This window comes from Lepidochelys kempii, chromosome 19 (assembly GCF_965140265.1).
Source record: "Lepidochelys kempii isolate rLepKem1 chromosome 19, rLepKem1.hap2, whole genome shotgun sequence".
NCBI classification, from domain to species: domain Eukaryota; kingdom Metazoa; phylum Chordata; order Testudines; family Cheloniidae; genus Lepidochelys; species Lepidochelys kempii.
In genome coordinates this window covers 5,826,111-5,964,705 of record NC_133274.1, presented here as the reverse complement: position 1 = coordinate 5,964,705, position 138,595 = coordinate 5,826,111, and the positions used below count along the sequence as shown (strand labels likewise).

At 57.7% G+C, this 138,595-nt stretch overlaps 1 protein-coding gene and 1 long non-coding RNA gene across 2 annotated transcripts; one reads left to right on the top strand and one right to left on the bottom strand.

The window, feature by feature from the left end:
• The first annotated feature begins 46,941 nt into the window (after positions 1–46,941).
• On the top strand, positions 46,942–137,769 carry COL16A1 (collagen type XVI alpha 1 chain). Its single transcript, XM_073317249.1, has 72 exons — positions 46,942–47,318; positions 50,003–50,125; positions 60,567–60,641; positions 60,793–60,910; positions 69,154–69,277; positions 70,016–70,291; positions 71,129–71,209; positions 71,921–72,046; positions 79,000–79,050; positions 80,167–80,211; positions 82,194–82,229; positions 85,437–85,463; positions 85,710–85,772; positions 86,401–86,442; positions 86,598–86,642; positions 87,543–87,578; positions 87,985–88,047; positions 88,963–89,007; positions 89,106–89,201; positions 89,522–89,560; positions 91,374–91,418; positions 92,342–92,377; positions 92,993–93,109; positions 94,022–94,057; positions 95,197–95,232; positions 95,432–95,551; positions 96,590–96,634; positions 97,114–97,149; positions 97,709–97,762; positions 98,769–98,900; positions 99,382–99,417; positions 99,823–99,930; positions 100,625–100,747; positions 100,858–100,911; positions 100,999–101,040; positions 101,902–101,937; positions 104,423–104,476; positions 105,848–105,916; positions 106,730–106,783; positions 109,015–109,041; positions 109,621–109,686; positions 109,896–109,949; positions 110,066–110,119; positions 111,590–111,643; positions 111,898–111,942; positions 112,408–112,524; positions 113,307–113,342; positions 113,764–113,850; positions 114,448–114,492; positions 115,149–115,193; positions 117,590–117,643; positions 118,116–118,169; positions 119,967–120,020; positions 120,701–120,745; positions 121,002–121,055; positions 121,734–121,769; positions 122,633–122,695; positions 124,199–124,270; positions 125,653–125,706; positions 126,031–126,075; positions 126,707–126,751; positions 127,872–127,925; positions 128,476–128,529; positions 130,559–130,609; positions 131,205–131,294; positions 131,827–131,862; positions 133,984–134,028; positions 134,312–134,500; positions 134,730–134,796; positions 135,249–135,425; positions 135,772–135,849; positions 136,535–137,769. The coding sequence occupies exons 2-72, from the start codon at positions 50,041–50,043 to the stop codon at positions 136,735–136,737; spliced, it is 4,956 nt and encodes a 1,651-aa protein (XP_073173350.1). The 5' UTR covers positions 46,942–47,318; positions 50,003–50,040; the 3' UTR covers positions 136,738–137,769.
• Positions 107,849–118,230, bottom strand: LOC140900275 (uncharacterized). The gene is made up of 3 exons (XR_012155603.1): positions 117,875–118,230; positions 113,514–113,830; positions 107,849–109,008 (listed from the first exon to the last, which is right to left on the bottom strand). It is a non-coding gene; the product is annotated as an uncharacterized lncRNA (long non-coding RNA).
• Positions 137,770–138,595: the final 826 nt, after the last annotated feature.

Genomic DNA, 138,595 nt, shown 5'->3' with positions numbered 1-138,595 from the left:
GCAGCATAGAGATGTATCTGTACCCATCTGGCCATGTGGCCTGCACAGAATTTGACTTCCCTATAATTAACATCAAGAGCAACAACAACAGAGTGGCAGATTTAATTTACTCCTGGCAACTCTAAACCAGCAGAACACTAAAAAAAAAAAAAAAAATCGCAGTCATGATTCATTGGCCCGGCAAGTTGGCTCAATGGCAGCTCTTCGGATCCCTCCGGTAAAGTAACCTTCATCTCCCTTCCCCTCCCGTGTGTCTGTGCATCTCTGCTGTTCGGTAGGGCACATGCGGTACTGGTTCCAGCTCGAGGCAGTTCAGATCTAGCCAAGCTGTGCCTGTGTGAACAGACACCCCCCTTCCCTCCCACCCTTTTTCCTCTGAAAGCAGCATTCTTCTGATGCTGCAGGGCTAGTATCTGCTGAAGACTTGGAAATAAAACTAGCTGTCTGGAAGTGCCTGGTGGGAATAATTATTCAGCTGGGAAGTGTGTAAGTATGTTGTAAACGAAAGTCCAGCCCCAGTGATGTTAGCGGCATTCAGGATTTCAATTTTCTGCAAGTGCATGAGTGTCTCTTGTACAAATATTGACCAGGGTCTAGGATAATAGCACTGAGATCCTCCTGTCAGTCAAACAGCTCCTTCGATTGTTTCATTGACTCCTGGCAATGGTGCACAGCAGCAAACGGTTTTAACTTTCAGGCAATATTTTACTGGTGCTGCTCTCTGACTGTCTGAGCAAATTTTGGATTGAGGATTGTTTGGGTTTTCATGGCAGCTGGCTGAGCGCTTGAGGGAGGCTGGGGCAGCTGTGGTGAAAGCCGGAGGCCTGGGCACGGTACGTGCATTCTTTTAATATTAATAGCAGTGAGAACAGCTTTTCAAGATGGGGCCCTGAGTTAGGCCAGATCTAACAGTGGAACTTAGCCTCATACCAACAGCAGAAAAACCATAAACGATTGTCCTTAACATTCAAACAAGTAAAACTAACCAATGGGGCAACAGCTCTCACCACCTCCACTCCCTCGCCCTCCCCCCAACAGCTGGATATTATGTCACTAAACAGTAAATAGAACTGGGATATTACTGTGCTCCTGATTCACCATCTGTAAAATGGGGATAATTCTACTGACCCGCCATGGTAAAGTGGTTTGTGAGCTATGAATGAAAAGCTCTGTGTGTGAGAGAGGTATTATGAGATCCTCAATAAGAGGCTTACTAGAAGTGCAAAGCATTATTAAAAGCAACATTTAAAATCCACCCTTCTCAAAGCAGTCAAGGCCAGACTTTTAATATCTTTGATTAAAGTCTAGTGTTGTTCCCTGCACCCCACCCCCTCTTTATGTCAGTATAAATATTTATACTGTGTCTCTGTAGAGGAAGAGATCTCCTGATTTCCTGTCTCTGATCACTTTATGTGCAGGAGTCAAAAGTGATAACGTGCAAAAAACCCAGTTCTTAGACAGCTATCCTGTGTCTCCTAGCAGCTGAAGCTAAAGGTCACATTTCGCCTGGCCAATCAGGTGTTAGGGTCAAGCTCCTTGGCTGTGCTTTTTCTTGCACAATTTCCTTTTGTGACTTTTTAAAAATTCACTTAATAGGAAATTAATTTTTGTTTCTCCTTTATTCTGTGTTACCCTCTGGCTGCTGCTTCAGGTCCTGATCCCAAGTGCCCTGAAGCCAATAGACAGAATCCTGCTTCCTCAGTTCCCAGGTGGTGCTCGACACCCCGCTCCACCCCAGAACCTGCCCTCACTCCACCCCTTCCCCCAAGCCTCCCCCCCTGCCTCTTCCTGCCCCCGCTCCTCCCCGTCCCCCCAGCACCTCCTGCAGGTCGCTGAACAGCTGATCGTGGTGGGTGGGAAGCACTGGGAGGGGGAGCAGCTGATTGTCAAGGCTTCTTTTTGGTCCCGATGCCTGCTGATGTCAATAGGCAATGGGATTGTCAGAAGCACCTAACTCCCATAGGTTTCTAGGTGCTTTCAGCATCCCATGAGGTGCCTATCGGCCTCTTGAGACCCCCAAATGTCTTTGAAACCCTGGCCCTTGGTTCTGCCTGTGAAATTGACGAGTCTGATGTGCTTCTGCAGTGGGAGGAGTTGTTTCAGTGACCGTTTGATTTGATTGGTGGATTTCAGAAGAGGGTGTGGCTTGCATCAATTGCCGGGAGGAGGGGGTGCACTGTGCAGGGATCAGATAAACACCCCTCCCCACACAAAACGAGGGGAGAACCAGGTAGGTGGAAGCTCCCTGTGAATGCGGGAGTGGAGGGGTAGGAGGGGAGCTATTGAGATTTGTGGGGGAAGCAGCCGGCTCCAGGCTAGGAAGGAGGGTCCCAGGTATTCCAGCCTTTTCCCCGGCCCGGGGCCACCACAGCCGCTCCAGCCTTTCTGGCTCCCAACCTTGCCTCGGTTCCACTCCTCCATAAGCAGTGATGGTGTAGGACACGTACACACAATTTTGCCTTTTCATCTCCAAGCTCCACTCCAGTCTACCCAGGTCCTGCGTTGACCTCTGATGTGCAGCCACCTCTGTTCAATGGTGCTGAGCAACTCCGCCAAACCCTTTGGGTCAGGGAGTGAGGAACCACGGCCTCCGTTGAGAGGAGAGTAATTTGTATAGCTGTGGCACCGAGGAGCCCCAGTCATGGGCCAGGCCTCCATTGCGTTAGGTGCTGTACAAACACAGAACAAACGAGACTTTCCCAGCTGGCCTGATGCGCAGGGCAAAGAGGGGACAAATGGGATGAGAACCCAGAGAGCTCCTCTTCCTTGATACCTTCAGTACCGACCCAGAAGGAGCATCCCAGCCAGGGGCCGTTTCTGAAAGCAAATGCTCGGTGCGCAGCAGCCGAAAGACACTCAGTGAGAGAAGAAAGGGGTGTGTGTGTGTGATCAAACCCACCGAAGGCGATGCTAATCTTTGCCGTTTGCTCCAGTGGACCCTGGATGTCTGCGGCTTGTTTGCGCGAGCTTGTGATGTTCAGACCCTTTCCCAACAAGGCTGAAATTCACAGCTTGAGGCCGGAAGGGAACATGACCCTGACCTCCTGTGTAACACAGACCAGAGAACTTCCCCCAGTGCTCCCAGCTTCACGCCCATAACCTTGGCTGAGCTAGGCTCAGAAGAGACACCCAGATTTGATTTAAAGGTTCCAGGTAAGGGAGATGCCACCACATCCCTCGGCGAGTTTTTCCGGTGGTTAACACCCCTCCCTGTTAAAAATGTGAGCCTTCTTTCCTGTTGGAGTGGGCCTAGCTTCGCTTCCAGCCAGCAGCTCTCATTCTATTTGCTCTCCAAAATCTCCCCATGGAGGGAATTCAGTCGGAAATGGTGATTGTCACCTCTTAACCTTCTCTTTGTTAAACCAAATAGATTGAGCTGCTTTAGTCTCTTGCTGAAATATGGTGGTGAAACGACTCGAAATCCAAGCTCCTTCCCCATCCATTGGGATCGCAAACCAGCCCTTTATTGCCCCCAGATCGTCTCAGCATCTCTCAGTCCCTGTTCCTTCCCCAGACAGTGGTCTCCTCTCGCCACTGAAAAAGAACCAGTTTCCCAGTTAAAACGGGCCCTTTTCTCAGCATTCCCAGCCCAGCGCTTGGCTCCGGGTCGTGTTCTCCTTTGGAAAAACAGCCATTGGCAAGTTTCCCTTTGGGAGTGGAGGGGAGGGGAAGGGGAACCAACCTGTCCCAAAGGAAATGGAGGGGGGGATTTTTGTGTATAAAATGTCACGGGAAGTTTGGCTCAGCTTTTCCCTGCCTCGTAAATACAGGAGGAGTGTGTGTGTGGTGGTCTTGGGGGGGACAAGGGGAAGTCTTCCCTTCCCTACACTGACCAGCCCCACTCCAGGTAGCACAGAGGTCAGCCTTGTAAACAGTGAGTGCTGAATTCTTGGGCTGTCATCCACACCAATCCTCCATTGGTCATAGATCGCTCGTCGGACTGGTGTTAGGGCCTCTGGGCTCTAGTCTTGACTCTGGGAAGGAATGTGGTCTAGGGGTTAGAGCAAGGTGCTGGGAGTCCGGATTCCTGGGATCTGTTTCATGGTCTGCTCAACCACATTTGAGTTATTTACCCTCAGTGAAACCAGCTCAAAGTCTGACAGAAAAGGGGCACCTATGGGCCTCACTATCTAAACCCCATAGGTGTCCCCTTTCTTTCTGACTCTGAGTTTGCATTCACTGGGGGACAGAGAGGGTAGATAACTCATTTTAGTTGAACAGATCCTCCAGGAGAACCCAGGAGTTCGGACTCCCAGCCCCCTGCTCAAACCAGTGGGCTCCTGGAGTCGAGAATAGAACCCAGGTGTCCTTACACCCTATCTCCCTGCTCCAATAACTGGACAAAACTCCCCTTCCAGAGCTGGGAACAGAACCCAGGGGACCAGATTTGTTCCCTGCCTCTTCCGTTTGACCCCTCTGATCCTAGCAGTTATCTCAGAGCCTGTCCTCACTCCACCTCCTTCCTGCAAAGGGAGGCTTTTTCATGCCGGAGGTATAATTCCCCCTCGCCCGCCTCGCTGCTCTGCGCGGGTGGGTTTTAAGAATGGTGGAGTCTCTGTGCATTTGCTTGCCTCTCTAATGAGCATGCCAGCAGCCCGGTGACCCAGCCAGCTGCTGTACCTCCTGCCTTGGTGTTAATTAGTCCTACTCAGTGGGGAGCTGGCCCTGGGCCTGGGGACACGTACAAGGATTACAAGAATAGGCACGAAACAAGAGACTATAACGGATCATTATTAACTTCAAACTTCCCTGAGAGTGAGGGAAAGGCAGCCACTAACAAGGCTGGCGAGAAAAGCTCTGTCGGGCGGGGCCGGGGATGTGCCTGGGGCCATAGAGACAATGGAGCCGCCGGGAGGAATGGGGTCGTTGCTTGGTTCCCGGGGCATGCTCTCTCGATGGGCTGGGGGGTCTCAGACTTGCGGGTGCCTGGGGTGAGGTGGGTCGCAGCGGTGCCAGGCGCCCTGCAGGGCTCTGTGCGGGCAGGGTGATTGTAATGCAGAGGGGACACCCATGGAAGAGCCTCTGCAGGGGCTGGCGGTGGGCTTTGAGCGCAGGCCCCCACAGAGCTACAAGCTGGAGCTATGTGGCGAAGTCCATTAGCTGGCAGCAGTAGTAGACTGTGAATCCGCTCCTAGGAGCGGGGCAAAATCCCCACCCTGCAATACAGAGGGACAGCAGGCTGCCTCTCGGGGGCCCTGGGCCGGGCAGAGCCCTCTGAGGGCCCCTCACAGCCAATGCAGCAGCATCTCGGCCTGGCCGGGAAGCCCCCTTGCCCAGCCCTCTGGGGAAAGCTCTGAATGCCGCCTGGTGGCAGGGCAGGGCCAAGGCGCCCACCAGCACCGCCTCCCTCGGGGCATTGCACCGTTTACTGCCGTGCACGTTACAAGTCATCAGACGTGCCCTCTGCATTGCCATCTCCCTCCGCTGCCAGGGCCAGCGGCTGACGGCAGGGGGGAGCCACCCAGCCTGGGCCATTTCTGCACTGCAGGAGCAGAGATGCCAGGCGCTCTGTGATGGCTGCAGGCAGGGGGTGGGAGTGGAAGGAAGAGGCTGGGGGGAGATTAGGAGTGAAGAGGAGGAGGATCGTTTGCGAGAGGCCAAGGCACGGCCTCAGGTGGAGAAGGCGGCTTTCTCCCGCTGCTGAGGAAGGCAGCCCGAGTTGCTGTCAGTTTGCTGTAGCCCTGTGTGGGTCAGTTTCCTTTAGCCCTGGGCAGCTGCCCCTAGGCAGAGCTATGGCGGGCTTCATTCCACACCTGCCCCATGGCAGACCTCTGCCGCATGTCTCTACCGGTGCCTGTAGCCTCCTGCCTGGCCTGGTGATCGTTTGTATCGTGTCATGCCCAAAGCCCCAGTCAGCAGCCACGCGCAAGGGGAGATGTGGTCCCGCCCCGGAGACACTTGGTGACTTGGCCCAGCTCCCGCAAGGAGGCAGGTCTGAGTATTGACCTCTGATCTCCTGAATGCCCAGCCCCAGGGCCTGAGCCCAGAGCAGCAGCAGCTGGCTCCAGCAGCGAGGGCCCCCGTCTTTCTCCGCTGCCCGCGGGTAGGGATGGGGGAGGCTGGGGCGCAGGCCCAGTTCACGTGCGGCTTTGCTCGCCAGGCTCTCTCGGGCGCTGAGCTTCCTTCAGGGGTGCACACCCCAACCTCTGCCTCTCCCAGACTCTGCAGGCCTGAGCAGTAGCTATGGGGATTGATCTGCAAACTGTGGAACCCTTCCCCAAACATGAACATCCCCTGGTAATTAGGGCGAGACTCGGCGCCCCCTAATTGCACGTTTCCTGCCAGCATTTTTGGAATGGGAACAAGAAATCCCAGTGGGCCACTTGTGCACCACCCAAGTAGGCTCCGAAGAAGGCAGATTATGCGCTGGGCCGAGGGGTGTGATGTTCTCTCCAGGGGTTGTGGGAGAGCCCTGCTCTCTGTCCCGACGAGGTGGAGGAGCTAATCGCACAGGCGAGTGTTTCACAGGAGATCACAGAGCCGAGCCGCGGCATCGCACGCAGACCGCGTGGGGCTGTGATCAAGGGGTGACTCAGGCAGGAGGAGGCAGTGTCGGCCTGGTGTCTGTTTGCACCCAGATAGAGCAGAGCATGGGGCCTTTGAAGACGAGACGTGCCCCCTGGCGCTCGTGTGTTTTTGCAGGGAGAAGCCAGCGGGTGCAGTGACTAACGCCAGCCTGTGCTGGGAGGCCGATCCTGCCCCGTAACCCCCACCGGGCCTCATTCTGCCAGCGCCATGCCGCTAACACCCTCTCCCTCCCTCCGCCCCCTGGCAGCCCCCCGGCCCTTGTGGAGCTCGCTCTGGCTGAGAGGGGGGGTGGGACGTTCTCCCAGGCCGGCAGGAATCGCGGCTGGCTTGGTCTCATGAGCCGGGCCATGAGAGTTATACAGAAAGGCAGGAAAAATTCGGGTGGGCAGGGCGAAGTTGTGCCAGCATATGGAACAGTAAATGTGATTCGATTACACTGTGCAAAGGCAGGGGTGGAGGAAGTGGAGCCTACAGACCTATGAAAAGTCTGCGGGGAGGGGAAGGCAACTGCCTCCGGTACCCCATTGCCAATTCCCCCCTGCAGAAAGGGGGTAGAATGCAGCACTGGGTTCCCAGCCATTGGGGTTATAGAGAAGGCCACCCCATCCCCATCCACCCCAGTGGTGGCTTTCCATGTTGAATCCGCTGGCCGGTGTGTAATGGACTCATCAGCCGTGCACCGGCGCAGGCCAGGGGGTGGCAGGCCAGGCCCTTAACACTTGTCCTTTCCAACTGGTAACAGCTGCCTTTTAGCAGCCCTGCCACTTCCAATCACGTCAGCGCGCAGCAACTCCAGCTGCCTGGGTCGGGAGGCAAGGCGGGGCGCCTCGCCCGAGCGCTGCTGAGGTTTCCTGCTGACTTGGGTTTGTGGAGACAGCAAACGGCTCTGCCCCGAGTCCCGCCGGCTCGGTGTTTGCTCCGCCGACGTCAGCGCCGAGAGCCGGTCCCGCCTCTCTTTGCTCTGTGATCGCGCTTTCTCCTCCCACCTGCCTCCACTCTTGCGATATTTGGCAGTTAGTGTAAGTCCCAGCTCCTGGAGTCATGGGGTTATGGGGGACTCTCAGTTTTCTATTTGGTTTTCTTTAGGTAAATTTCTTGAGTTCACGGGTGCTGAGACAAGCTGGAAAATGTGACCTGAGATTCCCCAGCCCCGCAGGGTCAAAACCCAGCTGGAAAGAAAAAGCTCCCAAATCTCACCATTTTTTTTTTTTGAGTGACTCTCCTGATTGTGCGGGCCTGACTCACCCTTTGAAATGCCTGGGTGTGGCAACCCTGGAGCAGTGATGCGCCCAGCCCAGGGAACCGGGATGCAGAGGTCAAACGCCCCATAGCCCAGCTCCTCGGCGGTCTGGGTTAATCCTCTGCAATGGGGTCTGAGCGCAAGGAGGGTGTTTGCCCTGCTGACTCGTTGTCAGCTCTTCCAAGCTAAGCAGGCTGAGACCTGTCTGGTACTTGCCTGGGAGACCACCACGGCGCCTACCTGCTGGAGGAAGTGGTGCTGTGATACAGTGGTGGCGTAGCTGGTGCCCAAAGTCTGGGGCCCCGCTGGCTGTTCTACATCCTGGGCTCTTCTTGTAAAGGCAATTGCCCCTTTATTCTGTCCAAATCCCCTTTCCGCTCCTGTCTTGTTTGCGGCTGGGGATGGCCGAGGGGCTTGGTAAAGGGGCTGCGGGTCCTCTCAACGCTAGTTAAAATCCGACTCAAGTTAACTGCAGCCGGAACAAATGGCTGATGGCCGGTCACTGTCCTACGTGAAATGAGCCTGCTACGGCCACTGCCCAGAAGCCGCTCTCCCAACCGGCACCATGCAGCCCTTGCTGGCGGCCCCAGCGTGCCCGTCGGGTCGCTCTGTGCCACCAGACTCGCCGTCGGTCGAACCAGATGGAATTGCAGTTGCTGAGCAACCCACGGCGCTGTCTGCGAGTCAGGGGTTTGGGAGAAGTGACAACACACCCTGACCCACCTCCGTCAGCGGGGTTACGTTCAACCTTCCCAAAGTCCACCGCTTCCACTGCAGGCCCTGGTCCTCTGCGGCCGCTGTGTGGCTGCAAGCTGCTAAACGGCTGCCGGGCTCCTCCCCAGAGCCACCTGGGTGAAGAGATCCCCCTAGAAACCCAGTAGTTTATGAACGGAGCGGGGAGGTGGGGGGGGTGTTTGTTTTCTCAGGTGCAGGGTGGGATTTCTGGTCAAAACCAGACAGACACTCCCCCAAAATAACCAACAGCCCCCTGGCGAGGGACTCACCTGGCTGAACAGGTAGAGCGGGGCCTTGCACCTGCATCTCCCACGTCCCAGGTGCGTGCCCTGACCCCACCAGGCTGTTCCTGGGGTGCTCCCCCCTTTTCTAGCTTTCATGAAAAATTCGGACCGGTCTCAGTTTTGTCCCCATGTGGAAGAAACCCTGAGAAATGTTTGCGGGGTGGAAAAACCATCTCCCACCTCCAACTCTTGTGCAGAGTCCGGGTGTCGGATGCCAGGTGCAACACACTGGTTCATGGTCACTCGTTATCCTGAGTGCGGGCACTTCTCAGGGGAATAGTCACTGCCCTTCCTGTGTGCTCGGCACAGTGGGGCTGAGCCGGGAAGGTGGATCCTGGGGGCAAGGGGTACCTAGCGAGAGGCACATGGTGTATTGAGACCATGGTGCAGGCAGGCAGGTCTGATCGGGGGGATGCAGTCTGAAGAGTGCGGGTGCACAATGCAAATGACCTGAGAGACCTAGGATTGGAGAGGAGGCATGGGCAGGATGGACCAAGGGCACATGGGCAGGGGAGTAAGGATGGGGCAGGGCCTGTCTGTGTTCATAGAATCATAGAATATCAGGGTTGGAAGGGACCTCAGGAGGTCATCTAGTCCAATCCCCTGCTCAAAAGTGTTTTCCTTTCCTAGGGGAGGACTGGGCGGTGCAGCATGTCTTCCCCTCCCCAGCCCGCTGACTTAGCGTGGGGCTCCTCCGTGGGCAGCCAGCGAGGGAAGCAGAGCTCCAGGGCAGATCAAGGCAAATTTCAGCCCCAGCCCAACACAAAGCAAGTCAATATTTAATTTCTGCCAGCTTATTAAATAGCATCGATCTCTTGCTGGCCTGTGATCTGACAGCAGGTGGGGGGAAACGTGGCATTTGCTGGTGGAAGGATGGAGGGCTGGCTGGGGGGTGAGCAGAGGACACAGAGGTGGAGTTATGTGCCCAGTGCAGGGTGGAAGTGTGGGGGGGTCATCTTTGGGGGACACTAGGCTGTGCTTTCTAGTTCTCAGCTTGACCTGCTCCCCTCCTGCTGAGGAAAACTCGAGGCGTGAAAGGGTTAACCCGTCCGCGCAGCGGGCTGCTAAAAGAAGAGGGGGGTCATGCAGCTAATGAGCTGGAGAGATGTCGCCAGGTCAGTGTGATCCGCAAGCAGCCGCTGTCAGGCATGCCATTGATCTCTCTGGAGTGCTTCTGTGTGCTAATGATGGAGACGTCCTTGTTAAGGCAAGTTGGATTTACAGGCCGTTGCTGTTGGGCACAACCAGCCAGGCTGGGGCCTGTCTAAAGAGGCGAGTTTCTACCCGTCCCAGTGCCAGGGGGGTTACCCAACCTGCCCCCGACAGTGGGAATGGGGAGATTGGCACTGAAATCTCCCAGCTGTACCAGACACTGGAGGGTATTCCCAGGTCCTGAGAGAGGGGGAATTAGCCAGACTGGATTGCTCTGCTCAAACCCTGATGGAAAACCCTGCACTGGGCTTGTGATCAGTGTTAAACTATAGCATATTTTATCCATGCATCTCAAAACGCTTGAAAGGGCAGAACAGGTTCCCCATCGCTTTGTTACAGATGGGGAAACTGAGGCACAGAGCAGGAAAGGTGCCTTGTCCAAGGTCACAAAGCAATTTAGTGACAGAGCCAAGGCTAGAACTCAGGTGTCCTGGCTCCCTGTCAGGTGCTCTCTCCATTAGACAACACTGCGAAGTCGATGAAAGCTGCTGAAGACCCTGGCTTAGGTTTTGCCCTCTGTGGAATGTGTTTGGTCACACAGGGTAGGTCTACACTGCAATAAAACACCCGCGGCTGCCGAAGTAGGCTCGCAGGGCTCGGGCTATGGGGCTATAACATTGCAGTGTAGACATTCAGGCTTGGGCTGGAGCCTTTCCCCCTTGCAGAGTCTCAGAGCCCGGGCTCCAGTCTGAGCCACGACACTGCAATGGTATAGCCCCGCAGCTCTAGCCCCATGAGCCTGAGTCAGCTGACCCGAGCCAGCCACGGGTGTCTTACTGCAGTGTTAGACGTCCCCAGAGCGTGCCAGACTCTGTCTGTGCTTAACAAGCCTCTACTCCTGAGAGGGACCCCCGTGCAAAACCGCAGCCATCACCATGGGCAACAGCTCCCCTTTTCTGTTCGCAAGCAGCAGTTTGTAGGCACACCAATGGCATACTACCCGGGAACACGCCGGCAAAACATCCTGCCTTCCCCACACCTGCTGAGTGATATTTCCACACCGTTTTCATCACCTCGGGCTGGGTTTTCTTTCTTTTTCCATCTGCGGGGGGAAAAATCCCCTTTTGTGGAGGGAGCCAAAACACAAGGGGAAACTCTGGGACATGTTTCATTTTTCTTGAAATTGTCAAAGTGTGATTTCTTCCTCCCCCAGCTGGCTTTGCTGGGGGTACCAATATTTTATACAGCTCCCTGGAGGTGGGAGAGGAAAGCAGCTCGGATGCCTCTGCCATTCTGGAGTGGGTTTTCTCCAGCCAGTCTGGAGGGTGTTATACAAATACAAACGAATGAAGATTTATTTGGGAGCAAATGAGAATGGACTGCTAAAATTCCCCAGTGCTAGCAGTAGCCACTTCTCCTCCTAGCAGCCACCCAGGTCGTGCCTCATGCTAATCGTGCGCACGCTAGAGACATCAAGGCATGCTTAGCTGCAAGTCAGGGCTTTCTCGGACTGGCTGGCTGCCCTTAGGAACCTTCCATCTGCAGCAGCTGGGGGGAAGGTTCCAACCCAGAGACGGGTCCCAGCCCCCTTATGGTTCTGACCTTGACCCAGACACTGAATGGGCGGAAGAATGGCACAAATATCTCAGTGACTACACTGTGGCTCGGGCCCACCTCCAGACGCTCCAGATCTCCAGATGCTCATGGTCTGATCCCCAATCCACTCCTGTCACTAATACTCTGAGATTAGACAAGTCCTTTCGCCTCTCTGGGCCTCGTTTCACAGCTGCCGATGGTTTTATTATTGCCCCATTTTATGCTTAAAGCTTCCTGGCTTAAAGCTTCCTTGCCTCCTGGAACCCCTGCCTCCCCAGAATCCTGCCTCACCCGCCAAATAAGTGAGTGCTCTGTGGCCACGAGAACCTGCCTCTCCCTCTGTTGTGCTGATTGGTGCTGGACAAACAGAACCCAACTGGGGTTGTTTCCATCCGAGCTTTCTCAGCTGTCAGCTGTTCCCCATATTAATTAGCCTCTGGTCAGCGTTAGTGAAAGGCTGTTGCGTTCTCCCGTCCTCGTTTGATGTGCTTAAGAAAGGTGAAGTGTCAAATCTGATAAATCCTCCTTTGGCTGCTGACAGCTCTTCCCTGGCGTGGTTGTCGGAGTGGAAAGGACGATTCCATCACGACGACACCATGTTGGCGCCCCAGGGCTCTGGAGGTGCCTGTTTTACCAGCAGCATCCTGTGGAGACCATAGACTCTGGCCTCCAACCCCCTATTGGGGCTGGTAGTTTGCAAACACCCGGAGCTCAGGGGGTCTGGCTGATGAAGTTCTGGAAGATGCTGCACGTTGGGACATTGACACAAGAAGTGACTCCACTCTGACCCTTCAAGTTGGGTGTCAGTAGGATCTTCCATGCGGCCTAGATCATTGCGCTGGTGGCAATTCAAGCAGCGTTTGGGCAGGTCAGACCAAGATATGTGGTTTGGTGCACCAGGCAGATTGAAAACTTGGTACCTCGATTTCCCCTTCCCCCCCGCCCCGCTCCTGTTTGAATGAATCCCTTTGGATTCTCCCTTCTTCTGGGCAGTTTCCCACCCTCTTGAGGAGGGTAAGGAGCTTGTCTTCTGGCTAGTCAGATTCCTACTAGGGGATGTAGACCTCCAGCTGGATACGTTCTTCCCTGCAGCCTCTGATCTGGGGATACGCTCACACATTGCAAGCCGCTTTTGATCAGAGGGTAGGTTCCTGCCGTGTAACTTCTCCCAAAGTCATGGCCCTGTTAGCAGCAGCATGGTCATTAACGCCAACCCATGACTGGGGAAAGACCATAGTACTAGGCTCCGATGCCCCACAATGTGCCACGTTTCGTAAGTCTCTCCCAACAAAAGCAGCTTGCCAGAGAGCTGCGAAATGCCTGCTGGATTGTGACACCATGGCTCCAGGCATGGGCGGCGGGTGAACCCCCCATTCAGGGAGGCTAGCCCCGCCCCTTCTGCCTGAAGCCACACCCCTTGTTCCCCTCCCCTGGCGAAGCCCTGAGTCCTGACTGGCCCAGGCTGGCTCGCCCCCAGCCTGAAGCACTGGCCCCAGCCGCCTCAAGTCCTGGCCCATCCTCATCTCAGCTCCCGCCTGCTTCGGGTGAGAGGCAGAGCAAGGGTGGGAAGAGGAGCAGCCTGGGCTGGGGGAAAAGCGGGAGGCAGGAGGGCGGGGCCACACCTGGCTTAACCTCCCCTTGCCTTCGCTACCTGCCGCCCATGGCTCCAGGTCGAGGTGCGAGGGATGGCAGGTTGTCCTGAGGGCTTGAGATCCTGGCCTGTTAACATTCCAGCTGGGTGAAGTTCACTGAATAGTATCGAGAATTTAATGGGCCAGCGTGACTTTCCCCTGTGGCTCAGAATTTAAAAAACAATCCCCTTCAGAATGACCGGGGAGCCGGAGGGAGGGTTGTGCCGTTCTCGCCTTTGCCAAGGGCTTGACAAATGACGGAAGTGAATTAAAGCTACTAATGCATGGGGACGTGTCCCCCTTCAGGGGACATGTTCACTGGCTCTTTGCTCGTTAGCTGCGCAGGCTCTGGTGCAAACATCCCCATCGTCTCATCTCTTCCGCTCACAGACGAGTGCGGGGGAATCTTTAATGCCAACAAGTGGCATTTGCACTTGCCGCTCTCCGACCCCTCCTTTTGCATTTGGCTCCAATTAACGCAGCGTTCTCGGGCACGCTGCCTTTCGCGTGACAGCTGGACCTTTCCCTTGGTTTCTTTTTAATTACTCCTTGCCCCTTGGTGGGTGGCAGCCACGTCTTGAGCAAGCTTAGTCACACACTGAACAGCAAACCCCTGCAGACCGGCTCCGAGCCGGGCGTGTGTCTGGTTAATGGTGGAAGCTCCCCGTTCAGGAGATGAAGGAAGTTTTGCTGATGGATGCTGCTTTGGCCCATTTCTCTCCAGCCCTGCTGCCGTGGCTGCTTCCTGCAGCAGGTGTATGGGGGTGAATTTGGAGGCTTGTGTTTCCCAGCAGAGAGAGCTGCCCATGGCGTGGGCAAGTCCTTGGGAGATTTTTGTGTGTGCCCAGCTCTTGCTGATGCACCTCAGTTCCAACCTGCAGCCCCCTGGCTATGCCTGTCCTAGGCTGACGCGCACACAGCTCTGATGAGACCACTCAGTCCTCCCCCACGACCCGTCTGCTGTTCCAGTCCTGGGCTCTCTCCTCTGTATGCCTCTGGCCTCATCCACAGCACCCTCTGCCACTCCAGTGCACCACATCCAAACCAGCAGCTCTCCCGCAGCCCCGGCTATACCAGCCCTGCCTTCCCCACCGCTCAGCTCGTCCTGCTCCAGTTCTGAATCCCGTCTGACTCCTTCCCTTTGGGATCTCAGCCAGCACTGGAGCCCAGCGAGAAAGGCCTGCGCCCTTGGCCTTAAACCTCTCCTGAGCGCCGCGGATCCATCAGCTTTAGCGCTCAGGCCTCTCCTGCGGGGCCAGGGGGCACGTGTGCGGGTGTGATGAGGAGTCAACGGGCCGTCTTTCATCCCCACCAGCTCCTTGTGTCTCATCCCCTGTTCTCCTCATGCACGAGCTGCAGATTGTAGGTGGCCGGTCTGAGGCTCTCACAGCTCTGCACAGCCAGGAAGACACTGTGCTGCCCTCCTCAGCCTCCCGAGCCCTGTGCTTCCAGCAGGGGAATTACTCCCCGGAGGCAGGACTCCTTCCCGCTAGAGAGCAACAGACTGGCCCAGAGCAGCGAGGGGAGGGAGCGGTGGCTTCTTCGATCCAGCTGGGAGACCTGGAGGCCCTTCACAGTTTGGCCCAGCCCAGGGTAACCTGGCGTCCGATGTGTCTGGGGCCCAGCCCCTCACAGGATCAGGCCCTTGCAGTGAAAACATGCCGCCTCCTCCATCCCTGTTTTCATGAGAGAGTCACGTTGGGGTCAAGGGGCAAGATCCCCAGCGGCTCTACACGGGGGTGCTTCTGTTAGCATCACTGGACCAGCGCGGGTTTATGCCAGCTGGGATCTGGCCCACTGACTCCAAGGCACTACCCCAGTTTACAGCTGCTGCGGCTCTGTCCCCAGGGCTCCAGCTGAGCGATGCTGCGGGATACCAGTTGGGGATCTGTCCAGTGGTCTTGGGCTGCTGCAGGGCTCCTGGTGGCCAGCCTGGCTCTTTGTGAGGATCCCAAGCTCCCAACTGTGGGACTACATTGGGGGGGATTTGCCTTTTCGCACAACTCCTGTCCTGGAGAGAGAAATTGAGCATTGCCAGCCTGGTAGACGTGGGACTCCCAAAAGAGCATGGCCTGGAGCACCGGGGGTGGGGGCAGCTAGGAGCAAGGGGCATTGGAAGGGATGCGAGTGAGGCCAGGACCTGGAATATGTTTGGGGGTGTAGGGGGGGCAGCAGGTCAGGAGTAAGGGGCATCAGCAGAGCTGTGTGTTGAGAGTCTAGGGCTGGGACCGGAGGGGGGCTGTGGGGCAGGAGCGCGGTGAGCTGGCAGAGCTCTGTGCAGGGAAAGACGCCCAGCACTTGCTTGTGTTGCTCTTGGCTCTGGCTCAGTGTAATTTGTCCATGACTTCCATGAACACTCAGTCCAGGAACAAACTGCATTAATAAACCATGAATGAAATCAAAAGCCAGGATCCGGGTAGGGGACGTAAAGGGCAACCTAACAGCAACCAGACAAAGGCAAGACATCGCCCGGGGGGCACCTGGCTCACGGATCACCTGAATGCCCTGTCTGAGTTGCAGTCCAGGGGGTTCTAAGTAGAAATCTCCAGTCACGCCAACCCTTCTCTTTTATATGGGGGTGTGGCCAGTGCAGACTACCCGCCTCCTCCCAGCATGCATTGTGGCAGTACCTCCAGCATGCATTCTGGGAAACCACTGGCCGTGCTCTCGAGTTCAAGACGAGCGGAGCCAAAACTAGTTGGCTGCGATTAGGACAAAGGCCGGACACTGCTTCTGAGGTCTGATATTTAAGGACCTGCCCCTATGGCCTGGCCTGGGCCCTTTTGAGTGCAGTCCTGGTGGGGCAGAGGAGAGAGAGAGGGCACGGATTCGGTGGCAACGCTAGAGATGGCAGCTCTGCTGACGAATGCTTTATTAATATTTAAGGAGTGATTATGAAATGCAGCCACTTTCTCTAATAACTTATTATAGTGCATCTTATGAAATGCATTGGCTGTAAATTATTCACTGATGAGGCCTTGGCAGGCTGCTACAAAGCATATAATCAGATATTGACACTGTTTTAACAATTTATGGGGCGCGTGTGCTTAATAAGGGACTGCAAGTTCTTAAGAGCAATGGCAGCCGACCTTCCCCCTAAACAGCACAGGGAGATGGAGAACACAGTGGCTGGGTCAGCTAGGCTATTGCCTCTGGGGACCTGGTTATTAAAAATCCCTCTCAGGTCAGAAGAGCAATACAGACTTTGAACCCTTCATTTGTGCCCAGTTTGGATCTACGGCACATGGCTGATGGTGGCTGCTACTGCTTGAGAGAGGATCAGGCTGGAAATGACAAATGGGTGTTGGAGGAGGGGTGGGTGGAGGTGCATCGGGAGAGTTGAAGGGGGAGCCCCGGGCTGGAGTAACGGAGGGCTGGGGCTCCGGCCTGAGCCGTGCCGTGGGCCCAGGGCTGCAGGGGCAGGACTGGGCGGTGCTGTTGGCCGAGCGGAGGTTGGCTGGGAAGTGAGCTGCCTCCCCATGCTGCAGCTCTCCCCAGCGCCAGTCACGGCCTGAGCATGACATTCGCTCACCCGTGGAATGAGATGAGAACGAAGCGTCGCACTTGCCATGTGCAAAGCCCTGCACGGACACTGACGAGAGCTCAAGGAGGCTAATCCCAGCTTCCGGGGGAACGGGGAGTCCCGTGGTTGGGGACGGCCCTGGCTGGAGCCACACACGCATCCAGAGCTCTGGGGCAAACCCATGCAGCACCTGCTTGATGCTGTTTAAAGGCTGGAGGCCCAGGGTCCCTCCGAGCCAGCCATCTCCTCTGCCAGGCAGAAGCTAGGGTATCGCAGGCCATGCTAATTTCTATTAATATTTTGCACCTGTAGCCCTTTCCATCGGAGGTTCTCAAGGGACTTTACAAAACCAAGGGTAAGGCTTGTTCTCCCCGTTTTATGGGTGAAACTGGGGCACAGCGTGGGGCAGTGACTTGCGCAGCGTCACACAGCTGCTCCGCGGCAGAGCCGGGGGTCGACTTCACAAGGGCCAAGCCCCACATGCCGGGCCTAAACCACAACCCCACACTCTCCCTGCTTCCATCGGGAAAGAGAAACCTTGGGAGATGCGATCAGCCTTCAGGATGCTGGCAAGAAGTCAGTCCCGGGCTGCAGAGCGGGCTGGACACAGAGGAATGAGCTGTAGCAAAGGGGAGGTCTGTGTAGACTAGACTGCGGGACCTGGGCAGCGGTTGTTCTGGGGCCGGGGGGAGGTCGGGCCATGGTCTGCCTCTCCCTTCCTTTGCTGGCAGCTCACCAGAGAAAGTGACTGGGGGGGCGGGGGGTCCTGCGTAGTCTCTCCCTTCCCTGCTCCCCCCAGAGTGTAACGCTGGCCTCGTCCCGATGCCTTCACACCAGCGCGCTGCCTCGCCACAACGGTTTGGGGCAACCCTACATGGCTGCCCAGCTCCATTAAAACCTCCTCTGAAGGCCTCTTCTCTCGCTTGGCTCCACCGCCTTGTCCCTCTCCCCCTCGGCTCTTAGCCACTCGCCCGCTCACTGGGTTTGCCCCCCCGGGGCCTTTGGCTGGCCAGTCTGGGAGAGACACGGGGGGCCTGATGTGCAGACTTGCTCAGCCTCCCATTCGGGCACCAACAGACGTGGCCCCAGTTTCCAAAGAGGCTCAGGACCAGGTCTGCGAAGGAATGTAGGTGTCTCAACCCCTGAGTTCGGTGCCTCGGTCCCTGATTGAGGCACGAGCGTGACCCACAAAACGCTCAGCTGGCGCCGAACTCAGCACGTTGGGTTCCCAGCCCTTGGTTCCCCTGCCCCAAGACCTACTAAAAATCTGGCCCCAGCCCGACCACTTGCATTACTGTGTGTGCACACGCCTCTCTCTCTCGCACGCACGCCGTCAAACTGGTTCCCTTTGTCAAACGTTTTTGCTTCGAGCTCTGAAAATACTTTTTGGAGTGACAATTTCTGCAGCTCCTGGCGCCGGAGAGGTGGGGACCCTCACAGAGCATTATCCACACGCCCCACAGGGCCTGTTTTAGCTCATGAGCTTGACGTCACCCCTGCAGTGGCGAAGCATGCAACCCCGTGCCCGGGGCTCGCTCTGCAGCGTGTCCACAGCACAGCCTGCTCCTGCCCAGACAAAAGCCTGACACTGAACAAGTGCTTCCTGATCTTTCAAATTTCCCTCCCTGCTTTGCTGTGCTCCCTGGCTGCGCAGTGCTGATGGGGTTTGGAGCGAATTTGCAGTTCGGTCTCTCTGGGTCACACCCAGCAGCCCAGAAACAGCATCTTCGGGATTCGAGGTGGTGGGTGGACCGGGGCCTCTCCAGGATGCGGAAAGCCTAGGTGACTGCAGCTTGGAATGAGGAGGACGCCTTAGTGTAACCCACGGCTCTGCGCTCCGCAGGGGGCGGGAGTCCGTGAGAGCCCCCGCTGCAGCGTCTCCCGCTCGACCTGCCGCCCCAGTTCAGTCCCGGGGGCTGGGGAAGAGGCAGGATGAGGTACAGTCGGGGAGATCTGGTGATGCGTCCTTCATGTGAGTTTTGCTCCTTGCTCAGGTAAGAACCTTCTCATGAGGGGTCCCAGGGCGGCCCCCACCATCTAAATCTAGCTAGCTGGCTTGCCCTACCCGCCCTGTTCGCTCAGCGGGCATTGCTCAGAGCTCGCCTTTAAAGCCTGCCCATCCAGTCTGGTGGGGTTAGTAGCACCCCACTGTGCCGGGTGCTGTGAGACGGGCCCTGCGCCGAGGGGCTTACACTGGAAACGGGTGGGGCAGACGCAGGAAGTGGGGTCACTACGCTCCCCATTGCGCATTTGGGAACTGAGGCACAAAGTGACGTGACCAGGGCCGCACAGAGCGTCTGTGGCAGAACTGGGACACGAGTCTGCCGAGGCCCGGCCCAGCCCTGTAATTGCTGGGCCACCCTTCCTCTCTGGCCAGAGGGGGCGGGGGCAGGGTCTCGGGTGCCTCCTCCCTATAACGAGAGCAGCCTTGCTGTCTCCATCCCTCAGCCCGGCGTGCTGCTCCTGCGAAGGGGTGGGGGGAGCTTGCTGGTGCCCTGAGGCCAGTTCTCTCCCCCACCCCTGCATGTGCCATCCTGCCGCTCCTCCTCAAAGCTGGTGCTCCTGGGAACGGGTCACCGGGGGGGGGGGGGGTGTTTGGGCACATCTCTTACGCAACTCCCCTGCCGGCTTCCTCTTGGCCTCTCTCCCCCACAGCCGCTCTCCAGCAGTGGGTCCTGGCTTGTCAGTGTCGTCCCCCCCCCCCCATCCCATCTCTTCTCCCCTCCCCAGGAGAGCAACAGCAAGCAGCTAGAGCCCCCTAGTGGCACTGCGTGGGACGAGTCAGAACCGCACACTTCCCCCCCCGCCCCCACAACCATGTTTCCAAGGGCGGGTGATTTGTTTTCTTTCACGGGCGCGGGCGGCTGCCCAGTGGGGTTCACGCGAACGGGGGCAAGGAGCGACGGGCAGGCTCGGAGCTGGCATCAGGGTGTTCGCTGCGTGGCCAGATGAGGCAGAGGCCCATCGTCAAGGCCATCGGTCATCCAAGCAGGGATGACGCAGCCCCAGGAGATGTGGCCTGGCTGTGATGAACGTACAGTGGGTTCTCTGGGGAGGCTGCTGGACCTCCCCCCACCCCGTAGTTCTCCTTGGGTTCTAGGCCCCAGACTGGCTCAGTCTGGGCTGCCTTGTGCATCCTCTTGGATTACATCCTGATGGGTGGGCTTGGTGACTGCACTGCCCTCGCTCAGCCGCCCTGGCGCCAACTCAGGGATACTCGTGCAATGGCTCAGTGCAGATCCTCGCTCAGATTTGGGGTGAACGTGCAGTGATGGGCGTGTGTCCAGCTCACGGCAGGGGGCACGGGCTCCATCCAACCCCGCCTGACAGCAGATGCAGCCTGCAGAGCGACAGTCTCCACATGGGGCATCCCTGCATCCTGGACCAGGCCTGTGTTAGACGTGAGATCAGACAGGATCCCCGGGAACGGCAAGGAGGAGCGGGAGGCTGACTGGCCGGAGCAGTGGGGGCAGGTATGGGTGCATCGGTCTCTGTCCCACTGGCTGGCAGGGGCTGTAGGGGTCCCAGCCTGGTCCTGCCTTTACCCTTCAGCGCTTCCCCTTCTGGTGCAGCGACCGTCAATCCGAAGGCGAGAGCCGAGGCTGGGGTTCCGAGTGGTGTAAACGAGCATCGCTCCATTGAGCTGACACTGCAGCAAATGGAGCTGCCCCCATGTGCACCCGGAGGGGAGCTGCTCCTTTGGGCCATGGTGCCCCCGGCCCTGGAAGATGAGAAGGGACAGCTGGGCCTTTCCTCTGATCCCCAGGTCACTGCTCTGTCGGCTCCGAGGAGGCAGGGTCTCCGCAGCCTGTGCCCACGTGGCTTGGGGAGATGCACACCCCCCCCCTTTGCATCTGATTAGTGGCTTGGAAGCAGGTTTGCACAGCCTGGCTTTGCTTTGTCCTTCTGCGTGTGGGATTTTCCTGCAGCTTCCCCACCCTGCAAGCAAAGAGGGGAGCGAAAGGGGCTGGATTTTGGGGGCAGCTCCCAGGATGTTCCCCATCGTCCAGGCCCCAGCTTCGATGGGGTGCGTGCAGCTTATGCAATGGAGGATTGGGGGGGAACAGAAACCCGCACATTCCCCCTGGAACCCAGGCAGCTACGTGGTCCCTTCTTGATGCACAGCAGACCCCTGCAGTTGCCCTCTGACCTGGGGCCAGCTGGCAGTGCAGACTCTGCTGAGCCACTCGCTGTGCTGTAAGCCAGGCGGGCACAGCCTGTCCTCTGGCTAAACCCTCTGGGGTTACTGTGTAGGGAGGCACAGGCCAAACTCAGCCCTGGGGCAAGCAGCTGTCACCCCCCTGACATCAATGGAGCGGCACCCGCACCCGCTGGCAGCCAAGGCTGGGCTTGGACCCCGCGCTGTCCTGCCTTCCTGCAATGTCGGTTACAGATCTCCACTAGATGGTGCCACAAGAACTGGCTGTATCGCTGGCAGGTCTGTCTCGTGCCTTCTGGATGGCAGGGCAGGCGGCTCAGGCTAAGGGCCCAGGCAGGCTGATGCGAGGACTGGAGGAGGACGTCTTAGTGTATCCCACTGCTCTGCGCTCCGCTGGGGGTCAGCCCCCTCGGGGAGGTTGAATTTACTCGCCCTTTGCCGGGGGTTGCAGCTTCCTGTCTTTGTTAGCATCCCCGTAACGTGTAACAGGGCACGCACGCGGGTGCAAACACGCCGGCCAGCCTCTGGCTTGTGCGCTGTCTTGCTGGGGAAGGGACCTGGCTTCCTGGCTGCCTCCTGTTCTCACTTCCGCCATGAGGTTTGCAAGATGTATCCTCCGAATGGCTGTTTCGTGAGACCTTCCTCGCTCTGGGACACACACTGTCCTGGACCAGCAGCGGAGTCACCCTTGCTGGAGCTCTGCTTGCATCCGCCCTCCATGGGAGAGAACAGGGAGCAAAGGATCTCAGGAGTTCAGACCCTAATGAATTAAGTGCCCTCCTGCCTGTGGGCAGCAAGGATTTACCGTCTCTGCCATACAGCTGGGGAAACCGAGGCACATGGCAGTTGCCCAGTGAGCCAGTGGCAGAGCCAGGAATGGAACCCAGGAGTCCTGTCTTTGTTTTTTCCAGCTACTCTTCCGGCAGGCAGATCTTGTGTGCGGAAGGCAGGCTATTTTGGTTGATATGGGAGGACGCACTCATGGTGTGACGGGCCTTGGATCGGGGTGGGCCTGGGCTGCCTCCGGGTCTTCATGTTCTATGTTGTCACTCGCTTCACTTGTCTGCAGCTCATTACATGGGGCTGTCGCCTTGTTCTCTCCTCTTGGAAGGCCCCGCTGTTGTCCCCCGTGCGGGGTTTCCCTCGGCAATCCTGGGGCTGGCAGGAGATTGCTGCATGCTGGAGTCTGCCTGCAGGGGGAGCTCTGGGGCGGGGGCAGCCCCACCCACCAGCCAGGTGCGAATCGTTGGTTTCGTGGATGAGATTTTTGTCTCCCTCTACTGGCCAGTCCTGGTGACGATAACAACCTGCTACTTCGTCAAAGGGAATCGCTCCCCCAGCTAGAGACCGTGATGTCTGTGAGTGTATGAGCTGCTGTGGTGTCCCTGGGTGTACGGGACGCCGCGGTCTGCTATGTGGGCAGGACACAGTGCGCGACAGTTACCAGAGCGACTGGAAACTGCTCTCTTCCCGCCTCCCAGCCCCCGGGGCGCTCGGTTGAGAACATGCCTCCGTCACAACAGACAATCCCAGCCGGTGTCCCAGAGCCCGGCGGTGACGAGCAGAGAATCCAGTTTTGCTGCTGTAGCACCCAAGGCCCGTCACGCTGAAGAGGAGGTGGGGCGCTACCCCTAGGTGCCGGGTGGCTCGGTGAAGCCAGGATGTCCGGCTAGCGAGTCCCCCTCCTTCCTGCCCCATGGCAGCTATCTTCCCCTCCTCCACCACCATAGGGCTAGCAGCAATGGGCAGTCTCCATTTCCTTTCTCCTGGGCAGGGTCCCCCATTGTACCCAGTAGCTGCGAACGGAGACTGCTGGGGTCAGCAGGTCTGTAAATAAGTTCTTGGGCGTGCTGCTTTTCTGGCCCCATTTGGTGGGAGACTCGGCCCTGCCAGTAAAGCTCTGGGGAAGGAAAGGGGGTGTCCCCTCCGGGGACGAGCTGGGGCAGCGCTGCCGACTGGGGCATCAGAAAGCGGGAGAAGGGGAGTTTGCTTTAGCAGCCCGTGATTCGCCTTCTGGTCCAGGCATGGGGCTAGGATGCAGGAGGCCAGGGTTCAAACCCCTGCTCTGCCTAACCCTAACCCTGGGCGAATCACATGCTCTGTCTGAGCCTCCATTCTCCGTTGGCTAAATGGCCATTGAAAGCCCTTGTTCTCGCCCCCTCAACCCCCCCCCCCACCCCTTGAACAGGGAGCAGCATTAATGTGATGAGCTGCCCAGGGGCTGATAAGCTGGGTGCTAATTTCTCCGGTGGGTCCTTGTTATTTTCTGCCCCTCTTGGGCTAGGCTGGTTTTGGTCCCAGAAAGACGCTGCCATGGGGAGTGGAACGGGGTGTTTTGTGCATGAGAAGGAAGGAGCCGCGCGGTGTGGAGGCACTGGGGGGGCTCAGCACTCAGCTAGGGCCGAGTTCCAGCCTTGGAGGGCCGGGGGGATCTCAGCAGGGTGACAGGGAGCCGGGAACAAGGTGAGCTGCACCTGGTGCTGATGTGAGCCGTCTTGTTGGGAGACTGGCTGGGTTTGGCTTTGTTTCTAGAAGTTCCCCCCATCCTCCTTGCCCGGTTGGGTTCATGGCTGGCTGGCCCCCTCCTGAAGCCCCCAAGGGCTGGAGCGTGGCATGGCTGAGGCTGGCCGGGAGGGTGCTGCAGCTCCCAGGGAAGGACTAGTTCTGCTTCAGCCCCAGCCCCTGCAGCTCGCCGGGAGGTTTGAGGTGCTCCTCAGGTGGGGAGATGAAATGGGTCTCTGGTTCAGTCCGTCCTCTCCCTAGATCACTGGGGAGACGGGATGCAGCCAGAGGCCTGGATGTCCCATCTCCCTCTGATGTGCATCTCTCTCGTGCGCCCCTAGCTGACATTGCCTCCTCTGTGACACCCCCCCCCCCCAGCAACTGGGGTTTGAGCACCCACCCTCGGCTCAGCCCCCGGCCCTTCTTGCTGCTTGGCGGCGGGGTGAATTCAATTGTGCTGTCCAGAGCCATTCCCAGAGCCAGGGCTTCGGGTGCCTTGCACCCCTTCCTCGGCGTCGAGTTCCCTGGCTCCCCAGATCTGCTGCTGGTGGCTGAGTCCCTGCACCTGCGTTGCATCGTGGCATAGCCGTGGGGAGAGCCGGAGAGGGGGCTGATGCTGGGGATTCTCCCCTCTGCTCCCACAGGCTCAAGCCTGTCCAGGCAAAGTGAGCAGAGTGGTTTTCTCCTATTCCTTCCTGCTCATTTGTCTCTAGCCCCAAACCACACGGCCGCCGCTGGCACCGACCGAAGAGCTGAATGATTCCTGGATGATTCAGCTCCCCCATCTCCTGATGGGAAGGAGGCCAGGCTGAGTGACTAGCTTGACCTGTCTATGCAGCACCGGTCTCGTGGGACTGAGCATATCTGAGCCGGGGGGCTGGCAGGATCAGCAGATGTGCTCGCCATGCAGTGAGGACAGGGCCAGGATTAAAGGGGCCCGACCTTGCAGTCCAGCTGATCATCACCCATGGAGGTGGGCAGAGTCAGCACAGAGGAGGATGGGGCCTCGCGGCTGGCAATGCATCCAGGCTGACGTCCTCCTGCGTTGTCTCTTGCCCCTCTACGCCGCCCCTTTAAAACCCAAGTGCTAATTACACAACCCAGCCATTCCCAGCATCATCTGGTTTGGGTTTAGAGTGACTCATGCAGCCATTTGGCAAAGATAAATAGCTGGAACGGAGGTTTCAGTCCTTGTAATGGGACCATCCCATGAGGAGGGTGACCGCGTTGGACAAGGCCCTACAGAGCTGGTGATGGGGAGGGACATTTACTCCTCTTCCCTGGCCAAAAGGAGGTTGGCATTAGGTCCCTCCACACTCGACCCCAGCTCCAAGTGAAACCCGTTCGCCCGCGTGGGCTCCCCTGGACAAGGAGGGGAAAGGGGGAAGCCCCTGCCAGGAGGAGAACCCCCGCTGCATCCATCCACGGAGGGGCATAACGGCTCCTCAGAAAGCGCGGCTCTGGGGCCTTCCAGGCTGGGCCAGGCCGTGTCTCCAGCCCGGCCACCATGCAGGCAGCTGGACTCGATTGCTGGCCTCTTCGTCCCAGTCCCTGCCCCGGGATGGACCAGCATCTCACTGCCCCTTTTCCTGCGCTCCCCTGAATGGCCTCAAGGGCATGTCACCTGCACCCATCCCCGGTGCCCGTGCTCTGCCTGGCGCAGTCCCGTCCTCTGCTACTGGCCTGGGGCCAGTACCCCTCCAGCGCCGGCTCGGTTTGCGTGACGAGGAATCCCGCCAGCCCAGCAGGAAAGGAAAAGACATGGGGAGAGAGGAAGAAAGGAACCAGGGGGTGTGTGGGGGTCCTGGGAGCAGCCATGCGCCAGTTCTCCTCTCCGCTGCTCGGTGGGGCTGGATGGGTTTTGCCGACCGGCCCCGGGAGCATGTGTCACGTCCGCCCCCGTCCCTGCCCCATGCGGAGGCTTTGGGGCGCTGGGAGCAGGGAGGGGATTTCATCTGTCGCTTTTCTGACAAACCCCCCCCCCCCCCCCCCCGAACGGCTCCTGAGCGAAGATTCCTAACCCTATAACTTCACACGGGGAGAGCGCCCCCTGCTGGTGTGTGCCGCTTGCTGCGCTTGCACTGTTAACAGGGATGCAGGGAGCGGGGTGGTGAGAGAAGACCTTGCAGAGGGTCCTGCGTCTCTTCCACATTCTCCCCTCCTTCCCCCTGGCTTGGGGCTGTGGCTGCCCCATTGACCTGCTTGCTGGGCAGGACAGAAGTGTCAGGGCCCCAGGGCAGCGAGGGGGGCGACAATAGCTGGAAGGGGCAGGGGCACGGACTGCAGGACACGGGCAGAGACACCGCAGGGGGGAAAGGATGGCTCTCACAGTTGCGGGAGAGCTGCTCGACAGCCGTGGGGACCAGCTGGGTGCCAGCGGCTGAGTTAGGGCCCGCCACAAATCAAGGCGAGTGTAAATAACCGGCTTGTTAAACGTCAAGCCTCAGAGTGGAGAGAGAATCGACTCATTCCTGACGCAAGGTTCCGGGGGCCTGCGGGGAGCCAAGACCCCCTCTGGGTTGGGATCGCAGCGATGCTGGGGGCTGTAGCCAGAGCCACTGGAGCAGAGCTGGTTTGGACCAGTGGAGAGTCCGGTGCTGGCTCAGCTGTGGATAACTGCCAGCACGGGGCCCTGGGTCTTGCTCACATGCTTAGGGTCAAAGTGATGGCCAGATTTGGGGCTGGGAAGGACTGGCCCCCAGCAGGGATTGGCAGGGACTCCCTTCCTCTGCAGCATGGGGCAGGGATTGCCGGCTGGGACCCCCTGGGCGTGTTGCCCCCCAAAAAGTTCCCTGCCATTGCAGGGAGCTCGGGCACTGGGGGCACCTCGGTCAGCCCTGGGGCCCACAACGGGTTAGGCTCCTGAGGGCTGAAACGTGCTGGTCTAACCCCACTCTTTGGGCTCAGTAGAGGGGTAACTGGGTGACCCTGTGACATGAACTCTGTGGGGAGCAGCACGCTGGGGATGCAAACGCTGGGGCCCGAGCTCCATCCCTAAGGCACCGAATCCGCTGGCATACGTGGCACGGGCAGGGGAAAAACCAGGCAGTAGCCATTAAAAGAATCTCTCCCCTCCTTCCCCCCCCCAAAGGGACATCAAAGGGGGGGGCACTAAGCAGCGTTCCCCTTGAGTGCCGCCTTCTGGGGCTGGGCTGGGGGTGTGGAGAGCCCCGCTGGGGATCCCACATTCTGACAGAAGTAGGCACAGAGGGGACTTTGGGGGATGGGGGAAGGTGTCTGAGATGGGGGAGGGAGGCGGCTGAGAGGGGTCAGTGCAGGCGGGTGGGTGGCAGGGATGATGGTATATATTCAGGGGGGTCTGGCAGGAGGCTCAGCGGGGACTGTGAGCATGGGGGTCCAGAGGGAGGCAGTGTGCTGGGGGTGAGGAAGCACTGTGGGGGCCAGAGGGAGGTGTGGGGCTCGCCGGGGGTGTGGGTGGCAGTGTGGTGCATGCTGGTTTGTGTATGTAACGAGGCTGGTTTTGGCGGGACCCAACGGAGAGTGCCAAGTCAGGACAAATTGCTTCAAGCAGGGCAGTCACAGCGCAAGGCTGGGGTTTTTCCACCTCCAAGGCAAACCAAACCAGCCAGACAGAGAGGACTTTGGTTTTACCCCACTGGCTAACTACAAGTCACACAAGCAATTCCCTTAGGCACTCCAGTTTCCCAGTATCACCGCCAGTGCCATTCGTTATGGGGACAGATGATTATGAAAACCAACACCCCAGTAAAAGAAAAAGGGTTCTCTCGATCCCAAAGAACCAAGCCCCAGACCCAGGTCAATATACAAATCAGATCTTACCCACAAATCACGCTGTTGCCAATCCTTTAGAATCTAAAATCTAAAGGTTCATTCATAAAAGGGAAAAGATACAGATGAGAGCTAGAATTGGTTAAGTGGAATCAATGACATACAGTCATGGCAAAGTTCTTGGTTCAGGCTTGTAGCAGTGATGGAATAAACGGCAGGTTCAAATCCAGTCTCTGGAGAACACCCACAGCTGGGATTGGTAATCAGTCCTTTGTTCAGAGCTTCCGTTTGTAGCAAAGTCCCTCCAGAGGTAGGAAGCAGGCCAGAAGACCAGATGGAGATGAGGCATCAGCCTTTTATCATCTTTTCCAGGTGCAAGAACCCCTCTTTGTTCTTACTGTGGAAAATTACAGCAAAACGGAGTTTGGAGTCACATGGGCAAGTCCCGGCATACTTTGCTGAGTCACAAGGCCTATCTGTCTTCTCTCAATGGGTCAATTGTATCGCTGATGGTCCTTAATGGGCCATCAAGCAGGATGGGCAGAGCTGACACCAACTTGTCTGGGGTGTCACCCAGAAGCACAGCACAAGTTTGAAATAGACAGTATAGAGCCGATATTCATAACTTCAACTACAAAAATGATACACACATATAGACAGTATAATCATAACCAGCAAACCATAACCTCTCCGTAGACCCCTTACACAACAGCCTTTATACAATATTTGCTGCAAATATATAACAGTGGTTGCAACAATGATCTATACAGTTACAGATTATGTCAATAACGTCACAGTGTATTGCAAAGTGGGGTGTGTGCAATGCTTAATTTGAGCCCCAGCGTCTCTGGACCTGGCAGTTCAGGGCCCCGGCACACCTGGGCCTGCCATGTCAGTTATGAAAGTAAAAAACATGCTTGAGCCCAGCATCTCTTTCATTAAAGCTTAAACCCTGGGTGCGTGGGGCTGTCGCAGCAGCTCCTCATCCCGGTGCCACGGCAAGCGGAGGCCGCCCGTGTCCGTGGCCACGTGCTGCCCATCTCGGGGAATCCGGCTGCCGATGAGAGCAGTGCTTGTCTGACAGGTCAGGCCCCGGCCCAGGGTGCAGCCGGTCTCTCTCCAGCCCAGAAAGAAGCAGCCTTGGGCTCTTCTGGGCCTGTTGCTGATTTTTCGAAGAACAATCCCTGCGCTGTCTCGCTCCAGTTCGCGTCTCCTCTCTTTGATGCGCTGCGCGGGGGGCCGTGGCTTTGCCTGTCTGCCTGGCCTCTATCCCCCCAGCCCCCCCGCCAGTCCTGCCGCCCCATGAGGGCGGCCAAGTTTGGTTGGACACATTCCTGGAGGTTTCACTGCATGACGTCATCTGTAACTGAAGGTGAATATTTAATTCCTGGAGACTCCAGGACGATGCTGGGGAGCTGGCCACCCTCGCCCAGTACTGCCGGTAGCACAGGGTGCTGGGTGGGGGGTGTTCCCCGTCGTCTGCCCAATGCCCCTCCCCGGCTCTCACAGGCAGGTGGATTCCGCCGAGGTTAGCAGGGAGCAATGGGGTCGCTAGCCACTTACACCTCCTGAGACCTGCATTTGGGGCCGGGGGCTCCCAGCTGTAGCTGAGAACAGGGAAGCCCCCCTTGCCGCCCTTCCGTGCCAGGTGCTCCTGGGCCATCGCTTCCCCCACCTAGTCCCCATCCCCACGGCAGTGCCCCTAAACCCCTGAACCTCCCCCTGCTTCCGGCCATTGAGCGCTGGGGGTCGCCTGGGACTCTGCGCCCTGGGATGGCCATCGTCGGGCCGGGGTTCGCTGTCCCTGGGCCTCCACGCACACCCGGTCCCCTCGCTGCAGGCTCAGTGGAAAAGGAATCCGTGGCTCGGAGAATTCCCAGGGCATCTGTTGGTAATTAACAGCCTTTATTCCCTCCCAGAGACTGCATATGCGGCGAGGCGATGGCGCCCGTGGGGAGGAGGGATCCGGGGATTTATAGCGATTTCCCCAGTGCCGGGGAGGGGATGGAAACGAGGCGGGCGGTTCGGTGAGCCGCAGTGGGCAGGCGCCTGGCTGGGGGCAGCCAAGGAGGGCTTGGGCTCAGCGGCTCCAAGCCTGGTTAGGGAAGAAAGATTGAGGCTGTTCTTGGACAGGGTGATAGGAGTGTGTGTGTGTGTGTGTGTGGACAATAACAGTGCCCCCGGGGGGTGAGTGGGAGAGCTTTGTTCATCTACACAGGTTCTTCGACAAGCTCCTCCAGGCCCCAGCTACGCTGTGTTGCTCGGGACCCCTTGGCCCATACAGCGCCCCGTGTCCGTACCCCGCAGTCAGGCCAGGCGTCTGACCAGCCCTGGGTCTGGTGCTTGGTTGCGAAGCCTAGGACAGGGCCTTTAGATCAGGCCCAGCTGAAATGGGGTAACCCAGGAGAGTTCTCCCCAGCAGGGGTGTGAAGCAACCAGCTCCGCTGAGCTCTTCCAGTGGGGCAAGTATCCCAAATCCCTCACTGCTGCCAGGAGGGCCCGGCGTCCCAGCTGCACCGGTGCTGGGGAGGTGCGAGCCGTGTGCCCGGCACTTGCGGGCCCAGGGGGTTCTCCAGGACAGGCAGGCACCTGCCCATGTCCTGCTGCTCCAGAGTCCTGTAGTGCTCCTCCCCAGCGCTGTAGCAATGGTTGACCCAACCCGCCCGTCGGATGGGACCCTGGCGGCTGGCCAGTCAGCGCAAGTTGCCCCTGCTCTGACAGAAAGAAAAGCGGCTTTGCCAGGAACTCCACAGGCAGCTGGCAGAGCGAGCCTGGGCATGAGCGGGTCTCTGGCACTGTAGTGGCACCTAGTCCTGGAGGATACCGAAGAGCTTCGCGTGGGAGGGCGAATTCGTGTGCATGGGACGGGCTGGGACTTCCTACACGGAGAGTATCAGTGAGCTGCGTTTGGCTGGGGCTGTTTGCTGATAAGAAAGGGAATTGTGATGTGTTAGCACACGTGTGTGTCGGCGTTTCTGTGTGAGGGGCATGGGGGTGTGCGGGATCGTGGAGCGTGTGTGCAGGGTGGCTGCTGACTGAGCGCCCCGTGATGGCCAGAGGTCACTCTGGTGCCCCGCTACCAAGTTCTCACTTCCTCAGGGCCCTTTGTATCTCACACTCACAGGTCATTAAAACATTCCCCTGCTGGGGTCCCACTTATTGAGGCCTCCCCTGCTGGCCCTCCACGCCCCAAACCCGTTCACTCGCTGTCTTTAGGGAGGGAGCCCACAGCTAGGTCCCCATTCAAAGTCTCTGAGGGCTTGTCTGCACTTAAAACGACAGCTCGTGTGGGTCAGTGTGGACACTACGTACGCCAGCAGGGGGGATTCGCCCCCGCGGCGTAGGTAAGCTAGCTCCCGGAGAGGGGGTAGCTAGGTCGATGGAAGAATTCTGCCGCTGACCTCACGCTGTCTACACGGAAATTTAGGTTGGCTTCACTGTGCCACTCGGGAGTGGATGTTCCCCCCTGTGAGTGATGCTTCAGCCTGGACCTGGCTGGAGCTCAGCCCTCTGGCTTCCAGGCCCTTCTCCCAGTCAGGGTCTCTAGCAAGAGACTCCTGCTCACTGCAGCTCCTCTCTGTCACGCCTCCCTTGGGCTCGGGGCGGGGTGGTCCCTGCAGCTTGTCACACTCTCTGCAGTCTCTCCACCCTTCCCTGAGTGTCCCCCCTTCATTGCAGCCTCCTGCTACTCTTTCTGGGGCAGTCACCCTGATCTCGGCCAGGTGTGGCTCGTCCTGTCACCCCAGCCCTCCGGCCCCTAAGGGACAAGCAGCCGCTGGGTTAGAGTGTGTCAGGAAAACTCTGATGGGCCTGTTTTCCATGGGAAAATGCAAGTCTGTCAAAGCCTAAATGCTTCAGGAAACCACATCGATTTTGCTGAAATTTGGTTTTGGAGAAGAAACGGGAAGGGGGGGGGGGCGGGGGAGGATGGGTTCCGGCAATGTTGAACGGTAAACGTTTCGGTTTTGAAACCACTTTTCATTTTGAAATTTGCGAGTGTGTCGTATCCTCCTAGATTTCTGAAAGGTGAAACGGACAGTTCAGTTTTGTCAAAAACCACACATTGTGTTGGGCCCGAAACGAATGTCTTTTTCTGGAATTGTCTTATGCAGAGAACTTTGAAAAGCTCCGGTCTTGTTCCAGATTGGAGCGAAGACCAACATAAAAATCTCAAACTCCTTCAGGAGATGGACTTTCTGTCCTCTCCGCAGCTACAGTGTGAGAGCCTCAATTCATCTGAGGTTGTGTGTCAGTGGGGAGGGGGGGGTGTGTGTAGGTGTGTGGACAGTGATCATAGCATGTGTGTGTATGCATGCGTGTTTGTGTGCCTGTGTATGTGAGGGATCCAAGACTGTGTGTGTGTGTGTGTGTAGGCAAGGGACTGTGTGTGGGGGGAGGGTAAGGGTGTGCGTGTGTGTAGGCAAGTGTGTGGAGGAAGGGTGTGTGTGTGGGTAAGGATGTGTGTGTGTCTAGACAAGGGGCTCTGTGTGGTGGGATAAGGGTGTGGGGGGGTACAGTGTGTGTGTGTGTAGGCAAGGGGCTGTGTGTGTGGGTAAGGGGGGTCTGTATATGAGTGTTGGGGGTAAGGGTGTGGGGGAGGCAAGGGTCTGTGTGTGTATAGACAAGGGGCTGTGTGGGGGTGGGGTAAGGGTGTGTGTGGGGTAAGAGTGGGTGTGTGTGGGCAAGGTGCTGTGTATGTGTGGGGGGGTGTAAGGGGGCGGTGTGTGTGGGGTAAGGGTTCTGTGTGTGAGTGCGTTTGTGTGTGTGTGTGTAGGCAAGGGGTTGTGTGTGTGGGGGGGGTGTAAAAGCAGCTGGACAGCAGCACCAGGGCGCGCTCAGCCTCTACCCTGGATTGTGCCCGTCTTTCTGTGCCTTGCTTTCGCTGCTCTCCAAGACACCCGAGTTCTGTAGCTCTCCTTGTGTCTTCTCTCCATCAGCATCTAATTATGTGTAAGCAAACGCAGTCTATTGGGAGCCCTTCCAGCAGGCACCAGATGGAACATTAACCCCCAAACCAGGCCTCTGCCTTGTTCCAGTGAAATGAATCCAATTCTCTGCACAGAGCTTTTTGCGGGGGAAGCAGGGAGATAAATATCCCACCGCAAACTGCCTTTCAACGACATTTTGTCTCAGAACCTGAATGTCACAAGCCCAGCAAGTGAAAGGCTCGGCTTTGATTTGTGTTTCTTGGCTGCTGGAGCTTCGGTTTCTTGGAAGAGGAGCTTGCCTCTTAAATGCCATGTTAAATTGTTAGGTGCAGGGCAGGAGGGGTAATTTTCTTGTCCTTTTTATGTTCTGTTCTTTATTATTTGTATCACAGCAGTGCCTAGGCTTTTGTGAGGCGCTGTACAGCACAAAGTTGAAAACAGTTCCTCCCCCAGAGAGCTTACACTCTCAGTAAGACAGGCAATGAGTGGGAGAAATCACCTAGAATTCCCATTTTACAGCTGCGGGGACTGAGGCCCAAAGAGATGAAGTAATTTGCCCAAGGTCACACATGAAATCTGTGCCAGAGCTGGGAATACAACTCAAGTCACATGGGTCCCAATCCAGCTCCCCAGTGGGATTAGGGGCTATCTCTGGCTCTCTGAGCCCAAGGGTTCCTGCTTCACAGTGTGTTTTGAGGGACCTGCGCCTCTTACCCCCCCCCCCCGCTCCCATCCCCACTCCACTCCCTCTCTTGCCAATGTTCATTCACACCCACTAATCCTGTGCATTTGAGTAGCACCTTCCACTGAGCATCTCCCAGAGACTCCCCGCCCCTCACTTGCCAGGTAATCTGCTGCTGTTGTGGTCAGGCACAGAGGGAGGATGTGACTGCCCCGAGGGGGTCCAAGCCACCCAGGTCTCCTGGCTGCTCGTATTGTGCTTTAACCACAAGGCTGGTCTTGCCCATAGAACCCAACGGCCCCAAAGTTGGGGGGCTCCTCAGTGGTGTGGACGTGGGCTACCTTGTTTGGGTCGCAACCTCCACGTTTCCATGAGTCTGGGAAAGCCCCAAAGGTCAGCAGAAGTGCCTTATAAAATCTTAGCTTCACACGGCTTGATGTCAGGGAAAACCAGCCACCATCACAACCAGCCCAAACATACCCATGAGGAGCCGTCACTTTTGTGTGGGTCAGGGACGGTCTCTTTGTTCTGGACAGCACCTGGCACAATGGGGCCTGGTCCATGACTGGGGGGCTCCTAGGTACTAGCACAGTACAAACGATAGTAAATAAGACCCCATGTTCACCTGAAACGAACCAGGCCCAAACCAGAACAGCCCAGCTCCCCGCTGATGTTCGGACAACATGAATCCTGCATCTAACCGATCCCTGGTCTGGGGTTTGCACAACCAGTAGCTTTGCAATGGTCCAAGCCACTTCCGTTTGAATCTGTCTTTACCCCCAATGGGGTCCTCCCCGAAGTCCCCAAGCCCCTTAAGGAATCTGCTTCATTCGGAGTTTGTGGTGGTCCCCCATTGTGTTAATGGGAGAAACTTCATGCTACTCTGCCTGCGTGCCACTTCCCTGGCACCGAGAGAGGAGCACGCTGGAGCTGTCTGAACGCTTACCAATAACAATCCGCCCTCTCCCCAGCTTCGCTGCTCTAGCCCTGTGTTCAGTGGGTCCTGCCGTAATTAGCGTGTGTAGGACACCGCGGGTGAGATCCTGGCCCCACTGGAAGAGTAAAATTTCCGCAGGGCCAGGATTTTTACCCCTGTGAGATGACAAGTTCTGTAAGTAGCAGGCACCATTCAAATCTCGACATTAACCATCTCCTGCTATTGAAGCGACTCCGATCTGGCCTTTGCGCTCTAGATGTCGATGCAGCCCCCAGGATAAAAGGAAATACCACAGGACAGCGAGAGTTTTACTGGCACCCATTGTCCTTGCACATTATTAGCGTGTATCACGTGTATATGCTTTGCTTCTGCGTCTGGTGGTATTTGCCCACTAGGATGTTGCCGTTCACCAGGCAGCTGGAGACCCTCCAAAGCCACTGCACTGGAGCGTGTCACATCCGCAGTGAGATGTGTGTCGTCTGTCCCAGATGGATCCCCCCGGGGGTGCTTTCTTCCCCTTCTGTGGGCTTTGAACTAACCCGGCTCCAACGCTGGGTTCGAAACTTGTCTCTTACTGTGCGTGGAGCAGAACCAGTGCTGCTGGCTCCGAGATTTGGCTGGGCTTCGTCACTCCTCTCAAAGGAATAAAGACTCTGGGGTTGTTGGAGTGAGGACTCGCTCGCCAGACTGTGGTTTGTTTCGTTCAGAGCCTTTTGGGGAGGGTTACAGAGGTACCCAAGGAGCAACTTGGTCCAGCGAAGGGCTGTGACCAACCTGCCTCCATGTTCAGGAAAGCCAGAGGGTTTTTCTGTCTGTGATAATATAGGATTCTTTCCAGGGCTGCCAGCTGGGCTGTACTGCGTTTCCCCCTGAGAAATGTGAAGCTGATTATGGACCTGCCACAAAGGGAGATTTATAATGGAAACGATTGCCAGCCCGGACCCAGCGTGCTCTGAAGGTGCCCCTGGCAGGGAAGATAGAAGGGTTCTGTGCCCAGAGCTGACAGTGCCTAAATGTGTATGTGAGAGAGCGCAGGGGGGCTCTGGGGGTGTTTTTGCGCAGGGCTCTATAGTGAGCAGTGTGGCCTAGCGGAGAGAGCACTAGACTGGGACTCTGGAGGCCTGGGTTCTGTTTCTGCTACTGGGTTACCCTGGGCAAGTTACTGGCTCTCTGTGCCTCAGTTTCCCCATCTGTGAAAGGGGGAGAATGCTGTTGACCCTCCTTTGTAAAGCGCTTGGAGCTCTATGGATGAAAAGCGCTCGATACGAGCGAGGTAGTATGGTATAGTGAGTTTGTGCTGCAGTGGTGTGCAGATTCTTCCGGCTGGGGGTCATGAGCCCTGGCTTCTAATCCTAGCTCTGCCTCTGCCCCGCTGTGTGCCCTTGGTCATGTCCCTGCCCCGCTCTGGGCCTGATTCCCCGACCAACATTGGTCTATATAGATTGCAAGCCGGGGGGGGGGGTGGGCGGGGCCGGGCGGACTGTCTCTCACTCTCTGAGCCCAGTGCAATGGAGCGCCAATCTCAGCTGGGCACCACTGTAGGACAGATAACAGTGCACTTGCGTGCGGCTGTCTGTGCCTGCTGGTGGCTGAGCGTGTTGGTACACGTGACAGTGAGCCAGCGTGGGGGTGTGAGTGTGTAAAAATTAGAAAGGGTGCGAAGCATCTCCCGCCCTGTCTCCTGGTGTTCGGTGAAGATCACCCTCTACTAGCCTTGCACGAGGAAAAGCTCCAGGACTCTTCACTAGCAGCCCCGTGCACTGCGCTGCCCGTGCTGTAGAATCCTGCCCTTCTATTTGCATTTTAACCAAGTCTCATTAACTCCTCCCCCTGCTGTGCCACTCTACGTAACCACATCCTGCTTTGCCCAGCCGAGCGCAAGCGATGGGTGTCTGGGGCCTGATCACCCTGCACTTAGGCACTCGTGGGCAGTGGGTGTTGAACCAGGATTCTCCATTGCCCTGGCAATAGCATTTTCGCCCACTTTGTGCAAGACCTTTGCACTGGTGCATGTGACAGCCCAAGGAGCGAGGCAGGAGCGAATCAATGTCTCCGAGTGACGGGTTTCCAGGGACCGGTTTTATCTGCACTGGGGATTTGTGCTGATTTCATCCATTGGTGGCCAGGCCCTTAGGTAACTGCATGTGCGTAAAGGTCCTAGGAAAGGTGCCCTAGTGGGTAAGGCGCTAGCCTGGCCCTGGGCTTGCTCTGCCACAGACTTCCTCTGTGACCTTGAGGAAGGTACTCTCTCTGCCTCAGTTCCCCACCTGCAAAATGAGGCTAACGCCTCACAGGGATGTGTCAAGGTTCGTTCCGCACGCTGAACTCTCGGGTACAGATGTGGGGACCTGCATGAAAGACCCCCTAAACTTATTCTTACCAGCCTTTTAACTTCTCCAAGGTACAAACTTTGCCTTAACCTTGAACTGTATGCTGCCACCACCAAGCGTGTTAAACAAAGAACAGGGAAAGAGCCCACTTGGAGACGTCTTCCCCCAAAATATCCTCCCAAGCCCTACACCCCCTTTCCTGGGGAGGGCTTGATAAGAATCCTCACCAAATTGTACAGGTGAACACAGACCCAAACCCTGGGATCTTAAGAACAATGAAAAATCAATCAGGTTCTTAAAAGAAGAATTTTAATTGAAGTAAAGGTAAAAGAATCACCTCTGTAAAATCAGGATGGTAAATACCTTACAGGATAATCCTATTCAAAACATAGAGAATCCCTCTAGGCAAAGCCTTAAGTTACAAAAAGACACAAAAACAGGAATATACATTCCATCCAGCACAGTTTATTTTACCAGCCATTAAACAAAAGGAAATCTAACGCATTTCTAGCTAGATTACTTACTAACTTAACAGGAGTTGTGAGGCTGCATTCCTGATCTGTTCCTGGCAAAAGCATCATACAGACAGACAAACCCTTTGTCCCCCCGCCCTCCAGATTTGAAAGAATCTTGTCCCCTCACTGGCCATTTTGGGTCGGGTGCTAGCGGGGTTACCTTAGCTTCTTAACCCTTTACAGGTGAAAGGATTTTGCCTCTGGCCAGGAGGGATTTTATAGCACTGTATACAGAAAGGTGGTCACCCTTCCCTTTATATTTATGACAGGGTGTTACGAGGCTGAATTTACAGATGGGGAGTGCTCAGATTGATACAGAACGTGCCTCAGTCTAGAGGATCGACAGGCAGAGCTGCGATAGGTCACAGTTTGTACTGGGGATATCCACCCTGTTTCAGGGAGGAGGGGAAGCTCTCTCAGGGCCCATCCACAGCAGGGGTGACATCGGTGCAGCCCTGCTGATGGCCGAGCCGGGGGCAAGTCCTCAGCACCGACAAGGCCTGAATTTCCAAGTGTAGAAGCTGATCTTGCGGTTCTCTTAAATGCCAAGAGCTGCACCTGGACAGACCATGTATTATTAGGTGCCCTCGGAGAAATGGCGCGTTACTGCCTTGTCCATTTGCTTTTCCCGAGGACAATCCTTGAGCGAGCTCTCCCGGAAGTCATGTTAAATGGCTGATCAGTCATCTTTCAGGCCTGGAGCGGCGATTGACGATGCTGCTCACGTGTGCCGGGGCCTTGTAACGTGTGCCGGGGGCTTTCTGTTTAATAATCTTGTGCAGGCGCAGACCAGCGGCCTTCTGGGAACTGCAAAGAGCTCCACGGACTCTGAGGTTTTATATATCTAGTATTTGTGTGTGGGCAAGACAAGCAAGAGTTCAGATGGCAAACACAAACTCAGCTAAACGGGCCTGAGCCAGCCAATGGCCTTGGAGCCAGCAGGATTCAGATCTCTGGGGAACCCAATACTTCAGCAGCAGCCATCCAGCATGTGTGCAGCTGTGTTGTGGGCAGTCCTGGATACCCCAGGCCTGGTGGAGCAGGGGGCAGCAAACCACACCACACCTGACCCAGTCCAGTTGGTGCCAGAGGCGGCGTGTGAGCCCACAGCCCGGCAGGCACGCATCAGGGAGCGTGATGGGAGGGGAGTTCCTGGTTGTGGCATAATCTCTCTCCCATTCCGGCTGCCCCAGAGGGTGATCTTATCAGCCAGATGGAGAGCGTGCGGCGCTGTCCAGACAGGATTTCTGCTGTGCAGTCAGTGGCAGGGTGTATCCCCAAATCCAGGGGCACGTGTGGCATTTGCTGTGCCTTGTTGATCCGTTTGTTGGCTGCTTGCTGACTCCGGCTGCTAGGTGAAGGAGTATCGGCTAAAACTAGTAACCATACACGTTTTGCTGGCTTTAATGTGCCTATGATAATTCCCCTGGTAGGATTAAGCTATGTGGTTACTAGTCTAGTGTGGACAGAGTTTAACCAAACTGGGGCACCGTATTCGCAAAGTGAGTAGCAGCGAGAGAGCCCTGAACAACGCAGTATTTGTACATTGGCTCTCCACGTGGATCCTACCCAGTTTGTTCACGAGACAGTTTCTGCTCTTGATTTTTTGAGCTGCTTTATTGAGGTGGTATTTCTGCCTGACTGTGACCGTAGATACACTGGCTTTGGGTCACATGCCAGCTGCTGACCATTCAAAGCATTGTGACGCTCAGGTTGGGGAGCAGAGAGTGGTGTAAGAGGAAGCACGTTGGCTCGGTTTCTGACGCACTCGGTTTCAGGCTCCATTTCTTGCAGTAGTCACTTGTGGTAGCTGTATGTGCAGGTTCTTTTCTGTCTTTCGGAAGTCCCAGTCCCTTTAGGCCAAGCAGACCGTCGATGGTGTACGTGAGCCGCCTGGCGATGGTGTTTGGCAGGTCATTGGTGAATACATTAAATAAAGTGGGTGCCAGGCTAATTAATTAGGTTTGGCAAACCCAGTGATGGAAATACGTGGTGTTCCTGTTCTCTTGGTGGGGAAGCCAAGGCAGCCAGAGGCACAAGTGATCTGCCTCCTCCCGCACAACAAGTAGTGCCAGAACTGGGTGATAAAAATGTTGAATTAATTTAGATGCAATATATGGACCCAAAGAGTTAAAGATGTTTACATCACTCCATCGCCGTCCAACATTAAACAGCATTAAACCAGGCTCGGGGGTTGGTATACAGACCTCTGCCTGCTTAGTGCCATGGGAAACACACCGTACAGTTCATGCCAAAGGTTAGAAACTTACTGAGTGAAACACACAAAAGGAGAAGAATCCAAACGATAGCAGCAGCACGGAAATGGAAATTGACGGGTTGTGCAAAACCAACTTAATCAAAATCTATCAAAGTCCCTTTTTTGGAGACAGTGAATATTGTTAGAAGTCTCTTATTCAGTCAAACAGTCCTCCTGGTCGGGGCCCGGGGGGCAGGGTAGGGACTAGTTCTGTTCAATTCTGAGTTGGGAATGACTGTCACGTCCCTGCTTTAGACCGACAGTCAGACGCAGGAGGGAGAGAAGAGATGTGATCGTGAAGAAGGAGAAAATACGGCTCTTGTTGGTGTTCTCAAGATACAGGGTGGCTGGTCAGTCATGGACAGGTTCTATGGGTTGACAGATCATCCTCAACAGCTGCTGTTCTAGCCCTGGCTCACCTCCTCGGCCAGGGATATCACCTGGTTGGGGTCAGGTCCCTCCCTTCACTGGCCCTTCTCAAGCCGGGCGGAGCTGGATAGGCCACCTCATCTCACTGTGCTTGTGCCGTGCAGTGGATTTCCGGATCGGGTGACAAGCCAAGAGAGAGGGGACAGGAGGAAGATGGGTGGGGGGAGGGCAGAATGGAGCACATGTGGGTGGGGGGAAGATAGAGCAGGATCTCACATGTATCCGGTTGGGATCCTTGCCGGTGCAGCCGGGATCGTCAGGTGTCCCCCCGGAGCATCCAGGTCTGCTGTCCCAGCAACCAATCCTTTCGCTGCAGATGTTTTCCTTTTTTCTCTCTCTCCTAAAGTCTTTTTTAAGAGCCCCAGAACGGAGCATCCGTCCGCATAGTTCTGTTCACCAATTAGGCCTAATTTCTGACACACCAATTTTCGTTCATTGATTTCCAATCCTCTGCTCCTCTTGTTCACCAGTCAGAATCTTAACTCAGCCTTTGAGTGGTCCCAGTGGGCCCTGTCTGTCTAAATTACTTCAGCCTTTGTCTCCTTCTCTCATCTGTCCTTAAACAGTTTTATATAACAGATCACTGTAACAATTCATGAACTTTACCTGCTCTTCACCAGTGAGGCTAACCAAGCTTGCCAGGACTCAGTTGTCACCACAGAACCCAGGAGTCCTGGCTCCCAGTTCCCACCTATGTCCTGTGTTAACCATCAGATCCTAGTACAAGACAGCAAAATATACCTAAGTGGTTGGTGCAATGGTGTTCTGGTTCCCTGGGTGTTTGTTACCTCTGTAACCAAACAGCCCAGCTGAGGTCAGAACACTAGCTGGGACCATCTTCCTCCTGTGCCTTTTTTACGTGGTAGACGTTTGTTACATAAGTCCTAGGCCAGAACAGGTCAGCTGGGTGCGGAGGCTGCATCCTGCCAGTTCAGCCCATCTCCACTGGGACGTGGACAGGGATACTGCACGTCTCCCCTGTGAGAAGGATGTTTGTATGGTTCACACCATACAAAAAGAAGCTTACAAGAAGTGGAAGGTTGGACATATGACCAGGGAAGAGTATAAAAATATTGCTCGGGCAGGTAGGAATCATATCAGGAGGGCCAAATCGCACCTGGAGCTGCAGCTAGCAAGAGATGTCAAGAGTAACAAGAAGGGTTTCTTCAGGTATGTTGGCAACAAGAAGAAAGCCAAGGAAAGTGTGGGCCCCTTACTGAATGAGGGAGGCAACCGAGTGACAGAGGATGTGGAAAAAGCTAATGTACTCAATGCTTTTTTTGCCTCTGTTTTCACTAACAAGGTCAGCTCCCAGACTGCTGCGCTGGGCATCACAAAATGGGGAAGAGATGGCCAGCCCTCTGTGGAGATAGAGGTGGTTAGGGACTATTTAGAAAAGCTGGACGTGCACAAGTCCATGGGGCCGGACGAGTTGCATCCGAGAGTGCTGAAGGAATTGGCGGCTGTGATTGCAGAGCCATTGGCCATTATCTTTGAAAACTCGTGGCGAACCGGGGAAGTCCCGGATGACTGGAAAAAGGCTAATGTAGTGCCAATCTTTAAAAAAGGGAAGAAGGAGGATCCTGGGAACTACAGGCCAGTCAGCCTCACCTCAGTCCCTGGAAAAATCATGGAGCAGGTCCTCAAAGAATCAATCCTGAAGCACTTACATGAGAGGAAAGTGATCAGGAACAGCCAGCATGGATTCACCAAGGGAAGGTCATGCCTGACTAATCTAATCGCCTTTTATGATGAGATTACTGGTTCTGTGGATGAAGGGAAAGCAGTGGATGTATTGTTTCTTGACTTTAGCAAAGCTTTTGACACGGTCTCCCACAGTATTCTTGTCAGCAAGTTAAGGAAGTATGGGCTGGATGAATGCACTATAAGGTGGGTAGAAAGCTGGCTAGATTGTCGGGCTCAACGGGTAGTGATCAATGGCTCCATGTCTAGTTGGCAGCCGGTATCAAGTGGAGTGCCCCAGGGGTCGGTCCTGGGGCCGGTTTTGTTCAATATCTTCATAAATGATCTGGAGGATGGTGTGGATTGCACTCTCAGCAAATTTGCGGATGATACTAAACTGGGAGGAGTGGTAGATACGCTGGAGGGGAGGGATAGGATACAGAAGGACCTAGACAAATTGGAGGATTGGGCCAAAAGAAATCTGATGAGGTTCAATAAGGATAAGTGCGGGGTCCTGCACTTAGGATGGAAGAACCCAATGCACAGCTACAGACTAGGGACCGAATGGCTAGGCAGCAGTTCTGCGGAAAAGGACCTAGGGGTGACAGTGGACGAGAAGCTGGATATGAGTCAGCAGTGTGCCCTTGTTGCCAAGAAGGCCAATGGCATTTTGGGATGTATAAGTAGGGGCATAGCGAGCAGATCGAGGGATGTGATCGTTCCCCTCTATTCGACATTGGTGAGGCCTCATCTGGAGTACTGTGTCCAGTTTTGGGCCCCACACTACAAGAAGGATGTGGATAAATTGGAGAGAGTCCAGCGAAGGGCAACAAAAATGATTAGGGGTCTAGAACACATGACTTACGAGGAGAGGCTGAGGGAGCTGGGATTGTTTAGCCTGCAGAAGAGAAGAATGAGGGGGGATTTGATAGCTGCTTTCAACTACCTGAAAGGGGGTTCCAAAGAGGATGGCTCTAGACTGTTCTCAATGGTAGCAGATGACAGAACGAGGAGTAGTGGTCTCAAGTTGCAGTGGGAGAGGTTTAGATTGGATATTAGGAAAAACTTTTTCACTAAGAGGGTGGTGAAACACTGGAATGCGTTACCTAGGGAGGTGGTAGAATCTCCTTCCTTAGAGGTTTTTAAGGTCAGGCTTGACAAAGCCCTGGCTGGGATGATTTAACTGGGAATTGGTCCTGCTTCGAGCAGGGGGTTGGACTAGATGACCTTCTGGGGTCCCTTCCAACCCTGATATTCTATGATTCTATGATCCTATGATTCTTTGCTGATGGTTGTTAGAGCAGGGAACTGGGAATCAGGACTCCTGGGTTTTGTTCCTGATGGTAACACAGCCTTCCTCTGGGACCATGAGCAAGTGACTTGACCTGTCTGTGCTTCGGTTCCCGCATCTGTCAAATGGATATAACAGCCTCACCCCTTGGGCGCATGGTGGCAGGTGTCTGGGCCTTGCAGCTCTGCTTGGAGGGGAAATCAGTGAGATCTGGGTACTTTCTCAGCGTAGCTTGTTTATTTGTCCCTCAGTGTGCCAGCCCAGGGACAGAGGTGGTCACAAACAGCACACAAGCAAACTCCTCTTTCAGGAATCTCAGCCCAACGCCGAGCCCTAGTTTTCAAGGAGCAACTCTGCTCCGCCCCAAGAATTGACCCCACTTAGCCAGATGGGCGCAGAGTCTAGGGTGACCAGATGTCCCGATTTTATAGCGATAGTCCCGATATTTGGGGCTTTTTCTTATATAGGCACCGATTACCCCGCATCCCCTGTCCCGATTTTTCACATTTGCCATCTGGTCACGCTAGCAGTCTTGCTGTTTGCAACAGCTCCCCAAGCAAGACACGGACGTGTCGAATGGACAACAATATGGCAAGGCTTCAAAGACCAGACTGCGCTCGCCCGCTCAGAAAAAGAACTTGTAAAATGAAGTGTAACAGCGCCACCTGTCTGCACCTGCCATAACTGTACCTCCCACTGCATACAGGTGCCGTGGGGCTCAATTAATGAAAGTCAGAGTGAGGAATGGGGCGAGCTAATAAGCACAGTTTATTATATAATCTGTTCGTGCCTTAGCTCTCACCTTGGCACGATACCAGATCAGTCTCTGTTGCTGTTATTTCCCCACTGCTGCGATAGAAGCCATTTTGCTAGCTGCACAAATCACCGTCATTTTTACACGTTTATTCCTAAACTCAGTTATTTAATAGCCTTTGGTTGGTTTAAACAAAGAGCAGCTTTGGGAAAATAATTGTCCAATAAAAAAGAATGATAGAAGTTTGGTTATGTTTCATACCCAGTTGCTTTAATTACCCCTTAATTATCACTGTGTGTAACTAGCTAAGGAATAAATACCCTGTCTTGGGGACTGTCACCAGAATAAATGAGGAGGATTTGAACTGAGCGCTGGTTGCACCATTTGGCTCACTCAGGACGGCTTATTTACTGTGGGCTGAATAAATACCAGTTGTTAACGAGGAGCATGTTTATTGAGATTCATGCATCTCTGATGCTCATTTGTAAAGCCTTGGTGTAAATAGATTTGTCATCATTAGGGAGGAAACCAGTTGAATGTAGTCAGTCCTCACCATGTTCTCCTAGGGGAGGGGAGAGCCAGAGGGGGGAAAGGATGGAAAAGCGAGGGATGGGCTCATTTAGGAGCTGAATTTCTCAGCCCCCAAAGTTTGTGGGCATCAGAGTCCGGCAGATCTGTACTTATTGGGTAGAACAAATACAAGGAAATTATTATTTGTATTTTGGTCATGCTTGGAGACTCCAACTGAGAGCTGGGCCCCACTGTGCCAAGTGCTGTGCGGACACAATGAGAGAAAACCCCCGCCCCAAAAGCCTGTGATCTAATAGATGAGAGGTGGGAGAAAAGGAAGAATTATTACCCCCATTTTACTGATTGGGAAACCGAGGCACTCATTTTTTTTTTATTGTAATAAACCAAAGGTTACACAGGGAATCGAATACAGATCTCCAGAATCCCACATCAGTTCCCTGGTCGCAAGACTATCCTTCCTTGTAGACCCAGCTTTTCCTGGTGGAACTCCTTGCCACAGGAGATCAAAGAGTTAAGTACCATAGTGGGATATTAAGAGGTTTGAACAAGTGTAGGACTGCTTATCGTTGCAGAGGTCGTGAAATGTCATGCTTCAGGGCTGATCACTGCAGGGGTCAGGCAGGGTTATTCCCACCTCCCAACGCCCATGCAGCACTGCACAGTTGGCAATGATAGGGTTTTCTGTCACCTTCTGAAGGTTCAGCTGTAGCTGGAGGCAGGATGCAGGACTGGCTCGTCAATGGTCTGATCTGATATGGCACCTGTGGGCTGGATTCCCAGTGGCGCGAAGCCAGTTGACACTGGCTGAGCATCGGGAGGTTGAAAAGTGCTGCAGGTGAACAGACGCAGGTGATGCAAGCCGCTTAGTGGATTCCCCAGCCCCGCGTTTCAAAGGAGCAGCCTGATGTATCCGTCGGGTCAGTGTCCCATCTCCCAGCCTTGGGAAATTCCCTTTGAAGTTTTAATCCCCAATCCGGTATTTCTTTCAACCGTTTTCTGCTGCCCAGGTGCGACGGCTCGGTACCCGCCTGCGGACGCCGCACGCGGCACCCCTCTGCGGAGCAGCTGCGAGCACCAGCGGGGCGGCCTGGGAGCGGAATCCTGCCGTCGCTGGTTCGGCGCGTGGAAGCGGTATTGTGTGTGAACACACTCCTGTGCGACGGCGGCGTCAGTGACAGGGCCGCTGACACAGCTTCTTCTATCACGCTGACGGCTCCCTTCCCTGTCTTGGCTAAGAGATTTCCCACTCAGCCCCGCCAGGGATAAAAGCTGCTGCTGGTGGTGGAAAATCAATTCCTGCAAGGTCTAAGTGGCAGCCTTGGTTTCAACTGGGAATCCTTGTGATTGGAACGAGGCTGCGATTTTTGCCTGACTCAGCGGGCCTTGCAGAACGTGGCGGGGGCTCGCTACGCGCTTGCTGTCTGTGGTTTTGTCATTAATGTGGGGCTGGAGGCCTCTCGCTGCACCTCGCACTTCTTTTCCATCCTCGACGGGAAGCCGGGGAGGGGGCGCGTGGCGGAGAGAGCTGGCTCCGTCAGCGATGGGTGCTCAGCAGGGGAGGCGGCCCTTGGCAATGGGCAGCGAGAGGCGATCCAGAGGAGGATCTGGTGCCCGGGTCAGTGGTTGGGGAAGGACAGATGGAGGCTGAGCTCTGCTGACCTTGGTGCCAGCTCCCTGCAGCTGTTTGCATTTCGCCATATTTACCCCCATACCCCCCACAACCGCTTTCTGCTTGTTGGCAGCTTCTTGTGTCCTTCCAGGGCCCGACGCTGCCCCGGATCCTGCAGGGGAAAGGCTGGCTCGTTCCGTGTGTGTATTGTAGAGCTTTGCAGGGGCCTGCTTGGAACCTGGTGTCAGGTAGAGCAACCACGAGGCTGTTCTAACTCACACGCTAACCTCCATGGACCCGTCTGGGTCATGGGGGGCAGAGAATAGCTGTCATCCAGGGTGCTCCAGCCAAGCCCCGAATCTGCCCCCTGCACCAGGGACTGGGTGCAGGGCAGGTGTAGATCCTGCACCAGCATCTACCTGAGCTGGGGTGATGCTCAAGGGTCTGTTTCCTACAGGGGACTTAGTGTAACTGAGAATCAGGCCCCGTGGATGCAGCTGTCCTGATTATAACTGCATTGCCAAGCGTTGTTTTACTCTGGCAATTGGAGTGTGAGGTTCTGTGTTTGTTCCCTTCCCAGTGCAGATGTCGGAGCTGCGAGATCCTGTTGGTGCCGGCACTGCAAACCCCACCTAGGCACTGGGAACCGAGCCCCGATCTTCCTGGCTCATGTCTCCCGCCCCCTAGGAGTGGAGGCTGCATCTGGAAGCCATGCTGCTGATGTGTGAGCCAGAATCAAACCAAGCTCCCACTCCGGAGCCCTGTTGGCTTGGCGGGGCTGGCCGCACCAAGGAGTTTTAGAAAAGCTATTTTAGTCCGGAAAGCCGGCAGCTCAGCCTCGCGGCACATGGAGAAACGAACGCCAGGTTTGGACACGATTGCTCTCCAGCCCCATCAGTGAGGCTGAGCCCCATACAGAGGGGAGGAAATGCAGCATTATGGTGCTGAAAGGAAGGCAGCCATGTTCTAAATGTCAGACCCCGCACTGCAGCCGTTCTGGCAGGGTGGTCTTGGGGCCGGGGGGAAAAGCCCAAGGAAACGGCCCCTCTGGTGTTGTAGAAGAGACAGCGTGCTTCTGTGGCTAAGGTCTAGGTGGCTAGTACTTATCTGCCCCCCTATTAGTGTAATATCTGAGAGGACCTCCCAGTTTGTAATGTATCTGTCCTCACCACACCCCTGGGAGGCAGGGCAGAGCCCTTATCACCATTGTACAGATGGGAAAGTGAGGCACAGGGGGTAAGTGACTTGCCCAAGTCACAGCGAGTTTGCGGCAGAGCAGGGACTTCACTAGCCTTGGATTCAGACTTGAATTCCCTGCCCATTGGGCCATCCTTCCTCTGAGCTGTGGCCCTCACTCTGCCTCAGTTTCCCTCTCTGTAAAATGGGGATTCACATGTGCAAAGCACTGTGAGATGTGCCAGGTATTATTACAGTGCCCAGCATTTCAGATGCCCTGGGCTGACTCCTGTGTCCAAGGGGGGGGGGGGGAACAGGGTGGAGCAAGGGGGCTAGGTGAGGAGAAGGCTAGAGCATAACTGTCCCACCCAAGATTCTTAAAAGGGCCAGCAAGGAGCCTCCAGGTGTCCCATTAAACACCCCAAGGCAGGGTTGTTCTTATCCTCAGTGGCCGGGAGGTGTGGGGGGGGGGCGGGGGGGAATAGCTGTTCTAGGGGATAATGGACCCAAGTAGTGTGTTTGAATTCCGCCAGCCGCGAGATGGGCCCAGCGAGCCTCGGGGCCATGTGTCAAACGGTGCGTCCGCGGAGCTGGAAGAGGCTTTCCCTGCCTCGCGGCGCTGTGCTTGTCCCAGCTGGGCTTGATTAAGCTGCTCTGGCATTCCAACACGTTGAAGGGCTTGTCGTTTCCAGCTCGGGGGCCTGGCGAAGCAGCAAGTTCTCTGCTCACAGTCAGTGCTCGCTCTCGGGAGGGAAAGGCAGAGCAGGAGAGAGGGCTGAGAGGAGGCCAGGGCGCAGCCAGCAGGGCCAGAAGATGTCAGTGGCGCTCTGAGGAGATCTGCTTCGCTCCCTCCGCCGCAAGGATTCGAAATCCTCCCCCTGCTCCGGAATAAATCTTCCCCGACGATCGAGAAGTTGGAGCGAACGCCAGCCAGGAACAGCTCCGTGGGACTGCTGGCGTGTCCTGCTGACGCGTGCGTCCTCTCGCGGCATCCCCCACCCGGGGCCTCCCGCTCCCCAACTTGCAGACATGGTCCCGAAGCCGGTGCCCCGTCTGAACTGCAACTAACCCCACGAGCACCTCAGTTCTTTGGCAGGTAAGCTGGCAACTAGCCCCTCGCTCGGGCCGGGGCCTGACTTAGCTGCTTGGAACCCCCAGGACTTTTCGTCCCGCGTGAGTCCTCCTCCGGCAGGGAGGTTTGCTTGCGGGGGGGCAGGTACGGGAACGTATCTCCGTTCCTGACAGGCAGGGGCAGCAAGCCACCACGGCCAGAGGGCAGTGTGTAGCTGGGGTACACTCTAAAGCTCCGGACGGGTTGTGTTTCCCCTTTGTGGAGGCTTCTGTTTTCTTGATTACCTACTCCAGCATCCAGCAATGCCTGTGATTTCCAGCCTGCACAAGGGGGCCTGGAAGCTGATCAGTCCAAGCCCTTGGACTGCATCGACCCAGCGTGCCACAGTGGAAACTATCCGGAGATGGGAAACATTCAAGGGAACAAAGATCTCACTGTGCAGCAAGCCGCGCTGTGTGCGTGTCTGGCCTTGTGTGCCTCTTTACTCTCAATTCCCAACCTGCACCTACATGTTTTATAGACAGTGAAACCTGGCTGAGGGGCTACCGAAGGGACCATGGAGAATCAGCTGCTTAGTAGATGTTAGTTTTTAACCTAAGGGTCAAACAAAATTGCTTGGGAAACAGGGAGATCTCTCAAAGTTCGTTGCGGGTGCTGGGTGGGGGTTGGTGGCTGTGTTACACAGGAGTTCAGTTTGGTGATCTGGTGCTTCCCCCACCCCACCCCTGCCTGGAGTGAATAAAGGATGTTATGACATGTGGTTTATGGGGCAAGCTCTGATTTATTCTGGGTTCGCAGGCTGGAGAAGACTTCTTTACCTGCCCCTTTACCTTCCGCGTCAACCACGGTTTAATGCCACGATGTTAACACATCACCCGGCTTAGGGTTAATGGCTGGTTTTCTTTTTATCTGTGCTCTGCCCCCTGGTGGAACCCTCTCGAAGTGCGTGGGGTTCAAAGCCGGCCTTGTGGCGATAAGACAGGCGGTTTTCACACCACGAAGGTCAAGGTGGGGGGGGTGGGATGAAGTTTAAAGCGTGGGCTGCCAGATTTTCATCTTTGAAGTGCGGCAGCAACAGGGGCTCTTGCCTGACTTCAGAGGCAAGAATCAGGCATGAGGTGCCGGGGAGAAAGCTAGGAGGTTAACCCCAAACTTGGCAGTAACGTTTCTCTCCCCTCCTTTTTTTATTTTGCAAATTGTTGGTAAGTTTCCACCGCGCTCTTTTACAGCATTCGCTGCAGGAAAATTGTCATCAAAATAGCATTTCCCTTTCTTCTTGGAGAGGTTGAGCAACAAAAAAATCCTTTCCCACACATCGGTTTCTTATTAGGGGCAAGATTTTCGCCTTGCTAGGGCCTTGTGGCCAAAGCAAGCAATAGAATAAGTTCAGTGCAACTGTCTGAGGAGTTAAAAACAGCCCCAGAAAACCCCAGCAAAAAGCCACCCAGATGGTCGGTCTTTTCAGAGGGCAGTTTTAGTGCCATTGTTGCTCGGTTTCACTGGGGGAATGTAAAGAATCTAGATGGGGGGTTATTTAGTGCATGTTAAAAAAATTAACCTAAACCATGTCTTGCTGGGATCAGCTGGTCAAATCCTGGTGGATTTAGCGAAGTCTGAGGAGGCTTCCGGATAAAGGGGCTCCGATGAACGTCTCCTCTCTGAAGGTTTCTCCAAGCTCGGGACCTTTGAGTTTTCTTCATCCCGTATCTTGTTCCTGGAGTGGTTTCGTGGGTGTGGGGGCAGCGGCGGTGTTTGTGAAGGGATTTGCTTTAACCCCCTGTGTTCAGAGCACACGTGGACTAGTCTGGTCAGGCTGCGTCAGGGTTGCTTTGGGGCAGTAGCTGCAGCAGAAGGGGACTGAATTCTCCTTTCCTGTGCACTGGCTTTGCTCGCGGTACGGCCACAAGACAGAGTCATCCGTGCCACCCTCATCGTCCCTTTTCACCTTCCCTTCTCCCCGCCCTGTCCCTGTCAGCCCTGCTGCCCTTTCCAGTTAGCTGATCTTCCCCCCACCCCAACTAAATTAACCCCCTCAAAATTGTGGAATCAATGTGATATTTGCTGCCTTCACACTGATCGCTCTGCTGATGTGTTCTACCCTTTGCCCCACCTGGTGTCTGTCTTGTCTCGGTGTTTCCTCGAAGCCCCTGCTGACTCCCCCGTCTCTCTCTAGCCAGCGCTTGTCTCTTGGGCTGCTCTTTGGGGCAGCCATTCGTAGACCCATGTGCAAACGGCGACAGGCACGCTTGATACCCTGGATATGATACACACCCAGGTGTTTACAGCTAGGGTGGGTGAAAGAGCAGGTTCTGATGCTGAGCTTGGGCACAGACATCTCTGCCATTCCCCCCTTCACTACGGGGCTGGCTGGGTCAGAGCAGCAAATCCTGGATCTGGATATCCCAGAGAGCTGGGGTTTTGGTTTGGGCCCATCCCTACTGAGCCGGGGTCTTCATGAATAGCCCTGTTAGCAAGGGATCATTCCCGTGCGTTATGCCTTGGGCCTGAACGTACCCATAGCACCCGCTCTGCAAACCATGCTTGGGCCGCCTACTGTGCCCGTTAAGTCCCCTGACACCCCTGCCCACTGCTCTGGACCTGAATGGATCCTTGCTGGGACAGTAAGGCCAGGCTCACGGGTGCTAAGGAGAGGATTGTGCCCATCTTCATTGAGCATATTACTTATGACTGGTTTCTTCCACTTCCAGAGGCAGCAGCGTTGGTCCCTGACCCCCCTGGGGGCACCATGTTGGGAGCCTGGGTCTCTGCTCTCTGCCTAGCTGGCCTCCTTGGCACCTGCACAGGAGGGAAGCTCCTTGCATCCAAAGCAGGTAAGAGAGTGGCACTCAGAACGGACTGGCTGGGGGCTGGGTCTGCAGGGCACTGGCTGAGCTGTGTCTGGGGGACTCACCCCTGGGATGGGGAGGGGAGATTGGCAGGGAGTCCAGGGCAGGACTAGCAATGGGGGCTAGGATTGAGGGGCGCTGGCAGAGCTGTGTTTGGGGAGCCCAGGGCTGGGATAACAGGGGGGGCTGCAGGGCAGGAATGAGATGCACAGGCAGAGCCATGTGTAGGAAGGGAGGGGTCAGGTCTCTCTGTGCCTGTGCCAGGGGGTGATGGGTTCAAATCCCAGTGCCAGCGTGTTGCAGTAGGGCAGCACTGCGTGCGGGTGTGGGGAGGGGGCTGCTTTTCCCAGGCAGCTGCTCAGGTGGCTGTCAGAGACTTGGGGTGTTTCGTACTCGGAGCTGGCACCCCACCCTGCAGAGCGCGGGAGCCGAGCACAGCCCGACAGCTCCTTCCTGCAGGGGGTGCTGTCCTTGGCACATCAGCGCTGTCCTGGGTATCACACAGCATCTCTCAGATGGGGCCACGTGCAGCCACCGGTGGATTTTTTTTGTGGCCACGACAGCCTCCGAAGCATGGGCGAGGACTGGGACGGGGCAAAGCAGCGGCCCCTCCCTGCAGTGCCCAGCTGTTGTTCCTGACTACCTGTTACCAAGGGCAGTGAGATGCGCCGCTTTGGGGTTTGCGCTGGGAGGGCTAGCAGGGATCGGGGCCCTGAACCGCGCAGCCTCCTCGGGGGCTCCGGGCAGCGCCTCTGGACGCACGGGGGCTGGTGTGCATGGCGCTGGTCAGTGGAGGTGGCTGCCGTGTTTGGTCAGCAGGGCATTCCCCTGGGCAGCTCCTGCCCGGCTGGGGTACGGGCAGGCTGGTGAGCTCCCGCCCCACCTTCCCCGGGGCAGGCTCTCGCTGGAGGGCCACGGGAAGCAGGGACGGATACGGCTGTGTCAGAGTGGCCATTTGTTGCGAGAACCCCTGGAAGGCACATGCGCTGCATCTCCCAGCTCTCCCGCCAGCAGAGTATCCGAGCTCCTCCCAGTCCTGCCCACGTTTACCCTCGCAGTGCCCCGAGAGCCAGGGCAGGGCTATATCCCCATGGCACAGATGGGGAACTGGGGCCCAGAGAGACTCAAACTGATCTCAGTGGGCGCTCGGTGCCCAAATAGCCCCGAGGATCTGGGCCTAAGTGAGATAGCAAGACCATCGCTCTAACCCCTGGGCCACCCTGCCCCCTGGGGGGAATTCCCTGAGACGTGTAGGGCTCCAGTGATGGGGACAGTCTGTATGTACACCTAGGGAGAGTGCTCCCGGGGGCTGCTGGTTAAGGTAGGACAGCGCTTTCCGCATTGGCTCGGGAATAAAGCCGGGTCTGGCCGGCTCAGCCTGGTGCAACATGCCGAGTAAAGCGCAAAGCTGTTCATCGATTGTTTCTGCCTCTGACCCAAGTCTGTCTAACCCGCCGGAGAGCAGAAGGCTCCTTCCGAGCCCCACATGGCCTGTGAAGCAGTAACAAAATGCCACTCACCCGTGAAACCCGTCTGTGCTGGTGTCACAGAGTCCCCGGGCGATGCTCTGGAACTGCTCCCTACGAAGCCAGGCAGGACCCTGGTGAGGTCTCCTCTCTGGGAGCAGCCTGTCTGCAGAGCACACAGCTCACACGGCTTCCACCTTCCTGGGTCTGACCTGGCAGCATTCAGCATCCTCTGCCCCTCTGTGCGCTTCCCCCAGCGAGTCCACCCAGGCGGGGTCCTGGGGAAGCCAGAGGGTCCTGCCCCCCAACTCCGCAGTCAGACGTGACTCTCAGCCAGCCAGTAAAACACAGGTTTATTAGACGACAGGAACATGGTCTAAAACAGCTTGTAGGTGCAGAGAACAGGACCCCTCAGCCGGGTCCATTTTGGGGGGGCAGTGAGCCAGACAACCACATCTGCCCTTCACTCCATGTCCCCAGCCAGCCCCAAACTGAAACTCTCTCCAGCCCCTCCTCCTCTGGGCTTTGTCCCTTTCCCGGGCCAGGAGGTCACCAGATTCCTTTGTTCTCCAACCCTTTAGCTCTCAACTTGCAGGGAGAAAGGCCCAGGCCATCAGTTGCCAGGAGACAGAGTGTTGGCCACTTATGTACACTGGCCCTTTGCTCTGCAACAATTACACCCCCTTATCCCACCACCTAGAGACTTAAGAAATGCCTAGGGGAAACTGAGGTGCCCCCACACTATTCAGAGGAAACATTAAGAACAATCCCACTTCGTCACAGGTGGGATTTGCCATTGGTGCTTCACTGCCCACGCCGGCCACCCCTTCTCCTTCCCCGCACACAGGCAATCTCTGTGCAGAGCTGGGATGCTTTCCTGCTCCGGGAGCGGGCCAGCACTGAGGGCTGGCTGGGCCATCCCATGGGGCTTAAGCCTGTGTGCCAGGCCCTGGCAAGTTCACAAAGGGTCGGTGGGTCCCCGTGTCTCGCAAGTGCTCCTGAGGGGGGATGGAGGCAGGCTGTCGCAGGATACCGAGGAAGGGTTGCTGGGGGTCACGCGTGCTGCTATTCAGTGGTGGAGCCTTTAAGGTCTGGCTCCCGGGCTGGCTGTCCAGCCCACGCCTTGGCCATATGATCCCGGTGGGCCTGGTTTCCTCCTCCGTAGATGGTCAAAGGCTCATCGGGGCCTAGGCAGTTGGAAAATTCTTCTCCCTGCCTGGAGCCATCGCTGAGTGCCAGTCTGGCACTTCCCTTTCCTGCCTCTCCGTCCACGAGGAGAGGGGGCTGGGGCTGATGGATAATACAACCCATGAGCAATACTGTGCACACTTTGGCATCAACACAGTTTGACCCTCCATGGGCTCTAATGCACTTTGCCAGTGTTAATTAATATAGCCTCCCGGCTGAGCGGCATCACCCCTGAGTTGTGGACGGGGAAACTGAGGCACAGAGGAGGGGAAGCAGTTTGATCAGGTTCACACTGACAGCCAGCGTCTGAACTGCAAATGGCATCCAGGAGTCCTGGCTCCGAGTTTCCTCGCTTCCCCACAACCTTCATGCCCTTCCGAGGCCTGACTCTCCATGGCCTGCCCCAGCGCCGCTGCTCGCCCACGTGCAGAGTGAGTGCGGAGCACTGCCCGTCAGAAGGGTGGCGGAGAGAGGCCGGGCGATGAAGATTCAGGCCCTTGGTCTCCACAGGGCAGATGCCAGGCAGGAGTAGTGGCAAGGTTCCTGCCTGCGAATCAGCAGAGCCAGGAGATTCGCATTCAGGATACAGGGGAGGGTGGGGAGGGGGCCAAGCCAGGCTATGTGGGAACCTTGGAATCAGCCATTTGGAGAGAGACTTGGGGGTTCTGGAGACTGGGATCAGCCGTGGAGGTGGGTTGCTAGCCAAGGAGGCCTGCAGGTTAAAGTGCTGTAGCCCCTCTGCGTGGATTCCCTTCTCCTCCGGCCCTTGGGGGTCGGGGCAGCTCAGTCGAGCATCCCATAAACTGCTGACCTGGCCCCAAGTCCTTGCTAGTATGGACAGGCCGAGGATGCAGCCCCCCACCCCAGTAGGGCTCCCACCACTGTCCTCCCTGCTCCTTCTCCTTTCCCAGCCCGGACCCCGGCTTGCTTCGGAGCTGGCTCTGCTGACGGATGCCAGGAGAAGTCGGAGCCCAGCAGGCCTGCCGAGCCGAGTGAGGCTCAGGAGCCTGGCTCTGCAGCCGGGGCCCTGCTTTCCCAAAGCCCCCTTGGGGTGGGGAGACTCCTTGAATCGTCACAGGCAGCGAGGGCCGGGGAGTTTGCTGCCCTGCTGGGCGGGGCCGCAGCCTGCACTGAGGTCACTAATGGGGCCTCCTGCTTGGCACAGATCCCTCTTGCTATTAGCGGGGCTCTTGCTGCCAGCTGGACACCAGCAGCCTCCTTTGCCCATGAGCACGTGCCAGAGCTCGGATCTTAGGCTCATTAGATCATCGCGCGCCTGCCCCTGGCCAAGTCAGGCTGCTCCCCATGGGTGTGTGTGAGGACTTGGCACCAGCTGCTTTCAGTTGTGTTCTCTGTTACTACAGGTCTCGGGCCTGGGATCAAAGGGAGACACGGGGAAATACAGTGGGGAGACCCCAGGGAATAGCCCAGCATTTATCACCTATTAAGCACTCGGCAGATATCAACTGATTTAGCCTTGCATGCACCTGAGGCCGGAGGAATCGATGCCTTCACCTTGCAGATGGGGAGGCTAATGTGGAGAGGTGACTCGGCCCAGGCCACAGAGAGAGCTGCTGTCCCAGTGGGGATCTGACCCCTGGACTTGCTGGGCTCCTTCGGCCGGGTCACACCTCTCCGTCAGCCCCCGGCTTGCAGCATGCATGTGCCAAGCTCGGCACATGGACAAGCACGCAACCCCATGCACGCAAAAGCAATTGAAACGCTTGCAGCAGTGGTGGGCTCTGCGCCTGGCCAGCCGAACAGGGCTTGCAGGAGTAAACTCGGTAGCTAGCTGGGAAGGCCAAGTGGCGTCACTTGGTCGGCCAGCTGGGATCTGGGAGCTGCTCAGGGAGCTGGGATCTGAATACAGGAGCCCTGGTGCTCTGACCAGGCAGGCTCACATGCTATTAAACTGGCCGCTTTGTAGACGAGCTGGCTCAGCCAGAGGCAGCCAGCTGGGAGGAGGCGCGTACAGTGGCAAGTCACTTCGAATAAAGCCACCCAGGAATAATAATACACCTGCAACCCCAGAGCAAACAGCTCTCGCTCTGAAATAGAAGGAACTGGGAAAGCATTCCCCATGGGGCCCGCTGCTCACTGTCACACACAATGATCACGAGACTCCTTTCCGTTTACAGCCCGTCTTGCATGCCCCTTTTCCCGCCCCGGGTTCTCCCCTTTTCTCCTCCCGTCGGTACCAGCACCCCAGGGGAATGTGGAAACACGAGAAGCTGTTTCAGGTCGTCCCATTCAAAGCTTTTGTTCTCTCCGTTGTTAGTCAGCAATCTGCACCGTACCTGGGAGGGGAACGGCATTTAGCAGATCAAAGGGTTTTGCCCATGAACTTTCCCTTCCTCTCTTTGCCAACTGCCTGGGAGCCGGTGTGATCGTTGCCAGTTCGTTTGTAGAACAGCTTTTCTCCTGCTGGTGAGAATTCATTCCCTGAAATCTGAGCTGCGTTGATTGGACCCATGCAGCCAGGTTTGCAGAACCACTCAGAGGCATCGAAGGGGCCCAGATTGGTACGGAGGCGCTTCTTAAAATCCAGCCCAAGGGCCATGTGCTACTGTTTGTTTCCTGGTTGGATAATTATTTGACCTATGGTAGCACCTTGAGGTCCCCCGCCAACAAGCCCACATCACACCACATGGTGAGAGACAGGCCCTGCCTCAAAGAGCTCACACTCTTAACAGGGCGGGTGAGGAAACAGAGGCATGGAGAAAGGCCACCCAGCTGCTTACCATCTGAGCTGGAATAGAACCCAGGTGTCCTGGCACAAGGTAAGTGGCCTAGGCCCTGGGCCATCCTGCCTCAAGTGCGCCTGTGGCTACTAATTCCCAATCAGCCTCTGGGGGACAGTCTCACTTAACACTCCCTGTTACCACAAACAATCCTGCCAAGTCAACTTGCTGGAGCTCCGAAGAGAGACAGACGTGGACAAAGCGGACTGAACTTTGCCAGACTGCTTTCCATGGCTCTGCCTGTTCGTATAAAGGAGGATTCTTCTTTGGACAGACTCTCCATTCTGGACTAAGACAGGCCTGGCATATCCTCTCCCCCCACGCATGCTTTCTCCTGGCTTCGGCTGGAAGGATATTTTGAGAGTCAACTCTGCTCTTGCGTCTGAAAGCAGGCGGAGGAAAGCGGCCAGGAAGATGGCACCATTGCAGAAACTTCTCCCTCAACTCACACAAGCAATTTCTCTGCAGCCTTCGCTCATGTGCAGCTACCCCTGGAAATCCCGGAAACAGACCCTGACCATGCCTGCCTCAGTGCCCTGCCCAAATCTGTTTTTTGTGATACCATCCCCCACACAGCAGATTCAGCTGGATGCGGTATTCTCCTCTTCCTCTCCTCAGCGGATGGGTGGTATTGCTGTGAGCTGTTAAACAGCTGCCACCCCAGAAGAAGCTGCATATCTAATGATCCCCTGTTTGCATGGCTGGTAAAGGGTCAGAGCAGTGTTCACGCTGGCCCAGTGCAGCTTTGCCTCCCTCTGTAGCTGCCTGCTACTGATCCTAGCTGAGGAGCTTAGTCCTTTAGCTCAAGGGGGAGAGGGCTGTGCTTTGCAGCAGGAGGCAAAGGGCCTGGTTTTTAGAGATGCCGGGCGCTCCCTGCGTCCAGGGACTTTGGCTGGAATTGTGAGCGCTCCACACTTCTGAAACGCGGGCCCTGGAGTCCTGACCCAAAGGCCGCTGAAGTCAGTCAGACTCTTTCCTTTGGCCTCAATGGACTCTGGATCAGAACGGCCACGTCTGACTCTTCTTCACACTGTGGCCGCTCCGCCCCACTCTGGCACGGGGCCTTACAGGGACTGCAAACGGCCCATGTGCCCGGAGCAGCCTGAGATGAGAATCAGGCTCCCAGCACACCTTGCCCAAGGCTGCCCGGGAGTCAGTGGCAGAACCCAGGAGCCCTGTGCTGTCACGTGCCCCTCACGGGGGAGTCTGGAGCTACCCATTACCCCTCTGTCCTGGCCGGGGGGCACCGTGCTAACCCAGCCTTGCGGACAGATCCGTTTGCTCCCAGCCAGCGCTCCTGTTACTTCTGCTTTTTGCCCTGGGGTTTGTGTGAATTTCTTCCCGCAGCGCTGGGGGATCTGCAGGAGGCAGCGGAGAAGCCGATGTTCTAGGTTGTGGCTTCGGGCAAAGTGCCGTTTGGCTCCAGCTAGCGCAGAGTCTTTCCTCCCGGCCAGCAGGTTCCCCCTTTTCTTCTTCTGCTCAGCTCCCCGGCTGCCTTCTCCGCGCAGCCCTTCCCCGGGGGCCCCGGCAGCAAGCTCTGTGCAGGGACGTTCAGATGCGGGCTGCGGCCTGGTATCCCTGGGGCTGGTCAGCTCAACGCACCGGGGTGCCGCCGGAGCTTCAGGAAATGCTTCCAGCAGAACCGGGCATTGGAAAGCAACGAGCCTCACAGTGTCTGGGCTGGCTAGGGAGGGGAGCGGAGATGCTTGTCCCATCCCTCTTCGGGGACCTGGAGCTCTGGGTCCTCCCAGGCCTGTCTGAGGACTCCCTGCTGCAGGTGTCTCTTCCCCTCAGTCTCCTCTTCCACAGAATCATAGAACCGTAGGGTTAGAAGGGACAATAAGGGTCGGGTCATCTAGCCTAACCCCTGCCAAGATGCAGGATGTGTTGTGTCTAAACTCGCCAAGACAGATGGCTCCAGCCTCCTTTTGAAAATCTCCAGCGAAGGAGTTTCCACCACCTCCCCAGGTGTCTGTTCCACTGTCCTACTGTTCTTACCATGAGGAAGTTTTCCTGAGATTTAATCTAAATCTGCTCTGCTGTAGTTTGAACCCACTGCCTCTTGTTCTGCCCTCTGTGGCAAGAGAGGACAACTTTCCTCCATCTTTCTTACAGCAGCCTTTCAAGTATTTGAAGCCCGCTATCAAGTCCCCCTTAATCTCCTCTTTTCCCAACTAAACATACCCAGTTCCTTCCACCTTTGCTCTTACGGCTTGTATTCCGTCCCTCTGATCATCTTTGTTACTCACCTCTGGATCCTTTCCAGTTTCTCTGCATCCTTACTATACATCGGTGACCAAAACTGGACACGGTCCTCCAGCTGAGGCTGAACCAGCACCGAGCAGAGCCTGTGACTTGCATGCCATGGCTTTGTTAATGCAACCTAAAATTGCATCTGCCTTTTTTGCAACAGCAGACTCATGTCGAGGTTGTGATCCACCACAATGCCCAGCTCCTTCTTAGCAGTGCTGCTGCCAAGCCACTTCCCCCCCCGCCCCACCCTGTATTTGTGCATTTGGTTTTTCTTCCCTAAGTGAATCACCTCACATTTGTTGTCGTTGAATTTCATTTAGTCCCATCCTCTCCAATTCCCTTTCTCTGTCTCTCTCTGGCCCCGTTTGGCAGTTACTCTGTCCCTGCACTCGACTCTGGAACGGAGCAGGGCAGAAAGGTGCCTCTGAGCTTCCTGGTACTCCCTGGGTCTGCCTGGCCCCAGTGAGCATTAGAGCAGCCCCTGAGTGGCTCTGATGTACACACTGCTTCCCCCAGGTCCCCTGTGGGCCCTGAGAAGCCAAGAATCCTGATGCACGGCTGGTACCACATGCATCCAACTGCTAAGACTGACTGCAGGGGTAGATCCCCGATGCCAGCTCTGCCCGTCCAAGGAGGCCCCTTGCCCAGTGGGTTTCCAGGGGGCTGTTCCCCCACATTAAGGTCAGAGCAGCACCAAGGGGCTAGTTTGTAGCACCGTGGCTCTGCCCACCTCTCATGGTCCCTGCAATGCTCCCCACTTTGTGCCCTGGGCAGTAGGCTGGTACCTCCCCCTTTTGCTGGGAGAGTTCCTGGGACGCCCGCCCCGCCTCGGTTGGTCGGTCACCGCGAGACACCCCCCCTGCCCTGCTCTGCCCCAGCAACTCTCTCTTTGGTTATGGTGCCGGTGCAGCCACTGGGATGGGAGCAGTTCCGAATCCACGAAGGAAGACGGTCAACTCCCCACCAGAGCGGATCCCCCAGAGCCTCAGGCACCGGCTCAGGGGCTGAGGGACCGGAGCACCTCAACAACCCCTGGGGAACAGCAGAAAGACACCCCCCCCCCGCCATGCAGCGTGTGCTGCCCTGTCTCTGGCTATCTGCGATCCTGCCTGCCACCAAGCAGGGATCATATTCCAGCGCCTTGACTTGGAGATGGTTTGTTTTTCCCAGGAGTTGGCCCAGGATGCCGTAAACAGCAGGCGACTCGCATTTCCCAGCTGACTTAATCCCCATCCTCCCACTTGTCTCTCAGCTTCCTGGCAGCAGCCATGGCCAGGTCGCAGAAAGGGGGGCGTTTGGGGGTAGACACATGCTAGGAAGTGACATCAGGCAACAGGGGAAGGTGGGTTGGGGGTAAGGAATGTAATTAACCCATGAGCCCTAAAGGAATCTGACTTTTTGGGGGTGTTCGAAATTCAGAATCGCAGCTCAGATCCATCTCTGGGTTCCTGACATCAAGAAGCTTAAAGGGGCAGAAAGGGGGTGGTGTGGGAGAGAGTTAGCCCCCAGGAGCAGGGAAAACCTCTTTGCAAAGGCTTGCGACTTCGGCTGCCCTTAGCCAGCAGCTCTCCAGGCTGGGGACACCACAAACCCTGCTGGTTAGCAGAGGTCCCCACATGAGTGACCAGTGGCATCAGAAGTGTGCGTTCTGCCCCTTGCAGCCCCACAGCTCTTGGCTTTCTTCAGCCACTCGAGTACGCACGGTGCATGCGCGGTGGGGCGAGATAGAACATCGACTCCGAGAGCAGGAACAGGGCCTGGGGGACCCTGGGACAAAGGGATTTCTAGGGGAGCTGGGATCTGCCCTTTGCTGGATGGGGTTTTTTTTTTTTTTGGCGTTAAATCCGCTCTGGCCTGGCAGACTGAACAAGACCCTTTGGCGTGGGTTCATTCCAATAGTTTGAGGGGGGAAATGATCTCAGACCTGCCAGCCACCAGCGTGATTGATGAGGGGGAATATGATCAGTCCCCAGACCCCAGTGGCCCTGCTGGATCCGAAGCGGAGAGGCTGAGGGAAGATGCGATGGGGGCCTGCAATGCTGTTGCATAATTCGGTGGAGGGGGGAGAATCTCCCCCTACTCTGCTGAGGCTGGAGCAAATTAATCACCTTCCCAGCATGGCAGAGCAGGGGGAAAATATGAGTCAATAAACTGGTGCAAAGAGCCTGTTCAAAACACGCCAGCAAAAAGTGCCAGTGGAAGAACCCTGGAGATTTGAGGTTCCTGGTTATCACCAGAACAGAGACAGCACAGACAGTTGGGGCGCAGTGTCCCCCCCACTGCCCTGCCAATGCACCTCCACCCTAAGCAGAAGGGGCCCCGCTAGGACAGGGGCTGCATTAGTGGCCCGTGGGTTGCTCGATCCTTAATGTCTGTGCTGCAGGACCCTCTCCGCTCTGAGCTGCCTGTGGACCCTCCAGACTGGTTTTACTGCTGCCAGGTGGGGACAATATCGGGCCCCTTGGTACAAATCTGATCGAACAACCTAGCAGCGGATAGGGCTTCATAACCTGTCACCCCGACGCCCAGACCAAGCCACCTTCACGCGGCTCAGTGAGAAGCTGGGGGCTTGTTTTTATTAGTCAGTCCTGGCAGCCACACCTTGGGGACACTCGCATTCAGGGGCCTGCTGACTGGGGTCCGCGTGCGAGCATGGCGCCAGTGTGGGGGAAGCCCTGTGGCCACGCCCGACCCCTGGGTTCCCATTCCGCCTCTTACGGCTCGCTGGCAATCTGAGCGCTGCGGGCCTGTTGTCGCTGACAGCGGTCTCTCTTCCAGGCGAGCGATGTCCACGTCTGCAGCAGGAGGGGCTGAAGCTAGACCAGGCCAGTGACAAGCATGTCAATATAACCGGTGAGTGTGCGGGCCAAAAGGCCTGGCCGGGCTGGCCACTCTCCTGGCTCGGCAGGACCATCCATCCTGCAGCAGGCCGGGAGCTTTGCCACCTGAGTCTCACCTGTGTTCCGCTCCCCCCCCCCCCTCCGCCCCCGCCCCTCTCCTGCAGGTTTTAATCTTATTAAGCGGTTTGCTCTTCTGAAGACCTCATCTGTAAAGAAAATCCGCAATCCCAAAGGGCCCCTGATCCTCCGGCTGGGCAGCACACCCCTGGTCCAACCCACGCAGTAAGTACCCAGCTGGTCCGCCTGTTACCGTTGGGTGGTGAAGGGTTAACTGAGAAAGGCACAGGGGGGAGTTCCTTTCCAACAGGGGGCTGCCAGACCCCCAGACTTGAAGCCACTGATTGCAGGAAGTGGCTGGACGTCCCAATTGAGAATGTGGCCTTTAAGTGCTAGGGGCTGTACAGACACACAGTGCAAAACAGCCCTGCCCTGAAGAGAACAGGCAGAAGCTCCCACCCTGTGCGTCTGAGCCTGCTCCCGGGCTGCGCAGTGCAGACTAAAGGAGGGCTCCTGTGGGCCGGGGATGCTTCTGTGGGCCATGTGCTGTCACCGGGGCCCAGGTGAGCCAGGGCTGCACTGCGGATTCCACTTGTTTGGTTAGCAGAACGCTCCGGCCCGGTGCCCTGCTCTTCCTGCTGCATGCTGATGTGTTGTGACTTGCCTCCTCTCACAACCAAGCTCTTGGCTGGCAGGCAGCCAGGCCTGGAAATCCCAGGGCGGCAGCTGCTGACTGTCCCTCTCAGGAGCTGAAAGGCACTCTGCGCCTCTCCGGGATAGCCGGGCCACTACCTCGTGTGCAGGGAGAGAAGCAGTGATTCAGTGGGGCGTGATGCTGCGGGATGGATTGGGGGTAGGGGCAGAGCCTGGGGAAGTCACCTGACTTCACTCCTCTCTCCCCAGTTGCTGAGGTGGGTGGCTTTCCCTGGAGGTGGATTTGGCTTGCCTCTGCCATCCGCCTGTGTTTCTGGTCTCCTTTGTCCCAGCCCTGCTGGGAAAACAGCTCTGGCAGGCCAACACCCTAGCCCCTGCTACAGCCCTCTCCTGCAGTCGTGGTCCAAACCACGGCAGTCACCCGGCTGCTGCCGTGGTATTTTAGTGAATGACTATACAGTGCTGTGTATTCGTAAGAGATGTCTTCCTCTGCTGTCTTGAACCCTTACTCTGGAATGCTGCTGTGTGTGTTTTGGGGTTACCAGGTGTCACTCCAGTGTATCTGAACCATTAATGCAGAGCACCGCAGTCTTATTACGGGCGCAGAGTGTTGTCCAGTGGGAGGGCTCCATTCCCGGAGAATACTGTACCATTCGTGAGAACTCTGCACCAGCCTTAGCTATGGCCTGACGACCCACTCCACTGTCATTGATCCTTGGGCAGGGTGTTGCTCCGATGTGTCTGAGGGTGTGTGGCTCTGGAATACGGCGGTAGTATTTTAGCCCGGGTTTCCCAGCTCACTGCCCCCCTTGCTCTAAGCCCCAAGCGTTAGGGAGGAGAAAGCAATGTCTGGGTCTCCGAGGCTGGCAAGACACAGCAGTCGGAATTTCTTCCCCACTCGCTTTGTTTAAAGGGGCAAGGTCAGACTCATTAGACCCCACAAATCACTTCTCTCAGCAGCAGCTCCTCCGTACGGGTACGAAGGGTCAGGCTCTTCGCTGCGCTCTGCTTCAGCAACTGCTTGGCAAATGATGCTGAGCTGGGAGCTTTGCTGCCCCCTTCCCCCCCGCCCCCCCACCGGTGTTGAGCAGTGAGCTGCTTATTCAGGAATAATAACACCACCCATGTCTGGAGCATGCATCTTCTGCCCAGAGCATTGCCTGGCACCTTGCAGATTACAGCTGTCACAGCTGCCTCTGGGGTGGAGGGTAGCAGCTGGCGGGTTCATAGCGCAGGTGGCAAGGGGACATTCTCACCAACAGCACCCGGGCAAACCCCTGCTCTTATGAAAAGCGTCCTGGGGTCTTTTAGGTCACACAAGGCAGGGAAGGGACCCTGCCCGGCATTGAGCCTTTGCGTCTATGGTGATTTCAGACCTGAATTATGTGGCTGCTGCAGAGCCTGGGGGAGCCTGGAAGGGCCTGTTTGTGAGGGGAGGGGAAATCTCGTCCTTGGGGCCTCCAGCTGCTGCATGGGGAGCCCTGTGCAGCCAGTGAGGAGAAGACTCTGGGAGGACCCCTCGGACCTCAGCACCTCGGGAGGCTGCTGCTCAGTCTGGAACCCAAATCGACTCCCCTCTTTCCTTCCCGACTAATGGGCTTGTCACCATCTCCGGCTGCCCTGCCCAATGGTCAGACATGGAGCCCACCCTGCACCATGGCTCCCATAGCTCCTTCTCCTGCCTGCCGCCCGGCGCAGGAGCCCTGATCCGAATCCAGAGAGGCTGGCTCTGTGCTATGGAAAGCAGAGTTGGCAGAGAGCCGGGGCAAGGTTATGGTCACAGGGCCAAGCCCAGCACCCTCCTGGGGCTGGGTGGGATGTTGAGGATCGCGCTGTGGAGGGCCCCCTCCCCAGTGTGGGAGCTGGCAGCTGGGTCAGTTGTGCGCACCGTGCTGGGGTGGCAGAGCAGGTCTGGGTTGGAGGCTCCCAGGGCAGGGGGTGCGCGGGTGTCCCAGCTGCAGGCTGTGTGCAGCGAGGACCATCTTAATCCTCGAAAGTAAATCATGTAGTGAAGCAATTCAGCCGGGACGCTGGCCAGGGCCTTATGCAATAGCCACTCTGTGCGTGTGTTTTCTATCCCCGTCTTGGCAAGCAGCGGGATGGGTCTAGACTGGCGGGTTGAAATGCTTAGCAGTGACTAGCCAGGCTGTTCCTTTCAGCAGGGGCTGGCCGCTTGGAGACTGCCCCGCTGGGCCCTCTCCCGTCATCCTGTGCAACCCGGGCTTCTTTCCCACGCACGCTCCTTTGCGCAGTGGCTCCCCCACGGCCCGTGTAAACGTGCATGGTGCCGGGGAAGGACTGAGTGTGAGCGTGAGCGTGAGGATCAGGGCTGCAGCATCAGTTGCCCAGTGGGTAGCTGTGGATGGGACGGGCATAGCTCTTTTCTCAGTGACTGGAAGCTCCCACCGGCTTGGCTAGTCCAGGTGCAGGTGTGAGTGGGGGGAGCCAGGAGCGAGTCCATCTCCTTCCAGCTACCTGTCGCCTTGGGAAGCCGGTTGCTAGGCCCCGCGCCCCAAAGGGCATGTGGTATAAACAGCTCCCACATCCAGCTGGCTCACCCTGTCCCTGACCCAGCTCTAGCAAGCTCCAGCTCACAATGCAGGTTAGAGGGTACCCGGCCCTGAGGAAAGATGGCCTGGTCGTTAGGACCCCTGCTGGGAACTCAGGAGACCTGGGCTGAATTCCTGGCTTTGCCACTGACTCCCTGTGTGACCTTGGATTAGTTACTTAATCACTTCAAGCCTTTCCTGCTGATTTCTCTCGCACCCCTCTATAAAGAACCCCACATGAAAAAACAGTGGGGAATAGAGGAGGGTCCTGGACAGCCACCAGTAATCACCTGCTCCTGCCCGGGGGAGAGCTTTGGGGTCCTGTCCGCACTCAGCAGGGCTTCCTCACAGCCTCAGCCCTGGCAGAGCCTCTGCCCGTCCAAACCGTTAATCCCACTCTCAAGCAGAAGCTGGGTAAAGAGTTGGCACAGCGGAGAGGAAGCCAAGAGCTGCCTAGATCCTGTTGGCAAGGTCGGCATCCAAAACAGATATTTCAGACTGTTTAATGAAGCCCTGCTCGCTCGCTCGCTTGCTCTCAAGTGCACTGGAGCTCAGCATTCAGGAGGGGACTTTCTGCTGGGGATGAGCAAACTGGGTCAGGTGAAATAGGAGTTTCCTGCCCTTGAATTTTCCACCCTCCGCCCCATTCAGCTGCTGGAACATCAGGACTGTGGTGTTGTCCATGGCTTGTGTTTGCCTGGTTTTCAGCTAGAAGTGGAGGTGCTGGAATGAGAGACAGAGAGAGAGGCTAGCTTGTGGAAATGTCTCAGAGTGGAAACCTCTGCTCCCAGGCGATCCCAGCCTGGACCCAGGGGGTTCAGAGAGCAGCAGGAGACTTGTGGCTGCTTCTCCAAGCTGAGCCTGGAGCAGCTTGGCTTGTCCCTCATCGCCTTGCTTGGTTAAGGCACTGGACTGGGGCTCAGGAGACCAGGATTCAGTTCCCAGCTGTGCCACAGCCTGCCTGTGTGACCGTGGGCCAGTCAGTTAACCTCTCTGTGCCTCCATTCTGTAAAGTGAGGTCACACTTCGGCCTTGTCTGTCTTGTGAGCTCTTCAGAGCTGGGGCCGTCTCTTACCATGTGTATGAGCAGCGCCTAGCACTGCTACTGTCATACAAACAATACGGATCCCTGTCCCCCTCAATCCCAAATGGTCACAAGACACGGAATGGCTCCCACGAAATCCTGGGCTCCCCAGGCCACAGCCAAGCGGAGAGGCAATGCTCTGTCATGCAAGGAGGAATTGGATTCTGCCAGGCTGTGGTGGGTCAGTCGAGTTGTAATTGCTTTTAACTGGCCCTCGCTCAGGTCTCCTGCTGCAGCTGAGTTCCCTCATGCCTTTGAAAAAGTGCCTTCCCCAGGGCTGTGGAATGGGCCCCAGCAAGGGCCAGCAGCTGCGTACAATGGTGATGAGCAAAACCTGCCTTCTAGGGATAGACTCAGGGAGCTCTCAGTTTATTTAGCTTCACAAACGGGAGGTTCAGGGGTGACCCGGTTACAGACTGTAAGTACTGACATGGGGCACAAATATTTGATGATACGCTCTAGCTAATAATCTAACATGATCTAGTGGCCGGAAGCTGAAGCTGGACAAATTCAGAGTGGCAATAAGGTGTACATGTTAACAGCGAGAGTACCGAACAATTGGAGCAGCTGACAAGGGTCACGGTGGATTCTCTGTCACTGGCGATGTTTGTCTCAGGATTGGGTGTTCTGAAAGGTCTGCTCTAGGGATTCTGGGGGGGATGTTCTCTGACCTGGGCTGTACAGGAGGTTTGACTGGAGGATCACAATGGTCCCTTGGAATTGTTCTGAAATTGTCAAAACATCCTAGCTGCCTGGTCTCTCTCCAGAGCCATTTGGGGCTGGATGGGACCTTGACTAAGCCACTCATTAGGCTGGTGGGGTTTGCCTGGAACTCCCCAGCCTGTTAATAGGTGTCAGTCCTGCTGCAAAAGGGTTAAGTAGGTTGTTACTTTGCTTGGATGTAATGGACGTGGGAGAGGTGTTCTGGAGAGAAAGGACCTAGGGGGTGGGCTGAGCTGTTCCAAGGGAGGAGCTGTAGGGGCAGCCCAGCCTGGGGAGAAGGGTAGAGTGGATGTTTCTCTCTGTTAATGAAGCTGAGCCCTGGGAAGGGGGGTAGGTGACGTTCCTGGTTTGGCTGTGGGTTTCGTATCAGTGGTGCTACACACGAGCAGCCATGGCCTGGCGGTCGGTGCTGTGTGGAAGGCAGAGGTGTTGAGCCCACGGCCTCTGGCTGAGCTGCTGGAGGGTGATTGGCTCACAAAGCACTCCTGCCATCTCCTCTTTGAGTCTCTGCTTTCAGTCCCCTTGGTTTCCCCTCCTCTCTCTTTTTCCAGTTACGCCTTGAGCTGGCTGCTAAAGTGATCGCAGCTGGGGGGGTGGGTCCGGGCCTGCAGTGGCTGTTTGGGGTGGGGAGCGTTGAGTTCATCTGTATCTCAGGGTGCACCGTTGCCAGCCCCTCCTCTTGGTGCTCGCTTGCTGGGCTGGGTCATGCACCAGACATGCAGTGGGAAAGCAAATGAGGAGCCAGGATAGGCAGGCAACCTGGAGCTTGTCTCTGTGGCGAGGACAGGAGCAGGCCAAATAGTTGATGCCTAAGAAGCGATTGCACCATGCCGGAAATGTTCGCGTCTCTCACTCCTTGGGCGGGAAGTATCTCCCTTCGCCTCCGGCTTTTGTACCCAGCTGCACAGGGATTGGCAAGGGAACCATCTGAACAGGGTTAGCACCTGCCCGGGCTCCTCCTCACAACCCCTTGCGTATCCGCTGCACCCTCTGTCGTGTTCAGATAGGAATCATGTCACCCACTGTCAAAAGGCAGCCCCCTCTAGGGTGGAACGTGGCAGCAGCTAAAGACAGCCAGTGAAGAATTCTGTGACCTAATGTGAAACTGCAGGGGAACTTCAGAAGGCAGAAGGCCATCCCTCCCCATGCCAGCCCCCCAATGCTGGGATGGCTTGGAGGTGTCCTGATGGCTATAAATGAACACTAGAGTCTGCCAGGACATGTACGCTGAAGGTCATCTCTCTGCCTCCCGTGACTGGGTTCAGTCCATGCCGCCGTGCCAGGGCTGTAAGTGGTGACATGCCCTCTGTTCTCAGCAGGCTGGTTTCACTCCCCGGCCCCATTAACAGCAGCCAGCGCCCGCTGCTCTCACCCCTCCCATGGGGGCGGGGCAGGGATCGGTGGCTCGTCCTGCTGCCCTTCACCCAGCTTCTGCAGCGCACTGGATGGTGGAAGGGGGGGTTATTCTCACCAGGCAGCATTTGAGGCAGGCAGCTCAGCCTTGTACCTTTCAATAACGTGTCCCCCTAAGTGAGCTGAATGGGGCTGGCTCCTCCCCAGCATGAGCCGACTTTGGTCTTTCCAGTGCCCACTCCAAACTGGCACCCCTGGGGAGTGCTTTCTGGGCTCTGGGGGGCTTGCTCTGCTCTGGATGTTGTTCTCCTGATTGAAGTGACACAAAGAGAGACCAGAGGCAATGGTGATGGGCGCTTTTATAAACGTGGGTGACGACCATCTGCCTTTCCCAGCTGCCCAGCAGAGGTGGCTGCGTCTTTGTGGTTGGTAACGGGGAGGGGAAAATGTTGGGCTGAGGTCAGACACCAGTTGCCAAAAAGAGGGGTCGTAGGGAGAACTGAGAGAGGACACTGTGGTGAAGGTGCTGGACTGGGATTCTGGAGATCTGGTGCCGAGCCTCAGCACGGCCACTGACTCCCTCTGTGACCCTGGGCAAGTCCACCTTTCTGTGGCCCAGCTCCCGATCTGTCAAGTGGAGTTGAGAATCCTTCCTTTGTCAGCCTTGCCTGTTTAGGCAGGGACGGTATGTGCGGCGCCCAGCGCGATGGGACCTTATCCCCAGGCCTTCCCCCGTGGATAGATAACAGGGACCGTCCCATCCACACCTCTGAGAGAGCTACTGGCAGGCTCCGGACAGCATGGAAACCAAGAATAACCTGGGCGATATCCTTTGTAAAGACATGACTCACTGCTGGGCAATGTTCTTGCGACAGTGGGAACAATTCGGCAGCTGGAAATGACCAGCGCTCGAGTTAGTCCGTCCGGTGGAACCTCCACACAGACGTGCACTGTCTGCTCTGACTCTGACAGATGTTGGCAGCTGCTGCAGTGAATGAGGAAGAGGTTTCGGATTTGGGGCCTCTGCACTCTTCGCTTTCATTTTTCTTTGCTTAGGAAAAAGAGGAAACTTCTGGGCCATTTTTCTGTTGTTTTGGTTGGAGCTGGGTCAAGGGGAGCAGAAAATGGCAAGGCCCTGGCCTTTTGGGCAGGGAAGGAATCCATGGGAAGGAGTGGAAATTCATTTATCATCCACCCTGGGTCAGGGCTGGCCTGGGTACAAAGAGCTTCCTCAGCTTTGGGCATTGCTTTAGAATTTGGCTTGAGGCCCGTGGGGGGGGGGGGGTTGTGCTACTGGGTTGGGGGGTTCATGGTGGTGTGGGTGTTTCGGTGTCTAGGAGTGTGTGTGTTGGGAGATGTTTGGGGGGGTTGGATGCATCTGTTTGGGAGTGTGTGTGTGTGTGAGGGGGGTGTTGGGGTGTCTAGGGGGTGTCAGGGTATTTGGCTGCCTGTCTGGGAGGAGTGTATGTGTGTTGGGGGATGTTTGGGGGTGAGTGTGGGATACACGTGCTGGGGGCGTTTGTGCATCTGTTTGGTGGGGTCTGGGGGGGGGGTCGGGATGTCTGGGGGGCGCGTGTTGGGTGTCTGTTCTCCTGTGTGTTTTGGCGCACTGGGAATCGTTGTGTGGTTTTGGCATGCATTAGCCAACGCTGGCCCCGGCTTTGAGAACAGACAGACCCTCCGCGCTCCGTGAGCCTGGCTGCCCCTCACTGAGCTCCTGTTTCATAAGTGCTGGCACCTCCAGAGCAGCCCAGAGCCCTGACGCTTCCCTGCTGGAGACACAAACAGCTCCCGCTCCCCCAGCACGCGGGCACTTCCTGTTTTGCTCTGAACTCTTCTGTTTGCGCTTCGTCCGGCTCTGCGGCCCCCGACGCCCCGGACTGAAGAAGGCGTCTGCACAGATGTAAACAGCAGCCGCCAGGCTGCCTTCTCGGGGACAGCTGAGCTTCCCCCTCGTCTTCACCCTCTCGTAAGGGTCCGGGCTGGGCTGCAGTGACCCTTTCAATGCTAAAGGAGCAGCCAGCTCCCCGGCCATTCCCTGGGGCCCCCAGCGCTGCCTCTCTACCTCCTCTTAGGTCTCTTTCCCTCCTCTCCACCCCCCCCAGACAGGTGTTCCCCCACGGCTTGCCTGATGAGTTCACCCTGGTGATCACTTTGCTCCTGAAGAAACAGAGCAGCAAGGAGAACTGGTACCTTTTCCAGGTCACCGACCGGCAGGGCTACCCCCAGGTACCTCTGCTTCCCTTCTCTCCTTCTTTCTTTCTCTCTCCTGCTGCCGTGTTTTCCCCAGCACGGTTGCTACGCCCCAGGAACTAGAGCTCCCTGGAGCAGCCGGACACACAGGGAAGTAAAGCGCCATGTGGTACAGGAGATACCCCGGCCAGGGTGTCCCCTAGGCGGTGTTAACGCATGTGGCTGCAAGTCTTTGCACTGCTGGCTCATAGAGGCGCCGGGGTCCCACCAGGCCACTTCAGTCCTGGAGGCTACAGATCAAAGAGGCTCGGGTCGCCCCGTCCACCCTGCTGCCTCTGGTGCTTCGCCGCTGGCGGATGAAGCCAATTGCACCCATGCTCTGGCATTGCCGGGGGTGGGACGCACGCCCCCTCTGCCACCCGCATCGGCCTCCAGTGCATCCTGGGAGGCTTCCGACACCCTGCTGGTGCCAGAAGACGTGGGCGGGCCTGGGCCCCCAAGGAGGAGGGATGGCTCTACCCGCATTGCCCCAGGCAGGGGTGGGGTTAGCCGAGTTGATAGCAGTGGGTGTGAGGGCAGCCCTGTACCCTTATTGCCAGGATGGGTCTCTCCAAACCCAACGGGCAAGGAGCCCCTGGGATCCAGCTCTGCTTGGAGGCCACAGCGGCTGGCATTAGCTCGGCCCAGTCCCTGCGCCCGCCTGTACGTCTGTCTGTCTCCTCCCTCGCTCTCCGCTGAAAGCGTCCTAAGCCAGAGCATCTCCTTTGTGCCTAGCTCTCCCTGGGGATCAACGGCCAAGAGAGGAGCCTGGAGTTCCAGGCCCGGGCCCAGGAGAAGGAGTTTGTGAGCAACGTCTTCACCGGGAAGGGGGTTTCCTCCCTCTTTGACCAGAAGTGGCACAAGATGGCCCTGAGCGTGCAGAGCCAGCTGGTCTCCGTCCACGTGGACTGCAGCTACATCTCCTCCAAGCCCCTGGAGCCCCGGCGGGGCGTGGCGAGCGAGGGCAATACCTTCATCGGTCTGGACGCCGTGCGTGGCACGCCTGTCCCGGTGAGCCGCCCCGGGTCTCTCCGCGCACGCACCGGCAATGTGGAGCGCGCGGGCCCGGGCCCGTTTGCAGCGGGGGGGAGGCGCGCAGCTTGCTTCCTTCAGCATGGGGAGGGAGGTGCTGAGAGCTGAGCCCGCAGCTGAAGGGCCCTGCCCTGCCTGGCCCGGGGAGGAATTCTGGGTCCCGGGCGCCAGGCAGGTGGGTGCAGCTGCCACCTGGCATTGCTGAGCAGCGACCTCTCCTGGTCAGTTGAGTAGCATCGAGCACTGAATGGGACAGGAGGCCCAGGTGTGGAGTGTCATAAATGCTCCCGCCTTGAGGAGCCGGTGGGAGAAGTGAGGCTCTAGGAGGGGCTGGATGAGGAGAGGGCCGGTGGATCTCTGAGAACTGGCTTGGGGAGGACAGTATTAAGGGTGGGTCAGCATGGCAAGGGAAGGGTGGAGTGGCAGAGGGAGAGGGATCGCCTGGGTGCGCGGGTGTGGGTGTGGGTGTAGGCGGGCGAGGCCACCCCTGCCCCTTCCTTGCTCCTTCCTGAGCCAGCACTCAGGGAAAACTCAGACTCCTCCCTCGCTGGTGACAGGAGCCCCTGCCTGGGCTGGGGGCTGTGCTGTCCTGGCCTAGAAAAGGGACTCCAGAGCCTGTCCTACCCCCACTGCCCCTCTGATTTCTGTACAGGCCCGGGGGCTAGGTTCACTGCACCTGCAAGGTGATTCTTTCCCAAGCCCCCTGGGGGTCCTGGTGCCGTGCTAACTGGCTGCCCCCCTGACCCCAGGAGGCCCAGGGTGACCCTTTGTGATCTGATTGTGTCTGCCTGTCTGCCTCCCCCCCACCCCCTGCAGTTTGACATCCAGCAGGCCCACATCTACTGCGACCCGGAGATGGTGATGCAGGAAGGCTGCTGTGAGATCTCGGCTGGCGGGGTGAGTTAGGCATGTGCTCTCCATAGTGCGGCGGGGAGCACCTGCCCCAGGAGGCATACACAGGATCTTGGGGATTTGCTCTGCTCCTCTGCAGCCTGACCCTGTCCACACACAGCGGGGCAGGCCCCTGGCTAATATCCCTCTTGCCCCAGCAACCAGGCCGTGTTCTCCAGAGCTGCCTTCCTGGGGCTGTGCAGGGTGGGGAAAGCAGATTGAGGAGCTCTGCTGGCCACAGTGCCAGTGACATTCACAAACGCAGCAAACAGCCTTCTTAATGTCGGGATCAGACGTCGCCTCCTCAGTGACCCAGGAAGGGTGAAACCCAGCAGGGCTGCAAACCGCTCTGTGGTGGGGAAAGGGCCACAGCTGGCTGGGTCAGGGAAACCCCGCAGTGCCTAGGGGGCAAATTGCCACAAAAGCTGCAGCAGAGGAGGGGGGTTACTCTCTCCTTTGAAGCATCCATTGGCCGGACATCGGCTGTCACACTAGGTGGCCCATGGGTTTGATCGGCCGCTGGCACCAAGATCTGGAGGGGGGCAGAGCCGGCAGGTGCCCTGAATCGGCCGCGCTGCCGGAAATGCCCTGAGCACTTTGTCTGGCGCTAGCCGGGAGCTGGGGCTGTGCCTGTGACTGTCTTCAGCTCCCTGCCTCGGAGGGATGGTGTCTGCCCAGGCCCCGGGGTGAAACCAGCCCCCGCTTTCCTTTGAGCAGTGCCTTTCCGAAGCCTCCAAAACCCGGCGGCAGGCAGAGGGCATGCAGAGCAATAACCTGATTGAGATCAACCCGCGGACGGAGGGCAAGGTCTACACCCGTTGCTTCTGCCTGGAGGAGACTCAGGTGAGACCGGGGCATCGCCCAGGGGGGCACATCCTGGACAGGGCTGCTCAGTGCCCCAGAATGCCTGATCCTCTCTGCAGAGGGGGAGCTAGGAATCAGAGGCGCTGACAGCCAGCTAGACAAGAGTGTGCTGTGCCCCATGGCAGCAGGGAAAGCCAGTGCCGCTTGGGGCAGCCGGCGCAGAGCAGGAAGGTAGCTGGGAGGTGATGGTCCTTCTCTCTGGGGTGCTTCTACCTGGAATATTGCATTAATTTCTGGGCACCATAGGGTGACCATATTTCCCAAAGGGAAAATGGGACACCACGTGGGGCTAGCCTGAGCCCCCCTCCCTGCATGTGGCTGGCCCAAGCTGCTCGCCTGAGCCCTACCCCCCCCCCGCCCCGCATAGGGCTGGTGTTGCACTTGCTGCTTGCTCAAGACCTGCCTGCCCCACACCTGAGCCCTGCCTTCCCCTCTGCAGGAGGCTGGTATCGCCGCTCCCCCCGCCCCGCACATTCCTCCGCACTGCACTTTCTTTTGACACAAATGGGCATTTGTTCCGTTTGCTTTTGCCAACTCAAGTTGCAAGAACAAACAGGACAAACGCCCACTTTTGCCAAAAAAAAGTCGGGACGGCCGGGACAGGGCTTAAAAAGGGGACTGCCCCTGCCAAAACAGGATGTATGGTCACCGGCTCCAGGCCAACTGGACGGAGTCTGGAGAAGAGCCGGGAAAAGGATCAGGGTGCAGGAGGGGATGATGGGGGTGGGTTGAAATAGCTGTAAGAAGAGTGTGAAGCCAGGCTAAGCAGTGACAACAGATGGTGTGTGTGTAGATGAGATTAGGGAACCGGAACGGGTGTCTTTGGACGTGAGCTGAGCATCCCAAGTAGGGATGTGCTGGGGTGGGGGGGGGCAGATACAGATGTTTTAGGGGAGCAAGCAGGGTTGGCTGATTGGGGGTGCACTGGGTACGGAGGGGCATGGTCAGTTACCCCCTGCAATGGAGCCTAGATGTCTTTCTTTCTTTCTGTGAATCTCTTTGATTTTCTCTCCTTCCTTTCTTCACCCCCCTCCCTCCGCCAAGTGCAATAATGCTCTTACCAGCTTGATTCTGGCACATAACGCTGTCTGATCCATTATCCCACCATTTTCCATTCCCCCTCTAATCCCGCGGAGCGGAGCAGAGCAGCCAGCACACTCTCTGATGGCTAACACAGTAGGTGCAGCCGGAGAGACCCAGCAGGGTGTGAGTTAAAAGGCTCAGTGAAACAATGCAGCTCTGCTGGTTGCTTTCACTAATGTTGCCCTGATAGACAGTGCGGTGTGCGGGGGCACATGCTCACCGGCCCTGCTTCATCCCCGGCAGAGCGCGAGGGCTGCGCTCCAAACATCTCAATGGCAACTGGACAGGATCCAAGAAAGGGCCAGTTTCCTTTTACCTTTGTCACTTTTTGCCCCATCTCTTTCCTGGTCTCCCTTCTGTCTCACCCTCTCGCCTCTTCGACCCTGAAAACCACCGCCCCCTACGCCCGGCTGTGTGTATCTCTCCACTCTGCTGCTGGAAAGCTCTGCACTCTGGATCCTCAGAGGTTGTGGCCAACCATTTATTTTTCATCTTCCCTAGGCCAGCTGAGGCCTGTGTGGGGCTGTGAGACCAGGGAGCCTGTGCCTCCCACCCTCCTTTGTGGGGCTCTGTGCCTTTAACCATGACCAGCTGGGAACGGGCGTGTGGCAAAGCAGCTCTGCCTCCCCACGCCAGAGGGGCCTCCCCTGACGTGCAGGGTGGACGCCGTCCCTCCTGCCCTGCAGCGTTCACTGTGTCATTAGGTGACATGAGTCTGCCCAGCCCCAGCTGGCCCCGAGTCTCTCTGCACTTGTAGAGGTGGAGACGGAAGTGGTATTAAGAAGTGGGCCCATTTGGGGGCCAGTGCAGCCCCCTCAGTGTCAATTAGAGCCACCCCAGGGCTGCTGTGACTTGTTCTCTGGGCCTGGGAAGTGGAAACTAGCTGTAGAGCAGTCTGCTGCAGATGCTGGCACTCCCTAGCCCCACCCCACCTGCTCCTTCCATCCACACCCCCCAGCACACTCCCTCTGCCAGCCAGCTCTAGACAGGCTCGAGGGACCCTCCCGTGCTGCAGGGAGTGTTTTCATAGATTCATAGACTCATAGAAGGTTAGGGTTGGAAGGGACCTCAGGAGGTCATCTAGTCCAACCCCCTGCTTGAAGCAGGACCAATCCCCAGTTTTTGCCCCAGATCCCTAAATGGCCCCCTCAAGGATTGAACTCACAACCCTGGGTTTAGCAGGCCAATGCTCAAACCACTGAGGGTCTCGCTCAGGGCTACATCCCAGAGCAGCACAAAACTGAAGAATCAGGTCCAGGATTTTGGGTTGCCAAGAGCTCCCAAGCTCCTGCTGCTCCGAGCCTTGCCAGCAGCGTGGCAGACAGAAACGAGGGACGGTTTTGGTGTTGAAATCAAGGGGCGCGTCACCAGATTGGGGCTGACATAAACCACATTACGGGATAATGTTTCTCCTATCCCAGCAGTGGAAGGGGGGAGATGGGACAGGCCCAGCAGCGCGTGCAGGATGGGCTCCTCCAGTGTTCTCGCGTTTACAAAAGGGGTCTGGCTCGGATGAGGGGCCTTGTGGTGTACGTCCTGTCTCAGGAAGAGCTGTTGGTGGAAACAATCCCTAAATTGGTAGTAAATGTGTTGGGAACATTGGCAGGCGGGGGAAATGCCCTTGGCACTCACCGTGCTGGCCTCCTGACCCACTTACGGAGCTGCAGCCCCGACGCCAATAGAAAACCTGACCTTGTCAGTGCAGCTGTAATCATCTCAGCCTCTCCCAGCAGGGGGCGCTGTAGGGAGCAGGGCAGGAGTCCTGGCTGTGGGGTAGCTCACACCTATTCCAGTGAGGGGGTGCTGCAGGGAGCGGGGCAGGAGCGCTGGCTGTGTGAGGAGCTCAGAGCTACTCCATTCCCAGTGCCTCCCAGCGGGGGTCAGTGGAGGAAACAGGGTAAGAGTACTGGGGTGGGGAGGGGGGCATCCTTAGCTTGCTCCAGTCACTTCTTATTTCTTTGTATTGCCGTAGCACTAGGAGCCCTCCCCACGGCCCAGGCCCCCACGGCGCCAGGAGCTGTGCAAAGAAAACAAAGAGACAGTTCCTGCCCCAAACAGCTGCCAAGGGCAATAGGAAACTGCACTGCAGCCACCATGTAAGATGGGCGCGGAGCCCAGCTCACGCAGCCGGGAGCATGAGCTGCGGGGTTCGTATCCTTCCCTGGCTCCAGCGCTGTATGGCATGGGCTGCGGGAGCAGGTGCTTGCAGAAACCCCGCAGGAGCCTTTTGTGTAGGTCACCGTGTAACGCCGACAGATCCCCCCCAGTCGTCGGCGACTGGGATCGAACCAGGGACTTCAGGAGCTTAGTGCATGAGCTTCTACCGCATGAGCTAAAAGCCGATTGGCTGATTGCTAAGGCTGTAGAGCAGACTCACTGAACTCTCTTGAAGTGGTGGGACAGAACACAACACCCAGAAGGTGTGTGGGTTACAACCGCTCGCTGGGTGGGCAGCTGTGCTGGAGTGGGTGGGACGGCTGGAGTTCGCTCTGGTCGCCTGGTCTCTAACGAGGTGCATTTTTCCAGCTTTTGGCTTTTCCGGTCAAGTCTTGCCAAGCTGCTTTCCAGCCCAGCTCTGCTGCTGGTTTACCTGGATCTGAGTGCAACACACCTGCCCTGCCCCCCGTCTTGCCTTGGCAAGGGAGAAGCAGGCCTGGTTCCTCCTTGTTCCATCCAGAATCCGGATTGGCACCCGTGCAAAGCAGTGTTGGAGGGAGTTAGGACCGGGTGCTGCTTGGAGTCGGGATGGCTCGGGGAGCCAGGGGCTAGCGTTGCGGAGACTGAAAATAAAAAGAAATGAGAATCTCAGTCCCCGGGTCCCGGCCTCGGCCCCCACCATCACCCCATCGCACTGGTGTGGGCTGGGAGGCAGAGGGCTGAATGGGCCACAGCTGACGTGCTTTGTGGAAGGGTGTGTGCGCGTTGCAGGGGAAATTGCCCCTGTTCGAACCTGAGACCCCAGCCGGGCTGGAGGCAGGACATCGGCCTGGGTGGACCAATAGCCTGATCCAGAACCGTAACTCCTGCGAGTCTAACTGGCCAAATCCCCAGCTGGTGCAAATCGGCGTAGCTTCCTTGCAGTCTCTGGAGCTGGGCTGATTTACACCAGGTGAGGGGCCGGCCCGTGCCGCCAGTATGTGTCAGGAACAAACCTGTCCCTGACCCAGAGCCTCCCCCAGGTCCTTGAATCGCCTCCGAGTGCCCAGTCTGTCCACAGCTGGGCTGCCGTCACAGGCCATGGCTCCCAACCGCCTCCACTGCTCCCTGCGGTCTGGGAAGGCGCCCTGCCCGCCTGTTAGGCGGAGAAAGGACAGAGGCGTCTGACTTGGTGCTTTTTGTAACGCTGGCTTCAAGGCCTGACTTACTGAGACAGCCGAAAAATGGTATTCTGCCCCGCCCCAGCTCAGGGAAGCAATTATGGAATTAGCGCCAGGAGGCTGAGCAGCAGGGAGGATATGCAAATGGACACGTCTGGGCCTGGGGACACTCCCAGACAGGGCACCTCCGTCCCACGGCGGAGCGGCACGCAGGGCACGGAGCGCCAGGCCCTGGCTGGGTCGCTGCCAACGAGGGTTGAACCTGAGAACTCTAGGCCTTAAAGCACGAGCCCCTGTTGCGTGAGCTTAAAGGGCGCCATGTTGCTAGCCACGGCTGGAGCAGGCTCATGGGAACGTAGGGCTGGACGGGGTCTCGAAAAGTCCTCCTGAGGGAGGACCAACTTCCACATGTGGCCCTGCCTCCACTGGGGGGCTCCAGAGTGTGTCATACACCTGCTCTGGGTGGGAGCAGGGGAGTTGGCCAGGGGTTCTGGCATGTCGCTCGTGGGGCAGAGATTTGGCTATAGGGATGAATCTCTGAGCCTGGGGTATTTGGGTGTGAAGCAGGAATGGGCAGAGAGTGGGGAAAAGGGCTGGCAGAGTGACTGGCCTGTTCAGGTATGGGGCATATTGCACCCTTCAGCCATTAATACCCTGACAAATGTCCCCTGACACGGACCCAAATGCCCCCCCACCCATTGTGGCCTGCCGTGGGCTCCGAAATACAAACGGCCCGAGCAGTAAATTCCAGCCCCGCCGTCCCTATTGCTTCAGACACACCTCTCCCCGCACCGGGGCCTCCCTGGCTTTCCACAGACGGCGCCCACGCTCCCCTTGAGCAAAACACAGCCGCATTGATTCGCCCCCTGAAAACCCCACATCGCATTTTCCACCGTCCAGAAGACTTAGCAGCAAGGGGGCCACCAGGTTCGGGGAGGGTGACTCGGACAGAGGGAAGAGGAGGGGGCTGGTGCAGGCAGAGCAGCGTAACTGCTGGCAGGGTGAGCGGTGGCCAAAGCCAGGGAGGGAGCGATGGAAAGGCAGAAGGGGGAAAACATCCCTCTGCAGACAAGTGGAGAGTCTGTTCCTGCCGAGGAGCATGTTCTGGGCCTTGGCCGTTTCCTGCGGAGCCGGTGGAGACAGACGGACTGGCCGGGAAACAAAGGGGATGTCTGCCCACGCGAGGGTCTGTCCAAGCATCTGGCCCTGCTTTCTCCAGCCGGACATGGGGATGGCTGAATTCTGGTGGCAAAGCCCAACGTGAGGGGAGGAGCGGCTGGGGTAGGGCTCTGGATGGAGCTGACCGTAACCTGCGCTCAGTACAAAGGTGCAAATGAAATAATGCCCAGGTCCATCTGGCACTGCCCCTGCGTGGCCCCGGTGCCATGTTGCCTGGCATCCATTTCCAGGAGTACCATTGCCTGGACAGGACCCCTGCTGCGGGGATGGGGTTACAGTCCAGAGGCTGGAGGGCAGGGCATGGAGTGCCGGTATTTTCCTCTACCCCCTGCTGTCTGCCCAGGTAAACACTAGGGCATGGTGTGCAAGCGAGCAATTCCCTGTCAGTGCCTCGTCTGGGGGTAGGTGTCAGCTGGAGCTGGGGAGGCTGGGGGCAGCCAGAGCCGGGGATGCAGGGTCAGAGAATCTGCATTGCCGAGACATGGCTTTGGACTGCAAAAGCGAACAGACGTTGCCGGAGCTTCTCTCTTGCTGTGTCTCTTGAGCCTCCATCCCCTCCTGGATGGAAGCAGGGCTCAGGGCCTGTCCCCAGACCAGCAGCCTGGGGCCAGATTTTGTTAGCATCCTCCAAGATGTGAGCAAGGAGCCCCCCTGCCCCCACCCCATTCTCCTTCCATGTTTGCAGGACCAGCAGGAGGTTGAGTTACCTGGCAAGAATAACAGGAGTACTTGTGGCACCTTAGAGACGAACAAATTTATTTGAGCATAAGCTTGCGTGGGCTACAGCTCACTTCATCGGATGCATAGAATGGAACATATAGTAAGAAGATATTTATATACACATACAGAGAACATGAAAAGGTGGAAGTAGCCATACCAACTGTAAGAGGCTAATTAATTAAGATGGGCTATTATCAGCAGGAAAAAAAAACTTTTGTAGTGCTAATCAAGATGGCCCATTTAGACAGTTGACAAGAAGGTGCGAGGATGCTTAACATGGGGAAATAGATTCAATATGGGTAATGACCCAGCCACTCCCAGTCTCTATTCAAACCCAAGTTAATGGGATCTAGTTTGCATATTAATTCAAGCTCAGTCGTTTCTCATTGGAGTCTGTTTTTGAAGCTTTTCTGATGCAAAATTGCCACCTTGAAGTCTGTTAGGTGGCCGACCTCAGGCTGTGGCCAAAGCTGGCCATTTCCTCTGTGCCAGACAGGGCCTCGCTCTTGTGTCAGGAATCCCAGCAGCTGCCCTTAAGTGCGGGGCTTGATCCTGGATCCCCACCAGCAGGAGGCAGGGAGCGTGGGAGGAAGGAGGCTCTATAATGTGCCCATTGCTTTGCTCTCTCCCCAGGAAGCGAAGGCATCTGGGCAGGTCGGCGTGGAGGGCCAGCCAGGAGGAAAGGTGAGGTGCTGGGGGCACTCAGGGCTGGGCGGGTCCTGCTGCCTGGCTGGGGCGGGCTGAGGTGAAACCCTGCTGGGATCCATCCAGTTCTGCAGCCCTCTGGCAGCTGCTCCCAGACTGACCCCCCACCAGCTCCCTAATAGTCACCCTCCCAGACGGTCTCCTGCACACCGAACACCTTGATCTCCAAGGCTAGCCAGGTGGTTGCCAGCCCCACAGTGGGGCTCTGCATCACTGCCAAGCAGGGCTCCTCCTAGCCACGAGGCCTGGACCACCGCCTGGCATCAGGGGCTGCCTCACCTCCCTGCCTTTTCTTGGCACCCAAGGGCTCGTTTCCTCGTGCAGGATTCCTCGGCCAGGCCTGGACGGAGGGAAGCCCTGAGTGCTCTGGACGGGGTGGGGTGGAGGCGTCTTGCTCCATTGCCCTCCCGCTGCCCTCTGGCTTCATCTCTCGCTGCCAAGGCTACAGGCTGAATCAACCCCCAGTTTGTCTGGATTCAGCGCGCTTGGTCTAAGCTCCTCTTGGAGGGCGCCCAGCAGCATCTCAGCGCCTCCTTGTTCCAGCATTCCCTGGGCATTGGCTGGAACTAGCAAGCGCATCCAAAACGGCAGGCAAGAGGGGATGCTGGCCCCTCCAGTGTCCGACGCGCCCAGCCCCAGTGTGCCAGCCCAACTCCCTGTCTCGCCGTTCCTGCTGCTGGGGCCAATGGCTGGGAGCCCCAGGCAGGTGGTCCCAGGGGTCCCCCTCGCTGGGCATTCCCAGCTGAGCTTTAGTAATGGGGAGAGCGTGACCTGGTCTCCTTGCGGCCGATTCTGCTCTCGCTTAGGACAGGAGTAACTGCCCTGGGGCCGCGCCGAGGTGAGCGGGAGGAGTGTGGGGGACCAGGAGTGGGCCCCAGGCCGTGTTACTCCAGCCCCTCAGGCCTTGGACACGCTGGTGGAGAAGCAGCTCAAATACACCTGTGATAGAGACACGGCTGCAGCCGCCAGAACTGGTGCATCTTCCCCCCCCCCCCCCGCCCAGCATTAGTCCCCCCACCCCCGGCTGGAGAGAAGGGGAACAGGCAGCCTGCTTTATTGTCACACCTCTTTCCTCTCTGGGTTGCTCCCCTGCAGGGCTACCGAGACCCACGGGGCCAGCCACACAAGCCAGCCAATGAGGTAGGTTGAGGCTTTTCAGGGCTGGGCAATGCTCCAGCTGGGTGCAGGATGCAGGGGACGTCTGTGGTGAGCTCTGGCCCGTTCTCCTCTCTGCCTGCCCACTGGAGCCTGGCCGAGTGAGAACTGGGAAGGAGACTCCGGCTGGGCCCAGCAAGGGATGGGGCTCTGAGCGGGCTGGGCCCAGAGACCTCTGTGGCCGGTGTCTGCCTGGCTCAGAACCAGCTGCATCCCGGCAGGAGCTGGCCAGCCCAGAGGGAGCATTTCGCAGCCACTGGTTTGGCTGAAGGAACATGTGGGGAGCCACAAACCCACACATACAATCCCCCCGTGAGGCCTGGGCTGGCAGCTCCCAGAACCTCGCCAGCCGGGAGAGGAGATAGGAGGTGGAAGCCGTGGCTGTCGAAACGTCCAAATTCTCCGTCCTCTTGCTGCTCCACGGTGCTGGTTTTCCTGAGCCCCCTTGGCGGGCAGCCATGGCAGGATCCCAGCGCCGCGTTCGTGGAGTGGGAGTGTTCATGCTTTCATGGAAAAGCAGGGGAAGTGGGGGGGGGAGGGGGTGAAGAACTGCAAACTGTGCTTTTACCAGGGAAGCAGAGAGCGTGTTTCTGCCAACCCCAGCCCTTCGTCTTAACTCACCCCCTTAAAAAATTAACCAGCAGCAGGGCTGGGGGCAAAGGCTCAGGAAATGAGATGTTTGTACATCTCTGCCATGCGGGGGGCGTGTGCCTGGGGAGGCGTGTTGACATACATGGTGCTGTCACACCAGCACAAGCCGGCAGGTGGACATACCTGATCCTGCCCAACTGGCAGGGGCAGGAACATGGGCATCTGTGGCACAGTCGCACAGGTAGGTGTGGACACACAGGGCATCCGTGGGGGTGGGTGCGTTCACACTGAGTTGCTCGGGTTAGCGCAGGGCAGAATTCAGGCTCCAGAATCTTTCCCAGTGGGTCCTGTGTCGGAGGCAGGAATAACCCAGCTTGACTCTCAGATCCCTGGCTGGGTGTGGGGCCTTTCATTTGCAAGCTGCTCACATCTGACACCACGGCTGCAGAGACACAGGACCTGCGCAGCCTGGCTCCGAGTCCCTTCTCAGAGCAGCCCTGCACATTGAGGATAAAATCCTGCCCCATAATGCTTGGTGCGAGCAGTTACCATGGTGCCCCAGGTTTCCTCCTGCCCTGCTGGCTTGGCGCACCCTGCTACATGCTGAGTGTCGACTCCTTGGGCGGTCCCCAATTCGCTGATTGCTATGGTAACGCCTCACGCGCCGGGCCAGAGCTAACCTGCCTGTCCTCTACCTGTGGGAGCCACTGACTGGTTAATTCCACCATCCTGAGCATGGAGCAGGCAGCGGGCACTTCCCGGATAAGTGCCAGGCAGCAGTCGGGAGGTGGCTGTGGGGGGCGGGGGGTGGTGGGCCATGCAGCACCCAACTGGAGATTTGCAGGGTTGGTGCCATGCCATTCAAAAGCAAATTCCTGCCAATTTCTGCCTTCTAGGCCACATGGCAGATCACCTGGGACTTACTTTTGGGGGCCCAGTTTCCAACGGAGCCCGCGGGATTTGCAGGGCCTCAGTTTTGCACATGCACCAGCCTGTCTTACTGGCGTGGGGTCAGCCATGCAAAGGGTTCAATCCTGGAGGCTCGAAGCCCCACTGATGGCACTTGCTCAGCCTCGCGTGGGATCATGGCTGGGGGCCTGTTTGGCCCGGTCGCCCACAACAGCCCTGTGGAGAGCGGTCTGGATGCCGGTCTCCAAACAGATCCAGGGCGGGAAGGTTTTAGACCCACTGATGCCACGGAGAGTGCAGCTAAGTGCGGCAAGGGGGCAGGACGTGAGCCCTTGGTGAGAGGCGGTTTTGCAGGATGCCCTTCCAGGGCGGCCAACCTCAACCCCCTCCGGTAAAAATCCCCGTCGCGGTTCAGAACGGTTTCTCCTGCTTCCTGACTGCCAGTGTCCTCTCCTCTTCTCTTGCAGTGCCCACCCTGTCCCCAGAAAGCCCCGCACGCCAACGTAAGTCAAGGGGCTGCTGCTTCTTGGAGCTTCCGGTGGGCTTTGGGTGGGGGCGTTTCAGTGGCAGCTGTCTCATGACAGTGTCTAGTGGCAAGAGAAGTGCGCGCTCTCCCTCTCTCTCTCTCGTGCTGTCACCCACACAATAGTTTTGGAGACGGGAAGCATGTCCCAGGGAGTAGGGCACTAGCCTAGGACTTAAGAGACCCCGGTTCAGTTCCCTGTTCTGCCACAGACTCCCTGTATGACCTTGGGCAAGTCACGTAGCCTCTCCATGCCTCAGGTGCCCATCTGCATATTGCAGCTCTCCTGCCCTGTGGAAGCCGCAAGAGCTATCCCAAGCAGAGTCTGCCTTGAGGGCTGAGTCTGTCCCGGTGCCAGGTGCTCCTTGCGGTGGAAATCACAGAGCTGCGACTCTGGTGGCGTTTTGTCGCTCTGGGGACTGGTGAGACGGCAGCGCACCGGCCACTGGATTCGGTATATCTCCAAGTAACACAGAAAATCTGCCCCAGCCAAGGCAGAGCTGCCCTGAATGCTGAGAGCCGACGGGACGGATACCCCCCTACAGCGCTGCTCTGGGCTGCGTTACAGCTCTGCTCTGTGATCAGGAACAGCCAGCATGGATTCACCAAGGGAAGGTCATGCCTGACTAATCTAATCGCCTTTTATGATGAGATTACTGGTTCTGTGGATGAAGGGAAAGCAGTGGATGTATTGTTTCTTGACTTTAGCAAAGCTTTTGACACTGTCTCCCATAGTATTCTTGTCAGCAAGTTAAGGAAGTATGGGCTGGATGAATGCACCATAAGGTGGGTAGAAAGCTGGCTAAATTGTCGGGCTCAACGGGTAGTGATCAATGGCTCCATGTCTAGTTGGCAGCCGGTATCAAGTGGAGTGCCCCAGGGGTCGGTCCTGGGGCCGGTTTTATTCAATATCTTCATAAATGATCTGGAGGATGGTGTGGATTGCACTCTCAGCAAATTTGCGGATGATACTAAACTGGGAGGAGTGGTAGATACGCTGGAGGGGAAGGATAGGATACAGAAGGACCTAGACCAATTGGAAGATTGGGCCAAAAGGAATCTGATGAGGTTCAATAAGGATAAGTGCAGGGTCCTGCACTTAGGACGGAAGAACCCAATGCACAGCTACAGACTAGGGACCGAATGGCTAGGCAGCAGTTCTGCAGAAAAGGACCTAGGGGTGACAGTGGACGAGAAGCTGGATATGAGTCAGCAGTGTGCCCTTGTTGCCAAGAAGGCCAATGGCATTTTGGGATGTATAAGTAGGGGCATAGCGAGCAGATCGAGGGACGTGATCGTTCCCCTCTATTCGACATTGGTGAGGCCTCATCTGGAGTACTGTGTCCAGTTTTGGGCCCCACACTTCAAGAAGGATGTGGATAAATTGGAGAGAGTCCAGCGAAGGGCAACAAAAATGATTAGGGGACTGGAACACATGAGTTATGAGGAGAGGCTGAGGGAGCTGGGATTGTTTAGCCTGCAGAAGAGAAGAATGAGGGGGGATTTGATAGCTGCTTTCAACTACCTGAAAGGGGGTTCCAAAGAGGATGGCTCTAGACTGTTCTCAATGGTAGCAGATGACAGAACGAGGAGTAATGGTCTCAAGTTGCAGTGGGGGAGGTTTAGATTGGATATTAGGAAAAACTTTTTCACTAAGAGGGTGGTGAAACACTGGAATGCGTTACCTAGGGAGGTGGTAGAATCTCCTTCCTTAGAGGTTTTTAAGGTCAGGCTTGACAAAGCCCTGGCTGGGATGATTTAACTGGGAATTGGTCCTGCTTTGAGCAGGGGGTTGGACTAGATGACCTTCTGGGGTCCCTTCCAACCCTGATATTCTATGATTCTATGATTCTATGATTCCTCAGTGTGAGAGCCCTGGTGCCACACACCCAGCACCCAGCAGGATTAGTGTGTGCGCAAAGCTCCTTCCATGGGACATCCCAGCCAGCCGGGCCTCCACAGCAGAGAAAAACAGTCCACGCATTATAGCCGATCCACTCCCACCTGGACCCCCTCAGGGTGGGGTGGGAGTTCCATGGAAGGGAACGCCCAGCCCCAGTTGCTCATCCCCAGGCTGGTAGCCGCAGGACTGGCGTTGCTTCCGAGGGGTTTATGTCTCTAGGACAGCTGCCGGAGAACAGGGCCCTGGAAGGACCCTCCGAGGAGTGACCAGAGGTTTGCACGGAGGCAGGGCTTGGAGCAGGCCCGTCTCGTTCATCTTGCTCAGGCCGGCCTGCCAAAGGAGTGAGGGTGGGGATGGAGGCCCCAGGCTAGGAGGGTTACTGATCCTGGCTCTGGCCCGTCTCCCACCAGTGGGGCTGTGGCAAGGCAGGGCTAGCTCCTCAGATCCCTCGCTCCCCGTTGGCTCCCAGCCCCTTCGGAGTCACAGCTTCGCTTTGGGAGATGCAGCCCCGAAACTGGACTGAATTTCAGTCTTCCCGGCAGCATCTGGCTCCATTGGGACCCAGCCTTCCAGAGCTCCCCCAGGACCTGACCTTACCTTCCTCAGGTGGCTGGAGCTTCACCTTGCTCTGGCCCCTTTGCCTTCTCCAAAGAACCCACCCACCTCTCTCTGGCCGATATCCCCTGGAGCAGCTGGATGGCCGAGGGAGAGCGCTGATGGCTTCAAGATGTCTGCAAGGTTCCTGTAGCAGCTGCGTGGGCACAAGGAGCTCTGATGGAGGGAAAGAGGGGATCAGAGCTCACAGCTGTTTGATATTCACCCTCCATGCCTGTATGACAGGCCAGTGTGGGCGCTGTCAGCCAGCTGGAGGAATTTATGGAGGACACTCGGATGATAAAACCCAGAGCAGTTTTGTGTCTTTCCTTAGTCCCCTTTATCTGCTGCGCCCAGCTCCCCCCAGCATGGCAGCCAGAGTCCAGTGGAGTGGGGATTTGAACTGGGGCTGAAGGGGGCATGTGACAGATACCACAAGCCTTTCCGTGGGCAGGCAGGGTGGCGTGGGACACCTAGGGGTCACCTGTGCTTCCGGGACAGGAGGTTGGAGCCAGAGCTCCATCTGAACTGTCGCCCTGAATGATTTTAAAAGGACACGGGACTTGTCCCTCTCCTTCCACCCATCCCTTGCTCCCACCCCGCTTCCTCTCCCCCTTCTCCTCCTCACTGGGGTGGCTCAGCTGAGAGACAACTAGGTTGCACTGATGAGTTTCATTTTGGTTTGTGCAGGTCACACTTGGTCTCCCCGGCCCCAAGGTAAGTTTGTCCTCGCCCTGACTGACAGACAGAGCCCAGCTCCGTCCCGCTTGTGCATGACCCACTTGCAGTTGGTAGTGAGTGCACGAGCGTGCAGAGGTATTCACGTGTGTTTGTCCGTGTGTGTCCATACATGCTGCATCCGTGTTCGTCCGTGTGCGTCTGGGGCTGTGTGCACTTGCAGGGGGCATGTATTCCCCTGTGCAACACAGATGCCTCTCATGGGACTGCCCCTCTCTCCTGCAGGGGGGCAAAGGAGAACGCGGACTCCCTGGGACATCCGGCTCGAAGGGGGAGAGAGGCGAGCGCGTGAGTGGTGTCGATGCGCCCGGCGCGAGGAGACACAGCCGCCCAGCTTGGGGGGCGACGGGCCCATCTGGGGAGACGGCCGCCATGTGCACACTGGGAATCCCCTCTAGCAGCTGCTGTGTCACGGCCGCCGGGAGCTTCCCCGGGCGCCTCATGTGCCGGCTGGCTGAGCCCGGTGCCGTGTGACGCTCTCCTGTGCAGGACAGCCGGGTGGGATGGCTCTGGGTCCCCACCCTGTGCCCCACCCGGCCCTTACTCCCATGGCCCCCGGTTCCCATCTCTCTACCCACTAATCCCCATGGGTGGCCCAGGGGGATGGTGACATGAGCAGCCTGAGGCCGGTCTGTATCGGACTCCTCCACGGGGCCTGGGCCTGCTCCAGAGATTGGGGGTCTCTCCCAGTGCAGGGGAGGGAAAGCCCAGTCTCCAGCCATGACCAGCCAAGAGGGGCTGCAGCCAGGGGTGGGCCTAGGCCGCAAAGCCTGGGAGCTTGGCCCGTTATCATGCTGATGGCGAAGGAACTTCCTGGCCGTGCAGGGCCCATTTCTGCCTTCCGCACCCCTCCCGAGCCCGGCCCCAGGCAGCCCCGTCTCCTTCCTCCCTCTGAGCATCTCCCTTCCTCCCGCAGGGCTTGAACTGCGTCCAGAGCTCCCCCGACGGCCCCTTGCAGGTGAGGCACCTCTCTCCTTTCCGGGCAGTCCCCTGGGGGAGGCATCCCCTGGGGGGCTTGGCCGCCCCCACCGGGGGGCTTGGCCGCGTCTGGCACCGCACGCTGCCTTGCACTACCCTCTTCTAACCCGCCCCTTGTTCCTTTTCTCTCCAAAGTGCATGGAGGGGCCGAAGGGAGAGAAGGGGGAGCAAGGAGACCTGGTGAGTAAAGCTTATCTGCATGGTTGGCCCCTTAAACTGCCCCCCCCGTCTCCTTCCAGTGCCATCTCTCCTCCCTCTTGGCGACAGAGGGTCAGCGTTGTCCCCGTCGGCCTCTCTCTGCCGTGCTGCCCAGGGGCTCCCTGCAGCAGTACCCACCGCTCAGCCCTACCGGGGTGCAGCGCCTCCGGCTTGGCCACCGTTTCGGGGAGCCTGTTTCCACTAGGGGCTTGACTGGGGCCACCTAGGCCTAGATGAGGTCTTGAAAGCCAGTGGTAGACCCAGCGGGTGTAAATGGGCAAAATGTCAAAGGAGTGACACCAATTTACGCCAGCTGAGGATCTGGTCCTGCTCCCAGAAACGGCTCTGGAATATACTGGGCCAAATGCTGCTTGCAACTTCATCGGAGTCAATAAGCCAACTCCAGCCAGGGAGTTACAGCCAGCGCCACTCCCACTGACTTGAGCAGAGCTGTGCCATTACCCCAGCTCAGGATCTGGCCCTGAACGTCACAACCGGCGGTGTCTGGCACCCCCTTTATCTTCTCCAAGGGCTCAGCTCTGACCCCCAGTTCCTTGTGACTCTCCCTCTCTTTGCAGCCAGGAGAGATCTTCCTCCCCTCTCCCCCCTGTCTCTCAGCCCTGCCAAGGCTTAATATCCTCCCGTATCCTAATAAATGCCGCTCAGATGTTGTGCTCTGTGGTGGCCAAATTTATCTTCTGGGAGATAAATATTTATTAGCCAGAACCTGGGGGGGGGGGGGCGGCATAGTGACACTCTCTGTGCATCCAGGGGGCGCATCACTGAGTGCTCTGCTGCAAAGTGAATCCTGAGTGGGGCTGGGCGTTAATGGCCAAGCGGAGGCAGAGGCCCGGTTAACCACCTTGTTTCTATTGCAAACAGGGCCTAGCAGGAGCGACCGGAGCTGATGGGCAGAAGGTAACTCGCTCTCCCAGTCAGCAGGGCAAGGGCCCAGGAGGGGAAGGTCCCGGTGGAGGCTTCTCCCCGCTTTGCAGTGGGTGGCTCTTCTGCAGGAAGGCATCTCCTCCTGCTTGGGAGAGGAGCCCAGGAGGCGAAAAGGGGTTGGGAAAAGCAAGGTCTGGAACTGGGGGAAAGGGGCAGGGAGGGCGCCAGGGGCTGGCGTGCGAGAGGGAACAGGGATGCTCGATGTGCTAACGGTGCTTGCCGTGAGCTGGGGGGCATGGAGGCTGCTGTCTCCCAGTGCGGGTGAGAAGAGGCAATGCAGGAGGTTGTGGGGCAGAGGCAGCTCCGGGGTCTGAGGAGTGGGGACAGCCAGGGCACTGGATTCTCCTCTGATGGGCAGTTTTCTGGATTGCTTCTCAAGGGGCAGAAAGGCGAGAAGGGAGATGGAGGTGTCCAAGGGAATCCCGGGATGCCGGGGCGCGACGTAAGTTGTTCATTGCACCGTGTGCCCCCTCTCCCCTTTTATTCAATCTGCCCTGGGGCTGCGGGATCCAGCACATGCTGGCGCTTTCCCAGGAGTTTCCTTGTGGTTTCCCAGTTCCTTGCTAGCCTTGGAGAGACGTTCAGATTCCTACTGTCTCTGCTGCATCCACTCCCTGTTCTAGCTGGTGACGATGTCCCAACCCAGCGATGCTGCAGGGCTCTGAGAGCACCCAGCGGCTCTAATGGGTCGCTGAGTCATGACTGAGCTCAGGCACAAGAGGGCTTTCCCTGTAGAGGAGACGTAAATCTGCAGCGCTGAGGGCCTGTGTTCAATCAAGATCCCACAAATTCCCAGCTGCCTAGTCATATTCCACCTCCCTAAATTCCCTGTTGTCTCAGCTGGGAGAGGGATTCTTCACATCCCATGCCACACTGCTGAATGGTGGTGCTGGGTGCTGCAAAACAGCTCCCACAGTCCACCCCAGAGGTGGCCGCATTCCACGAGTGGCCGAGTGATCCTTACAAAATATGGCAAAGAGGTTTGAGATCCCTCAGGATAGAGGGTGCTGTGTATACGTGAGAGGATACAATGGCTCCTTCTTCCTTTTAGGATCAGTTTGATGCATTTCTCTGGGAGCCCCAGAAGCCCTAGAAAACGGATCAACCCGTATTTTTTAATGGCAAAGGACAAAGACAGTTTCATGCTGTGATCTGTGCCAGGGGCCGTGCACTGCTCGGTGCCTGTGGGACACCTTCTGGGAGCTCGTTGTTGTGATTATTGATGAGGTGTATTATGGTAGCACCTAGGAGTCCCAGTCACAGCCCCACTGTGCAAGGTGCTGTACAAACACAGCAGAGAAAGATGGTGCCCAAAGCGCTTACAATGTTCTAACCCCTGCTTTCCTTCTCCTGCTAGGGCCGGCCTGGAGAGATCTGTGTGGTGGGGCCGAAGGGACAGAAGGTACCGTGCTGCGGGCTCGGGGTGGGGGGAATTGTGACTGGGGATTTGAAGGCTGTGCCGATGGGGAGGCCAGGCTCACAGCTATGTTTGTGTTTTAGGGCGATCCGGGGTTCGTTGGACCCGAGGGGTTAGCCGGTGAGCCAGGCCCCCCGGGGTTACCAGGTCCTCCAGGGAGAGGACTTCCAGGGAAAACAGTAAGGATTTGGTTCCATTGCTTCTCCTCACTTCCCTGAACTCCACATTGTCCGGTCTGCAGAAGCTTCCCTCCTGGGGCGTCTGCTGTTCACGGCTGCTGGCCTCTGCAAGAGTGAGCTGGGCCTCAACAATCCTGTCGGTCAACGGGCCGCATGGAATTTCAGGCCCTTCTGTCGCCGTATGGGCGAGCTGAGGGCATATCACCGCCTTGCTGACGCACTGCTCAGCAGGTTGCGGGGAGGCCTGGCTGCTCCTTGGGGTGTGCAGCTCCATCTAGAAGGGAACTCGCTGACCTCTCTCTCTCTCTCGTTAATTTCAGGGTGACCCCGGTGGCCCCCCAGGTCCTAAAGGGGAAAAAGTAAGTGCAGCCGCATCTAGTGACCCAGCGTGCCCATGGGGTCAGGTCTGACCTGGGTATGAGCTTGAACTTCAGACAGCCACAGCTGCTAAGTCTGGAGCCGACTCTGATCTTCTCCCGAGCTCAGGAGAGGTGTCCTGAATGGGGCCCATCTCTGGTTTAAACCCTTGATCTTGCTGCCTGTTTCCCCCCCGGTCTCGTGTCCCAGCGGAGGCCAGTCGGACTTTTCTTCCCTCACCACTTGGTGGCCAGACTCGTACCGGCCCAGATTCGACCCCTCCCTTGTCAGGGCGGCAGTGAGCACAAGGGACCCGTGAGGATGCCCCCGTGTTCGCTGCTAGAGCAGGGACCCACTTACTACTGGGACGCAGCAAGGTGCTGTGTGGCCCCCCCCTTGGATGCTTTGCTTCCCTTGCTCTCCGGCCCAGCCTGTGCCCCAAGCGTCTCCTCTTCTGCGCGCTGCCCCCTCGCACCCTGGAGGGAAATAAGGAATAATCCAGGAGGCGTTACTGGGACTCGGGTGCGTCGGCAGAGCAGGGGAAGGAGCCTAGGGTTGGAATGGCAGGGGCAGGGGGGCTACAGGCCAGGGTTAAGGTGCATTGGCAGAGCGGGGGGTGGAGCCCAGGGTTGGAGCCCAGGAGCAGGGGGGCTGCAGGCCAGGGTTAAGATGTGCTGGCATCAGTCTCTCAGGTAATTCTAGGCGCATCTCACCGTAGTGCACATGGGTTGCACTGGCCCCTTCTGTCCAGTCCGTGGGCTGTCTGTCATGTGCCTGGGCCCAGGACCTGGGAAGAGCTTGCCCACCTCTGGGCCTGACTCTCTCCCCTGACTTCCATGGGCTCTAAGCTCCCGCCCCTGCTCCTGCCCCATGGGCTGGGAACTCACAGAGGGTAGACACCTGGCAGCCCCCGCCTGGTAGGAGCAGCATCCCACGCTCCAGGCTGGAGAGAGCCTCGTACGTGCTGATGTGGCACCATGCCCCTCCCTTCCCTGGCGTGCGGGGCAGCGAGCTGGAGCAGGGCCCCAGGCTCCAATTGCTCCAGCTGGTGGAGTGTCACCGCGACTCCGGGACCCTCCCTGTGGGGCGGTGCAGCAAGCACCACTGGGCGTTCGTGCCCTTGGCCGGGCGGCACAGCAGAGGGCCGAGCGCTGCCCCGTGCCGCTCCGCCAGGGCACCGTGAGCCTGAGCCGTGGCGGAAGGGGGCTGGGTATTTGCACTGGCGGTTGCTTCCCCTGCTTGTGCGATGAAAAGGTTCCCAGCTGCCGTGCGATGTTTGGGCGAAAGGTGCGGGAGGCTGGAGCAGGGAGCCCAGAGGGGCAATGGGGGGATGGCGGGCTGCTGTTTCTTACAGGGATTTTTGTCTGTCTGAGAGGCCCAGCAGAGGCAGGTTTATCGCTCAAGCCGCGCCTCTTCTCGCTGTCCCAGTGCACGGGCCTGGCTGGGCAGAACGTTCCCCGCGGGCCGGAGGCTCAGACCTTTGCCTGCGTTCGGAGGAGCGGGAGTCTCCTGGCAGTGCGTGTGATGCTGCCCATTGCATCCATCCCCATCCTGCCACGGGGGAAAGGGCCATTGCCAGAGTAACTGGGCTGCTGGTCTGGCCGATGCTCTGGGATTCCCCCCTGGGGGTTAGGCAGGGCTTCTGGGGTCCTGGGGGATTGCTGATGGGGTGGAAATTGGATTCTGACTCCTCTCCAGGGAACAGGACGAGCAGGGGACAGGGTAGGATCCAGGGGTATCGACACTGCTGTTGGGCAGAGCCCAGGCCCCTGGCCCCGCTCAGTTTGTTTGTGTTTCTCTGGCCTCTGTTTCTAGGGTAACTCTGGATCTCCTGGACCCGGAGGTTCAACGGGGAAGCCCGTAAGTAGCATGGAGGCGGGGCGGGCGTTGGAGGGCTGGGGGGGCGGCGTGTGGCTGCCTGCCCGGGCTGGGTGGGGAAGGCAGAAATGGGCCGTGAGCCCAGCCCAAGGGCGAGGGCTGGGACAGCCTGTATCTTGGTGCAGAGGCCCCCCGGCTGTGACCCTCCCTGGCCGTGAGACACGTGGCTTGTTGCTCACACCCCGGCCTCTCCTCTGGAGAGCTGCGTTCAAGTTTAGCTCTTGGGCCTGGAAGGCCAGAACGTCTGAGCCCAGCCCGCTCCCCGTTGGGGGGTCACCTGCTCCGCACACGTTCCTGCGTGTCATGGGGGAGCTCTGCTCGGGGCTGGCCCAGCACCGCCGTGGCAAGGAGAGGGGGTGCAGGTCAGGAGTGAGGGGCATCAGCAGAGCCGTGTGGAGACAACTCAGGCCTGCAGCATAAGAGGGAAGTGCATTGGGAGTGGGTTGGGGGGCCCCGGGCTGAAACAACGGAGTGCTGCCGGTCAGGAGCGAGGGGCATTGGCAGAGCTGCTTGGGGAGAGCCCGGGGCTGTGGGTCAGGACTGAGGGGCATTGGCTGGGGAGGGGGTGGGTGAGCTCAGGGCTGGGGTAGCAGGGAGCTGTGGGTCAGGACTGAGGGGCATTGGCTGGGGAGGGGGTGGGTGAGCTCAGGGCTGGGGTAGCAGGGAGCTGTGGGTCAGTACTGAGGGGCACTGGCAGAGCTGTGTGGAGGCTTTGCACACCTAGTCGTTCCTTTGGTTGCACAACACTAGACTGGATTTGGTGACGCTCACCCCATCGCTCTGCCGGGCTGATCCAGGGCAGGGTCTGGCTGCTGCCCTCTATCCCATTGCAGCCCAGGCCTTGGGACTGGGTTTGCTCAGCAGCTCGGCCTAAGCTAACCAGCATCTTCCCTCCCCCCACACAGGGCAAGCCAGGGGTCCCAGGCCTGAAGGGAGACAAGGTGGGTACCACACAGGGGCCTGGCAGGGGGGCTGGTTTCTGTTCTGTGCACCATGGGGCTCTGCAGATGAGGCAGCTGCCTCTGGGGTCAAGGTGGGGCCTTCCCACATCTGCCTGCCAGGGGAAGCTTAGAAGCCGGAGACCTTCCACGGAGCTGCCTCCCCACTCCAGGCCCCTTTCTAGGGAAAGGAGGGTGAGATGAAGTGGATCCAGGCAGCACCAAGGACCAGGAACTCAAGAGCCAGCTTCTCTGAGCCCTGCCTGGGTTCTCCGTCCCATTCAGTCCTGAGTGTTTGGGTGCTGCCCAGAAAGACCCCTCAGAGCCTGAATCTCTGGCCAGAAGCTGCCCCATCCTCCGACCCTGCTCTGGCCTACATTTGGTTTTCCCCTGCCCTGGGGCTATTGAGGGATCCTGACTGGCTCGCCTGGTGCTGGTCCAAGGTTGGGATCTGGGTCCAAAGCTCAGGGTGGTTTGGGCCAGGTCCATTGTTACATCAGTTGTGCTGTGGGATCGCGGGGTCAACACCCCACGTGGACGCAATGTCGGCTCCCAAAAACAAAACTCGAGGGCCCCCGGGGCCATGGCCCATGTCTCAGCATCTCCTCTCTCCCACAGGGGGATTCATGCGAAGTTTGCCCCACCATCCCTGAGGGGATGACGCATGCTGTCGGCCTCCCGGGAAAGCCGGGACCCAAAGGAGAGCCTGGAGTGCCGGGGAAAGCGAGGCTCTCGGTGAGTCTGAACGCGCTGCCGTGCCCCTGAGCGGAGAACCCGCGCGCCCTCTGTGCCGGGAGCCGGGTGACCGTCCCCACATCCATGCATGGGGAGCAGAGGGTTGAAACGAGGGCGGGGGCAAGGAGGGGGTGGTGGAAGGAGGTGGTGTTTGCTCGTGCACTGAGTTGCCGGGGTGTTACCTCTCCCTGTTTGGCTGCCTAACTAGAGCACGGCCTCATGCAAACCAGGGTCCCCTGCACTACCCCCAGATGACCCCGGGCACACCAGTCTCCCCGCCCCACACTGTCACCTAGGACTATGGATAGGCCTTGCGCCCAGCCTTCCCCCAACCTTGCTCTCCCTGGTAATGGGGTCAAGGAGGAGGTTGTGCTGGGGTCTGGGTTAGAGGCAGGATCGGGCCCGAACTTTCCTGCCTGTTCTCAGCTCTTGGACCCCCAAGTCAGCAGGACCCAGGGAATCAGCCCTCCTGGCTTGCAACCCAGCCCAGAGCTGATACCATAAAGGCAGACTCAGGGGGAGAGCCTGGGATCCCACTTCTTAATCTTCCCATCCCCGAACTCTAGCCATCCCATTATCCATCCAGGTTCCGTCTGCAGGGTCCTTCCCGATCCTGCTCATGAGTTGCCATCCAGCTTCTGCGATGGGCCCCTGGGGCGCCCCCTTGGCTCCCCTCCAGGAGAGAGGCCAGCAGATGCAATGGGAGTGAGGGGCCGGTGGGACATTCGGGGGGCAGAGAGCACTGATGTGGGGGAGGGTCTTAGTGCAGCCTCGAGCGGGAAGCACCGTACCAGATGGAGCAATGTACACGCGTCCTGGCGACAGGGCAGCCGGCTTGAGCCTGGCGTCCTGGCCGAGGTGCAGCCGCAGGGCGTTTCTGTTGGTCTCACCTGTTTGTTTTCCCCCCTGCAGGACAAGGCAGGGCTCCCCGGACCCAAAGGCAACAGGGTGGGTGCCTCAGAGAATTGACGCCTCGGTTCTAGCCGGGCTGTTGTAGCATTTCCTGTCTGCCCGTGCAGGGCTCTGACCCCCAGGGCGATGACTGTCGCTCAGAGACTTTAACGCCAGAGGGACCCTCGTGATGATCTCCTCTGACTTCCTGCACGTGGCAGGCCGCAGAATCTCCTCCACCCACTCCTGTAACAGACCCAGACCCTCTGGCTGAGTCACTGACGTCCTCCAGTCAGGATTTAAAGACGTAAAGTTACGGAGAATCCGCCCCTCCGAGTGACCCGTGCCCCATGCTGCAGAGGAAGGCGGAAAAGAAACCCCAGGGTCTGCGGAAAGATTCCTTCCCGACCCCAGATCTGGCGGTCAGCGGGACCCTGAGCATTTCGTCCCTCTGGCTCTATTCTCAGAAGGATAGGAGCAGGGAGCTGGGGCACTGCTGGGTTTCCCCCAAGAGGAGGGCAATGGATGGGGGAGCGGGATTCAGAATGGTCTTTCTCCACCCCTCCCACAGTGAAGGGGAGGGTCTGAAACTAATGTTCCCTCCATACTGGAGGGGTTTTGCACTGATGTGGCTCCACCAATGCACCCCCGGGAAATTACGGGGGAAAGTCATTCTGATGCCAACCCCCTTCTTGCACCAGGGCAGCACATCTGCCCCAGCAACGTAGCCATGTCCCTATAGTTACCCTGGGCACATTTCCCTAGTCTGGGGAAGCCTTCGATTTGTCTGTAATAGTCGATGGTGAGTCCACGGCCGTGCTGGTCTGGGAGAAGGGCAGAGATCTGTTATGCTGGGACTGACCCAGGCTCCCGCACCAGCTGCAGGACAGCTGTCAAGTCAGCAGCTGCTGCCCTGCTGTCGTTGGCTAAGGCACATCTTCCTGCTTCCCTACCGTGTGAGCTACAGGAGAATCGCCCATATCTGTTAGCACTATAGGGCCTGTGACACACACTGCTGAACACTTCGTATTCTGTCCAGTAGAGGGGAGCAGCGTTTGCACATCCCAACCCTCCAGCAGCAGCTTCCTCTCTCCCAGTGTCCCGCTGGGAATGCTGGCTGAAGAGTGTTTTGAAGGCAGCAAGCGTCGGGCTTTGCATCCTGCCTCTGACACCCTGTGTGTGTCTGCTTCTTTCAGGGAGACCCTGGCATCAATGGAATAAAAGGAGAGAAGGTGAGTGCCCGGGTCCCTCAAATCTCCTGCCCATCCTTAGTGTCGTCGGCCCCCTTCTCCTCTCGGATCGCAGGCCCTGTCGATGGTCACCACCCCTCCGAAGAGGAGCCCCGAGTCTGGCCTGCAGCCTTTACCCTGTTATGGCTCGCAGAGGCACTGGGAGCCTGTCTGACCCAGCGCCGTTTGGTTCCTTCCCTAGGGTGCCCCGTGCGTGTCGTGCAATCCCGTCGCTCTCGCCTCCATGCTGCAGAGCTCCGACCAGCTCCCAGGGAAGGAGGGGCCCAAAGGGGAGCCAGGGTCCCCAGGGATCGGGCTGCCGGTAAGTACACGCCCTGTTCCTTGGGTCTCGAGCATGAGGCGGGGCAGGCTAGAGGCTGTGCCGGGCAGAGTCCCTGGGGTGTGGGCATGTACCCACGCAGGCCTGATCCCAGCCAAAGAGGGGCTGAGACACTGCTGGGGACAGCCTGAGTGGGGCATGGAAGGCGGATCTGGCTCCCCATCCTGTGGGAGGCAGAGGAGGCTGCAGGCCCCTGGTGTGTAGTGAGGGAGGGGAGAAAGGGAGTGGAGCCAGATGGTAAAAGCTGCCAGACCCCACCTGCCCAGAGGGAGGAAACGGGCCCAGCGCCCCAGCCTTCAAACAGCCAAAGGAGCCTTGCCCACACAGCTCTGCAGAGGTCATTAGAAGGCTCCTCTCAGCCCTGATCTCCTGTCCTCCCCAGGGACATTCAGCTTCCCCAGCTCTCCCTACCTGCACTAACCCACTGGAGCTGAGCCCCTGGGGGTCCGTGTGTAGCCAGCCTCCTGGCTGGCCTCCCAGTGGGGTCAGATCCCGCCGAGCATCTGTGCTCAGATCTTGGGCCTCTGACTGCTGGAGCCAAAGGAGGGAGTCCCCTGGCAAGCAGCTGTAGAAAACATGGAACAGTCACTAGGGCGGGGGACGCGGGCCGGTCCTGCAGGGCGGGTCACGCCCATGAGAGGTCTCAGCTCAGGGGAAAGCTCTTGAGTTTCCTTCCTTGCAAAGATGGGCCTAAATCCAACCCCAGAGAGCCTCGTATCCAAACCTGGCTGCTACCCTCATCTCTGCTCCAACCCCCTAGGGCCTGTGCCCCCATCCCCACGGGTGTTTTAGCCTCTTGCCCTTTCCTCTTCCCCCCACCACCTTAAGAAGCCTGGCACCTGGTGCCCCTTTTCTCCCCTTCCCTCCCTGTTGCCTTGGCCCAGCTGGGGATGAACTCTTTGCTCCCTCCCTGGCTCATTCCTAGGGGCTCCCCACTCTGCAGGTTTGCAAAAGGCTGTGCTGGGCTCCTTGGGATCCTCCTGCTGGATGGGTAACTTGGTTTCTTTGCTTGGATTGCAGGGTAAAGCCGGGGCCCCTGGGCTGGCCGGATCCAAGGGGCAGCAGGTGAGTCCCCTCATCCTTCTGCCTGCGGCTTCCCCTGGGGGTGGAGGGTTTCTGAATGCGAAGGGTTAAACCCTGGAGGTGGGAGGTTGGATCCATTACAGCAAACCCTGCCTGGCCCTTCCCCGTAGCTCTCTCTGCACTGCGGATAACAATGTTGCCTTCACTGCTGCCCCAAACTTCTCAGGCCCTACCCTGGCTCCCTGCCCTGCTCCCTTTGCCCCACGCGGGCAGCACCGAGGGGCCACATCTCCCTGCTGGGGAGGGGACTCTGCCAGCTGGGCCTCCCCGACCTAGTTTTGGCAACCGGCGGCTTTCTGGTGGCGCCCTGAACCAGGCTGAGGACGCACCGAACCTAAACTCCTGGCATTGTGAACCTCTTCGCCCTGCGCTCGTTTGCAGTGCTGGGTCTGTGTGGTCACTGTCTTCCTCCCTCCCTTCTTCTGGGCCTGACCACCCGCGCTCTCTGCTTTGCTTCCTAGGGGGAGGTCGGAAAGACGGGACCGGCCGGCAAACCTGTGAGTACAGGAGCTGGATGCCCTAGGGCTGGGTGGGGCGCCCTCTTGTGGGGAGCTAGTCGTTGCCCCACTGGCAACCACAGCAGAGGCTCCCGAGGCACCTGAGAGCAGTGTCAGTAACGTGTTGTGAATGCAGCGAATCCGTGCAGAGCGCGGGTTGACAGAGACATGGATCGGATCACCAGGAGGTCCCGAGTGCATACACAGAGAATGTGTGTGTATGGGATTGCAGGGGCCTGTCGCATGCACGTATAGGAGTGTGTCTACATGTGTGGGTTTGCAAGGGTCTGTTGTGTGGGCGCATAGGTGTGTGTACTTTTGGGATTGCAAGAGCCTCTCGTGTGTGCATGAAGGTGTGTGTGTACAGGTGTGGGTTTGCAGGGGTGTGTTCTGTATGCACGTAGGGGTGTGTGTACATGTGTGGGTTTGCAGGGGCCTGTTGTGTATGCACGTAGGGGTGGGTGTTCATGTGTGGGTTTGCAGGGGCCTGTTGTGTATGCATGTAGGTGTGTGTACGTGTATGAGCAGAGCTTTATAGGCACCTGTCTCACCTCTGCAGGGGATTCCAGGTGACAGAGGGAACACTGGGCCTGCAGGACTGAAAGGAGAGAAGGTGAGATCCTGGAAACCCTTGTTCCAGAAGGAGAAGGCCAGGGATGCTCTCCCACCCAGCTCACCCCTAGAGCTGTGCCCTTGTTGAGCCTCTTATGGAAACTCCCTCCCGGCAGCTGTTTTGGGGCGGGAGGGTGTCTCCCGAGAGTCCCCTTCCTCATCCGAGTGCCCCCCCCCAGCTCCTCCATGGCTGTGCATCCCCAGCACAGGCGTTACAGCCACATGATGTGGCTCAAAAACCTCCCAGCTGGTGCGTGAGACGGGCGCCTTGGCCAGAACATAAAGCCAGGCTGGCCTGGCTCACCTTCCCCACCAGCAAAACCAGGGGTCTCCAGGGGTCTGCCACCCACCCCCACCTCTACCTGTGCACGGCGTGGTCACCGACATGAGCGGACAGCTCTGCTTGGGTGGCCAGGCACCCCCTGCCCAGGCATGGGTAGCCCCATTTTGTATAAGGCAGGGTGGGATCTCCAGCCCACAGGCTGGCCCAGCTCCTGGGTGACAGCAGTGAAGCGAGGATGAAATCCCTCTGCCCTGTGAGCTCCGTGGAGCTCTGAGCCAGCTGGTACCTCCTGGACTCCCTCCAGCCACAGAGCAGGGCCCGCAGGGAGGAGCGCCCCCCACGACCCCTTAGCTGGAGGGCTGAGCCAGGAGCTCCAGTTCCGGGGCACTGTTCTGGAGGCAGCCGCTTACCATGGTGGCTCTTGCGAGCTGTCCCACTAGGACCCGGCCTGAGACCCTCTAAACTCGTCTTGCTGAAGAGCCATAGCATGGCTGCTGCTGATCAGGGCCCGAGGCAGCATTTCCCTCTGGGCTGAAGGGTGCCGGGCACCGTGCCCATCCCCCTTCCTAGGGGCTGCACAAGGACCCACAGGGCTGAAATGGCCCATACGGAGTTTGCCGAAGTGCCCGTTGTCAGTAAGGAGCCAGGGAACATAGCTAAGGGACCAGGGAGGACACGCTGGGCCGCCCCCCCCATCTCTGACCCTGGTGCCTGCCCCTCGCAGGGAGAGCCGTGTGGCCAGTGCCTTGCTCCTCCAGAGGCGCTCGAAGGGGAGGCGATCGCAGTGTCCATGCCTGGTGCTCCAGGGGAGAAGGGTGAGCCAGGCCTGCCCGGCACTGGGGCGCCCGGCAGAAAGGTGAGTCAGTAGGGCGTGTCCGGGGGGAGAGCAGGGAGGGCCGGGGAAGGGGTGAAGGTAAGAGAGAAGAGGAGGGATAGGAAAGGGAGGGCATGGCATGGTGGGGAGGGGATTGCAATGCTGCCTGATGTGCTGGGCGGGGGGGGGGGGGGCGCTGAGGGGCAGTGAAGGTGCTGAATGAACCAGCAATGAAATGGTTAATCCAAACTGGCAGGCCCCACCGAGCACAACATCTGTCCACCTGGCTCTTTGCTCCTACAGCCGGTGCGCAGGGGGCACGGGCTGGCAGTGGCATTGGGGGTTGTGGGCATGTTCCCACCCCTGACTCCCTCCTGGGCTTCATCCTCAGGGCCTCTCTGTTAAGGGGTGCTGTCACTGCCCTGGGAATGGGGCGGGGGGGCTCTGGTGGGGGGAACCTGGCTCCATTCCTTTCGGTCTGATTGGCTTGTTTCTTCCTCCCTTGTGTGTTTTGTTCCCCCAGGGCAAAGCTGGGGAGCCTGGACTGAAAGGACAGAAGGTGAGAGGGAGGGAAGGGGTGTCGCTGAGCAATGCTCCCTGCCCCTCCTGCTTCCCACGGTCCCTAGCTGCGGAAATCCCCCTGCCCTGCCCCCATAGCAGCAGAGCTGCTTCTGTGGGGGCTTCCCTTGTCGTGGGCTGGGCTGAGCACGCTGCTCCTAGGGGAATCGGAGTCCCTGGGGCTGCTGGGTCCGGCTCAGTCCTGCCTGCTGGGAATGTGCGGATGAGCACTTTCGCCCTGCCCCAACTCATCACACGAGTGGCGCTGCCAGGCTGTTAGCACTTGCTCTGTTGCTGCTGGCACCCAGCTCTCCAAGGAGAGTGGGGCAGAGACCCAGGGGAGGCAGGGGGCTGGGATTCCTGTGATCCTCTGGGTCACAGCCTCTTTGTCTGCTCTCCTGTCCAGGGTGATGCAGGAAATCCAGGGGACCCTGGCACACCGGGCTCAGTGGGGCTGCCAGGGCTTTCGGGTGACCCCGGCAACAGGGGTCCGACAGGGCCCAAAGGTGAAAAGGTGAGTGCCCCCCTCCCACAGAGCTAGCTCTGCCGGTCAGTGCAGCCAGGGCCCAGGTCTCTAAGGGGCAGACCTGGGATGAAGCTACGGGTGAGTATTGGCCCCCACTATCAAGATCCACCTGCCCCCCTGCACCCTGCTCCAATTTGTGCCTTCTCGAAGGCTGACACTGCCGCTTGGAGCCAGTGTCTCTGCTCCTGGCAGTCCCCGTTGTGAGCTGGTCAAGTTGCTCCCTGTTCTGGGCCACCCGCAACAGGGAGACCCTCCCATGCTGGGAGCAGCTTTCCTGTTCCCCCTGTTCCCAACCTCCCCCCACCCCGTGTCCTTTCCATACAGGGGCATCTTTGCTCTCCGCAAATCGTCCACTGTGCGGATCAAACAGCTGGTTACCATCCCCCCCAAGACACGCGTCTCCCTAGCCCTCCGCAGCCATTGCTGGGGGTGCTGCGTGCCACCCTCTCGTGGTCCCTGGCAGTCCTGCCCCTGTGGAGCCATTGCCTCTATCCCAGTTAGCAAGGCATGCGCTTTCTGAAGCAGAGGGTGGCAAGTTCAAATCCCCCTTGGGCTCAACCTGGATGTGACTTTCAGAGGAGGGAAAGTGCGGGGTTTCTGCTTCCCTCGGTCCCCAGCCGCCGCGCTGGTATCCATTTCCTGTGTACTGACCCAGGCCCCTTTCTCCATCCCCCCGGTGCAGGGAGATGCCTGCGAGACCTGCCCCACCCTTCAGGGGGAGTTCTCGGACGTGGTTGGGGTGCCAGGAAAACCCGGAGCCAAAGGGGACCGTGGCCCGTTGGGTGTTGGACAGCCTGGGAAACCCGTGAGTGCCCCTCGCTCACCCCCCACACCGGCGATGTCCCTGATCAAAGAGACGTCCGCTGCCTGCTGAATGACCTGGTCTAACGGTTCTATGGGGCGGGTGTTTTTTAGGGTAAACCTGGACTCCCTGGGATTCAGGGGCCCCCTGGTCTGAAGGGGCTGCAGGTGAGTGAGGGCAGAAGTGGGCTTTGTCATATGGGGATTGCCGAAGGCTGGGGCTGTTCCATTCACCGGCGTCTGTGGTCTCTCTAGGGCGAGCCAGGCCCCCCCGGGATCGGCGCCCAGGGTCCGCAGGTGAGTCTCAGCACCGAGCCGGTAGCCCAGGGTCAGCACCATCCCCCAAAGAACAGCATGTTGCCGCCCCTTCCCTCACAGCCCCTGCTCTCTCCAGCCCTGCCTTTCGCCTTGTTTCTGGCATTGCCCGGCGGTTCCACACCACCTCCCACCCTGGCTGCCGCAGCAGCCCTGAGCCCCGGGGCTCCAGCACCCCCTGAGCGAGCGCGGCTGCTCACCTCCCATGGCCCAGCAAAGCTCGGCTGGTATTACTTTCCTCTTCGGGCAGTGCCCCGGTCTCCCTATGCATGGCAGGATCCGCTTCTAATCTGCCTGCTTGGTTCGAAACACACCCACCTCCCTGCGCCTCACGCTGGCCAGGCTCCTCTGTGTCTCTCTTCTTCTGAAATGCAGTACATAGGCAGCGCAGGTCCCTGCTCGGCTGCCCCCTCTCGATCTATGGGCACAAGACCCTTCTCTGCAGCCCCCCTCCCCCTTGCAGAAGAGCCTCATCCCGTCCCACGTGTTTTCTGGGAAGGTCATCTGGAGCTGTGGGTTTCCCTCTGCTTCTGCTGCTGCGCCACATCATTGAACCTGGGGAAGCATTTGGGGGTGAGGTGGGCAGAGGAGATGCCAACCCAGCTGAGGCCAGTGGCCCGAATCAGGGATAACCCTGAGTGGAAGGAAAAGAGCTGAGAGTCAAGTATCAGGCTCGGCTTGATCCCTGACGTGCTGAATAACGTCTGCCCTGCAAAGGGAGAGGGGAGGGTGGCATCCTACCACCCCCTCCCTATTTTCTGGTGCCCCCCCCATCAGCACCCCTATCTTCATGCTGGAACCAACTGCTAGAGTGAGACTCAACCAATTCTCTCTGTCTTTTAGGGGGAGCCCGGGGAGACAGGCCCACCTGGGACTATTGTGAGTATGCCTTCATTCCTCCCCCTCCAATGTCCTGACAAGACAAATAGGCCCCTGCCAGTCCCTCCGTGGGTGGGGGGCATGGAGAGTGGAGACTTCTCTTCCATCAAGTATCCCTTTCAAAGGACCAGCCCCCATTGCAAAGGGAGAGGAGTCCGGGGCCAGTTGGGTGGCTGGGAAGAGGATTTGTTACGTGCAGCATAAACCGTATCGTGCAGACACTTAAAAATATGACCAAGGCTGAGAGTTTTGCTGCTGTTTCGGGTCCCTGGAGTGGCCCCGTATATCCTGCCTGGCATGTCGTATAATTGAGATATGCTTTGTCACCGCTGAGTGTTTATATGTCCTGAAAAGGGGCCAATTTCCCAGTATGCCCCATATATTATCAAACCTTCTCCCTGCCACGCTGGGGCGCGGTGTGCCAATGGGCAGTGAGGCTGTGCGGTGTCACACAACATTGGTACGCAGTGTTGTGCTGTGCAAGGTTCCACGATGCCAGACACAGCCCTGCATTGCACAGTGTCACGCCAGGCTGTGTTACCTGACGTTGTACCGTCAGATAGGACGGTGTGGTTGCCAAGGTTACACAACCCTACTCTGGGTAACGTCACAACGCTGCTACAGGTTACACTGTGCAACACCTGCAGTGGTGTGGAAGCGTCACACAGTGCTGTGTTACTCTGCATGCCACTCCACTGCACAATGCCAGTCTGGACCACTCGTGCGATGCACAACAGTGTCTCCCAGCATTGTGCTGCACTGGTGCACATGGGGCCACACAAGTCGCTACACGACACGATGTTCTCAGAGTCGTGCTCACTTGGAGACATGCTGAGTTGCTGGAGGAACCCTGAGCTGTAGAACCTGCAGCCCCTCGAGAGGGGAGCGGGCCTGAGGGTCCCATGTGCGGGGCCAAGTCCTGAGCTCCTCCCTCAGCCCCGACAGACGTCTGCCTGGGGAATCATAGAATATCAGGGTTGGAAGGGACCTCAGGAGGTCATCTAGTCCAACCCTCTGCTCAAAGCAGGACCAATCCCCAATTAAATCATCCCAGCCAGGGCTTTGTCAAGCCTGACCTTAAAAACTTCTAAGGAAGGAGATTCTACCACCTCCCTAGGTAACGCATTCCAGTGTTTCACCACCCTCCTAGTGAAGAAGTTTTTCCTAATATCCAACCTAAACCTCCCCCACTGCAACTTGAGACCATTACTCCTTGTCCTGTCCTCTTCTACCACTGAGAATAGTCTAGAACCATCCTCTCTGGAACCACCTCTCAGGTAGTTGAAAGCAGCTATCAAATCCCCTCTCATTCTTCCCTTCTGCAGACTAAACAATCCCAGTTCCCTCAGCCTCTCCTCATAAGTCATGTGTTCCAGACCCCTAATCATTTTTGTTGCCCTTCGCTGGACTCTCTCCAATTTATCCACATCCTTCTTGTAGTGTGGGGCCCAAAACTGGACACAGTACTCCAGATGAGGCCTCACCAACGTCGAATAGAGGGGGACGATCACGTCCCTCGATCTGCTCGCTATGCCCCTACTTATACATCCCAAAATGCCGTTGGCCTTCTTGGCAACAAGGGCACACTGCTGACTCATATCCAGCTTCTCGTCCACTGTCACCCCTAGGTCCTTTTCCGCAGAACTGCTGCCTAGCCATTCGGTCCCTAGTCTGTAGCTGTACATTGGGTTCTTCCGTCCTAAGTGCAGGACCCTGCACTTCTCCTTATTGAACCTCATCAGATTTCTTTTGGCCCAATCCTCCAATTTGTCTAGGTCCCTCTGTATCCTATCCCTGCCCTCCAGCGTATCAACCACTCCTCCCAGTTTAGTATCATACGCAAATTTGCTGAGAGTGCTATCCACACCATCCTCCAGATCATTTATGAAGATATTGAACAAAACCGGCCCCAGGACTGACCCCTGGGGCACTCCACTTGACACCGGCTGCCAACTAGACATGGAGCCATTGATCACTACCCGTTGAGCCTGAAAATCTAGCCAACTTTCTACCCACCTTATAGTGCATTCATCCAGCCCGTACTTCTTTAACTTGCTGACAAGAATACTGTGGGAAGCTTAAACTCACCCTGCTTGGGCCGTTAGCAAGGTCTGAACCATGCCCCTTCACATCTAACAGCGTGAGCCTCTCCTGCACGAGGTAAGAACTGAGTCTGGGCCAGGTACTCTGTTAACGAGTCTACCGCTGCTGCCAACTAACGGGCTCGCCTGAGATGATGCGTGTGGGTGTCCATGTCTCATCAAATTCCAGCGGGAGTTGGCAGCTGAACTCCCGTCGTCGTCTGTGCAAATACCTGTTAGCGGGCAGCAGTAGTAGACTCCTTAACCTATGACACGGACCAGCCACTAGAGGGAGGCAAAGACTCTCTTCCTCCTAAAGCGGGTGGCGTCAGGCACTCTGGAGCCTGGCTCAAGCAGGGAAAGCAAAGGGAGTTGCTGACTGTCGTCTTTCGCCCCCCCACCAGGGACACCCTGGACCTCGAGGGCCGGTAGGAGCCGTGGGAGAGAAAGGCGCCAAGGTGAGTGCCCCCAGCCTGGCACTGAGCTCTCCCCTAGTGCCTGTGGGTGGCTGAGGGGCAGTGGTGCTGTCCTGGATTTGTTCTACAGTCTGGCAGTGACAGATCCCCGGCCAGGAGCTGTTGTCTGTCCGGCCGGGTGACGGGGCTCCGGCCAGGGGTTCCCTGCCTGTGGAGCCCATCCTGCCTGCAGTGCTGCCTGATGGTGATTTGGCCCCCAGCCAGCCCCGCTCAGGCTATTAGCCATGCAGGCTCCAGCCGTTAGCACCAATATCCTCCACGCGTGCGCAGGCAAGTGGCTACTGAATGGCGCTGGGCAAAGCCATGGGGCAGGAGGCTCCAGCGGGCGGCAGCGTGGCCGGACACAATGGTGTAGCCGGGGTTTAGCATGCAGGATAAGCCAGGGCTGCTGGAGTCCAGCTCCCGGCCCTGTTGGGAACGGGGTGTGGGGGGGGGGTTCAGGACTGGGGCCGTGTCCTTATTATTCACCCCCTGCTGCCCCCAGCCCGAAGGCCCTGGGACTACAACTCTGCTGCGGCCCCCTACCAGCTCTGCCAATGCTCCGCAGTCCAGCCCTGCTGCACCACCCTGCTGGGCTAGCCCTGGGCCTATGCAGGACACAGGGCATTGTGCATCTCACCAGCTAGTGCTGCCCAGTCATCGATGCCCTGCAGTGCCAGCCGTGCTGCCTGCGGATGCCCCCGCGGTCGTAGGCACTCGAGGCACTCAGGAACACAATGATCTCAGATCAAGGGAATGAAGCTCCTTCCCAGCAGGGAGCCAGCGGGGACTGTTCTGTGGGTGGGCAACAGTGACACAGAAGCAGGAGGACAATCTAACTCCTACTGGGGTGAAAGCATCCCCTGGCATGATGTGTCCCCCAGAGCTCTGTGCAGGGCACGCTCAGACCCCTGAGCCAGGCACTTGGCATCTGACCCTGGCGTCCTGCGGCACCATGGGCCATCTCTGGTGGTGAGGGTTGTTGCTGGTGGCTGTCCAGGCCAGGTTGCCCCTTTACAGCCTTGCACTCTATCCCAGGAATGACCCCTCCTCTCGCCGTGGGCCGGAAGCCTTCCTAGCATGGCAGGTTTAACAACTGCACCAGGTGCCAAGTCAGCTGCGGTGGCTGGGTGCTTCCCCTGCAGTGGAGACGTTCCTGGGAGATGCAGGGAAAGGGGGGGGGGGGGCTGTCTGGCATAGTGGTCAAAGCCAGGAGACCCCGGAGGGCTGGGCCACGCCTTCACTTTGTGGTCTTGAGCCATGTCAGCTTGTGCCATGGGCCCATGAGGACTCCAACCCACCCCTGCAGTAGGAGCAGATTCCCTCCAACCCTGGGGCTGGCCTAGATGTGACTCTCTTTTTTTTTCCCTACAGGGATCCCCTGGCCTTAAAGGGGAGGTGGGTCCTCCCGGACCTCTGGGGATGAGCATCACTGGGCCGCCGGTAAGTACCCCGTACCTGCCACAGCACTGGACCCTGTTAACTCTGCAGCTTCGGGGATGTTACAGTCGCTTCCTGTGGGTGCCCGGACCTCGCCCTCCTCAACGTGTTACCCGGAGCAATCACCCCCTTGCACACAGCCCCCCACCTCGCCCCTGGCTCTGGCACATTCCCTGACGCTGGGTACCAGCCAGCGAGCCTCAGATGTCGTGGTGAGTCTGGCTGCTTGGGTGGAGGATGGGAGAGGAAAGGGAGCAGCCTGTCATAACCCACTCCAGGCCCCTAGCTCAGTGGGGGGCTGAGATCCTCCCGCTGGACTGTGCTACCACCTTAGGCCTCTCAGTGCGGGGCGAGAAGAGACCAGACCTGGCTGTAAGCATTAGAAAGGGGAGCCACTCTTGGGGCTGCTGGACACAGGCAGATGCCATGGCTGTCCCTGGGCCTCCAGACCCCAAACCAACTGGCCCTGCCTGAGCTGGCTGGTGTCACGGCCCGGAGGCTTCCTAAGTCCTAGCCTGGATGGAAGAGTCACAGAGCAGTCCGTGCAGTGCCTGTACACAGGCAGGATCAATGCCACTCGTAGTTTTGCACCTGGTTATGGACCCTCGGTGCCTTCTATTAAGGAGCTTTCTTAACCGGAATGCATCTGTTAGTCAGAGCAGGGGCAGGGAGGCCGGACTCCTGGGTTCTGTTCCCTGATCGGTCGAGCAATACTGGGAAGGTGGCCAAGTTGCTCCATGCCTCGGTTTCCCCAACTGTAAAGCCGGGGTGATGCTTCGCCTGCCTCACATCTCTGCTGTTTTGCTCTCCCCCTAGGGCCGCGAAGGGCAGCGGGGAATGCCAGGGGTTCCCGGATCCAATGGGCTGATGGTACGTAAGATGCAGCCCCGCGTCTGCTGGAGGGTGTTCTCCAGCTGGTGGGAGACTCTCCGAAACCACCAGGCTAGAATCGGGCTGCGCCGGGTGTTCGCTCCCTTGGGACCAGGCAGTGCAGCAGCCACAGCAGACTGACACTGCTCCCGCTCCCCCGCGGACAGGCCTCACCCCACGCGACCTTCCCCCCGGCCACGCTGCGACACGGCGTCCCCCGTGCCCCGGTGATGTCGTGGCGCGACGGTGCCGCCCCGGAACGTCGGGCCTGGTGACGCCGCTAGAGGCCGCCGGGCCAGATCCTGGGCCGGCGCGAGTGGTCCAGGCTCCGCTGGCCGTGCTGGAGATGTGCCGATTCATGCCAGCCGAGGATCCGGCCCGTTGGGAAGGGCCGCGTCTTTGACAGTGTTTTGCGCTTTGATGCAGGCGGCCTCCATGTCGGGAGAGGCGGGAGCAAGCTCCTCCCCTCACCCTGAGGGCTCCCTGTCTCTGATTCGACCCCGGTGACAGAGAAGTGGACGGATACCTTGTTAAACGAGGTAATGGCGTTAGCCCATTCTCTCTCCATGTCACCTCCATCACCTTGGTGTCCATCACCCTCACACATCACTTTGCCCACAGCCCACCGGGGCTTTATTTGCTGAAAGAGAAGGATTTTTTGATGCGGGGGAGGGATGGGTCCATCCCTGCATTTCCCTGCTGGACCAGCTCTCCTCCACGGGAACTGATGCCCTGGCAATCCTGCTCTGCTGCTGGCTCTGTGCCTCAGTTTCCCATCTCTGCAGAGGGGATAACAGCACTCCCTACCTCATGGGGCTGTTGTGAGGGTAAATACGGTAAAGATGGTGAGGTGCTCAGATGCTGCGCTTGGGGGATCAGATAAGGACCTAAGTCAGATAAAAAGAAGATTGGTCCGGAGAACTGCCCTTCAGCAACCCCCCACCCTCTGGGGAAGTGACAAAAGAGGGTCCCCAGGAAAGCTCAACTCCCAGTGCCATGCATCTCTGGATTTCACTGGGAACTGATCCATCATTGCCTTGGGGGCTGTGAAAGAGACACTGTCGATTTATTCTTGTTAGGCCCCCAAAATCTAGATTTAAGTAGAAGGGGGAGAAAAATAACCTTTGGATATGAATAGCAATGTTCATTCAGCCGGTGAAACCAGGTGTTTTCCCTCTTGTTTTACCCCTCCTCCTCCGCGGTGCTGGAATCCCACAGGTAGCGAAACCAGGAAGGGAAACTGACCAGGAGAAAGTGAAGCAGACCGCACTAGCTTTTCAGCTTGGGCATTAGCGACGCCGCCCATTGAGGGGGCAGGGGACATGGGGCTGGGAGGCAGGGGGACCAGGGTTCTGTTCTTCACTTGTCCACGGGAATCTTTCCATTGATGTCCGTGAGCTTCGGCTCAGGCCCACGGTATGCGATCTTTGCCTCCCTGCCTATAGGATGGGGATGACAGTACGTTACTGTCCCTTGTAAAGTGGTTTGAAGTACTTGGCTGGCAGGTGCCCTAGAAAGGTTGAAGCCCAGAAGGAGACAAGCTGGAAGTAGTGCCAAGGGGATATGGGAGTTAGAGGCTTTCCCTCTGAGTCCTCTCTGGCGTGGTTAGTAACAGAGGTGGAATTTTCGGGAGATGATTCCTGCCTTGGCTGTGGTCCTTTCCGCTATTGAAGTCCAACAGCTGTTACACTCATTCCCTCCAGCTGTCTGGGTTCTGCTCAGAGCCGGGTGAGCTATCCATTGTGAGTAATCTAGGAGATGAATGGAGGCCTTTCTCCGGCCTGCAAGCAGAGCTGGACTGGACCAAAGGCTATTCCCAGTGGTTGGTTCCTTTGTCACTGTCTCATGCCACCTGTTCGCCGTGCGTTAGGGCTGGTGTGTGAATGGTCGCCTAAGCCCCATGGTGTTGTTTCTGATTGGATGACTGGAAGTTTTGGAACAGGAGACAGGCCAATAGCAGATGCTTTTGTGAATTTGGATATTTGTGCAAAGAGTAGCCGCTCACACCAACACAGACTTGTTTGCACGATTGTTGGTGAACAGTGGATGTTGGGGCACAAGCATGGCAGAAGTGAACAGCTGTTCCCAGGCTGAATGGGCGTATGCAGCCCCTGCCCAGCGCTTCTCCGGTTCTGGTTCCGGGACCCAGACAGAACCTGCGACACAATGTCTTGCTCCTGACCCATTTGACGTTGGCCTCTAACATGTTTCTCTCGGCTTCTTCCCTGCAGGGAGAGAAGGGGGTGCGGGGTGAGAAGGTGAGCTGGTTTCCTTTCCATCCCTGATTGCTGTCTGGGCCCCGTCACCTCCCTTGTGGCTGAGCCTGTGCCGACAGCCTGCAGTGGAGGCTGCGGCCGATTGCCACCCGCGACCCTCCTTCAGCATCCACTCACTGCTGGGCACTTGGTCTTGCAGCTAAGCCACGGACAAGGGGTTCTCCTGCCCTGGCACTCTTCCCCTTGCTCTTCAGGGTAGGGGTGTCCCCTCCCTGCCATGCCGACTGCAGAGACCAAGCAGTAAGGCATCAATGCGCATTAGTGACACCCCAGTCGCTTGTGACTCAACCAGGGGGCTCCCAGCTCTGACCGCCCCGCCCCCCGCTGGGCCCTATCCAGGGGGCTCCCAGCTCTGACCGCCCCGCCCCCCGCTGGGCCCTATCCAGGGGGCTCCCAGCTCTGACTGCTCTGCCCCCCGCTGGGCCCTATCCAGGGGGCTCCCAGCTCTGACTGCTCTGCCCCCTGCTGGGCCCTAGCCAGGGGGCTCCCATCTCTGACCGCCCCGCCCCCTGCTGGGCCCTAGCCAGGGGCTCCCAGTGCTGATTGTTCTTGTGTTTTCAGGGGGACCCCGGCGAATGCACCTGCCAGCCTGGCCCCCGCGTGGACCCCAACTACTCAGGGATGCCGGTAAGCCCTGAGTCTGCCTATTCCTGGTCTCCTTCTCCAGCTGGGTGATGGTCTAGGGCAGGCCACCTGCCCCCGCATCCTGCGCTGCCCTCCCCTTGCTGCCCAGCTGCTTTCCTGCCTCGGTGGCTGGGCCAGTGGAGCTGTGACACCTGCGCCCTGGACACTGCTTCGCCTTCGCTAAATGCTCTCCCCTTCTCTTGGACCCGCAGGGAGCCCCAGGACTGTGGATCGGGACCTCCTGGCAGCCTCAGCCTGGCCCGCAGGTGTGTGTGCTTCCCTCTCTGTCTGCGTGGCAGCCTGCGTCCTCCTGCGCCCACCCCTGGCCGCTCGCCCAGCACTGCCCTAATGGCCCCTCTCTCTTTGTTTTGGGGTGTTGCAGGGTCCACCAGGTGCCCCAGGACCGCCAGGCCCCCCAGGAGCTCCGGGGAGACAGGTGAGTGAGGGAGAAGGGACTGGGGTGGGCTCTCTATTGCAGGACACAGCCGTGAGCAAGTTGAGGCCCCGATCCTGCTCCCTTGGGGGCCAATGGTGAAACTTGAGTGGCCTGTGGTGGGATCAGGCATGGCCGTGTGTGCACTTATGCACGTGTGTGTGCATATGATCTCCAGTCACCCCTAGACTCTCGGGGAGCCCAGCTCTGAGTCTGAGCTGCCAGGCTTCAACTCATCACCCCACGAGCAGCTGCTCTGATCAGGGCATGAGCAGCCAGCAGGGCGTCCTGTAACCCTCCCGCCAGCCCCTTTGGGCTATTCCTAACCCCCAAGTCTCTCTCTGGGACCCCTGCCTTGGCGGGTGCCAGGGAACACTAACGACCCCCTGCCCACACCAAGGCTCGTTAGCCAATCTGGCCGAGCGCTCTCCAGCTAGAGCTGCTCGCCGCACCTTTACGGGACGTTTCATTGTCAGCAGTTAAAAGTAATGCCGTGTGCTGCGCTGCCTGGCTGAGCCAACCCCAAGAGGCCCAAGATAGCCTCCACCCAACTCAGAGGGGAGCTGAGTCTCTGTAACCGTCTGGCGACTGGTATTTCGCAGCTTCCCAGCCTAAGGGAGACCTTGCCCTCTTCTGTGTAAACATCTTCAGCGTTAAAGAGACTATTCCCTGTCCCTTGGATTGGAGCTGCAATCGACGAGGGATCCCCAGCCATGGATGTAGCACCGTGGTCTTGCCTAAACGTTTTTGTTGGTGCTACCGGCATGAGTCCAGCTCAGGGAACAGCATCTTAGTGCAGTGCTGTGGCCTAGCCAGCGGACGGGGGAAGCACCAAGCAATTTTGTAGGTCCCACAGAAAAAGAGTATTATTTCTTGACCGAGAAATGGTACATTTTAAAAACCGCCCCCAGTCCTGCAGATTTCAGTCCCTACTCAGGCACCGATCCCTTTAAAGTCAGTGAGGGTTTTGCCTCAGAAGGGCCCTGAGGCTTCAGGGATGGGCCTTTTAGAACTGTGTGTAATAAGAATAAAGCCCTACAGTATTTGTCCCAGAATGGTTAGTTTCTGAAAAACTCCCCCCTCCACAGTGAGGTCTAGAGGCTACAGCCCTGGGTGGGGAGTTAGGAGACCTGGGTTCTATTCCCAGCCCTGCCGCTGAGCAGCTGTGTGACCTTGGCCACATCACTGTCCCTTTTCTGTGCCTCAGTTTCCCCATCTGTAAAAACAAGGAGAATGACACCACCCTTCCTTGGTAAAGCTCTTTGAGACCTACAGATGCAAAGAGCTGAGTGTTAGTGGTATCAGATCAGAGCGCCTTTAAGGCAGAACCAAGTTTGGGCCCCAGAACCTTACAAGAGCAGCGCTAGGTGGAGAGGAAAGAAGAGAGAGAATGCGAGTGGGAGAAGGCAGCAGGGTGTCAGGAGAAGGCTGTGCAGAAGGATTTGAATATTCAAGCTCTCTCCTTGGCTTTAGGGCTTCCCAGGACACAATGGTTTGCCAGGACTGCCTGGGCCAGCAGGAGATGTGGTAGGTATAGGAGCTGATGTGTCCGTGTTGCCGCCTGCCCTAGGTGTGTGCTTAGCTCTCTTCCGCCGGTAGCTGTTGCCGAGTTATTTCCCAAGTGCCCAAGTCCTCCCGGGCAAAGCACATGTTAACGTACAGCCTGTTACCCATCATGCTTTCCATTGCTTTGGCGGTCGCCCTGAGCAAGACGAGCCTCCGGCGATAAAGGGGCCGGTTTCCAGGGGTTTGCCCTCTCTTTCTGTGTGTGTCTGTTGCAGGGGCCGCTCTCTGTCGTAGCCGAGAGGAACATCGAGGTGCTCAAGGTAAGCGCGCTAAGGAGCAGAGGCAACTCTAGCTGCGGGGGCGGGGGCATGTCCGGGCCTGAGCCAGCCTCTAGCTGACAGGGGCTAGGGAGCAGGTTACCGCACCATTGGCCCCTAGACAGGTGGTTGGACCTCTTCCTGTAGCATCTGGCGCCGGGCCCTGTCGGAGCCCGAGGGAGCCTGCTCTGATCCAGAGACTGCATCTGCTGAGTAGGAGGCTGTTGTAGTCACACGGGCTGGTCACTAGAGGGTGACACAATCCCATCTTCATAAGCTCCACGGGGCAGGGCTGCTGGATCGCTCTGCCTGTGCAGCGCCTAGCACCATGGGGCCCCAATCTCCGGCTGGGCCCTGTTGGCCCCATCGTGATGCAAACAATAGACAATGCACTGAGCCAGCGTGTCCCAGGTGGCCGCTGGGCAGATCCCGCCTCGTGCAATCCCTGCTCTCCCCCTCTCTTGCTAGAACATCTGCGGGGATTGTGCCCAGGTGCAGACTGGCTCCCACACGCCCAGCGGAGTCAAAGGGGAGAAGGGTGACCAGGGCATGCCTGGTGCCCCCGGCGTAGACAACTGCGCGCGGGTGAGTCCCCAACCCCCACCTCCTGCGGCGGGTACTTGGCAATTAGCCACCGTCCGGGGGGACTCAAACACAGGGGAAGCTCCTTGCCTCAATGGCAGCCATGTCCTGGTGTGCAGTACACCCCCGAGCACTCACACATCCACTAGCATAACGGCCCTACCCCGTGGATGCCCAGCTCCGCACATCCAGCGGCATGGCCCCACACACACGTGTACACACGTGTCTCCTGGCCACACTGGTACATCTGTCCTTAAGCTCCCCCTTGTGCAGATAAACACCTGCCCAACGCAGGGACATGCCCGGGTGCATAATCCCTGCCTGCACCTGGTACCACCTCGCCTACTCCCGGCCTTGTGCAGCTCCTGGTTCAGGCCCCCTTGCACACCCCGTTCTCCCTGGGGCTGCCCATTCTGCCATCCTCAGTGCAACGCGGGCACGCAATCTGAATGGCGGTCACTGATGCCAACCCTTGGCTCGCTTGGTCGCTGGGGGCACAAGGCAATGGAGTCTCTGAAGGAGTGTGGGTGTTGGGGGTGGGGGTTACCCTGCACTGTGGAAACTGGGTCTGTGCTGTATGGGCCCAATCCTCCAAGGTGGGGCAGGCTGGGAGTCCCCAACACTTGGCAGGCCCCCCCCCCCAGGTGATTGGAAGATGCTGATCCCTTTTCTCCATGCCTCCACCGGGGACACGGCCAGCCCCACAGCTCCTCTTCCCCAGCTGAGGCAGGAACGTGGAGCAAAACCCAGCAGGGATAAACTCTCTGCGTCTCTTCCTCTTTCAGTGCTTCGCTCAGTTCCCGAGAGCGGAGGAGCCCCGGGTGAGTAGAGCCCCGCGAACTCGGAGCTGGTCACGGGAGGGCTGAGGGGGCCTGGGCAGGAGACTCTGCTCTGCTCCCTGGTGACCTGAGAGCCCCGCTAGATGAATCCATACCTGGGCTGTCTAGCGACAGGGCGTTGGGACTAGCGAGCACTCAGCATGGGGGACTCACCTGCTCAGAGCACACGCAGGGCAGCCACGTTCCTCGGACAGCGGTTCCCCGAGCACGGCGGGGCTCCAGGGCAGTTTTACAGCCCGCTGGGGCAGACAGGGTTTTCTAGGTGCCAGCCTCCACTCTCTGCATGTGACAGGCAGGAACATGTTGGCTTGGTTCTGCTGGGTGGCTGGCTGAGTTCCACAGCCTGGGAAGGGGGGGATTGATCAGAAGCATCTCCTGAAATGGGTTTCGTCTTCCCCGCCAGGGTGACCAAGCAGAGAGCGACGGTGACTGTGTTGGAGACCCTGGGCTGCCGGGGATCCCGGGCTTACCTGGAGAGAGGGGGGAACAGGTACGTTCAGCATTTTCCAACTCCCCGTCTTTGGCCCCCTGAGAACTGCAGTTCATGGGTGACATTTCTAGCGACTGATTGAGATTTCCATCCCCACGGCATGGCCCTTAGATACCCTCCCCCACCAGCATCGCCTCCCTCCCGCCCCTTGCCGCCTCCCCCCAGGGAGAGCCTGGGGCACAGGGCAAGTCTTGCAGCATGGCCTGAAACCCCCAGGCCAGAGCCAGCCCCAGCCCACTGAACTCCAGGTCCTGGAGGCGAACTGTGCTGAAGTCAGTGGGAACCGGCTCCGTTCAGCCTACCTCTTTGCTCCGTTCTGGATTTCCCGTCTCATGACGGCAGTCGCTGGGGTCTCCACCTGCTCCTTCTGTGAATTTGTGACGGGGATTGAACTGGAGAAGCTCCCGACCTACCAGCATGAGCTGGTGGCTGTAGTAGACTCCCAATCTCTGAGGCTCAGGCACAGAAGGGAGTTGTCGTACACACTCCCCAGTGGGCTCCGTCTTGACCTCACACACCCATTGCAATGGCCAGGCGTGATGCTCTGCTTTACGGCTCCTGTCTCAAGCATCTCACTCTGTGCTGGTCTCTTTGCAGGGCCCACCAGGGATGAGAGGATCTCCAGGGCCCCCTGGACCGACTGTAAGTAACCCTTGCAAAGAGAATACTCTGTAGACTTGGAGTTGTCCTGCTCATTGTATGTAGGGCGGGGTGCTGCCCCTTCCTGGCACCGTCCTGCTCTGGATGGGACAGTTATCTGTCGCTCCCTCGGGGTTGCCATCGCCTGTGTTGGGGCGGTGAGCCCTAGGACGACAGATTGCTGTGCAATGGGGACTCCCTGCCATGCTACGGCCTCTCAGAAAATCCCAGGCTGAAATCCTGGCCCCATGGCAGTCAATGGCCAAGCAAGCCTAGATTTTCCCCCGAGAGCCTGGGCTGGGAATGGCTGAGCGCGGCAGAGTGGCCATGCGTTCTGCCAACCCAGCGGCGAATCCCAGGCCAGCCATAAGGCCACGGTGAGGGATGGAGGCGGGTAAGTGCTTCTGGACTGAGCTGCCTTCTCTAGATGGGAGCAAAGATGCCATTGGCGGTGAAGTATGGGTAAGTCTGCAGAGCTGTTCTGGAGACCAGAAGAGGAGAGATCCTGCTCGGAACCAGAGTCTGAAACAAGCCGGTGTCGGAAAACCCAGCCCCTCAGCTTCCCTGCCGAGCGTCCTGTCCCCACCAGCCCCAGGCCCAGCCCCGTCAGCCTCCTGAATGTGATTTCCAAGGTGTGATCATACTGTTTCTTCCCTTAGGGCCCTCCAGGTTTTCCTGGAACGCCTGGCGCACCCGGATTGCCTGTAAGAATCCAGCACTGCACGTGCTCTGTGCGGTCCTTTGTTGCTGACGCTTGTTTGGCTTTGTCCCTCTCCATTCCTCTCCTCTAGGCTCTATGCCTGATCACCCAGCCAGGCCCCATGCACACCGGTTCCCCGAGGTTGAGACTTCTCCAGACCCCAGGAGGAAGAGCCTCACCCTGGTTAATCTCCTGCCCTGCCGCAGTGGCCTCTTATCCCCTCTGCATCCTTCCTGTCCCCATCTCTCCTTTCCTTGCCTCTCATCTCCCTCTCAGTGGGCCTGATTATCCTCTCGTTTACATGGGAGTAAATCAGGAGTAACTCCATTGAACTCAGTGGAGCCAGCTTCTCAGCCGGTGTAAATCTGGCCTTGTGGCTAAGGCAACTGGCTTGGGACTTGGGAGCCCTGTGTTCCTTTCCTGGCTCTGCCCCAGACCCCCTGGGTGACCTTGGAATCTCTCTGAGCCTCAGTTCCCCATCTGTAAAATGGGCGTGATTCTTCCTTTCTCTCCCCCCGCCCCCGCCCTTTGGCTGCTTCAGTGGTGAGCTCCTTGGGGCTGGGACTGTCCCTCGCTGTTTGTCTGTGCAGCACCCAGCACAATGGGGCCTTTGAGCTCTGCTGGGGCTTGGAGCTGCTCCTCAATCCACATGAAAACCTGGTGTCACTCCAACGGAGCTGCTCTGACCCAGGGCTTGTCCGCACAGAGACAGTGCACAGTAAGCCAGGGTGTGAACGTGCAGCCTAAATGGCTGGGTGGAGCCCGCTGCCACACGCTGGCCAGTCTGGTCCAGGGCCCCACTGTGCGAAAGTAAGACTCAGTCGAGAAAAAAATTGAATCAATTCCACTTTTCCCCTCCTTTCTCTTCATTCTCTCTCTCGTCTCCTCTTCCTCCTGCCTCAGCGCCCAGCTGAGTGCGCAGGGTCTTTGTCAGCAGAGCCCCAGTCCTGCCCTCTGCCCCACGCCCCAAACCCCTGCAGAGATTCAGTTACCAGGCAAGGGAGATGGTGCCTGAATTGTGGTTTTTCTCACAGGACTCATCCCCACGTCATTAATGTCCTAATCTCATATCTGGCATCTTCCACTAATGTCACAGTAACCCCACGGTCTGTTTGTGTGATTGCTATGCAGCGTTCACGTCCTCACCGGTGTGTCCTACGAAACAGCATCACTTTCCACCACGCAGGTGCCATGTAACCGAAACTAACCCCCATCCTAGTCGCTCCTTGTTGCTATGTCGATCCCCACCCAGGTTCATTTGGAAATTGTAGGGACCAGGGGCGGGGCCTGGGTGTTACCTCCTTAGCCCCTCCCACTCTGTAGCTTCACCTGTCAGTCACGCCTCGGCACGCCCAGCGAGAACTCATGTGCGTTTCGTGTCTGTTTCCCGCGTGCTGGGGGTGGCACATCCCGTCCTGTGCACACGCTCGTGTGCTTCACTTGGGGATGTGGCGGGAGGGGAAAGGAGACTGGGAGTCCTTGGGTGTGAACGAGGTCCCAGGGAGTGGGCAGCTTTAGCTTCCACTCCTGGGCTACACACAACGATGAGCCATCTGTGGGGCAAGACTTTCCCTGCCCAGCTTAGTGCTCCCTGCTAGCCCCAAGTCCCTGCCTTCTGAAGGGATGTGCAGCACCCGTCCATCATGGTCCAAAGCACCCTCTCCAGAAACCAGGGCTGCTGAGGATCTGCCTTCCAGCGTGTCGGCCAGTCGGCGCCGGCCTGTGCTGGGAGGTCACGTTTGGGAGGAGCGTTTGGGGTGAGGGGCCAGTGGGGGGTTTCAGGAATCGCAGCATCCAAGACGGTTGCCTCTGTTCCTTTGGAGATGGGCCAGGTAAGCCCCTCTCTCCCAGCCAGGGTGTGTCTACCCAGCCATGCGCGCGGACGTCGCTAGGGCCAGGTCCCCAGTTGCTGCAAATTGACAGGGTTCTCCTGAAGGTGACGGAGCTGGGCTGATCCACCCCGACTGGGGATCCAACCCTTTGAGCCCCATGGACGAGATGCCTGCTGAGGTGCAGGGTGGGGCTCATCTTCAACCCGGCTTTCTCTAGGCTCCTCTGGCCTTTGTGCCTTCAGACAAATGCAGATGCTGCCCCTTGGCCTACCAAGTGCTGGAGCAAGCTAGCGGGGTGGCAATATTCCGAGGCTCCCTGGCAGAGGGGCCAGCTCTGGAAAAGCCAGGCCTGCGGCTAGGTGGCAGGACAAGTTTTCACAGTGCCGATAGCCCTGCGAGCCTCCGGTGGCAACGGAGGGTGTGTGAACTGAAGCGCCCGGCTCCGGGGGCGGGAGCTGTGCTCGTGTCTGACGGCACCATCCCACCCTCTTCGGCCCTGCCACCAGCAGGGTGGGAACAGGGCTCAGGGTAGAAATGCCTGGCAGAACTTCATGTTTTCTCTCCAAAGGGTCTCCAGGGCGAGCGTGGACCAACTGGGCTCACCGGCGCGAAAGGGGAACTGGTGAGAGATAGACCTGGCTGTTACCTCCCCAGTGGGTTTTGCTGCCCCGTGGGGGAGAGGGGCTAGCAGGATGCTAGTTTCCTGCTGGAGAAGCCCCCCCATCACTGTCTGAGGGGGAGACGATGCCTCGGTTCAGAGGGGCTGCGACATGGACAGAGGTGGAAGCTCAAGTCCTGCAGCCCCAGGTTCTGGGCATACTAATGATCCCAGCTCTGCCCCAGAGGGACCTACCTTGGCTGGCTGTCCCCAGCTCGGTGGGCCAGGTGCCCCTCAGCAGTGGGGGCCAGGCACATTTACTTGCCAGACCAACCCATTAGCAGGTGGTTTACATCCGTGCGCACCAGGCTGGCCCAGCAGAAAGAGGCACCGGTGCATACCATGGGGTGCAGGAACCCAGCAGCTGGGAGAAGCCGTCAGCACGGGTGCTTAGCCCTTGAGCCTGGCATGTCTGATCCCATGTTGTTCTCTTCAGGGCCCTCCCGGTCAACCCGGATACCCTGGTGCAATGGGCCCCCCCGGGCTGCACGTGAGTACCGTTGTATTTAGATACACGGGGATTAAGGTAGCCCACTCACTGTCCACCAGAGTTGAACACGGCTCGGGGTTTGGTACACAGAGTCCGCAGCCTGCGAGCACCTTGCCTTAAAGATACAGCAAAGGAGGAAGGCGAGTTACTTGTTCCCTTTAGCTGGAGCGAGTGTTTAGAAGGAAAATCCCCCGTGTCTCTTAGATAGCATCAGAGCTACGAACTCTGCTCTGGGGGGGACGACAAGCTGGAGCGGTTGGGTTGCTGCTCCTATTAAAGCCTGAGCCCGTTTCCTAGACGACAAAACAAAAGACACACAGGAGGGGAGAGAGAAAAGCACCGATAGAAAATCCAGCTTTGGGCTCCGGTGTTGACTCTCGCTTGCAACCTCCCTGCTGGAAACTCACAGGCATGTGACACAGTCTATCAGCCTCGCCGAGCCCTGGCAAGCGTGTCCCAGCATCGGGCTGTTTAGGGCATCGCTTTGAGCTGCCTCTTCCTGGCTGCAGGCTTATAGCCGTCTTGCAATATATAGAGTCTTGGCCAGCTAAGGCCGACGCTGATTAGACAGAAGGCAAAAGGAGAGGGATAGGAAAGAGAAGGCGGGATTTAGGTGGGGAAGGCAAAGGACACACGGGTGGTGGGTGACTTAGCACTGGTCTACACTACAGAATGACTTCGGTCGCTCAGGCTGTGAATAATCCGAACCCCCCCGAGCAACATAGTTCTCCCGACCTGATTGCTGGCGCAGACAGAGGCTCCTCTTGTCAGCTGGGAGCATCTTCAGAAACACTTCACTGGCGTAGCTTTGCCAACGCAAGTTTCCACTGTAGACAAGCCCAAAGTGTCACACCCCACGTGGTGTTCAGGAGCGAGCCAGTGGAGGTGGCGATGTCGGCTGGGTCCCTCTCTGGCCCAGTCTGGTCAGGATTGCAGTGCCAAAGGTCCAGGGTCCCAGGAGGGGGGGCGGGTGCAGCTTGCTCCCGGATCCAATTTTTCTTCCCAAAATCTCTCTGTAAGGACCCAGAAGGGGTGGCTGGAATAGCCCGTCCCCTCATTATTTTGTCTACCAGTTAGACCTTGCTTTTGACACCAATTTTAGTCCATTGATTTCCGGACCCACACTTGTCTTGTTTACCACAAAGAGAACTCAAGGACTGTGTTATAATCACAGGAGTGATTATAACACAGTCCTTGAGTTCTCTTTGTTTGGACCAGTTCAGTCTGTCTAGCTTTTGCACCTTCTTCCTGTCAGCATTTGTTGTTATTGGGGATTGTGACATTTGGTGCACTTTCACTGGCTTTCTCCAGCCTAGCTCACAAACAGGGTAAATTCGTAGGCCCAGTGATCCCAATGATGCTGAGAGCAGGGGGGCCTGGGCGATACATGCAGCTGGGAGTGGAGACCCCAGGCGGGGTGGCAAGATAGCAGAGCACAGCCAAGCACAGCCTGCCAGGCCAAGCCGGACTGCCGTGTTGGGAAGGAGGGTAGGATCAAGCGGTGCAGAGGGGAGGGACTCTGCTGTGCTGATCTGGAAGGTGAGCCTGGGGGTCACGGTCCCTGGGGGTCACTAGAACTTGCCACACCCTTGCCAAGAAAGAGGCACGGGTGAGGTGCAGTTAGCAGAGGAAGTTCCCACAGGCCCACCTGTTAGCCACCTCCAAGATGGCTCCCATCTTCCACCGTCAGCTATCTCCCCACTGGTTCCCAGCCCCTGCCGAGCTCAGTGGGTTTCCCCAGCCCCAGCAGTTGCTGTGCAAAGCTCATCTCATTTCCCCCACCCCCTTCTTACCCAGGGCATCAAAGGAGAACGAGGCTACTTGGGACCACCCGGAGAGAAAGGGGAATCAGTAAGTGCCACGGACCTGACCCTGTGCCAGCTCGATGCCCCGGGGCCATTTGCCGCTCGCCATTTGCTGGGGGTGAAGGGAATCCATCCCCCAAGCTAGGAGAGGAGCCTGGTGGCTGGGCTTGGGGGTGCTGCTGGGTTGTATTTGCTTCCATGGGGCATCTAACCCCGTCACGATAAGGCTATGTCTGAGAACATGCAGCAGGGAGACTGGGCACACACAGCCCCTTGGATCGGGGTGGGCGGCTGGGCGGGCGGCAGCCCAAGACACAATGGGCTATGTGGCCCTGTCGAGCCACAGGCCTGCACAACGTAAGTTCATCGCTCATCTCCCGGAATGGGTCCCTGGCTTTCCCTGGGGGGAAGCAAGGCAGCAGCAGGGGGTGGGAGCACTGGGGCCTGGATCCTGCTGGGGCATCTGGGTGCTACCCCGATAGAAATAATCCAGGTTAATGGTGCCGACACCACATCTCACCACGCAGCCTCATGGCTGCACCTGCAGGAGCTCACAGGATGCTGGGTCACTGGGACCCATCAAAGGGGCCAGAGCTGAGCCGAGCCGCCCTCCGGACCCTCAGCGAAAGCCAGGGCTGCTGCCAGCAGGCTCGCCGGTGATGCAGTAAGTATCCCCCTTCCCCCCGGGCAGCACAGCTGATTCCTGTTCCCTTGGTGTCTCCCCAGGGCCCCCCTGGTTCCAGTGGCGTCCCAGGTCCTACGGGGCCAGCGGTGAGTTCACAGCTAAGATCTGTCTGTTAAAACTGCTTTAAAGGGCCCTGTCCTGCCCCCATTGGAGCCTCTGGATTGCGCCCATGCTGGATCGGCACTTGGCTGAAGGGCAGGGAGGGAAGAGGGTGCTCGGGAATGTTGCGAAGGAAGAGGCACTGGATGTCTGGTTGGGCTGGTCCCAGCTCTCCTGTCTGTCTCGGGAGTAAGAGCGGCACAGAAATTACAGCCCTTCTGTTCTGTTCCGTCCCTGCACCAGGGTCCAAGAGGAGAGCGCGGAGCCCAGGGCAACTCTGGGGAGAAAGGAGATCAGGTGAGACCCTCCGGCTTCCTCCGCCCCTTCCCCTCCCTGGAGGGAGGACTCGTTGGCACTGTCCGCTCCAAAGCTTCTGGGAGGGAGATGTTGGCACGGCTGCCCCTGCTTTGTGGGCACTGCCCCTTGGAGTAGACCGGGGCTCCTCATTCCCCACCCCTCCTCAGCCCGGTTGGTTTCCTTGCCCTGTGATCTGGCTGTGGCTGAAGAAGCCCTGCACCAAAGCAAGTGGAGGAACCCCATGAGATGACCGCAAGGTGCCCAGATGGCGGCTAGGTTCCTAGGCCTGCAGCCTCGCTAAGCCACCAGGAGCTTTGAGACCATGCCGCTGCACGGAGCCTTGTTCCCAGGGCTCTCTGCACTAGCAGATCTCTGCTTTGGGGGAAGGCTGCAAGGCACCAGCTTGGCTGCCCACCCTGCCTGTCCAACAGCATGCACGGTGCTGCGGGCTCTGCTGTGAAGCAGATGCAGGATCCATTCCAAGAGGGAGTTGGATGGATGCTGCAAACGCTGCCCTGGGGACCCCAGATCCCACAGGGAATCAACCCCTCTACTCTGGAGGATCTCACACGGCAGCTGCCTCGGCCAGGGGGGCTGACTTTAGCTAGCCCCTTGGCTGGTCCCTTGAGCAAAGGCGCGCTGTAAACCAATGACTGTGATCTTTTGCTGTATTCACAGGGATTTCAGGGGCAACCAGGCTTCCCAGGGCCAGCCGTAAGTACATCCTGAGGGAAGTTTCAAGCACTGGGGGACACAGTTCATACATGTTTAGCCTGGCAGAGGAGACGGAGAAGAGGAGAGGTGTTCCCTTAAGAGGGGTTCACTTGCCACCCACTTGGGCAAAGGTGCTCATGGAGATCATGACAAGCTCAGGGAGCCGTAACAGAGCATTATGGGGGCGTGGTATGCAAATCATAAGGGTTGGAAAGCGGAGGGCGCTGAGCAGTGCTGGCTTTGCAGAGGCAGAGTGAGCGAGCAGGGGGATCCGTGGGGATTATTTCTTGGGCACACTTTATGAGACAATAAAGGCACCAAACTTTCTTTGTCTGATTATCAGGGGGATTGCAGGTTGCAGCCAGGAATCAAGCGGGGGTGGGGGGAGCTTTGTCTGTACATTTGTTAGGGGATGGAGCCTTGTTATCGGAGCTGAGAACAGGCAGGGCGGAAGCCCAGGGAGAGAGGCTCTTGGGCCAAAGGAGTTTTCTTCTGTCTTAAATTTCAATCATCACTAGCCCCGTCCACGGAAGGAGCAGAACTACCCTAGCTACCAGCGTGTTCAGTGACAGCTGCCAAGCAGAGTTAGCACAGACCGCGCCCTGGGCTAGCCGGGCTCAGCACGGCCGGCAGACACCGCACCTCTGGGAGCTGTGGATGCACCTTGTCAGCCCCCTCCCCCACACCCACTTACAGGGCCGTAGTAGGAATAGCGCCTGAGTGCACCAGAGGGGTCTGTAACAGACAGCTGGGGCTGGAGGCTCTTTCTGAGTCAGCCTCCCGCCTGGCTCATTTCATTACAGACCCTGCTGCAGGGCGACTTGAATAGCCCTTCAAAGAGTGCAAAACTCTTGTCGTTTTAGGGCCCTCCTGGTTTCCCAGGGAAAGCCGGACCGGCCGGGCTGCCAGGGCCCGCAGCAGAGAAGGTGAGTGCTGCAAGGCGGGCAGGCTGTGGTGCTGGACATCCCAAGAGCGAGGGGCTTCTCTTTGCCTCGTGATTGAAGGAGATCCTTGCCAGAGGGGGCATCGCAGGCCTGGAGAGAGGTGCCTGCCGCTGGCAGGGTTTGGGGCTCCGGGCTCCGCTCGGGCATGTTCTCAGACCGGAGGAGCTTTCCCTGCATTGCTGTGTCAGCGCGGGAGCTTTTGAGGAGTGCAGTCCAGTGTTTCCAAGCCGGCTGCGCTCCCACGGCTGGGCTGGTCCTGCAGGGCCTATACCGAGTGGATCCCATCCAGGGCCAGCGCTGGTCCCTCTCCAGGGGCCTGTTTCTAGATCCCTGTAATGAGCCCACCACTTCCGAAGAGGCACAAGCAGCTAGCGCCCACCCCCTCCCCGCAGCCTAGGCTGGGGGGAGAGAGCCCCTTTGTCATTCTCAGGGCTCTGTTGACACCTGCTGGCCACCGTGAGGAAGGCAGGCTCTCAAGGAGCCCAGGATGGAGCGGGGAATAGGCCAGATTCCATCTTCAGCGAGCCGCTTGGTTTCAGATACACAGTTTGGATCCAGGTGGCTGAGGTCATGGGATTGTGATTTTTGGCACAGCCCAGGAACAGCTCGGCGAGAAGCTCGTGTGAACTGCAAACCCTTCCAGGGCCAGGGGGCTTGGAATGGGGAAGGACGGTGTTTGGAGCAAAGGGAGTCTGAGCCGAGCACTGCTCAGCAGCCGGGCATGTGCTGGGAGGAGACTGGGGCCCTGCACACGTGTGATCTGGGCCATGCACTCTTGCCAAAGGGCTGCCTGGCAACTCCTCCCTGTGGTGCTGACCAGAAGCAGTGCTTGGCCACATTGGTTAGCGGGCCTTCCCCAGCCCCCCGTGAATGTTAGGTCTGCTCTCCGTACGCAATCTACCCCACTTTCTGGCTGATTGCCAGTGGTGGATCCATCATGGAAACATCCCCTGGGGACTGGGTGATGACTGAGTGTCCTGTGAGTGCCGACAGGTCCCAGCGACCTGGAGATCAGGAGCTGCCTGCCCAGCAGCACTGCTCCTTCCCCTATAGGGCCCAGGGAGGGGAGGAAGGAGAAACGGCAGCCTTTTAGCACACGGGTAAAATGCAGTGCATAGAGCGTGCAAAGCTGGGGCACATCTGCAGCATGCCCGGGGCACAGCTGGTGCCCTGCTGGCACACTCCAGGCACGCCTAGCTCATGCACCCATTCCTTAGCAAGAGGCAAGTGTTCCTCCTCGTGGGAACTGGCCTCGCCCAGCCGGCTAGCACCACTCCCAGGAGATTTGCCACTCAGCTTCCTTCACCCCTTGGATCACAGGGGGCAGAAACGTGTGGAGAGGGCAAGTGGAGAAGCTGAGAGCTAAGGGAAGTCTCTGGAGTACCCCTGGTGGTGACTATGGGGTCCTCTTCCATGGCTCTCTGTTCCAGTGCACTAGCATGGCAGAGGGCAGTGGGTTCATTGCTCTCCATATGACTTTTGCAGGGCAGTGAAGGGATGCGTGGCCCCACAGGGATGCCAGGGCCACTGGGGCCCCCAGGGCCTCCTGGAATACAGGTGAGTTTCCCAGCTCAATTCCTGACTGCATGGAAGGAGCGGGGAGGTCTCTATGTGGAGGGGTGGGAACAAGAGCTCAGGGGGTTCCAAGCCGTGGGGACACGGACTGCACAGGAAAGGAGGCCCCAGTATCATGGTGGCAGGAGCTGGTCAGTACAGTCCTTTGTGAGTGTGGACAAGATGCTCCATACAGAACCTGGCAGGTTGGTGGGTACCAGCAAATGGGACTTCCTCCCCCTCCATGGGAGACGAGAATCCAAGACTGACCCCACTGAGCTACGAAGCTGCCCTTGAGCCCAAACTGAGGGCTTCTCACCTCTCTGCATTTGTGCCTCGGGCCAGAGGGATCCTGCCCTGACGCCACGACGTAGCATCACCGACGCTATGTGACGGCACACACAGGCAATGCCGCGTGGCTGCTTGAATGTCTCGTTCCAAATGATCATCGGGGAAAGTCTCTTCAACACGTTTTATTTCATCCCATGGCCTGCTGTGTTGTCCTGGGCCATGGGAGAGGCGCCAGCAGCTTCCTGTTGAATCCAAAAGCATGGGACCAGAATCTTGGTGCTGGGTCTGAATAAGGCACGGGAGCCCCGGAGCCTATATTTCAAACACAGGGATGCGTGCTCGCGCAGGCAGAAGTTACTGGGTTTGATGCAGGACGGCTGGGTGAAATTCTCTGCCTTGTGCTATGCAGGCGATCAGACGAGATGGGTGTAATAGTCTCTTCTAGCCTTAAAATCTGTGAATCTGAAAATGGATTGGCCTTGGTTGGAACCAGGGAGATAAGTGCCTGGGTGGGGGTGGAATAGATATTGGATCACCACTATCCGCCCAATGGTCCCCCTTCCTGTTCACTGCCCATCCTGTTCCCACACTTGCTGTGTGTAATGCACCGATTAGCGGGCCCATGTACTGCTGCTCGTTGCTGGCTGGGATGTCCAGCCTACTCCAGGGGTGGCTGTGCTGCCCTCTTGCATCTGGATATAAGCACGAACGCAACTGCAGCTCCCGGAGGTTGGCGGAAGTCTGGTTAGGGCTCAGACGGTCGTGAGTTCCATCCCTGCCCATGTGGTCTTGGTGGGTGGAACAGCTAGTGACTGAAGTCCTGGGTGGTCAATGGGACTCTGACAGCTGAAAGGTCATTGCTTGGATGTTCCAGGGTTACAATCCAGATGGCGAGGGAAGGATACAGCTGCCATGCTGAGCACCAATTCCCAGCCCCTCGGGGAGCTGACGTGTTCCCATATAGTGGCATTGTCTCAGTAGTAGTGTCCCACACCTGAGATCAGCCAGTCAGGGCATTGAGCAGGGTGGTGTGAGTGAACAGGCCTCTCATGACTTCTCTCATTCTCGGTCTTGCTTTCCCTGTGATGCCCCAGGGCCCAGCCGGCTTGGAAGGACTGGATGGGAAGGACGGGAAGCCAGGGATGCGGGTAAGAAACGGGACGGGGTTTTGTACCTATTTTCTCACAGTTCTGGTCAGAACTGGGCCCCGGCTGGCGTGAAGGGTTCACTGACCTTCTGCTGAGCATGGGCCGAGGCTCGTACCAGAAGCCCAAACAGGGTGAGCTTGGCCTGCATCCCAAGCTGTTGGCCAGCTCGGAGGGGGAGTAGAGGTAGAGGCTATTCTCCCCCTTCTCAGAAAGGAGGGAGCTGCGTCCCACTCCTGGGGTTCCTCTCCCAGGCAGGATGTCAAATACACCTGAAACTTCTTGCCACAGCGACCCTAATTCTGTGTCCATTGCCTCCTTCCTTAGGGCGACCCGGGTCCTTCAGGGCCCCCAGGGATGATGGGGATTCCGGTAAGTCATAGCTGGATTCCTGAATAGCTCCCTGGTGCATGGCACCAGGCGTCCCCAGTCAGGGGATGTTCGGGTCTTTCTTTGCCAGACTCTCACCCTTACCCCATGCCCCTATCCCACCACCACCTCCCGTGCAGCTGACTGCCGGGCAATGGGCCTGCTAAGAGTCCTGACAAAGATTCAGACGGTGAGTGCTTAACTGGTAGCTGGGCTTTCCTTGAGTTCCTCCCAAAATGCAGCTCTGGCCCTCTCCCTGGGAGACAGCACCCCACTGCTGGGAGGGTGGGGGAGCCATGCCTTGTCAGTGGGGGTTGCATTGAATTTCAGAGGGAGGGGAGATAGATGATTGTTGAAGAGGAAGGAGAAGCGCTGGACTCCAGAGCTGGCGAAAGTGTCCCCATCTCCACCAGCAGCCAGAGATAATTCGTCAGGAGCTTGAGAGCTGCGTGCCCTTGGCCTGCTCTGGGGGCTCCCGGTGGGTTTGTTGTAGTATGGAGAGCTCCTTGGCTGCTGGCATGGGTAGGTGTCACCGTGCCCAAGGGAGGGAGGCCGGGGGGCTGCAAAGAGCCTGCCGGGAAGGCCCTGCTCACCTGATGCTAGAGAATAATTTTTCTCTTCTTTTCCCCGCCAGGGCTTCAAGGGGAAACCTGGCCACCCGGGTCTCCCAGGCCAGAAGGTGAGCTGGTTTGCTGCCATTGTTACAGCCTCAGGGAATCCGCAGAGGGCACCTGGCTGCTGCTGCTTTGTGGAATCTCCCCTTTGAGATCACTGCGGGCAGGGGCTCGCTGGAAGTGACATTCACCAGGCCCAAGCCCTGTGTAAACCCTTTGGGGAAAATTCTAGCCCCACTGGAGCCAGTTGCCAACTCTCACTGAGTTCACTAGGGCCAGCTTTCCCCCTTAGGGGGGATGTGGCACATCACCTCGTGCTGGGCCCACCGCATGGGGTGAATGTCACCCTGTGTAGAGCCAGAGGCTTTATCTGCCTGGTTAGGATCTGGGGGGACTTGAGGAGCTGTGGGAGGGCCATGCAGTGTTTTTGCTGTTTGAAACTCCCTGCTCTGGTTGGCTGCCATGGCCCCACCCCCAGGGCCCCTCGGCATATTCAGCACCCCATCATTCTCCGACACTGTCATTCAGAGCTAGGGCACCCCAGGAGTCTCTCACCCACCCCGACTGGTTCAGAGAGCAGGCCACAGCGCCCACCAGCACTCAGCATTCATCCGCTGCAAGCCCACTCCAAAGGGACCGAGCCAACCTAAGGGCAGCCTGGCAGTTCCAGGGACGGAAATGAACCATCCTGACTTGCAGCAGTGCCAGGGCTGGGAGTGATGTACTTGTGACATACAGTCGTAGCAGTGGCTTCCTCTTATGGTCAAGCCAGGCCATTCCCCACCAAGGTGGAACCTTTTCATCACTGGGTGCCTACGTGGGATTGTTCAGTCAGATGGCGGCAGAGGCTGGGTACCTCCTGGGCTGCCTGTTTTTAAAGGGGCTGGAAAATGTTATGATCCCAGTGGGCCATGTCCCCAGCTGGAATAAGCTGGTGAGGATCCATTGAAGTCACTGTTGGCAGCGACGCAAGCTAAGAGGATGTGATGGTCATTGACCATGGCACTGCCCGTGTGGCTGGCATGTGTAATGGGAGGCTGTCACGTTCCTCTGCACAGTGGGAGGCAGGATGCCAGCTTGGCTGGCCCAGTGACCGGATCTGGTGTGACAAACCCCATGTAGCCCAGACTCCCTGCTCCCTAGCTCTCTGCCTACACGCTCCATGCCATGTGTTCTTCTTTCCAGGGTGACTGTGGCAAACCCGGACCCCCCGGAAGCACGGGCCGGCCAGGGGCAGAGGTGAGTCAGTGCAGCGCAGAAGGACGAGGTGTTTAATGCTCAGTGCACCGTGTGCGGCTCCCGGCAGGGACCCACGACCAGCGACACTGGATGGGAGGTCCAGCCACGAGTGTGCTTCTGCTCGCTGACCCCTTGTCCCAAGTCCCTTCCCCCTTGTGGGGTCCTAGAGCTCAAGCTCCAGCCCTAGCCCAATTCAGCAGCCCCAGAGCCCGAGTTAGCTGACACAAGCCAGCCGTGGGGGTTTAACCGCAGTAGACACTCCCTGAGCGACTCGCAGGGGAACTTCAGCAGCCCTGTTGCCATAGGGCCGGGCTCTCAATGGGGCAAATGAGTGCAACTCTGGTGAAATCAATGGTGCTACCTTGGGTTACAGCCGCTGAGGATCTGGCCTGGAACGCTGAAGTACAGAGCATGCAAACACACTCCCAGATTCTCGGGAAGGGGCCCAGTTCCCACTGGCGGTTCTCATGCTCTTGCGTACAGGTCAGCTGTGGGGGGAGGGTGTACGGGCTGCGACGGCATCAGGATATAATGGCTCTGTCTTTTGCAGGGGGAACCTGGTCCGATGGGACCCCAAGGCAGACAGGGACCTCCGGGCCATTTAGTAAGTTGAATTTTTGCTCTGGTTGAGAAGAGGTGAAAACATCCCAATTGCACTGTTTTAATCTGGCACCGATGCGGGAAAACACAGCGCTGTGTGAGCTCACTCCAGCCCCAGCCTTTCCCAGCAGGAGGCGCCGTAGGGGCTGATGCAGGAGCACTGGCTGTAGGGGAACTCTCACCAATGCCAGTCCCAGCAGCAAGCACTTCAAGGGGGTTGGTTGGGGGAAGTCTCAGCTACTGCAGGCCCAGCCTCTCCCAGCAGGAGGTGCTGTAAGGGATGATGCTATTTTACTTGTGTCACGGAGTCCCCGGGCGATGCTCTGGAACTGCTCCCCATGAAGCCAGTCAGGACTCTGGGGAAGTCTCCTCTCTAGGAGCAGCCGGTCTTCAGGACACACAGATCACACAGCTTCCACCTTCCTGGGTCTGACCTGGGAGCATTCAGCCTCCTCTGCCCCTCCGTGCGCTTCCCACAGCGAGTCCGCCCAGGCGGGGCTCCTGGGGAAGCCAAAGGGTCCTGCCCCCCAACTTCGCAGTCAGACGTGACTCTCAGCCAGCCAGTAAAACAGAAGGTTTATTAGATGACAGGAACATGGTCTAAAACAGAGCTTACAGGTGCAGAGAACAGGACCCCCCTCAGCTGGGTCCATTTTGGGGGGCAGTGAGCCAGACAACCATGTCTGCACTTCACTCCATGTCCCAGCCAGCCCCAAACTGAAACTCCCTCCAGCCCCACCTCCTCTGGGCTTTGTCCCTTTCCCGGGCCAGGAGGTCACCTGATTCCTTTGTTCTCCAACCCTTTAGCTCTCACCTTGCAGGGGGGAAGTGCCCAGGCCATCAGTTGCCAGGAAGCAGGGTGTCGGCCATTGTCTGTGTCCAGACCCCTGCACACACCTGCCCTCTAGGGCTCTGCAATGATCATACACCCTTACCCCACCACCTAGATACTTAAGAACTGCATAGGGGAAACTGAGGCACCCCCTGTCACGGAGTCCCTGGGCGATGCTCTGGAACTGCTCCCCATGAAGCCAGTCAGAACTCTGGGGAAGTCTCCTCTCTAGGAGCAGACTGTCTTCAGGACAAAAAGCTCACACAGCTTCCACCTTCCTGGGTCTGACCTCGGAGCATTCAGCATCCTCTGCCCCTCCGTGCGCTTCCCACAGCGAGTCCACTCAGGTGGGGTTCCTGGGGAAGCCAGAGAGTCCTGCCCCCCAACTTCGCAGTCAGACGTGACTCTCAGCCAGCCAGTAAAACAGAGGTTTATTAAACGACAGGAACATGGTCTAAAACAGAGCTTGTAGGTGCAGAGAATAGGACCCCTCAGCTGAGTCCATTTTGGGAGGCAGTGAGCCAGACAACCACGTCTGCCCTTCACTCCATGTCCCAGCCAGCCCCAAACTGAAACTCCCTCCAGCCCCTCCTCCCCTGGGCTTTGTTCCTTTCCTGGGCCAGGAGGTCACCTGATTCCTTTGTTCTCCAACACTTTTGCTCTCACCTTGCAGGGGGGAAGGGCCCAGGCCATCAGTTGCCAGGAAACAGGGTGTCGGCCATTCTCTGTGTCCAGACCCCTGCACACACCTGCCCTCTAGGGCTCTGCAATGATCATACACCCTTATCCCACCACCTAGATACTTAAGAACTGCATAGGGGAAACTGAGGCACCCCCACACTATTCAGAGGAAACATTAAGAACAGTCCCACTTCGTCACAATTTGCTCCTAAATTAAATGACTAGCGGGCAAGGCTGCTCGATGGGACAGTGTCCAGAAGTCTGGTGGGAGGTGCCATGGCTGTTCTGGCCACGGCGCTCTTACCCCCTGTCCTGTTCAATCTCCCATTGCTTTCTCCAGTTTAAAGAAGCGAGCTGACGGGTATAGTGGACACTGCACAGGGCCCTGCCGTGGCAGCACTGCTCCTGGCTCCCTGGGCGGGTAGGAGCCGATTGGCCTTTTTCTAGGGCTGGCTTCGGCTCCTGCCTCCAGGGTAATTGTTACTCTGTTAAATGTCCTAAATTTCTTCTCACTCGTTAGGGTCCCCCAGGAAGCCCAGGCCAGCCGGGCCCAGCCGGAATCACAGGAATGGTAAGTGCTGCCCCAGGGGCCTCTCCTTTGGCACAGATCTGTAGGAACATGTTTAGTCTCCTGCAGCCTCGTTCTTCCCAGAGTTGGTCAGATGGGGAGAGCAGACCCCACCCTGAGGTTCTCGCCCTGGCCTTGTTAGTAGCTTCGTTCTGCCAACATCATAAGAAATGTTCCCAAATGCCACCGTCACCCAGCCAGAGGCTGTGCATGTCCAGCCTTGCAGCACCAGCTGAACTGCCTTTGCCAAGCAACGTTGGCGGGCTGGTGGCACGCAAAGCCGTGCCATGCCAGGGCCATGCTCGGAAGTGAACATGGCTGATGGACTTGGGAGGTCGGCTGGGATCTGATTCAGGATCCAGTTCTCCAGCCTTGGTTGGATTAGGGGCCAGGCGAGGTGATGTAGGCCCCAGTTTCCAATTAGGGCATCCACATTTGAGAACCGGCTCAGCGGTCGAGCTCCCGTACCTTGCCCGTTCTTATCACGAATGCAAGTTTGAGTGCCCGGGTCCACACCTGGGCACCTATTGATGGCTTCGTTCTCACTCTCAAAATAACGTCTGAAACCAGCGCTCTCTCCTTTTTCCCCATTCTCCAGGGACTGAAGGGCGAGAGGGGATCTCCAGGGGAAAGAGGTCTCGCAGGAATGCCCGGGCAACCTGGGACCCCAGGCCACCCTGGACCACCTGTGAGTGCTGCATGTCAGCGGAGACGTGACACGGAATAGGGCAATGCCAGAGCCTGGAGCGCACAATGTCCGTGGGGGTAGGGGAGAGGCGGGGGAGAGCCCCCGTTGGAACTGCACTGTGGGCAGGGACAGAGAACAAAGCACACCAGCATGTTCTGAGGTTGCCAGGTTCCTCTCTATGGTGCCAGGTTTGCCAATTATGGCATGCCAGTCTGGGCTCTGCCAGGCTTAGCCCATCCATCCTTCGCTGGGTGCGGTGTGGATTCGGCAAAATCCATCCATCCATACGACAGCACGTGTGTGCTTGGCACTCGCTGGGCACTGCCTCTGCAGGGGCTGCCCTGGTGACCTTCCTGTTGGGTGTTGTGAAGTCTTTACTCCCAATGTGCGGTGCGAACCCTCAGAGAGTGCTGACGGGGTCTGAGCCCGAGATGCGTTCTCAGCCTCCCTTTCCTTGGGAGCGTGGGCGTGCGCGCGGGGTGGAGCATGGAGGGCTCTGGGACGTTTCATGTTTCTGTCTTTGGTTTGCCAGGGCGAGATGGGCGCGGACGGAGCAGCTGGGAAAGAGGTATTGTGATGCTGGCCATGATGGCTCCCCCCTTCGCGCGCTTTCTGTCCCACAGCAGTGAGTGCGGCAGGTCCACACTGCGCTCTCTGCCCTGTACTTCTCCCAGCCCATTATTGCAACAGGATCGTGTTTGCAGTCGGTGCCGCTGCTGAGACAAGACACCCGGCACTTACTCCGGCAAAATTCCCCTGGGCATCAGCGACGTCTTGCCCAGCAGTGCTGAGTGCGCCATAGTGCCCAGCTGAGGATAAATAACTACAGCCTAGGAGGCAATGCTCAGGCCTGGCTTTCCTTCGACCCCGGACTGCACCAACACGACATCTCAAGCGGCTTTTGTGATCTAGAGCTGGACCCCTAGCGGGAAGAGGCTCCCCAACCCACAAAGTTTCCTACACTGCCCACTCCCTGCCACCAGGGGCAGCGTCCCATCCCAGGTTTCCTGGAAGGTGGGACTTCCCGGTTTGCCATCAGAGTGGAGGAAGTGACAGTTCCTTAGTGTCACCCCGCGCGGCGATACCTTAGGAGGGGTATACCAGCGACATAAGTAAGCGGGGGCCTGAGCATGCCTGTCTTACTCTGTGAGCTCTGGCAGAATCTCCAGAATAGAGGCCAGTGCCTGGAGGATAGCAGGCAATGTACGAATGGATGATACTAAACTGGGAGGAGTGGTAGATACGCTGGAGGGCAGGGATAGGATACAGAGGGACCTAGACAAATTGGAGGATTGGGCCAAAAGAAATCTGATGAGGTTCAATAAGGAGAAGTGCAGGGTCCTGCACTTAGGACGGAAGAACCCAATGCACCGCTACAGACTAGGGACCGAATGGCTCAGCAGCAGTTCTGCAGAAAAGGACCTAGGGGTGACAGTGGACAAGAAGCTGGATATGAGTCAGCAGTGTGCCCTTGTTGCCAAGAAGGCCAATGGCATTTTGGGATGTATAAGTAGGGGCATAGCGAGCAGATCGAGGGACGTGATCGTCCCCCTCTATTCGACGTTGGTGAGGCCTCATCTGGAGTACTGTGTCCAGTTTTGGGCCCCACACTACAAGAAGGATGTGGATAAATTGGAGAGAGTCCAGCGAAGGGCAACAAAAATGATTAGGGGTCTGGAACACATGACTTATGAGGAGAGGCTGAGGGAACTGGGATTGTTTAGTCTGCAGAAGAGAAGAATGAGAGGGGATTTGATAGCTGCTTTCAACTACCTGAGAGGTGGTTCCAGAGAGGATGGTTCTAGACTATTCTCAGTGGTAGAAGAGGACAGGACAAGGAATAATGGTCTCAAGTTGCAGTGGGGGAGGTTTAGGTTGGATACTAGGAAAAACTTTTTCACTAGGAGGGTGGTGAAACACTGGAATGCGTTACCTAGGGAGGTGGTAGAATCTCCTTCCTTAGAAGTTTTTAAGGTCAGGCTTGACAAAGCCCTGGCTGGGATGATTTAATTGGGGATTGGTCCTGCTTTGAGCAGGGGGTTGGACTAGATGACCTCCTGAGGTCCCTTCCAACCCTGATATTCTATGATTCTATGAACAAGCATGTGTTCGTATCCCACAAGGTGTTGGCAGGGGCTAAACTCCCTGCTTCCACGTTCCTGCTTCCTGCACCCAGGCAGGGTTGGTCTAACGAGGCAGGGATCCAGACAGGGCCTCAGCCAGTTTCATAAAGGAGGCTCTTTGGCATGAGAGGAGGAGAGAGCTGAAAGCTGAGCACGAGCTCAACCACAAGATATGGGCTTGATGCTGGAGTGACTGGGTGGGATCTGTGGCCTGTGCTATGCAGGAGGTCAGACTAGAGGATCACAGTGGTCACTTCTGGCCCTAACATCTTGGACTCAGACATGGCATCCAGCTGCCCAAAAGGCGGCAAAGCTCCCGACCCGAATGGATGGGCCAGATCGGCTGCAGCCATTCGGAACTCCTCTTTGTTTAGCTTTAAGCTTCCTGATCCTCAGAGCCCGTGAGAGAGAGAGCACTCCCCAGCCATTCCTGTCTCTCCGGTATACCACCTTCCCACAGGCTGAGACCCTGGCACCAAGACGGCCAGGGGCCACCAGCCCTAGGTCTAGAAATCATTTCAGAGCAGAACTTCCCGTGACCACTGCTCCATTCTGCCTCCTCCTAGGGCCCACCAGGGAAGCCTGGACCGTCAGGACCGGCTGGCCAGAAGGTAAGAGCAGGTCGGCTTTGCTCCGTGATGCTGAGCCTAGTGCTCTGGACAGCTGCTACGCTGGGGCCATGTTCCTGAGCAGAGGGGGCTGTGGAGGCGGATGTTCCCCCAGCTGCAGGCCTGCTGCCTGGGATCCCCAGAGGAGCCAGCCCATGTTCAGATTGCCCGGAGAGCTGCTGTGCTGTAGAGAGAAGCCCGTCTCTTGTCCGGGTGGGGAAAGGTGATGAGGAACTGGAGAGATATCTGCCTCTGACAGTGTCTGGCTTCTTCCTGTGTATTCCAGGGTGAAGCTGGCACTGCAGGGGAGAGAGGGCATCCTGGTGAGAAAGGGAGAGCTGGCATGCCTGGAGGACCAGGGAAAAGTGGCTCCATGGGCCCTGTGGGACCACGTGGCTCTCCAGGAGAGAGAGGCCACCCGGGCTCCCCAGGACCTGCCGGCAGCCCGGGGACGCCAGGACTCCCAGGCACAATGGTAAGGGGGGAGAAGGGGTAAGTGCCTGCTGCTTGGGTGGGGGGGGGTTCTCCCAGAACAAAGCAGCCTGAACAAGGGTTCACAATCTGGCTCTGAGCATCAGGACTCCTGGGTTCTATTCCTAGCTCCCCTACTGACTCACTGTGTGGCCACGGGCGAGGCGTGTCATCCTGTTGCCTTTTCCCAGGTTGAGTTTTGCTTTGTGGTTTTTCCCGTCCCCTCTCTCTAGGGAGACATGGTGAATTACGATGAAATCAAGCGGTTCATCCGGCAAGAGCTGAACAAAATGTTTGACGGTAAGCGGGGTGGTGGGAACTGGAGGCTGGAGGGCTGGACCAAGCTGCAAGTGACGGCTTAGTGCTTGGCACATCCAGTCTGAAAGAGCTACACCAGTCTCTGGATCCACGTGTCCAAATCCTGGAAGGGTTAGCGCTGTCCTTCATCCAAGGAGATCAAAGTACCACTACCTAGTGTAGGGTGTGCCAAGTTAAGAGCCGAGGATGTGTGTGTGAATTACATCGCAGAGCCCGGTTTGGCCCAGGCTCCTGGACATCCCTCCAGCAACGTGCTGTGTCCTCTGAGCCAGTTGTCACTTCCTGAGCTGGCGTTTCCTGTGCACTTCTAGACCCCGCACGGTCTTCAGATAAGCCCCCACCATGGTGGGCTTCCTACACCCCTGATAGCAAGAGTTTGGGGTTGATAACTCCTGACTGGCACAGTCATTGGCTCCCCGTGTGTCTCTCTGCAGAGAGGATGGCATACTATGCCTCCAGGATGCAGTTCCCAGTGGAGATGGCTGCCTCCCCAGGACGACCAGGTCACCCTGGTAAAGATGGAGCGCCAGGGCGGCCAGGGCCTCCTGGGTCCCCTGGGTTACCAGGACAGATCGGGAGAGAAGGGCGGCAAGGTGTGCCAGGCATGAGAGGTAGGTCTTCTTCTGGAAGCTCTTTATTTGCATCTCCTCTTCCCTGATGTTTCTGCGGAGTTTCAGAAATGGCCACCAGGGTCAGGAGATGTTTAGTGGCGTGGTGGCCGCAGCTGGAATTCACTGCTGCGGGATTGCAAAGCAGGTTAAGGGAACTCCAGAGCCACTGGCCTAAGGGGGCTCCTGCCAGCCCATGGGTGTGAGTCACGCCTTCTCTTTCCACTGGTGGCCTTGCAAGTGCTCACTGTCTTGCTCAGCCCCGTGGAATCATCCTTTCCTCCCTCTCTGTTGCTTACGCGCATTGGGCTCTGTGAGTGGGGTTTCTTACTGTGCTCTCGCATTCCAGGTGAGCCAGGCACCAAAGGAGAAAAGGGAGAGAAAGGCATTGGCCTTGCAGGAGAAAGCGGTCCACCGGGGGCGCCTGGTAAGACCCCTGCACTTGTCACAACCAGGACCCAATTTGTTCTGCATTTTTAAGGTCAACTCGTTAGCCCTTCCTGCTTCAGGGACCCAGAGGGCGATAGGTGCCTGGTGCTTCAGGGTGAAATCTCCTCCTGGTTCAGCTTCTCCCAACAATGTGAGACAGACTGAGGGTCTCAGACCAAAGCCTTTCCATCCAAACCCTCTGAACTGTGGTGGGTCAGCTTTAACGGAGTCATAGAGTTTAGGGCCAGAACGGATCACCAGATCCTCTAGTCTGACCTGGATCTCACAGGCCACCAGCACTGAACCCAACAACTGAAATCAGACCAACATGTCACCGCCCACAGGAGACGTAGCTGTTATGTGCCACAGGCAGAGAATGGGAGGGACCAAGGTGCCCCGGTGCCCGAAGCCCCCACAATGGCAGGGAAATGAGTAAGTGAGATAGACCCAGATAATCCTGGCCAGTAACCCACACCCACATACTGCAAAGGAGGGCAAAATAAACCCCCAAGGTCACTGCCAGTCTGACCTGGAGAAAATTCCTTCCTGACCATGCATATAGCGATCAGTTAGACCCTGAGCACGTGAGCAAGAACCAGCCGGTCAAGCATCTGGGTTTGGCTTTGCACAAACAGCCTTCTCAGCTCCTCTCTTCCCTCCCCTTTCTTGTTTCTCCTCTTCAGGTCCACAAGGGCCACCAGGATATGGCAAGTTGGGTCCGCCTGGACCTATGGGACAGCAAGGCATCCCAGGTATTCCTGGACCACCAGGAGCTACAGGGCAGCCTGGAAAGACCGGGCATTGTAACCCTTCAGATTGCTTCAGCATGATGCCCCTTGAGCAGCCTATGTACGAGCCCAAAAACATGAAAGGACCCTTAGGCTGAGCGGACCTGTAGGGCATTTTCACAAAGGACTCCATTGGGAATGACCAAAGCTCAGCCCTCGCGACTGGTCGTGAATGATGTTTTTATTGCTGTTAATATTTTTTTCTTTCAATTTCCAGTGGGGTTAAGTCTCTCATGACGGCATTTGTGTGTGTGTGTGTGAGCGTGTGTGTGAGCGTCTCTTCTTGTGTTTGTAAAGGGAATTGGACACTGCTAGCTGGGGTCAGCCAAAATCCATTTCATGATGGTGTCTCCGCTTATCATTGCCTTGGCCAAGTCCACACCTTCCTGTGTCTTCTCTAGCTTCTTCTGTCTTTTTAATGATTAGTCTTTCAATACCTGGTCATCGCCAGCACTTTGGGCACTGGGGCCGAAAAAGGGGGCAAGGCGAGGGAAGGAAGGGTATTTTTAACGATCACACTCCTGAGCAGCCTCAGGTGTTACGGGGTGGGAACTTCGGGCAAGATTCCAGATCCCACCTCCATCATTTGTGAAATACATATCCCCATTCACACGGTTGAGACAACTCTCTCTCTGCCCCCACGTGCCTTTCATGTGTGTTGCAGCACGTGCTCTGCTGCTCCCTTCATTTGTAACATGCCAGCATCACACGTGCCGTCGGCCACCTCCTTGTCCTGGTGCCAATGTAGCTCTTGAATTAGAGAGGGCTCCTGCACAAAATCTTGGCCCTCAGCATAGAGCCATTGTAGGGAAAAACAAGACCAAGCAAGCTGGATCACCAAGACGTTTTTCAGCACCTGCAGCAGGCCTGTGTTTATCTTCGCATAGACGTAAAGCAGAGCACTCTGCACTCGTGCTGGCCTTTTCATTTTTGTTTGGTGGAAAAACAAGTGTCTAACCTACACATCAAGCCTGGGTTGCTAAGTGCTAGACTGGTTTCCAAATATTAAATACAACATCTGAGCATTCAGTTACCACTTTTCGGCTCTGTATGCAAAAGGGAGGGCTGCTTTCCTCCCTGAAGCAGGTTGAATCTGGTGAGCAAACAAACAGAAAATAATAAAACATTCCTGCCCAAGCTCTGTCTGCATCTTTTTAAGCGAATATATATATAAATCTTGAGCACTTCTGTCTATCACCCTTGGGACAGTAACAGCTGAACTTCTACCGGTTTGTCCTTCCCCCAGCCATAGATGAAACGAGCCCCAGAGTATGTACTAAAAATGGATGGAGCTCAAAAGGTTGGAAGACAGCCCAACAGTGTGTATTCTCAATGGAATATCTGGCATCTGGACCAGGAACCCGTGTACTGATATATTCCCTTCCTTTTAGTATTTGTCATCTCTTAAGGATGTAAGAAAATCATTTGTACCATCCATCAGCTGTTTTGTCTGTCATGAATAAGAAGTCAGGCCCAGATCCTCAAAAGTACGCAGGCTCCTAACTAACAGCCATTGATTTCACCAACAGAGCTAAATGCTGTTTCATATAGCAACATACCATGGTTTCAAGAAGCAACGGCTTTTCCCCTAAGAACCAGGCTATAACCTAACCCCAGCAGAGTTGTCGAGGATAGTTTTATAAACTAGTAACAATGGAGAACACAAGAGTCCCAGGACCCCCTGGTCAGGAAGACTGGGGGAGCCAAACCGGTCCCAGCAGCAGCTGTGTGTATAAGTTTGCAACCATAGCGTGGGCAAGACCGTAAGGGGAAGTTCCTCCAACTCCTCATGAAGGATACACGGTTACAGTTGGTCCTTGCTGTCATCTGTTACTATCCATCCCCCAGAATAGCCCAAACTTCTGCCCAGCAGCATCCATTGAGCTGCTAAACCAGAATACAAACAGGTAACAAGCACATCGGAAGAGTGAGTCTTAGGAACTCCATTAGCCAGAC

What these genes read in the sequence shown, in the direction of transcription:
- COL16A1 (XM_073317249.1), top strand. Translation starts at nt 50,041, where the DNA reads ATGTTGGGAGCCTGGGTCTCTGCTCTCTGCCTAGCTGGCCTCCTTGGC. An exon ending in AGGGGGAGAGAGGCGAGCGC is followed by an intron (nt 85,773 to 86,400) that starts GTGAGTGGTGTC and finishes TTCCTCCCGCAG; the next exon opens with GGCTTGAACTGCGTCCAGAG. An exon ending in TCGGCGCCCAGGGTCCGCAG is followed by an intron (nt 101,041 to 101,901) that starts GTGAGTCTCAGC and finishes TCTGTCTTTTAG; the next exon opens with GGGGAGCCCGGGGAGACAGG.